Source organism: Erythrolamprus reginae, chromosome 3, assembly GCF_031021105.1.
Source record: "Erythrolamprus reginae isolate rEryReg1 chromosome 3, rEryReg1.hap1, whole genome shotgun sequence".
Classification (NCBI taxonomy): domain Eukaryota; kingdom Metazoa; phylum Chordata; class Lepidosauria; order Squamata; family Dipsadidae; genus Erythrolamprus; species Erythrolamprus reginae.
In genome coordinates this window covers 247,183,072-247,327,250 of record NC_091952.1, presented here as the reverse complement: position 1 = coordinate 247,327,250, position 144,179 = coordinate 247,183,072, and the positions used below count along the sequence as shown (strand labels likewise).

Here is a 144,179-nt window from a genome sequence, read left to right as displayed (position 1 = left end):
AGTTTCGGAGGCTTGGGTTTGCAAGTGGAAAATGGTTCTTGAGAAGAGGCAAAAAAATCTTGAACACCCGGTTCTTATCTAGAAACGTTCGTAAGTAGAGGCATTCTTATGTAGAGGTATCACTGTATGATGAAAGTAAATCCAGCTTCTGTAATCATGTAGGTGCCCAGGTTGAAATGATTAGCAGGTGACATCACCCAGGGGGAAACCCAGCTCCTGCTGAGGACTCTTTTCATGTCCTCAGCAGGAGCTAGAAAGAAGGATGGGAGCTCAACCATCCTTCATGGCAGCACTCGGGTTTCGAATGTGGGCTTGTTAACTTTCATCCCAGGGGTCATAACCAGGTGGGGATTGAACTTACTGGTCACTACTGTTGTGATTCCGTCTGAGGCCCCTCAGGGAACGGCTGATCCTCTGCCGGCTTCCTGCTCAGAGGGGGAGGATGAGGAACAGGAGGTTCAGGCAGACGGGGAGGAGGAATCTCAGGCTGAGGGAGAGGGAGGACAGCCAGAGTCCCCCGAGAGGGAGCTCTCCCCAGCAAGCAGCCTGGATTCCTTAGATGAAAATGCACAAGCAATAATCGATCTCCGGCAGAGAAGAGCAACACAACGAAGGGGACAATTAGCCAGGTACTTTCAGCACTAAAGAGGCAACAGCTGGGTTTGGGTGTGGTGTTCTCTGGAAAGGCTGAAAAGGCAGACCCACCCTTCCTGGCTTGTGGAGTATTATCTTTGGGAGTCCTGGGACCTGGCTGTGATCTTTGGCGTCTTGGAATTCTGGTTTGTGACTTTGAATACTGAAACCTTGGGGGGAAAAGGTGTGGGTCTTATTCTCTACAGTGGTGGGTGTGCCAGCAAGAAGTCTGCTGTATTGTCTGGCCATCAGGACTCTGCTGTGAAGTCTCATAGCCTGCCTGTTGGGAAGAACAGGTTTTTCTCTGTGTTTATTTTTCAAACTATAAAGTGGTTTTGATTTTGCCAGCGTGTCTGGCTGCTTTTTCCAGTTGGTGTTGAAGTCTGGGGGCACCCAGACAGAACAACTACCAGTACACTTTCCGGGACCGTCGCAGGAATGGGCATATCCGGCAGGCAGGCAGGTGCACGTGGAGGGGTGGGCAGCAGGCAGTATGGGGTGGAATGCAGTTCCACCGGTGGAAATGAAGATGTGTGTGCAGCTCCAGCTGATCGGCAGCTGTCTGGATTACTGGTCTCGGGTCGGCTCTCCTTCTTTTCCCGGCTGCTGCTGCATCTGTGTTCCTTGCTTTTTTCCTCTTTCCTCCTTCCTGGCCTCGGACGAGCTTCCCTCTCTCCTGCCCGGCTCCCCTCCAGCCTCACGCGGCTGCCTCCCACCTGAGGTACAAGCAGAAGGCGTGGGTGGAAGCAGTGCTGGCAGCATTTATGCTTCCGGCAGAACCCGTTCACCTAGCTACCCAGTCTGAGGCAGGGGGTGACCCAGGAAGGAGAGCACGGGAAACGCGAAGCAAATTGTCACCCCAGAGAGAGACACTGGTGAGGTTGTAAGTCGAGGACTTAACAGTTCACTTCAACGATGATGATCGTTCAAGCCACTCCCACCTGATCACATGGCCGGGAAGCCACTCTTACCCAGTCACGTTACCATTAAGCCACACCCAGAAAATAAGCCACACCCACAGTGTGGCAGTAAACTCTTTGGCTGCCCATTACTGTGCGCCTGTGCAGCAAGCAAATTCTTGCACAAGATCGCCAATTTCTTTGCTGATTTTTGGCGATTTCTTTGCTTCTGCGCATGCGCAAGAGCAAAACATGCCAAAAATTGGCAAAAACTCCCGTGCACGAGCGTCCTCGCATGACATTTTACGTGGGCGCATGGGTGCATGTGTCATAGGTGCAGAGATGCATGCGCATCTCATTTTCCACAAAAATACTCATCGAAAATTGACACAATCTTGCATGCGAGAACATCCTAGTGTGAGATTTTGTTTGCTGAGCATGTGCAGAAGCCAAATCTCACATTGGTGCACAAATCAGGGGCACAGAGATGTGTGCGCATCTCAAAAAAGCCCTACATGGCATTGGACCAGAATATCTCCGAGATCGTCTTCTGCTGCACGAATCCCAGCGGCCGATAAGGTCCCACAGAGTTGGCCTTCTCCGGGTCCCGTTGACTAAACAATGTTGTCTGGCGCGGCCCAGGGGAAGAGTCTTCTCTGTGGCGGCCCTGGCCCTCTGGAACCAACTCCTCCCAGAGATCAGAACTGCCCCCACTCTCCTTGCCTTTCGTAAATTGCTCAAGACCCACCTATATCGCCAGGCATGGGGGAATTGAGACATCTCTCCCGGGCTTATATAGTTTATGCATGGTATGCTTGTGTTGTATGATTTTTAAATGATGGGTTTTAGATAATTTTTAATATTAGATTTGTTACATTGTATACTGTTATTATTGTTGTTGTGAGTCGTCCCGAGTCTGCAGAGAGGGGCGGCATACAAATTTAATAAATTATTATTATTATTATTATTATTGTTGTTGTTGTTGTTGTTGTTTTTGTTCTAACAATAACAATTATTCTAACTGCCAGAAAATTTTTTCTTAGTTCTAAGTTACTTCTCTCATTGTTTAATTTCCACCCATTGCTTCTTGTTCTACCCTCAGGTGCTTTGGAGAATAGGTTGACTCCTTCTTCTTTGTGGCAACTCCTGAGATACTGGGACACTGTTATCATGTCTCCCCTGGTCCTTCTCCTCATCAAACTAGTCATGCCCAGTTCTTGTAACAGTTCTTCATATGTTTTAGCCTCCGGTCCCCTAATCATATTTGTTGCTCTTCTCTGCACTTTTTCTAGAGTCTAAATGTCCTTTTTGCATCATGGCTACCAAAACAAAATGCAGTATTCCAAGTGTGGTCTTACCAAGGCTTCACACTTCGTGTAATCTTGATTCTACCCCTCTGTTAATGCAGCCTAAAACTGTGTTGGCTTTTTTGGCAGCTGCTGCACACTGCTGGCTCATATTTAAATGGTTGTCCACTAAGACTCCAAGATCCCTCTCACATTTACTACTGCTGAGCAATGTACCACATATACTGTGCCTGTGCATTTTATTTTTTCTTGCCTAAATGTAGAACCTTACTTTTTTCACCATTGAATTTCATCTGTATTTTGCACCTCTCTTATTTATTTATTTATTTATTTATTTATTTATTTATTTATTTATTTATTTGTTTGTTTGTTTGTTTGTTTGTTTGTTTGTCTGTCTGTCTGTCTGTCTGTCTGTCTGTCTGTCTGTCTGTCTGTCTGTCTGTCTGTCTGTCTGTCTGTCTGTCTGTCTGTCTGTCTGTCTGTCTGTCTATTTATTTATTTATTTATTTATTTATTTATTTATTTATTTATTTATTTATTTATTTATATTGATGGATTTTGTCCGATACACAATGAGGGTTTTAGTGGGTATACACATAGTAAATTACATGATGAAGGCTATAGAGGAGATACTCATAGTAAAATATATCTAAGAAACAATAGAAGAGAAGTTATAGGAATAGAACATATCAATGAAAGAATAGAAGAAGAGATATAGGAATAGAAGAAAGGTATAGGAGATATAGGAGAGCAATAGGACAGGAGACGGAAGGCACTCTAGTGCACTCTGGAGCGTTGGCTATTCATGCCAGATCCTTCAGTAGATCCACTCAAAATATTACAATGTGAGGATTGCAAAAAAAAAAAGGCAACCCAAAATGTGTAAACTTGAAGGTGTATTGATAAATGTTCGGATGGATTTTTTATTGCTGAAGGCTTGGTGCAAGTTACAGGAATACAAGGGAGGATGAGGAAGAGGCAGGATGAATTGCTGACCCACTGAAATCAAGAACAGAACCCACCTTGATTTCGGGAAGGTCATAATTCCATCTCAGTCATGAAAACCGTTGAAGTCTTTCCCAGATAAGGTCCAGCCAGGTAAACATCACCTGGAAATAATTAGCTAAGTTAACCCCATTTATTTTTCCCTGCAATCCCAGCCCTGTTTTTCTCTGTGGATTCCTCCCATACACACACACAAACCAACAGCCATGAACATTGAAATATGTAACTGCAATTAATGTTTACTGTAAGGGCCTTTGATCTCTCCCCCTCCTCCCGTTGTGGGGTGTGTGTTTTGCTTGAGGCAAAAGGCAAGTTATAAAACATAGTTACAGATTAACTTCTTTAACCTGGCTTGCCTTGTCAAGAGTCAAGTCACACGGCCAAAGGAAATCATGTTTAACTCACAAGGGGTCCCTCTGGCCCAGCATAGGAAGCCCACTTACATTTATCCATGAATTAACAAACAACCCCATTAATAATAAGTTAATAGATCAACTAGGTGGAGAAACTAAAAAAAAAAATTGCACATCTGAAATATCAGCTGTGACGACTGGACTTCGCTGTTTCCTGTTTTCAGACAATTAAATATGGTATTCAAAATTGATTTATTGATTGATTGGTTAACCGCTCCGAGTCCTCGGAGAGGGGCGGCATACAAATCTAATAAATTATTATTATTATTATTATTATTATTATTATTATTATTATTAATTAGATTTGTATGCCGTCCCTCTCCGGAGCAGCTCACAAAAATCACAACAATATACAAATGCAATATTTAAAAAGAAACAAAACATTTTAAAAACCCATCGTTAAGAACCATTCAATACAATCATACCATTCAAAGAACTATATGTGCTCAGGGTATCTCAGTTACCCCATGCCCGGCGACAAAGGTGGGTCTTAAATAACTTGCGAAAGGCAAGGAGGGTGGGGGCTGTTCTAACCTCTGGGGGGAGCTGATTCCAGAGGGGCGGGGCCGCCACAGAGAAGGCTCTTCCCCTGGGGCTTGCCAGACGACATTGCTTAGTCGACAGGACCCGGAGAAGGCCAACTCTGTGGGACCTTATCGATTGTTGGGATTCATGTGGAATAATAATAATAATAATAATAATAATAATAATAATAATAATGAGGAGAAGCAGCTAGAGAAATTAGTGAAATACAAAGATCTAAAAATCGAGCTGCAATGACTCTAGCATAAGCCAGTGAAAGTGGTCCCAGTGGTACTTGGCACGCTGGGTGCAGTGCCAAAGGATCTCAGTGGACATTTGAAAACCATCGGAATTGACAAAATCTCCACCTGTCAATTGCAAAAGGCCGCTTTACTGGGATCGGCAAACATAATTCGCTGCTACATCACGCAGTCCTAGGTGCTTGGGAAGCGCCCGACTGGTGATGAAATACGAAATCCAGCATAGTGATCTTGTTTGCTGTGTTGTACTGACATAATAATAATAACAACAACAACAACAATCATCATCATCATCTTTCAGTGCAAATTGGGTGCTCTGGGGTGGAGCTCCATTTTCACTACCCCTAGTAAGGGCTACCAAAATTTTTACTACCACACTGTGAACATTGCTTATGCAGGACGCCCTGCATTTTCTTTCAACATCCATTTTCACTACCCCACTGCATTCCCCCCCCCCCGTCCAGGCAGTAGCCCACCTCTGGTCGAAAAGCTCAATAAACCACGTTCCAGCGGGTGTCACACATTGGTAGTTATGACCAATAATGGGTTGCAGCTGGAACGGGGAGGAGGGGGTCATATATGAGTCTGAATGCCACAGGTTCACCATCACAGGGCTATCAATTAGGCCCCACATGAAAGACTCCAGGAATTGATAAACATCGGATGAAGGATTCCTGTCAGAACCGATTCTTAAATCCCACCACCACAATTGATGAAACTTTTTGGAGGAGAAGCAAAACGTCTTTTTCTTCTTCCTCAAGGACAACAACAGCCCGGTTGCCTTTTGAAAAAAGGACAATTGCCTCATCACCTCAAGGCTCGACTACTGTAATGCTCTCTACATGGGACTACCTTTGAAAAGTGTTAGGAAACTTCAGATCGTGCAGAATGCAGCTGCGAGAGCAATCATGGGCTTTCCCAAATATGCCCATATTACACCAACACTCTGCAGTCTGCATTGGTTGCTGATCAGTTTCCGGTCACAATTCAAAGTGTTGGTTATCACCTATAAAGCCCTTCATGGCACCGGACCAGGGTATCTACGAGACTGCCTTCTGCCACACGAATCTCAGCGACCGGTTAGGTCCCACAGAGTGGGCCTTCTCCGGGTCCCGTCAACAAAACAATGTCATTTGGCGGGGCTCAGGGGAAGAGGCTTCTTTGTGGCGGCCCCGGCCCTCTGGAACCAACTCCCCCCAGAGATTAGAATTGCCCCACCTTCCTTGCCTTTCGTAAACTCCTTAAAACCCACTTCTGTCGTCAAGCATGGGGGAACTGAGACATCTCCCCCTGCCTATGTAGTTCTAGTGCATGATATAACTGTATGTATGTTTTTTATATTGGGGTTCCTTGCTTTTAGATTTTTTAAATGTGCAATTGTTATCTTAGATTTTAATTATTAGATTTGTCAATATATATTGTTTTTGTCACTGTTGTGAGCCGCCCCGAGTCTGTGGAGAGGGGCGGCATACAAATCTAATAAATACAAATACAATTGACAAACGATGATTTGGGTGACTGAAAATCTCCACAGAAATCAGATGAAGTTGTACATCTTTAAATTTGCCTGGATAAAGAGACGCCGTGTTTTCTCTCCTGGAAACGGGTGCTTCTTTCAACTGTTACTTTTGGTTTCCTGTTGGACAAAAAGCAGAAATAAAATTACACACACAATGCACGCCAACAGAATTCGCAACCAAAATCTGCACAGTAGACCACTGAGTCATGTCCTCTTTCTGGAATATCCTATTTTTATTCCATTACTCCAATTTCTCCATTGGCCTCTCTCCTCGGCGCAGCCAATATTCTGTGGCCATGAAAAAAAATATTTTAAACTTCCAGTTTTCCTTCTGTCTGTTGATCATCCATTTGTCCTTTTACTCTGCAAATAATATTATTGGTCTTCAGCTTTTCGGATTTCCTAAAGATCAGCATTTTGAAAAGATAGAGTTAGTTACAACCTATGCAGAAACATCTTTTGCAGATAAGTAAACAATTACTGGGTTTTTTAAAAAAAAAAAATCCCACCAAAAATTGTCTAATTTTTTTCTCTTTTTTTGTATACATAAAAGATTGTACAAAATTGTAGATGTTTGGTTATTCTGTTGTTAAGTGAGACATTTGTCAGGATCAGGCCTACCTGAGAGAATATTCCAAATTGCAGAGAGAAGAATTGTATAACGTTAACAAAGTAAAACTGCCTAGTCCTGGTGAATATGCAAATTGTAATGTAACCTGATTGGCTGACAAAAGTACATAATGCACCTTTGCATAGGTGTGGCTTGTGGCTTGGCTTAAAGGTATTGTGGCTTAGTATGGTTTAGAGTGACTTGTGCTGGATGAAGAATTGTAGCTAAATGTTGCAATTGAGAATACTGTAGTAGGTAGAGAATTGTGAGTACTTTGTATATTAACTACTAGAGAGCTACAGTTAAATAGTTAGTGTAGGTTTGCTACGAAAGAAGTAAATATTTTCCTAAAAAACTCTGCAGTATGTGTCTTCGATTATCTTCAAGATAAAGGTTCCTGATATCCTGGTCTGAGGCAGGCTGGTTAGCTGCTGAGGCTATCTGGGTGAGCTAGCTTCTGCAAAGCATTACTCCAATTACATTTGGTGAGTTTTGTCACATAGATGGTGTGGTTAGCTCTGGCCCAGCTCCTGCCCCAAGGAATGTGGAGGTGGGTGTGGGGGAAACATCCACATGCCACAGGCCTGTTTTGCTCCTGATAGAATCTGCCGATGAAGTCTCCTCTGATGAAGAGTGAGTGACAGGGAAGAGGGGAGTTTGGCAGACAGCCCAGGAGGAGATCAATCATCCTTATCATCCCTGGATTCTGAGCAAGAACTTATGATGGACCCACGCATGCGTAGAGTGATGCATAGGAGAGAACAACTGAAGGATTATTACAGGAGATAAGTGAGGCCACCTGTGGTTGGGTGGGGCTGCTGTAATTAGTGCTACAGATAAAAAGAGCAGCGTGCTGGTTTAGCCTCGTGGAAGTTTATCTGATTAATAGTTTTGTCAGGATCGTGGTTTGTTGTTTCCCTGTTCAAGACTGTGTGTGGAATTTCTGGACTTTGGAATTGGATTCAATTTCCCAGTTACTGGGTGAGAAATTGGATTGCATTTAACCTGTGCCTTGTGTGTACCAGAAAATCTCTTTGACATTTAAAAAGGGATTTTTTTTCTGCTTTTCTGTTGATAAAGACTTTTGGTTTTCCTTCTATCATGTGGTGTGTGTCTGTTTGGAGTAATTACCCTGTAATTACGGGTGGTTGGGACACGCTGGCATTTTTCTTGCTGCCGTTATTAAGTGAATTGCTGCAGTTCATAAGTTGGTGACCCAGGTGTTAAGTGGATCAGGATTGGCCATTGATTTTGCTTTTCTGAAGGTCACCAAATCACCTCGGAACACTGCAACTGCCATAAGTATGTGTCTGTTGCCAAGCAATTTTGATCATGTGATCATTTATTTATTTATTTATTTGTTTGTTTTATTGATTGATTGATTGATTTACTTACTTATTTACTTATTTACTTATTTACTTACTTACTTACTTACTTACTTACTTACTTACTTACTTACTTACTTACTTACTTACTTACTTACTTACTTATTTGATTGATTGATTTGTTTGATTTGTATGCCGTCCCTCTCCGCAGACTCGGGGCGGCTAACAACAATGACAAAAACAGCATGTAACAATCCAATGCAATACTAAAATAACTTAAAAAAACCTTATTATAAAAACCAAACATACATACAGACATACCATGCGTAAATTGTAAAGGCCTAGGGGGAAAGAATATCTCAGTCCCCCCATGCCTGATGGCAGAGGTGGGTTTTAAGAAGTTTACGAAAGGTGAGGAGAGTGGGGGCAATTCTAATCTCTGGGGGGAGTTGGTTCCAAAGGGCCAGAGCCGCCACAGAGAAGGCTCTTCCCCTGGGTCCCACCAAGCGACATTCTTTAGTTGACGGGACCCGGAGAAGATCCACTCTGTGGGACCTAACTGGTCGCTGGGACTCGTGCAGCAGAAGGCGGTCCCTGAGATAATCTTTATTTATTTACTTGGATTTCTAGGCTGGCCTTCTGCAAAGGTACTCGGGGTGACTTACATTGGAAAACAAAACAAAACAAAGTGCAACATTTTTTTTAAAAAAACCAAATTAAAAAAACTAAAACAAGAAGCAACGGGTGGAAACTAAATAAAGAGAGAAGTAACTTAGAACTAAGGAGAAATTTCCTGACTGTCAGAATGGTTGATCAGTGGAACAGCTTGCCTCCAGAAGTTGTGAATGCCCCAACACTGGAAGTTTTTAGGAAGAGATTAGGCAGCCATTTGTCTGAAGTGGTGTAGGGTTTCCTGCCTATGCAGGGGGTTGGACTAGAAGACCTCCAAGGTCCCTTCCAACTCTGTTGTTATTATTATTATTAAAACCCAAACAATTTAAAAGCCATTCAAGTGATTCAACCTTTTTCATTCAAACACAATCGTGTCAATAGCCGGAGTATCAATAGCCCTATGCCTGCTGGCAAAGGTGAGTTTTTAAAACCTTTCAAAAAGCCAAGAGATTGGGGCAGTGCGAATCTCCAGCAGGAGTTGGTCCCTTAGGGCCGGAGCCACCACAGAGAAGGTGATGGAGGTGAAAGATGTACCTGAGAAACAGTCACTTTGTTCCAGTGCTGTTGTGACTTTGAAAGGTCAGTAAGCAAACTGTTGTATATCAAGGACTACCTATACAGTGGTACCTCTATTTACGAACTTAATTCATTCCATGACCAGGTTCTTAAGTAGAAAGGTTTGTAAGAAGAAGCAATTATTCCCATAGGAATCAATGTAAAAGCAAATAATGCATGTGTTTGGGGAAACCACATGGAGGGTGGAGGCCCTGTTTTTTCCCCAGAGGATTCCTACAGAGGCCCAATGAAGGCTTTCTTCTCACCTTTTCCTGCCCTGTTTCCTCCCAGGAGATTCCTAGAGAGGCCCCACAGAGGCTTCTCCCCGCCTTTTCCAGCCTCGTTTCCTCCCAGGAGATTCCTAGAGAGGCCCCACAGAGGCTTCTCCCTGCCTTTTCCACCCCTGTTTCCTCCCAGGAGATTCCTAGAGAGGCCCCACAGAGGCTTCTCCCTGCCTTTTCCTGTTACAGTTTCGGAGGCTCTGGTTTGTAAGGGGAAAATGGTTCTTGAGAAGAGGCAAAAAAATCTTGAACAACTATTTCTTATCTAGAAAACTCCATAAATAGAGGCGTTCTTGGGTAGAGGTACCACTGTATTAGAAAGAACTTTCAAGAACTTTCTTTTATCGCCAGCGTTTTCTTGAAAAATAATCTAGTTTTCTTCCTAGCTGGCAGGCTTGGTTTCTCATAGAGGAATTCAGCTAAACAACTCTTTTGTTTCAAAGCGCTGTAGGCAGAAAAACAAGAGTTGTTTACCGCATTTCTTCCGTGTTCTTCCCCCAGGATCTGTTTTTGGATCAAGTGATCCTCTACTGTAGGTCAGAGATCTTCACTGTGGTAGAAATGAGTTGGACTTGTCTCGTTTGCAGTTTGAAGAGGTCAGCCCTGCTGTAAACGGACTCTAGATTTGTTGTAAACGGACTCCAGATTTGTTGAAGACTTCTATATGCCATTCAAGAGCTCCTGAAAAGAGAATTATACTCATTTATTTTTAGGGATGTTGATGATAACAAGAAGAAGAAGAAGAAGAAGAAGTAGAAGAAGAAGAAGAAGAAGAAGAAGAAGAAGAAGAAGAAGAAGAAGAAGAAGAAGAGTTGGAAGGGACATTGGAGATCTTCTAGTAATGATTATAAGAACATAAGAAGAGCCATGCTGAATCGGGTCAAAGCCCATCGAGTCCATCATTCTGTGTCACACAGTGGCCCACCAATTGTCCATGGGGATCTTGAGCAGAAAGAGAAGGCAAGACCCTCCCTTTCCCCCGACCCCCCAACAAATGGTACCCGTGGGAATGCTGCCTGCCTCAACCAACATTGAGGTTGCACTTGGACATCTGTTTCAATAACCACTGATGCACTTGGCATCCAACCTTATCCAACCTCTTCTTTAAAATTTCCAGTGTTGGAGCACAACGTCTGGAGGCAATCTGTTCCATGGATTAATTTAGTTGTTCTAACTGTCAGGGAATTCCTCATTAGTTCTAAGTTACTTCTCTCCTTGTTTGTTTTTTTGTTTGTTTGTTTGATTGATTGATTTCTATGATGCCCAATCCCAATGGGACTGAGGGTGGCTTACAGCAATATATATATATATATATATATGTTAAAATGTTTCAGCTGGAATTTTAAAATTAAGGGAGACTAGGATGGTCCCATTTCGGCCTTATAGTTGTCGGCTATAAATATATTAACTGCCTTGTAGTGGTCCTGGGTTGGGCCTAGAGGCAAAAAGGAGCTGTGACGTTCCTTAAATATACCAGGGTGATCCGACTTAAGAAAAAAAAAATATATATATATATATATATATATATATATATATATATATATATATATATTGATTGTTTGTTTGATTGATTTCTATGATGCGCAATCCCAATGGGACTCAGGGTGGCTTACAGCAATATATATGGCCCAATCCAGGACCATTTCCAAGGCAGTTAATTTATTCATAGCCGACAAACTATATTCTGTATATATAGTTTGTCGGCTATGAATAAATTAACTGCCTTGGGAATGGTCCTGGGTTGGGCCGAGAGGCAAAAAAGGAGCAGTGATGTTCCTTCAATATACCAGGGTGATCCAACAAAAAAAAGCATGTAACCCTTCCCTGGTACAGAGCTGAAGGGATTGGATACTGTAGCCTAGCGGTTAATTCTCTGCCTTACAAGGCCAAGGTTGCAAGTTCAAGTCCCAGTGAGTGTATGACTAGCTGATGAGGTCAAAATAAGGCCGAAATAGATCTATCCCAGTCTCCCTTAATTTTCAAATTCAGCAAAAACATATATATACCGTACAATAATAAAAAATAAGTCAAATATTAAAACAATAAAACTGCCATTATAAAAACCCACAAATCAAGCAATCCAATCAACACACATGCATACCACTCATACACAATTCAGCCATGACAGATGTAAATATTCACGGCCTCCAGGTCTGCTGGCAAAGCCAGGTCTACACAGCCTCTTGGAAGGCCAGTAGAGTGGGAGCAGTACAGACATTGGGAGGCAGGCAGTTGGTTCCATAAAGCTGAGGCAGCCACATAAAAGGCCCTCCCCTGCAGTCCTGCCCACCTCATTGCTTGGTCGACGGGACCCAGAGAAGGCCAACCCTGTGTGATCTAAGAGGCTTCTGGGAGGTATGCAGCAGGAGATGGTCCCATAAATTTTATTTTATTTATTTTATTTTATTTTATTTTATTTTATTTTATTTTATTTTATTTTATTTTATTTTATTTTATTTTATTTTATTTTATTTTATTTTATTTTATTTTATTTTATTTTATTTTATTTTATTTTATTTTATTTTATTTTATTTTATTTTATTTTATTTTATTTTATTTTATTTTATTTTATTTTATTTTATTTTATTTTATTTTATTTTATTTTATTTTATTTTATTTTATTTATTTTATTTTATTTTATTTTATTTTATTTTATTTTATTTTATTTTATTTTATTTTATTTTATTTATTTATTTTTATTTTTTTATTTTTTATTTACTTTATTTTACTTCACTTCACTTCACTTTACTTTACTTTACTTTACTTTACTTTATTTTATTTTAATTGGACTTGTATGGGTGGCTCACAACATATACCAAAATACATAACAATTGTTTGACCAATTAAAATGCTAAAAAAAGAATTCTTCAAATTCTTATTTTAAAACATTCATTCACATTCACACAATAATCACACTAACGGACAGGGGAAGGTCTAATGTCCCCAGGCCTGATGGCAAAGATATGTTTTTAGACTCTTTCGGAAGGCAAGGAGGGTGGGGGCAGTCCTAATCTCTGGGGGGAGCCGATTCTAGAGGGCCGGGCCCCCCACAGAGAAGGCTCTTCCCCTAGGTCCCGCCAGCTGACATTGTTTGGTTGATGGGACCCTAAGAAGACCAACTCTGTGGAACATCACCGGTCATTGGGTTCCGTGCGCCAGAAATAGTCTGGTCCTAAGCAGTGTTCTCTCTAAAATTCTTTTGGGGTGGGCGGGAAAGTATAGTGTCTGAGCGGCAGTCCCTTCGGGACTGGGCGGCACAGAAATAATAATAAAATTTCCCTCTCGGCTTCTGGGCAGGTTTGGAAAACTCTGAGTTGATGATGATTTTTAAGTGAGCGATTGCTCACTGCTCAGCTTAGAGGGAACTATGGTCCTAAGCAATGTAGGGCTTTATAGGTAATAACCAAAACCTTGAATTGTGACCGTAGACTAATTGGTAGCCAATGTAGCACATGGAGTGTTGGTGTTATATGGGTGCACCAAGATACACCCATGACAGCTCCCACAGCTGCATTCTGCCACGTCCACCAAGCCACAGCCACAGAAGTGGTGGTGGGGGGAAATTTGCATCCCAAACACTGCTTCCCAGTCAATGTCCCACAAGGAAAATCAATGGGTCAAATGGGTGGTTTAACAACTGCACAATTCGTTTAACAACGGCGGCATTTCACTTGACAACAGTGTCAAAAAGATGACAAAATTTGGCTGACTCACTTAGGAAGCACCCTGCTTCGCAATGGATATTCTGGTGCCTATTGTGTTCATAAGTCGTGGGTTATATCTGCACTGCTCATTTTGCCAGAAGTAGGGGAGGAGAAATTCCCTCCCCACTTTGCAAAGGTAAATTCCCCAAGCGTTGTCATTTTTCTAGAAGAAAACGGCCAGTTATATAGACAAAACTGATGATCCGGGTTCGAGGTCTTGAATGTTTTCCTCTTGCTGTTATTCGCCTTGTCCCTTCCTCTCTCCCTCCCCCTTCCCCCTCCCTCCCTCTTCCCCTCCCTTTTAAATACATGTTTAATCGATCAGAATAGAGCAGGAAGGGATCTTGGAGGTCTTCTAGTCCAGTGTTTCCCAACCTTGGCAACTTGAAGATATTTGGACTTCAACTCCCAGAATTCCCCAGCCAGCATTCGCTGGCTGAGGAATTCTGGGAGTTGAAGTCCAAATACCTTCAAGTTGCCAAGGTTGGGAAACAATGTTCTAGTCCAACCCCCTGCTCAATGAGGAGACCATACACCATTTCACACAGGTGTCTGTCTAGTCTTTTCTTAAAAACCTCAAGGTAGGATGAGAAGCAATGTGTGAAAACCAGTGATGGGCTCCTATGGGTGCAGTCAGGTGCGCAGAACCGATAGAAAAATTTTGAACTTTTTTTCTTTTTTTCCCTTCTGTGTACTGGGTATGTTTTCCTATTGTAGTTAATGAGGTTGAATGTGTATAGTTTCAGAAGATTGTGCGTACGTGTGTGTGTACATATGCATACAGTTTATATAGTATATATATATACTTTATATAGTACACAATGTATATTTTTGTGTTCCTGTGTGTAATATCTATGTACACATATGGCATAGATACATGGAATTAAAGAGTATATTTTGGATGTTCAGTAATACTAAATAGATAGGGAAATTGTATCTCTTTGAGGCGAGGAGAGTCCAGGCACCTTAACCCTAACCCAAACCCTTGACCTGAATGACATCAAATTGTCACCCCGAGTCTTCAAAGAGGAGTGGCGCACAAATCTAATAAAGTATTATTATTATTATTATTATTATTATTATTATTATTATTATCCATCTTTAATCCAGTGACATGACCTTTAAGCCACTGTCCGGTCACATGATCATCAAGCCACTCCCCTGGTCACATGATCATCAAGCCACTCCCACCTGGTCATATGGCTGGCAAGCCACACCCAAAAATAAGCCACGCCCACAGCGTGGTAATAAAAATATTTGCAGCCTTTCACTGCTGATGGCTCAGAGAGCAAGAAAAAGGACAACGGGCAGTGAAGGGCTACCAAAATTTTTACTACCACACTTTGGGTATGGCTTATGCAGGACGCCCTGCATTTTATTTATTTATTGTTTATTAATTGGATTTGTATGCCTTTTGTATTTTGTATGGATTTGTATTTTCTTTCATCTTTCAGTGCAAATTGAGTGCTCTGCGGTAGAGCTCCATTTTCGCTGCCCCACTGCGTTTCTGCCCCAACCCCACCCCGTCCGGGCAGTAGCCCACCCGTGACCATCAGGGAAGCTTCCTGAAGCCTTGGAATCATTAAGTGTTGTACCACATGATTCTTGACAAATCTATATTTTCTTTTATGTACACTGAGAGCATCTGCACCAAAGACAAATTCCTTGTGTGTCCAATCACACTTGGCCAATAAAGAATTCCAATCTATTCTATTCTATTCTTATTCTAATTCTAATTCTAATAATTCTAATTCTAACTCTAGCTCTAGCTCTAACTCTAGCTCTAACTCTAACTCTAGCTCTAGCTCCAGCTCCAGCTCCAGCTCCAGCTCCAGCTCTAGCTCTAGCTCTAGCTCTAACTCTAACTCTAACTCTAATTCCAATTCTAATTCTAATTCTGTTCTAGAGACCACCAAAGTCCCATCCAACAATGTTATTCTGTGCTTGTTGTGTGCGAGTTGGGTAAAGAAATATCTTGCAAAAAAACCAACCAAGACGAATGTAAACGAAGACTCATTTCAAAAGCATCTAAAAAAGATTAAATCACAGCAACCAGAGCCAAGTTTATGAAATGGGGATGTTTCATTACTCATCCAAATGACTGGAAATCTTTTTTTTAAAATGTAGATGATTTTTGGCCCGATGATCGAGTCTTCCTTGACATTTGCAAATCAGTTTGGGGAGAAACTCCTGCGATTGGTATGGCAAAAGTTAGTGGATGCTGACGACTCTCGGCTTAACCTATTTTGTTTTCATTTTATTATTTATTTTATTTATTTATTTATTTTATTTTATTTTATTATTTTATTTTATTTTATTTTATTTTATTTTATTTTATTTTATTTTATTTTATTTTATTTTATTTTATTTTATTTTATTTTATTTTATTTTATTTTATTTTATTTTATTTTATTTTATTTTATTTTATTTTATTTTATTTTATTTTATTTTATTTTATTTTATTTTATTTTATTTTATTTTATTTTATTTTATTTTATTTTATTTTATTTTATTTTATTTTATTATTTTAATTCATTCATTCATTCATTTATTTATTTATTTATTTATTTATTTATTTGAGTTTTATGCCGCCCTTCTCCTTAGAATCAGGGCGGCTTACAACATGTTAGCAATAGCACTTTTTAACAGAGCCAGCCTATTGCCCCCACAATCCAGGTCCTCATTTTACCCACCTCGGAAGGATGGAAGGCTGAGTCAACCTTCCGTCCTGATGATGAAATTTGAACCGTTGACCTTCAGATCTACAGTCAGTTTCAGTGGCCTGCAGTACAGCACTCTACCTGCTGTGCCACGCCAGCTCATTTTGACATCTTGGGTGAGTAAAAGAAAGTCTCGGCTTAATAAAACTTGGTGCCAAGGACCCCACAAAACATGCTAATCCATTATTATCAGGCAGCCAGATGTTTATTTATTTATATTATTTATTCATTTTTTTAATACCGCCCTTCTCCTTAGACTCAGGACTGGTGATGGGCGAACCGAACTCGCACAATTCGGGTCCGTACCGAATTTTGTGGTGTTCAGTATGCCGAACACGAACTTTTTTGAAACTTTGGGCAAAGTTCAGGGTCGTGTTTGGTGTTTGGAGCTTTGACGTCGCCAGCAGGTTGCTACGGATGCCAAGGTGATCACTTCCTGGATTCCATGGAATCCAGGAAGTGATCACCTTGGCGTCCTTAGCAACCTGCCGGTATACGTGACGTCAAAGCTCCACCCCCGGAATCTCTTGCTGGGATTCCCCATCGGGTTTGGATTCGGGTTTGGTTCGGGTTTGCCGAATTTTGCATAAAGTTCGTCCGAACTTGCCGAACCCGAACACTGTCGGGTTCGCCCATCACTACTCAGGACATCTTACAACATGTTAGCAATAGCACTTTTTAGCAGAGCCAGCATATTGCCCCCACAATCCGGGTCCTCATTTTACCCACCTCGGAAGGATGGATGGCTGAGTCAACCTTGAGCTGGTGATGAGATTTGAACCGTTGACCTGCAGATCTACAATCAGCTTTAGTAATCCTTGTCGCTGTCCCAGTGTGTAATATTAGATATTTAATGTTTTTTAGGATAGCAGCCCCTGAGATATTGGAACACTGCTATCATATCTCCTCTATCCCTTCTTTTCGTTAAACTAGACATACCCAGTTCTTGCAACCGTTCTTCCTATGCTTTGATGAGTGTGAACCTAAAACCCATCATTAAATCACATGTCTGTTCGTAGCACACTTTAAAATTATTTATGGATCCTAAATAATACTCCCAAATTTAGTACGTGACTACAATCACGACAGCAAGTTTTAGATATGTCTGGTGGTTTCTTTCTTTCTTTCTTTCTTTCCACGCGTATGCTTCATTCTTGAGTTGGTTATTTTTCAGAGGTATTCCCAGCCCAAGGAGACATAAAATTAAATACACGCTGCCTTACGAGCTTAGACGCATCTCCTCAATGTCTCAGCTCTGAGCTATTTCTTCAGCTTGTCCTTTTAACTCCTTCCTGCTAGGAGTCACGAGTGAATCACTGGAGCTTGCAAGTCTTAAATCTCCCAGTCTGCAACACAGACACTCCTTTAAAAAGCTGAGCCAATTCGGTGCAATTGCTGTGAAAATCTCGTTAAATGGGGTGATGACTCAAAAACCCCATGACTGCTTTTGAAATGGCAAAAGGTGTGAACTAGAGTGACCTGGGAAAAGTCCAAAGCTTGTCTGCAAAGATAACAGTTGCCACTATATAAAAAGTAGGCCTCACTTCTAACCCAGGGGTTCCCAATGTGGGGCCTAGGGCCCACAGCGGGGTAATTTGATTTTTTAATGGGGGTAATTGGAATCTTATTTAAACCAAGTTTAAATAAACTACCTTACTCCTCCAGACTTCAAATACTACGGCTAGACAATTTACAACTACATCACCTCTGAACTGATTTAACTGTTGTTCCTAAAATCATACACCATAACGTCCTTCCTGTTAGTGACTACTTCACCTTCAACAACAACAACACAAGAGCACATAATAGATACAAACTAAACGTAAATCGCTCCGAACGTGACTGCAGAAAATATGACTTCGGCAACAGAGTGATCAATGCCTGGAACTCACTACCTGACTCTGTTGTTTCTTCATCTAACCACAAAATTTTCAACCTTAAATTATCTACTGTTGACCTCTCCCCTTTTCTAAGAGGTGTGTAAGGGGCGTGCATAAGCACACTTATGTGTCCCAGTCCTTCTGTTCTATTATCCTTTTTATCACTTCTTTAACTTTGCTATGTTAATACAGACTATAACTCTATACTTGTTTAACAAATACAATAAATAAATAAAGAAGTTAATGGGCTGTTAGGCTTCCTCTGTGTGAGTTGTTAGTTGTGAAGTGATGTCCGACCCATCGCAACCCCATGGACAACATGTCCCCTAATATTTATTTTTAATTTATTTATTTATTATTATTTATTATTATTATTATTTATTAGATTTGTATGCCGCCCCGCTCCGAAGACTCGGGGCGGCTCACAACAATAATAAAAACAATATTTCAGCGAAAACAAATCTAATATTAAAAATCACATAAAACCCTATCATATTTTAAAAAGCAAACAACATATACATACCCAAACATAAATATAAAAAAAAAAAGCCTGGGGGAAAGGTGTCTCAACTCCCCCATGCCTGGCAGCATAGATGGGTCTTGAGTAATTTACAAAAGACAAGGAGTGTGGGGGCAGTTCTAATCTCCGGGGGGAGTTGATTCCAGAGGGCCGGGGCTGCCACAGAGAAGGCTCTTCCCCTGGGACCCGCCAAATGACATTGTTTGGTCGACGGAACCCGGAGAAGGCCAACTCTGTGGGACCTTATCGGTCGCTGGGATTCATGCGGTAGCAGGTGGTTCCGGAGGTACTCTGGTCCAATGCCATGCAGGGCTTTAAAGGTCATAACCAACACTTTGAATTGTGATCGGAAACTGATCGGCAGCCAATGCAGGCCACGGAGTGTTTTGTCAAGTACGTATTGGTGGTATACAAAGATATAATAATATTTATATACATGATACTAGTAAAAGACAAACATTAGGACAGGGGATAGTAGGCACGCTGGTGCACTTATGCTCGTCCCTTACTGATCTCTTAGGAATCAGGAGAGGTCAACAGTGGATAGTCTAAGGGTAAAGTTTTGGGGGTTAGGTGATGATACTACAAAGTCTGATAGTGATAGTTCCATGCATAAAGTACTCGGTTGATAAAGTCGTATTTCCTGCAGTCGAGTTTGGAGCAGTTATTTTAAGTTTGTAACTGTTAGGTTCTCATGCGTTGTTGTGGTTGAAGCTGAAGTAGTCGTTGACAGGAAGGACATTGTAGCAGATGATTTTATGTGCTGTGCTTAGGTTGTGTTTAAGGAGACATAGTTGTAAGCTTTCTAAACCTAGGATTGTAAATCTAGTTGCATAGGATATTCTGCTTCGAGTGGAGGGCTCTTCTAGTAAAGTATCTCTGGACATTTTCTAGAGTGTTTATGTCCGAAATGCGGTATGGGTTTCGGACAGATGAGTTGTATTCAAGGATTGGTCTGGCAAAAGTTTTGTATGCTCTGGTTAGTACTCTCCTCTGGAGTCCATCTAAGCTCATGTCAACTACTTCAGTGACTCCATCCATCCAGCCACCTCATTCTCTGCCATCCCTTTCTTCTTTTACCCTCAATCAACTAACTAACTAACTAACTAACTAACTAACTAACTAACTAACTAACTCAGTCACTCATGCCCTCATCACCTCGAGGCTCGACTACTGTAACGCTCTCTACATGGGGCTACCTTTGAAGAGTGTTCGGAAACTTCAGATCGTGCAGAATGCAGCTGCGAGAGCAATCATGGGCTTTCCCAAATATGCCCATGTTACTCCAACACTCCGCAGTCTGCATTGGTTGCCGATCAGTTTCCAGTCACAATTTAAAGTGTTGGTCATCACCTAGAAAGCCCTTCATTGCACCAGACCAGGGTACCTATGAGACCGCCTTCTGCCACACGAATCCCAGTGACTGGTTAGGTCCCACAGAGTTGGTCTCCTCCGGGTCCCGTCAACTAAACAATGTCATTTGGCGGGACCCAGGGGAAGAGCCTTCTCTGTGGTGGCTCCGACCCTCTGGAATCAGCTCCCTCCAGAGATTAGAACTGCCCCCACCCTCCTTGCCTTTCGTAAACTCCTTAAAACCACCTCTGTCATCAAGCGTGGGGGAACTGAAACATTTCCCCCTGCCTATGTAGTTTTTTGTGTATGGTATGACTGTATGTATGTTTTTATATATTGGGGTTTCTTGTTTTTAGACTTTTTAAATGTATTATTGTTATTTTAGATTCTCACTATTAGATTTGTCATTATATATTGTTTTTGTCACTGTTGTGAGCCGCCCCAAGTCTACGGAGAGGGGCGGCATACAAATCTCATTAATAATAATAATAATAATAATAATAATAATAATAATAATAACAACAACAACAACAACAACAAAAATAGATAGATAGATAGATAGATAGATAGATAGATAGATAGATAGATAGATAGATAGATAGATAGATAGATAGATAAATTTCAAATCCTTCACTGGAAATAATTTCCAGATATCCTTCTCTACACCTCCTGTTTCAAAAAATATATATTTATGATGAACTTGGGATTCTCTTTTTCACTCAGCCCTGACTGGTGTGCTAAACCATGTATTTTGGCTTGCTGCCAGATGTGGTTGTGGGTAAAATTGGTGTGTAAGTTTGGCTAGCTTTTCCATAATCTCTTGATTGCCTTGGGTTTTGTTGACTGATCCAAGCTATTAAAAACTCTATTTTAAGTCTCTAAAGGACAAAACAGGATGTAAAAGTAGCTTCAGCGCTAACTGGGGGGTGTGTGCTGTGTTATGCTTTCCGTGATAAAAACCACAGCTGCATTTTCTTTTATTTTTTTCTTTGGGTCCATGATTCAAGATAATCCTGATTTTTAAGAAATTTCTCAATCTGGATGAGTAATTTTCAGCAATAGTCATCGTAGCTGAAGAGAATTCGGGGAAGGGAAGAAGAGCACAAAGTTGGAAAGACTGATTTAGGTTCATCTGATTTAACAGACACTTCTGGTGTTTTGCAATACATGACTTGGACAGCCGTTTTTCTGAGATGGTTCAAGGTTTCCTGCCAGAGAAGGGGTTGGGCTAGAAGATCTCCAAGGTCTCTTCCATCCCTGTTAAAATTCTGTTATTCCGTTCGGGACTGAGGTTAATTGAAATCCTCCATTAGTACAGTGGCATATTTCCTGAACATTTTAGCTACCTGATTTCATTTTAGTTATTTAATTAATTTATTTATTTTGTCAAGTACATTATTATTGTTGTTGTTGTTATTATTGTCAGTACAACTCAGCAAGCAAGATCACTATACTGGATTTCATATTTCATCACCAGTCGGACGCTTCCCAAGCATCTAGGACTGCGTGATGTAGCGGCGAATTATGTTTGCCAATCCCAGTAAAGCGGCCTGTTGCAATTGACAAATGGAGATTTTGTCAATTCCGATGGTTTTCAAATGTCCGCTGAGATCCTTTGGTACTGCGCCCAGCGTGCCAAGTACCACTGGGACCACTTTCACTGGTTTATACCAGAGTCGTTGCAGCTCGATTTTTAGATCTTCATATTTTACTAATTTCTCTAGCTGCTTCTCCTCAATTCTGCTGTCTCCTGGGATTGCGATGTCAATGATCCATACTTTCTTTTTCTCCATGATCACAATGTCTGGTGTGTTATGCTTCAGAATTCGGTCAGTCTGAAGTCGGAAGTCCCACAGTAGTTTTGCTTGCTCATTTTCAACCACTTCTTCGGGCTTATGATCCCACCAGTTCTTTGCCACTGGTAAATTGTAGTTCCAGCACAAGTTCCAATGGATCATCTGTGCCACAGCATCATGTCTATGCTTGTAGTCAGTCTGTGCGATCTTTTTGCAGCAGCTGTGTATGTGATCGATTGTTTCATCTGTTTCTTTACAGAGTCTGCACTTTGGATTGTCTGTTGATTTTTCAATTCTGGTTATTATTATTATTATTATTATTATTATTATTATTATTATTAATTAGATTTGTATTAACATAAAAAACAGTCATACGTCCCAAACAAACCATACATAAAATGGAACGGCCCAGGGGAATCAATTTCCCCATGCCTGACAGCAGAGGTGAGTTTTAAGAAGTTTGCGAAAGGCGAGGAGGGTGGAGGCAGTCCTGATCTCCAGGTGGAGTTGATTCCAGAGGGTCGTGGCTGCCACAGAGAAGGCTCTTCCCCTGGGGCCCGCCAGATGACATTGTTTCGTCGATGGGACACGGAGATGGCCAACTCTGTGGGACCTAATTGGTCGCTGGGATTCGTGCGGCAGAAGGCGGTCCCGGAGATATTCTGGTCCGATGCCATGAAGGGCTTTATAGGTCATAACCAACTCTTTGAATTGTGACCTATTGGTAGGATACAAAAATATAATATAACAATGTTTATATACATGATACTAGTAAGTGAGAAACAGGGGACTGAAGGCACTCTGGTGCACTTATGCACGCCCCTTACTGACCTCTTAGGAATCAGGTGAGGTGAACAGTGGATACTCTAAAGGGTAAAGTTTGGGGGGTTAGGTAATGATACTACAGAGTCTGGTAGTGAGTTCCATGCATCAACTACTCAGTTACTAAAGTCGTATTTCCTGCTGTCGAGTTTACTTTAAGTTTGTATCTGATGTACGCTCGTGTGTTGTTGTGGTTGAAGCTGGAATAGTCGTTGACCAGAAGGACATTGTAGCAGATGATTTTATAGGCTATGCTTAGGATGTGTTTAAGGCGACATAGTTCTAAGCTTTCTTAACCTAGGATTGTAAGTCTAGTTGTGTATGGTATTCTGTTGTGAGTGGAGGAATGGAAAGCTCTTCTATCTATCTATCTATCTATCTATCTATCTATCTATCTATCTATCTATCTATCTATCTATCTATCCATTCATTCATTCATTCATTCGTCCAATACACAAATACATAGGAAGAAAATAAACATGGAGTAATATATATACAGTATAAGGATAAAAGTGAAAATAGAGAAGATATATGTAAGGAAGAAAATATATATGATATATGAGATAAAGGAAAGACAATTGGACAGGGGATGAAAGGCACACTAGTGCACTTATGTACACCCCTTACTGGCCTCTTAGGAACCTGGAGAGGTCAATCATGGATGGTCTAAGGGAGAAATGTTGGGGGTTAGGGGTTGACACTATTGAGTCCGGTAATGAGTTCCACGCTTCGACAACTCGATTGTTAAAGTCATATTTTTTACAGTCAAGTTTGGAGGGGTTTCGTATTAAGTTTGAATCTGTTGCGTGCTCTTGTGTTGTTGTGGTTGAAGCTGAAGTAGTCATTGACCGGTAGGACGTTGCAGCATATGATCTTGTGGGCAATACTTAAATCGTGTTTTAGGCGCCGTAGTTCTAGGCTTTCTAGACCCAGGTCTCTGCACATTTTCTAGAGTGTTTATGTCCCAAATGCGGTGTGGGTTCCAGACAGATGAGCTGTATTCAAGGATTGGTCTGGCGAAAGTTTTGTATGCTCAGTAGTTTGAGATTACCGGAGCAGATGCTAAGTAGGATTAGGTTAACTCGGTGAGCCCTTCAATGGTTCCATTTCATTTTTTTTAATTCAATGGCCCTAATTTACCCAAGCCAAGACTAGCTCTGAAGAATCATCACCCACACTCCAATTTTTATTTTTATTTTTCATTTAAAAAAACCAACCTGAATGCAAGTCTATATGGAAGCAGGGACCTCTTCCTTCCTGTTAGTTAATGATTCTTTAAATTTCTTTAGAAAACCTGGCAGGAGCAGGTAGGTTTGTACAGCGTACGTGGGCTTGGAAATGTCTTGCGGAATGTGAGTAGATGCAGGTGACCCTGACTCATAGCTGGCATGCAATCCCTGCCCGCACAAAGGTAGTTATTTCACTTAAGTCTTTCCCACCGAACACTGAAAGTTGTGCATTGAAAACCTACTAATATTGTTTTGCCAGAAAGACAACTCATCTAGGGAAAGCGTGCCAGCTGTCCTAAGCTAACATCTGGCTCATAAAATTAGCATCTAAACAGAACTCTCTCTCTCTCTCTTTCTCTCTCCCTCCCTCCATCTCCCTCTTTCTTTTCCTTTCCCTCCCTCTCTCTCCTTCCCTCTCTTTCTTTCTCGCTCTTTCTCTCTCTCCCTCCCTCTTTCTCTCCCTTTCCCTCCTTCCCTCCTTCTCTCCTTCTTTCTCTCTCTCCATCCCTCTCTCTCTTTCATTCCCTCTCCCTCCTTCCCACTCTCTTTCCCCCTTTTTTTCTTTCCCTTTCCCTCTTTCTCCCCCTTTCCCTCCCTCCCCATCCCTGTCTTTTTCTCTCTCCCTCTTTCTCTCTCCCCTTTTCTCCCCCTTTCCCTCCCTCCCCCTCCATTCCTGTCTCTTTGTCTCTTCCTATTTCTCTCTCTCCCTCTCTCTCTTCCCCTTTCTCTCCATCTCCCTCCCTGTCTCTTTCTCTCTCTCTCTCCCTTTTTCTCTTTCCCTCCCTCTCCCCATTTTTCTCCCTTTCCCTCTCCCTCCCTCCCTCACTCTCTTTCTTTCTCTCTCCCTCTTTCTCTCTCTCCCTCACTCTCCACTTTCTCTCCTTTTCCCTCCATTCCTCTCTCCTTTTGCCCATGTGTGCATATGTATATACAGAATGTACACACACACACACACACACACACACACACACACAAAGCAATGCAAATCAATAACCAAATACAACATTCTGAAGCAGTGAAGGAGTAGAGATTAATTGATCTACAGTACAATACTATAAAACAAATATTTGTCATATAAAGTTAGCTATTGACTTACAACCTGTTACTCTGCCACTGTTTAAAGTCTTCCCGTCAACTTGATAATGTCACTTGGTGGGACCTAGGGGAAGAGCCTTCTCTGTGGGGGCCCCATCCCTCTGGAATCAGCTCCCCCCACCAAAGATTTGAACTGCCCCCACCTTCCTCACCTTCCGTAAGAGCCTCAAGATTCATTTATGCCACCAGGTTTGGGACCATTAGACCTTAGCCCCCTGGCCGACGAATGTAGTGAATGTTTGTTGTGTGAATGGCAATGACTGGTTTTAATACTACTGGGGTTTTAGACTAACTAAATCTAATAAATAATAATAAAATAATAATAATAATAATAACAATTGTTTTTAATTTAATTGGATTAGGATGTTGCATTGTTTTTTATATGTTGTAAGCCGCCCCGAGTCTTTGGAGAGGTGCAGCATATAAATCCAATTAAATAAATAATTTTTTACAATTCTATCTATATACATCATATAGTAGGGTACTCTATTTCTACCATTATTTCTATTTCCCTTTTTTTGTTTATTTTTAATATATTCTAACTACTCCTTTATTCTCTTTATTGCATTATATTGTCTTCTTTTGTTATTTTTTATCATTTCCTATCTAATGTTTTATTTGTACAAATTACCACCCTATAATTGTTTGGCAAATAAATAAATAAATAATTCTCTTATCCTTTGTCTCTTTTTTCCAACCACTCATACCATTTTCCCCACACCTTATAAATATTCTGTTTCCTGTTTTTCTTGTATTTTTTTTGTCAGCGCATTCTAAGATTTTTCTAATCAAGGGTTTTTTTTTATGCTATGTTTTTGTTTTTCCAGTTTTGGGCAAATATTATTCTTGTAGCTGTTTTATGGATGTAATCAATTACCATGTTCCTTTTTATAGGTTTCAGGTACTATTCCTAATAAGAATATTTCCTGTTACATTTCAAGCCATTGGAATGAAAAAAAATCCCATAAATATATATTAATATTGAATTAGAGTCCAGCTGTATGATTTGGAAAGAGCAAATCATACAGTAGGTCTCCAATTCAACGCGAATACATCTGCTACTCAAAAGATCTCATGTTCAATTCCTACCCAGATGGGTGAGAAAGTCTTTTGAAGCTTTAAAGGAGATCTTTGATCAGGAACTGTGCTAAGCTGATTAACTTATACGTTTATTAACCTGTAACCCATAAGCTTATTAACCTATATTCATAGTGATGCTGATAGGGACCAATTGATGGGGACCAAACTTTCTGAGACAACCCAAGAAAGGGATCTTGGGGTTTTGGTGGACAGCTCAATGAAGATATCAACCCAGTGCGCAGCAGCAGTAAAAAAAAGCAAATTCCATGCTTGGCATGATTTGGAAGGGAATCGAAAATAGGTCGGTATTGCGATGTTGATGATAGTCACCTTGTTTTTCTCAACCAGCTTCGTATCTGGTATATTATGCGAAAATCCCACAAGATCTTGACCGTCTGATTTTCAGTGACTTTTTCAGGGTCATATTCCCACCAGTTTGGAGTAGTATGGATGTTATCGTTTTTTCATAAATTCCAATGGATCATTTGTGCAACAGAGTTGTGCTGTAACTTGTAATCAGTATGCATTATTTTCTTGCAGCAGCTGAGCACATGGTCTACAATTTCATCAGCTCCCTTGCACAATCTGCATTTAGCATCATTTGAGGATTTATCAATTTTGGCCTTTATGAATTTGTGAGAATTGCCTGTTCTTTTGCAGCCATTATTATTATTGTTGTTGTTGTTGTTGAAAATTGTCTCTTTCTTTTGTTGCTGTTTCTTTTTGTGGCAGAAAACTTAGAAAAGCTGCCCAAATAATTTAACTCAGGAAAATTATTACTATAGTGGTTGGCAATGTTCCCTCTAATTTTTTTTCAGTGTGGGCGGAAAAGTATAGTGTCTGAGCGGCAGTCTCCTTGGGACTGGGCGGCATATAAATAAATAAATAAATAAATAAATGAATGAATGAATGAATGAATGAATGAATGAATGAATAAGCAAGCAAGCAAGGAAGCAAGGAAGCAAGGAAGCAAGGAAGCAAGGAAGCAAACAAATAAAAAGAAAAAAAACCCTTCTTTTTTATTAAAATAAATTAATAATTTAAATAAACCAAAATCCATTACTATTAAAACTAAATCAACCAGCAAAACCAAAAACATAACTATTAATAAAAACAGGTGAGGGCTGGGTTTTTTTTTCTCTGTTATTATTTAAGTGCTTTTACCATATGCTTTAAATCAAGAGTCACTTCTCTCTCTGTTTCTCTCTCTTTCCTGTCATTCTCTGCCTCAATCATTTTCTTATTTCTCTTTTTTTCTCCCCTTTTTCTATCATTTCTCTCTATCTCTTCCTTCCACTCTTCTCTCTCTCTCTTGCTTTTTCTGTCTCTCTCTCTCTTGCTTTCTTCCTCTCTCTCACTCTCTTCCTTCCTCTCTCATCTCTCTCTTTCTTTCTATCTCCCCCCTCTTGCTCTCTCTCTCTCTCTTTTTCTCACTTTCTCTCTTGTTTTCTTTCTCTCTCTCTCTCTCTTGCTTTCTCTCTCTCACTCTTTCTCTCTTGTTTTCTTTCTCACACTCTTTCTCTCTCTTGTTCTCTCTCTCTTGCTATCTCTTTCTCTCTCCCCTTTCTTTCTCTCTCTCTCTCTCTTTCTCACTTTCTCTCTATCTTGCTGTCTGTTGCTCTCACTCTCTCTCGTTCTCTCTCCGTTCTTCTCACAGCAGAGGCCGGCAAAGGTGATATTCAATGTCGGGGGCGCGCGGGCGGTTGCGCGCCCTCCCCATTCCCCTGCCAGCCCACCCTGAACTTTCAAAATAAGAAAAGCCTTCGCCAGCGAAGGTTTTTCGTATTTTGAATGTTCCGAGCGGGCTGGCAGGGGGATAGGGAGCGCGTGCAACCGCCCGCGCGCCCCCGACATTGAATATCACCTTTGCCAGCCTCCGCTGTGAGAACGCCTGCCCCGCCTCTCCTGCAACCCCCTTGCTGAGAGCCCGGGACGAAAGTGCTCTCTGTAAAGGGACTGTGAGACGGGCAGGGCGTGCATTCCTGGTGTGGGAGGAGCCGCGCCCAAAGGCAGGAGGCGGAGGAGGAGCAGAGGGGGTGGATCGGGCGGGGGGAGGACAGTGCCGAAAGGCCGAGGGGGCCGGAGGCACCGTGGGGAGGCAGGGGCGGCTGCGGCAGCCGCTGCTCCCTTCCCTTCTACTGCCGGCGTCTCCCTGCCCCCCCCCGCGGGCTGGCAGGGGGATGGGGAGCGCATGCCCGTGAAAAAGGGTGGGGGGGTATTTTGGGGCACGCGCGTGCTCATGCGCGCAGCTTATGGGGAACGCTGGTGGTCGGTGAGGTATTTTTTTAAAAATCCAATAGAATAGAATAAAATCAATTGTATTGGTAAAGTGCGAATGGACACACAAGGAATTTATTTGTCTTGGTGCACATGCTCTCAATGTACATAAAAGAAAAGATAAGTTAGAATCATAAGGTACAACACTTAATGATAGTCTGGGTACAAATAAGCAATCAAATCATATTAGGAACCAGACAATATAAATCGTAAGGATACAAGAATAAAGTTAATCATAAAGTCATTTGTGGGAGGAGATGGGTGATGGGAACAATAAGATTAATAATAGTGCAGACTTTGTAAATAGTTTGATAGGGTTGAGGAAATTATTAATTTACCATAGTGATGGTGTTTGGGGGAAAATGTTCTTCTGTTTAGTTGTTCTGGTGCGCAGTGAAGGCATGAAATTTGGGGAGCTTAACAACAACTGCCCAGGGAACTGAGATCCTTGGCGGAATGAGGTCATACAACCATAATTGGTAAAGAAAATTTAAAAAATATCCATGCAACAGAGCAGGCTTGAAACAACCCAGCAATTGAGGGAAAAGCTGTTAATGATTAAGGAAATATTGCATTGCAACAGACCATCTCAAGATATCAGACTTGGACCAGTGTTTCTCAACTTTAGCAAACTGAAGAAGTGTGCTCCCAAACCTCCCCCACCAGTTATGTGGGGAAAGATGTTTCTTCTAATCGAAACAAAGAAACAAAGGTTTCCAGCGGATCAAGCCCTCATCACCTCGAGGCTTGACTACTGTAATGCTCTCTACATGGGGCTACCTCTGAAAAGTGTTCGGAAACTTCAGATCGTGCAGAATGCAGCTGTGAGAGCAATCATGGGCTTTCCCAAATATGCCCATGTTACACCAACACTCCGCAGTCTGCATTGGTTGCCGATCAGTTTCCGGTCCCAATTCCAAGTGTTGGTTATGACCTATAAAGCCCTTCATGGCATCGGACCAGAATATCTCCGGGACCGCCTTCTGCCGCACGAATCCCAGTGACCGGTTGGGTCCCACAGAGTGGGCCTTCTCCGGGTCCCGTCGACTAAACAATGTCATTTGGCGGGACCCAGGGGAAGAGCCTTCTCTGTGGTGGCCCCGGCCCTCTGGAACCAACTCCCCCCAGAGATTAGAATTGCTCCCACCCTCCTTGCCTTTTGTAAGCTTCTTAAAACCCACCTCTGCCGCCAGGCATGGGGGAAATGAGATACTCTTTCTCCCTAGGCCTTTACAATTTTATGCATGGTATGTCTGTATGTATGTTTGGTTTTACAATAAGGGTTTTTAACTGTTTGAATATTGGATTTTCATATGCTGTTTTACTACTGTTGTTAGCCGCCCCGAGTCTACGGAGAGGGGCGGCATACAAATCCAATCCAATCCAATCCAATCCAATCCAATCCAATCCAATCCAATCCAATCCAATCCAATCCAATCCAATCCAATCCAATCCAATCCAATCCAATCCAATCCAATCCAATCCAATCCAATCCAAATAAATAAATAAATAAATAAATAAATAAATAAATAAATAAATAAATAAGACTAGGATGATTCAATAGCAGCCTTCAGCTCTTCTGAATTGTTCAGTCTCATATCTAACAACAACAACAACAACAACAACAACAACAACGAGTTGGAAGGGACCTTGGAGGTCTTCTAGTCCAACCTCCTGCTTAGGCAGGAAACCCTACACTATATCAGACAGATGGTTGTCCAGCATCTTCTTAAAAACTTCCAGTGTCGGAGCATTCACAACTTTTGGAGGCAAGCTGTTCCACTGATCTTGGATCACATCTTTCTCTTGGCAATGCCGCATAGATTCTCTATGGGGTTCTAGTCAGGCGAGTCTGCTGGCCAATCAAGCACAGTAATCCCATAGTCAATGAACCAGGTTTTGGTGTTTTTGGCAGTGTGGGCTGGTGCCAAGTCCTGCTGGAAAATAAAGTCAGCATCCCCATAAAGCCCGTCTGCGGAACCAAGCATGAAATGCTCCAAAATCTCTCTGTAGACCGACTGTGTTGACCCTGGATTTAATGAAGCACAGTGGAACGACACCAGCGGCTGACATGGCTCCCCAAACCAACAGACTGTGGAAACTTTTGCATCTCATTTGGAAACCAAGGACCCAGGCTATGGAGGAAGAATGGAGAAGCACACACAGCAAGATGCTTGAATTTCAGTTCGAAGTTTCTACAGTCTGCGTTGATTTTCTCTCATTCTCTCTTTCACTCTCTCATGCTCTGTCTCTTATTTATATTGTCATGGATTTTTTATATTACCTCCGGGACCACCTTCTGCTACATGAATCCCAGCGACCGGTTAGGTCCCACAGAGTTGGCCTTCTCCAGGTCCCGTCGACTAAGCAATGTCATCTGGCGGGACCCAGGGGAAGAGCCTTCTCTGTGGTGGCTCCGACTCTCTGGAACCAGCTCCCCCCAGAGATTAGGATTGCCCCCATCCTCCTTGCCTTTCGGAAACTCCTTAAAACCCACATCTGCCGTCAGACATGGGGGAATTGAAACATCTCCCTCTTGCCCGTGTAGTTTGTGTATGATTCAATTGTGTGCTTGTTTTTTATATATTGGGGTTCTTTTGGATTTTTTAACTTAAAACTGTAATTTAGATTGTGAAATATTAGATTTGTTACTATGTTTTGTTTACCATTGTTGTGAGCCGCCCCGAGTCTACGGAGAGGGGCGGCATATAAATGCAATAAATCTAATCTAATCTAATCATGTTTTATACAAAACTATGGGTGGCTCTCAATGAAGAACGGTCTTCCATTTGTCACTTGGCATAAGTTTGGACACTGAATAAGAGAGTTGGAAGAGATCTTAAAGGTCTTCTAGACCAGTGGTTCTCAACCTTTCTAATGCCACGACCCCTTAATACAGTTCCTCATGTTGTGGTGACCCCCAACCATATGCCTAGCACCAATTCTCCCAACGGAGCTTTAAGCTGATTGGCAGGAAGGTCAGAGGGACACCCCCACTGTCAACGCCCGATTGGTCAAATTGTAAAAATATGTTCCAAGGTGCCAGAATGGAAGCCTTTTCCCATGGTCTTATGAACCAGTCATTTGACCTCCAAGGGAATCCCAGGTTGAGAACCACTGTTCTAGACCAGAGGTAGCAAAGTTGGTTCTTCTATGACTTGTGGACTTCAACTCCCAGAATTCCTGAGCCAATCATGTTAGCTCAGGAATTCTGGGAGTTGAAGTCCACAAGTCATAGAAGAGCCCACTTTGCCTACCCCACTTCTAGACCAAAGCCTTATCTGTCTGTCTGTCTGTCTGTCTGTCTGTCTGTCTGTCTGTCTGTCTGTCTATCTATCTATCATCTATCATCTACCTACCTACCTATTCAATTTTTATGCCGCCCTTCTCCTTAGACTCAGGGTGGCTTACAACATATTAGCAATAGCACTTTTTAACAGAGCAAGGCTATTGCCCCCACAATCCGGGTCCTCATTTTACCCCCCTCAGAAGGATAGAAGGCTGAGTCAACCTTGAGCCAGTGATGAGATTTGAACCGCTGACCTTCAGATCTACAAGCCAGCTTCAGTGGCCTGCAGTACAGCACTTTACATGCTGCGCCACCCCGCCACCCTTCCCAAGCAGGAGACCCTGTACTAGTAATGGCTAACTTTTACCCATAATGCAATGCATGCACAAGCCCCCCCACCCCTCCCTCCACCTATGCATGTGTGACCCCTGCATGCACCCCACCCCCATGCTTGTGCACACGACACCCTTGCACTCCCTCGTATGCGTGCCCACACATGTGTGTGTGACCCCTGCACATGCGCATCTGTCTCCCACATGTGCCCTGCCCTGTATTTTAAGAGACCTGAAAATCAGCTGGTCGGTGGGAGGCACACACGCATATGTGGTGCAGCTGAGCTGGGCCGATGGCTCGTGTGCCCACAGAGAGGGTTCTGCCTGCCACCTGTGGCGCACGTGCCATTAAATGTTGTATCTTATGACTCATGTTGCCATTAAGTGTTGGATCTCAATCATTAAATGTTTAACCTCATGATTTTTGACAAATGTATCCTTTCTTTAAGGAAACTGAGAGCATCTGCACCAAAGACAAATTCCTTGTGTGTCCAATCACACTTGGCCAATAAAGAATTCTATTTTTTTAATATATATAATAAAGTTTATTAGATATCAAATGGTAAAGTGGGGACGGGGGTACATAAAGTCGAAAGGATATGGGAAAGTAGAAATATTGTTACATAGTATTGCGTATCGATATTGTATGTCTTAAGCTGTACAGAAAGTTGTCTTTGCCATTGATAGAACTATCTTATTGTTCAATTTACATTTCATAATATGAAAATTAATGTATATATATATTGGCTGATGATAGGTAAATAAAATTAATTTGTAGAGAAAAAAGGAAACACAAAGAAGTTTAAAGTTAGAAGGAGTAATTGAAGGAAGGGAAAAATAAATGGAAAAGGGTTGTGTAAGTGGGGGATGGGGAGGAAAAAACTGAGTAATCGCAGACGTTTTCAGTAGATACGACAATGTAAAGTAATAGGATAGTGGATGTATATGTAGAATGTAAATATATATATATATATATATATATATATATATATATTCTATTCTAATATAGATAGATAGATAGATAGATAGATAGATAGATAGATAGATAGATAGATAGATATAGATATAGATATTTGTTTTCGTAGATTTTCACGGGTACAGGTATGACGGTCTTGGTATATCGCCTTAGAGCAAGGACAGAAACACCAGCCTGAAGATGACGAGTGAGACCTCGTCGAAACGTCGCCAGAAATTTCCAAATCCTACACGGGAAGAAACCCGAATATACCAAGACCGTCATATTTTGAGTGTCAATGCGACGTTTCGGTGAAATCACATTCACCATCAAATGATGGTGAGTGTGATTACACCGAAACGTCGCATTGACACTCAAAATATTACACGGGGCAAAACCCGAACTCAGAACAATCTACATATACATATATACATACATACATACATACATACATACATACATACATACATACATACATACATACATACATCTATTCTATTTTATTCTACTCTACTCTATTCTATATTCTATTCTATTCTACATTCTATTCTGTTCTATTCTATATTCTACTCTATTCTATTCTATATTCTACTCTATTCTATTCTACATTATATTCTATGCTATATTCTATATTATATTCTACATTCCAGTCTATTCTATATTCTACTATATTCTCTATTCTAATTCTATTCCATTCTATTCTAATTCTATTCTCTATTCTATTCTACACTATCCTAAATTCTATTCTATATTCTATTCTATACTATTCTATACTATACTATAGGTTCACCATCACAGCCCTGTACCATTCCAAACAAATCACTATCCAATCTCTTGTTTAAAATTTGCAGCAATGGTGCACCCACAACCTTGGCGTTCTTCTAGAATCTGGGCCTCTAGAAATATTTTTGAAATCCCATTAATTTTGGTTGTGGGCAGCGTGAGATGAGAACTGTTGGTTAAATCACCTGCAAAGGCAAAGCTACTGTAGATGAGAATGCTGCTAACCAGCCTTCTCGTAACCGTCTTGAGATAATTTTTTGTTTTCATGTAAATTTTGGTTTTGAGGGTCTTTTCTTTCTTTCTTGACTTCAGTTTCGGTTTCCTTCTACTGTTGTTGTTTTTAAGAATAAAAACAGAAAGCAGTTGGTGTTTGTTGTGGCTACTTACAAGCCTGATTGAAGGTCTTGTAAGAAAAGTAACCAAGTAAAATTAGAATATCTTTTCTTGCATTAACATTTGAGCTTTTCCTACGGTCCATAGCTAATACCGTGGTTTGTTTGCATTGCTTTAGGAAAAGTCTGGGCCTCCAGAAGGCTTCTGTATTCTTAAGGATTAGGCATCTACACCCAACTGTGAGTTATTGCACACTAAACTCTGGCAAAAATTGTGTGCATTTTTTCCCTCCAACTTCACCCCCTTTGAAGCTAGAGTTGTCATCATTTAATTGGGGATATTCGGTAACTTCAAGCTGGTCATTTGGACAAAAGGCGTGTTTTGTTGAAAATCAAGTATATGATGGAGATCTATTTCCTCTATATTTCAAGAACTTACAGAAAACTCTCAATTCTTAAAACACCTTGGAATACTCATATCAAATGACCTAAGTGCCAAACCACACTGCAACATTGCCAAAAGGTTTCAAGAGTTGTTAACCCAATCCTACATAGCTTCTGCTCCAGTAATCTCAAACTACTAACCAGAGCATACAAAACTTTTGCCAGACCAATCCTTGAACATAGCTCATCTGTCTGGAACCCGCACTGCATTTCGGACATAAACACTCTAGAAAATGTCCAGAGATACTTTACTAGAAGGGCCCTCCACTCCTCTACTCGCAATAGAATACCCTATGCAACTAGACTCACAATCCTAGGTTTAGAAAGTTTAGAACTAGGTCGCCTTAAACACGACCTGAGCATAGCCCATAAAATCATCTGCTACAATGTCCTATCTGTCAATGACTACTTCAGCTTCAACCATAACAACACACAAGCACAGATACAAACTGAAAGTAAACTGCTCCAAACTCGACTGCAGGAAATATGACTTTAATAATCGAGCACTTGATGCATGGAACTCATTACCTGATTCTGTAGTATCATCACCTAACCCCCAAAACTTTACCCTTAGACTACCCACTGTTGACCTCACCCAATTCCTAAGAGGTCAGTAAGGGGCGTGCATAAGTGCACCAGTGTGCCTTCCGTCCCCTGTCCTAATGTTTCTCTCCTACTAGTATCATGTGTATAAACATTGTTATATCTTTGTAGACCACCAACACGTGCTTGACAAAACAAATAAATAAAAATAAATTAATTAAGAATAAATATTCTTGCCAAAGTTTAAACAGCAACAACAGGATTTTAATCAGGGATGTGGAGCCTTACAGTAGCTAGGCTGCATTTGTCAGTTTTTTTAAAGTGTTGTAGCAATATATTTTGTAACACTGATGACATCCTCGCTGTAAAGAAAAGGGTGTCTAATCCTTGAAGGATGAGTTACGTGCTGAAAGCCATGCATTTCAAAATCAGAAAATTTGGTTCTCAGTCCTCACCTTCTCCAGGAATGCTTTTTTTAAATTTCTTGGATCACCCTGCTGACCTGGGATCACCTGATGGCCTCCCATCCCAGGACACACATATAACACAGAGAGAGATTATCTATCTATCTATCTATCTATCTATCTATCTATCTATCTATCTATCTATCTATCTATCTATCTATCTATCTATCTATATCCATCCATCCATCCATCAGTCTATCTATCTATCTATCTATCTATCTATCTATCTATCTATCTATCTATCTATCTATCTATCCATCCATCCATCCATCCATCCATCCACCCACCCACCCACCCACCCACCTATCCATCTATCCTTCTATTCAACCAATAGACATGTGTTTATATGTACAGTACTAGTAGCTGGATACCCATGCCTCTCTACGAAACTATGTGATCAGGCTTGATAAATTGACAGTTGAAGTTTGAACATTAATAAGTAGTTATGAGCCGCCTCTCCTCTCCCACATCTCTCCCTCAGACTGGTCCCATAGATCCTCTCCTCTCCCCTTCTCTTCCTCAGACCTGTCCCACAGAAACCTCTCCTATCTTATCCACTTCTCTCCCATCCAGGAGGGGGAGTAGCATGTCTGAACTCCCAGCCCCCTGGCCATGCCCACTGGCAGTTGGAACAGAGTTCTTTTCAGGTGGGGAAGGAGAGTAGAATATCTAACTCCTTAGCATCAGTATATATTGTTATATACTGTATCTAAGAAGTACTAATGATCTGAGGATAATTTTGAAACATTCTTTCTTAGCGAGCACCTAGAAAACAAGAGGAATATATGGGCCAAGTTTCAAGTTTGTGGGCTTTACAGTTCTGGAGATTTCGTGATGATGTGAGTGGTATTTGGCATATATAAAAAGCCTACAAACTTGAAATTTTTTGCCTTTTGTCTTTTAGGTGCTCGCTAAGAAAGAATGTTTCAAAATATTTAAACTCCATATGATAGACATAAATGTGTGTGTGTATAGCATTACCTATCCTATATCTGATATTTTATCCAACTATCTTAATCTACCTTATCCTTCTATCTTAATCTATTGAAGATTACTACTAGAGTTGGAAGGGACCTTGTAGGTCCTCTAGTCTAACCCCCCTCTAGCAGGAGTCCTTACACCATTTTAGACAAATGGCCCTCCAAACTCCCTTTGAAAGTCTCAACTTTTGGAGCTCTCACAACCTCCGCAGGCAAAAGCTGATTGATCGCTCTCACAAAATTTCTCCTTTATTTCCAGGTCGAATCTCTCCTTGGTCAGCTTCCATCCGTTTTTCCTTCTTTCCAAAACCTTTTGGTGCTTTGGAAAATAGCTTGACTCCTTCCTCTGTGTGGCAGCCCCCTCAAATTTTATCCATCCATCCATCATCCAGGGATGGGCTGCCCAATTTTTTTACTACCACACTGTGGGCGTGGCTTGTTTGGTGGGTGTGGCTTGGTGGTCATGTGACTGGATAGGAGTGGCTTGACAATCATGTGACCGGTCATGTGACTGGGTGGCTTAAAGGTCATGTGACTGAGTGGGAGTGGCTTATGACCAAGATAAGTGTTCAAATAGGTGCTTGGACTCTTTTTCAGCTGATTAAGTCACATTATTTGACTAGCCACAAAAAGGACCAGTGATAGACCGCATGATTTGTTGAGAAGCCCAGTAACATTTTAAGGTTTTTGTACTGAACCCACAAGGTTCAGTATAACAGATTAGGGAAGTAGCTCAATTTTCTTTCACTGCTATAAAAGTACATTCTTCTAGATAATGATTAAAATGAGCAATGTGTTTATGACTAAAAACATACTATTTAATTATTTCCTATTTTAAAAGTAACTAAGGATCATACTAAGATACTAGAGAAGGACGATAAAAACTATTAAGTATTCAATAAATAGTGCATAAACTTCCTACCCATCCATCCATCCATCCTAGTGTCTATCCGAGGAGTAGGCAAAGTTGGCTCTTCTATGACTTGTGGACTTCAACTCCCAGAATCCCTGAGCCAATCATGCTAGCTCAGGAATTCTGGGAGTTGAAGTCCACATGCCATAGAAGAGCCCACTTTCCCTGGTCTGTCCATTCTAAAAAAAAAAAAAAAAATCTCGTCCATTTTTACTTTCTGAGCCTTGAGGCAACCTTCCCGTCCATTTCCAGCCAGCCGATAACGACGGGCGTTCGCCTTTCCTGTATCCGGAGGGCGCTTAAATGGTTGGAGAATGCCGCCAGTCCGGAAAAGCCGGCGTTGCCGCTGCTCTCGCCGCGCCGTTTCTGGCTTCGTCCGATTTTCCTTTTTTTAAAAAAAAAAACCGTTCACGCCCCACCGACTGTTGCCTGCCTCCCCTCCTTCGCCGTCTCCCCGAGAGTCAACAGGGAAAACAAACCCGCGTGCGCCTTCCCGCGCTCCCTTTTCGGCGGCACTGGTGGGAAGAGACGGAAGAGGGCGGGGGGGGGGGGGGAAGCGGCGCGCGGGTGGTCCACAAGCCTGTCGGGCGAGGCAGAGGCGACAGCGGGGGAAGAAATGGGGCGTGGCCGAGGGAACGCCCCTTTCGGAGGAGCGGGGCGTGGCCCGCCGGAACCCTACCCTATAAATACTCCGCCCGCGGCGTGGTTCTGAGGAGAGGCGTCGCGTGGGGGGCAGGTGGTTTGTTGTGTTTCGTCAGCTGCCGTTTTGTGAGGAGGCGCTGAGGGGGGCTGTCTCCGTCCGTTGCTTCAAAGCGCCCCTCTTTTTTTTCTCCCTCTCTCTTCCCGGCTCGGTGGGGTCTCGGCTCGGGACAGCGTTTTTGAAAGGGCTTCTTCCCCCGCCTGCCCAGGTGAGATTCGTCACGCTTTCGGACGCCTGCCGTCGGTCGTTGAGCGGAGCGGCTGGAGGGGAGGAGTGAGGAAAGCTCCGGGCGGGGGGGGGAGGAAATAAACAAACCCGGGGGGCGGTCGGGCTGGCTGGGGATGATGGGGAAGGGAGTCCGAGCGCTGGGTCCCCCCATGGGCGTTTGGCTGAGTCGACCTCGCCGGGTTGTTGTGAGGAGGGGGGATGTAGAGTTGAGGGGGGGGGTACGGGACCAAAGGAACCTAATCCTCCCCCCCTACTCCTCCCAGTCTGCCCCATTCTTTCCAAAAGAGAAGTTTGGAAAAAACTTCCCAAAGTTTGTCCCTACCCAAAAACCTTTATCTACCCCCCCTCCCCATAGAAATATAGGAGATTGACGGCAGAAAAAGACCTCATGACCCATCTAGTCTGCCCTTATACTATTTCCTGTATTTTATCTTAGGATTGAGATATTTATCCCAGGCATGTTTAAATTCAGCTACTGTGGATTTACTAACCGTCTGCTGGAAGTTTGTTCCAAGCATCTACTGCTCTTTCAGTCAAATATTTTCTCATGTTGCTTCTGATCTTTCCCCCAACTAACGTCAGATTGTGTCCTCTTGTTCTTGTGTTCACTTTCCTATTAAAAACGCTTTTCCCCCTGAACCTTATTTAACCCTTTAACATATTTAAATGTTTCGATCATGTCCCCACTTTCCCTTCTGTCCTCCAGACTCTACTGATTGAGTTCATGAAGTCTTTACTGATACGTTTTATGCTTCAGACCTTCCACCATTTTTGTAGCCCGTCTTTGGACCCGTTCAATTTTCTCAATATCTTTTTGAAGGTGAGGTCTCCAGAACTAAAAGATGACTTTCTTTTGCAGGTGGACATCCTATCTTATTTTCATTATTTTTTTAAACAACCCCCCCCCCCCCACCTCCCAATTCTTCTGCCAAGGGATACATGGATAAGGATGAGGATATTTAGCCTCATCGGAAATTTATTTGTTTGCTTAATTATTCAATTATTCAATTAATTAATTTGGGCTTATACGCCACCCAAAGGACTCTGGGCAGCTCACAACCAAATATGTATGACTGTAACTTGTTGCTTGTATCGTTAAGATCTCTATTAATATTGATTGTTTCCTGATTGCTTATTTGACCCCTATGACAATCATTAAGTGTTGTCCCTCATGATTCTTGACAAATGTATCTTTTCTTTTATCTACACTGAGAGCATAGGCGCCAAAGACAAATTACTTGTGTGTCCAATTGCACTTGGACGATAAAGAATTCCATTCTATTCTGCATATAAAATGCAATATAAAACCCCCTAAAAACAGTTCAAAACAATTTAAAGCCAACAATTAAAGTAATTTGGTCATATAGGAAGAAATTAACAATTCAAGCTTTCATTAAAAAAGAAAAGTAAAGGATGGGGGGAGAGCCTGTTCTTGACAGCTAGTTTTTAAGGACCATAAGTTTCTTAGGATGAATTATGGGGCAGCCCAGATGAACCTGCTTATTGATTGATTGATTGATTGATTGTGTTGTTATGCCGCCCAACTCCTGAAGGTCTCTGGGTGGCTTACAACAGGATATAAAATACATTTTAAAACATCATAAAAGATTAAGAAAAAACAGTTTTAAAAATCACATACATTACATATCATTTAAGACTGGACTTACCTTACGTATCATTCAAGGCCGCTCCGAGTCTCTGGATAGGGGCGGCATACAAATCTAATAAATTAAATTAATTTGTAAAATTGCTTGTTCTGTTAGGTTGCCTTTTTTGAAAGACTATTGCTTTCAAACGTTATTCCAAGTCTAAAGTCTGCTCCCCACACCCCCTGTCCGGAGTTGCAGAATGTTCAAGCAAATTCACCTGCTTCTGAAACAATATGACTTTTATTTTGGATTGCCCAATTCTTTTGAGCTGGTGGGAGTTTAGGTCCCTGTTTCTCAGCCTTTGCGGCAACTCTAATATGTGTTTAAGACTTCTTAACTCTGGGAGTTGAATCCATACATCGAGGTTGAGAACCACTGACTTAAGTGACTCTTGTTTTAATTTTGAAAAATACAGCTCAGTGGATTTATATTGATCTGTTCACTCTGTCGATTGACTTGCATATGAGAGGAGTAGCAACAGAGATGAATATTTGTAGCTCAGGATTGAACTGTGGGGTCCTTGGTGCTCACCATGCTTGATTGGTTTCTTGCAGACATTTCATTACCCAACTAAATAACATCATCCTTGCTAGAAGGGAGTGAGGTTTGCTCTTTATACATACATTTGGAGAGCAAACTCCATATCTTTTATGATGATGTTACTTAGTTGGGAAATGAGATTCTGCAAGTAAACAAACAAGCACAGAGCACCAAGGACCCCACAAGTTGATTTTCTTAAAAATTGAAGTAAACATTAACTGAACTAGGCACTAGAGATTAGATTAGATTAGATTTATTGGATTTATATGCCGCCCCTCTCCGAAAACTCGGGGCGGCTCACAACAATAATAAAAAACAGTACACAATAACAAATCCAATGCCCACCAATCTAATTACAATTTAAAATTAGTAATTTCATAAAACAATCCCAATATATATAAAAAACAGGCACACAGTCAATCAATCAACAAAACAGCATGGGCAAGGGGGAGGTGTTTTAGTTCCCCCATGCCTGACGGCAGAGGTGGGTCTTAAGGAGTTTACGAAAGGCAGAGAGGGTGGGGGCAATCCTAATCTCAGGGGGGAGCTGGTTCCAGAGGGTCGGGCCCACCACAGAGAAGGCTCTTCCCCTGGATCCCGCCAGACGACATTGTTTAGAGTTAAAACTACTTAAATTTGCTTGTAGTACTTGGCCATCTTTATCTGTTTGATAGGGTAGAACACAGGAAGGGAAGGCTGAAAATATCCCCACAGAACACTAAACTTAAATTAACAAAATGTAGTAGGTTTACATGCCATTGCTATCCTCCAGCTGTTTACAATGTTAAAACTATAGGCCTGTTCACACAAAGCATTCACAGTCCAAGGCTGAACTATCCAGCACTGTTCAAGGTTAGCATTTTGTATAAAACAAATGGAACAGAATTTGCCTGCAGAAGTTGTGGGAGTTTCATCACTTGAGACTTTCAAGGAGAGATTGGACTGCTGTTTGTCAGAAATGGTGCAGGGTCTCCTGCTTGGGAGGGGTGGGGTGGGGGTTGGACTAGATGACCTATAAGATCCCTTCCAACTCTGTTAATCTGCTTAAAATTTTAAAAAGTCAACAGGGTCCCATTGCCTTCCAAACACCAGCAACTGTTTGCAGGCAAGTATCAGGTTTCCTTTGAGAAGTGTTCAGTTTTGCAGTTTTTCTCTGCAGTTTTGTTGGCAACAAATAGGAAACATTTTGCTATTGTTTTCTTCCAATGTTTTTCATCTTCCCTATGTAGCCTGTATCTATCATTTACTGATAGTGCCCCATTCAATTTGCCTCTGTCTAGATCCTATTAGCCTTTCCAAGATTGGCTAAGACTGTGAGCATTTTTTGCCAACAATCTTTTAGCATTTGGGGACCGTAATATGCAAAATTCTTTAACACGGCAGAATTTAAAAGTACACATTTGAGAGGAATAAATTGTTAGCCTGTTAGGCTTTGTGGAGGTTTTATGTGGACTGAAATTCATTGCATCAGCTGAATAAAGTTTGAAGACAGAAGAGCAGATTCAACTGTGAATTTCATAGCCTGGGATCTGATTTTAAATCGCCTGGAGGAACTCTTGTAAAAATCTGAGCCTTTCTTTCCAACTGTTTTTTTGTTTTTATTTTGTTGGAGGAAACTGTTTTAATTGCAGCTGAATGATTCCTCTGGGCTCTCGCTAGCTAGAGGGTGTAGTTGGATTTTTCAAACTGGTGTGGTCACAGTTTATTTTGCTTGAGTTGCCAGGAGGTAGCTGTTGCTTAGATAATGCTGGCAAAGGGTCATCAGATGAGAAGATAGTCCTCAAGGTACCACCACAATTGAGCCCCAAATGTATGTTGCTAAGTAAGAAAATTGTTATTTATTTATTATTTATTTTATTTGTATGCCGCCCCTCTCCGTAGACTGTTAAGTGAGTTTGGCCTCATTCGTTAAGGGGAATCACTGCAGTTGTTAAATTAGTAACCTGGTTGTTAAGTGTATATTTCCCCCGTTGACTTTGCTCATCAGAATGTCACAAGTGGTGATCATGTGATTCAGGGAAACAGTCAGCTGTCAAGCATCCGAATGTAAATCACATGACTGGGGATGCTGCAATGGTGAGAAGTCTGAAAACTGGTGCCAAGTCACACTTTTTCGGTGCTGTTGAAACTTTGAGCAGTCACAAAGTGAACTGTTGTAAGTCGAGGACTGCTTGTATGGGCTGACTATGACTGGGAGGGATGTTAGGCTGTAAATCAGAAGGGCTTCTCAAGATAAAACATCTGGGAACTTTCAAACTGCATACATTTAAGCTGTCTGCAAACCCTCCCACAATATGTGGTCGCCACACTATTAAAAAAGATGTTGAGATGCTAGAAAAAGTACAGAGAAGAGCAACCAGGATGACTAGGAGACTAAAACAAATAAAGAACAATTACAGGAATTGTCATGGCTAGTCTAGTGAAGAGATTTGAAGGGTTGCCACAGAGAGGAAGGGGGTCAAGCTCTTTTCCAAAGTACCTGAAGGCCAGAAAAGGAATAAGGGATGGAAACTGAACAAGGAGAGATTCAACCTAGGAATGAGACATTTTCTGACGGAGACAGCAGTCAATCAATGAAACAGATGGCATTCAAAAGTTGTGGGAGCTTCATCACTAAAAGCTTTCAAGAAGAGACTTGACTGCCATTTGTCAGAAAGGGTGTAGGGCTGTGATGGGGAAGCTATGGCACGCCGAACCATATGTCAACTCCAGCGTGCATGGGAGGACTGGCCAGCTCACCTTTGGCCTTCCGGAGAGTAGAGGAGGCCATTTTCACCCTCCCCAGGCTTCAGGAAAGCTTCTGGAGTTTGTGGATGGTGAAAAATGGGCCTAATAGGCCTACTGAAAGTTTGTTTCCAAACTTCCCTTGGGACTGGGAGGGTGAAAAATGGCCCAACAGGCCTACTGGAATTCCGGAGGCTTCAGTGAGGCTTGCATAATTGGGGTGGGGGTTGTGCATACATGCGTGAGGGGAGGGCATTGCATTATGGATGTGGGCATGCTCATATACACACATTCTGGGAGTTGAAGGACTTACTTCCGGAAGGTTTCCAGCTGTACTTGTGTTTCCGCGTTATCACTAATCCCTGATAGCAAGTTCTTAAAATGGGAAGAAGAGTTTGCTTTTCGGTTTGGTGACTCCTTCCAAGTGAGAATTTCTGGAGGTCCATAGATCCGTGTCTCTCAACCTTGTAAGAAGAGGGTCCTCCAAAGCTCCTCACTTATTTTCCGACTTGGGAAGGATGGCCGAAAGAGAGTCAAAGTTCACCATTCCCATTTGGACAGCAAAAGCTCTCCATATTCCCTCTGCCCTTGTTGGATAAACATTTGAAACAGCTGGAATCCTCTCGCAAGTTGGGCTGGCCTTGGAAGAAGGCTAGATCTCTGTGGGAGGTTCTTCCTGAACTAGCAACAAGTTGTGGCAAACGGCTGTTCCTTGGCCCCGTCATTGCTTTTGTGATGAGCTGCCTTAGGAATTGTGCCCAGATCGTTTCTTGTTAAAACACAAGAACACAAGCATGCATTAATTCCATTTCTGGAATTTGTTGAATTATCAGTGTGTTGCCCTGCTCTGTGAAAATCCGTGTCGGGAACAAAAATATTCTTATGTCTACCAAATGATAGAAGAAGGCTTTGTATGTGCTTAAAGTTGAGCCTTTTGTATCCTGTTACTCTCAGTCCTCAAATCCCATAGATCCTAGTTATTGCATCCTGTGTACAGGAGTGTTGTAGTTCTTACAATTGTTTTTTGCTAGTCAAATGTCTAACTACCTGTATCTAGAACCGCACTTAGTCGCTTCCTAAAATTAAAAACAACAACAACAATAATATACCAAAACCTATACTCCAAATAGCACAAAACACAACTGGTGTATGGAGAGAGGCCACAAGAAAGCTCCAAACTATATACTATGCCCGCTACAAAAGGGGACCTGCCCCAGGCTTGGCTGAAGAACCAGATTTTCAAAGATCACCAGAAGGTAGATAAGATGGAGCCATCTTGATTTCCAAGGGGGCTGTTGCAAGGCAATGATAAGAGAAGGCCATTGGGTTTCTTCTGGGTTTCATAAGGTGGGATTGGTTAATTGGTGGGACCCAGAATAATTCCCAGCAAAGCATCTGAAGGCAGGACAAGAAGCCGTGGACTGAAACTAACCAAGCCCTGAAGAAGACATTTTAGGTGGAGTAAAACAGAAACAGTTCAATGAGTATTCTTCGGAATAGCACTGAATTTATTTGTATTTGTGACACATATATAGGATAGTAGTTTATATAAACATAACATAAGTAAAAAGTAACGGTAAAAGAGGACAATAGGACAGTAGGATAGGGACGGTAGGCACAATGGTACGCTTGTGCAGACCCCTTAGAAAGGGGGAGAGGTTGACTGTAGACAATCTCAGATTAAAGATTTTGGGGTTTGCGAAAGGAACCACAGAGTCAGGTAGTGCATTCCAGGCATTGATCACTCTATTGCTAAAGTTGTATTTTCTGCAGTTGAGTTTGGAGCGGTTGACATTTGGTTTGAATCTATTATGTGTTCTTGTATTGCTGCAGTTGAAGGTGAAGTAGTCATTAACAGGAAGGACATTTTGGTACATGATTTTATGAACTAATTTAGATCAGATTGGAACTGTCGTAGTCTAATCTCAGTATTTCAAGTCTGGTGGAATAAGGCATTCAATTACAAATGTAGGAGTGAAGGACTCTTATTGTGAAATACTTCTGGACTTTCTTGATTGTATTAATGTCTGATATGCAGGGCAAGTTCCAGACCCATGAATTGTATTCCAGAATTGGTCTAACAAATGTTTTATAAGCTTTGGTTAGCAGTGTAATATTGCCAGAGAAGAAGCTACCGTGTTTCCCCGAAAGTAAGACAGCGTCTTACTTTCTTTTTATCCCCAAAAGCCCCACTATGTCTTACTTTCGGGGTATGTCTTATATTGTCCCGGGCACCGGGGCCGGCTCGTTTTCGGCCCGACCCCCCGCCACCATTCCCGCTCCCCGATCTCGCTGACCGCCCCGGAGATTGCCATCCAATCCGCAAAATGGAGAAGAGTCCTCCACTGCACAGGAAATGTGAGGGAGAAGGATTTATTTCCCTCCGTTCTAGTTTTTCTCTGTGGTTCTTCCGCAGATCTTAAACGTCACCTCCAATTGGTTCCTCCCCTCCCACCTCCTAAAGGCCCTGGAGCCAATCGCGGCCTCCTCTGGCCCGAATTCTCCGCCCCTCCCTTTTTCCCCAACCAGTACTGAGTTGCAGTCCTGAGGCGAAAGAGGGCTCAGCTCGCTCGCTCCCTCCTTCGGATCGTAAAAGAAGCCGCGGCGGGAAGAGCGCGAGGCACCCGTAAGGTTAACGCGACGTCGCGAGCTGTAAACCATCCTCTCCCAGCCCTTAAAGGACTCCTCTCCCCACAGTCCCGTTGCTTTTCAACCCGCCACAGAGGCAGCCCTGACTCCCTCTTCCGAGCACCTCTCAGTCTGCCTTGCCGCAGTCAGAGCTCCCACTCGTGCCGCAGCCAGAACCGCGCCGCTTTGGCCAGGGCCGCCGCCTCGCCCGCCGGGTGGCCCAAGCTCTGGGCGCAGCGCGCCACCACCAGCTGGCACCAGGCTGCGAAAGGGAGACTCTCCTGGGCGGCGGCTTGCAGCGAAGGCGCTCGTCCCAGCAACCTCGGAGCCGGTCGGCCTCGCTGGCCGCTTGCAGCCGATCCTCGGCAGGACTCGGTTGCTGGGACGAGCGCCTTCGCTGCAAGCCGCCGCCCGCTCGGCTCGCTTCGGACCAGCGCCGTCAAAGCGAAGGACGGATAAATGCCTCCCGGGCGGATAAATGCCTCCTGGGCACTCCGCATCCACTTGCGCTTCTCCTTCTTCCCTCTCGCCTCACCGAGTCAGGCGCAGAAGGCATAGCGGGGGTCCCCAGGCGGTGGGACGACTCCCTTTCCCTGCCCCCGCCGTCCCGATGCCATGTCCACGGGCTCGCTGAGCGATGCCGAAGACCTCCCCGAGGCGGAGATCCTGGGCAGCCTGAAAATGGACCGCTGCCACTCGCCGGCCGCTCCACGCCACAGGCCTGCGCAAGGCTCGGCCGGCGAGCGGGGCTCCCCGGGCAAAGGCCGGGGCGTGGCGGCGGGCAAGGCGCGTAAGAAAACCCCGGGCAAGAAGAGCCCTCCGGGAACGGCTCCTCCCCCGGCAATACCCCCGTGATTCCCCGAAAGTAAGACATATGTCTTACTTTCGGGGTACGGCTTATATTAGCCGACCCCCCTGAAACCCCCGATACGTCTTACAATCGGGGGTGTCTTACTATCGGGGAAACACGGTTCATAAGATTAGATTAACAATTTTTAGTGCCTTTTTGGCAATGTTGTTACAGTGGGCTTTAGCACTTAGGTCGTTGCCAAGGTCTTTGACAGAATGGGGGTCATCTACAAGTTCGTTTCCCACAAATTTGTATTCTGATTCTTTTTGCCAATGTGTAGGACAGAGCATTTGTTGGGTGAGATTTGAAGTTGCCAGTTGTTTGACCATTCTGCTACATGATCAAGGTCTTTTTGAAGGGTAGCAGCATTGTTGGTGGTGTTAAACAATTTGACACCATCAGCAAAGAGAACCCAGTTGCTTATAATACGAATACAAATATTGTTTATGTAGAGTAGGAAGAGCGTTGGTCCTAGAACACTGCCTTGGGAGACACCACTATTGACAGGAGTAGGAATTGATATGGTACTTCCTATTTTGACCACTTGTTGTCTGTTAGAGAAGAACACAATTATCCAATCACGTATGACTCCTGGAATATGATTTCCTGTTTTACGTGTAACAAATAAAGGCATGGCCTTTCCAGATGAATTACAGATTCAGTTCCCATAATTTTTGGCCAGAAAGGAGTGGATTCTCAGCATTGTAGCAAAAGATTCCAGGATTTTGGAGAGCGCAGACTGAGAGAGAGATGCTTTCCTACAAGGACAACAAATGTTTCCCTTTGTGATTCCAGAAAGACACTTATTTATTGTTTTATTCTACATATAGGGGGCCCTCATTTCACCAGAGTGACTCTAGAATTGCCACAGCATATAAAAACAAGTTACCAAGGCAGCAAAAACAACTTATAAAGAATCCCAGGTGAAAAATCAATCTTCAAGAAACTCAGCACCACAACCACAAAATCATTTAACAATGATAGTATAGGCAGATACACAAACATAGCTAGATACAGTATCTACTCATTTCCCGCTTGCATCAAAAGAACTCTTGTGTTTCTTTCACGATTATTACTTTGTTTCATTTAAAACAGAAGTATGTTTTCATACCTCCGTGGGTTAGGTCCCACAGAGTTGGCCTTCTCCGGGTCCCGTCAACTAAACAATGTCATTCGGCGGGATCCAGGGGAAGAGCCTTCTCTGTGGCGGCCCCGACCCTCTGGAACCAACTCCCCCGGATATTAGGGTTGCCCCCACCCTCCTTGCCTTTCGTAAGCTCCTTAAAACCCACCTCTGTCGTCAGACATGGGGGAATTGAGATATTCCCTTCCCCCAGGCTTATAAAATTTATGCATGGTATGTCTGTTTGTATGATTGGTCTCTTAAATTGGGGTTTTTAAAATTACTTTTTATATTAGATTTGTTATATTTGTCTTTTTTACTGCTGTTAGCCGCCCCGAGTCTGCGGAGAGGGGCGGCATACAAATCTAATAAATAAATAAATAAATAATAAAAAGAGATATTGATCTGCAAATAAACAGTTTTCTATCTAAATCTCTGCTGTTTTGAGATCAACACAGGTGACCGATGCTCACTCTGAAGCATCTCCCCAAAGTTTATTGAGTGCTAGAAGCTGGGTTTATTTGCACGATCTTCATTGAGGCTTTGACAATTCAGCTTCTTGTTTTTCATTTGCGCAATGGAGGCCGTTTTGTTATCTTGGGCATGGAAGTGCATGCTTGGATGTGGAACTGAGCATTAAAACAAGCATGGGTGTGAAATAAGATAAATGCCATTTGGAACAGGAGTGAAAAAGAAACACAAAGACACGTGACGAACAGGAATGACTGTTGCTCCACAATGTTTATCCTTAAATCCTACCAGAATAAGAAATGTCCAGTTGATATTGGCCATTTGGGCAGAGATGAATGGTTGTCCCACAAAGAATACAACTGTTATGAAACTCACCCATTCATTCAAGTCAAAATTTTCCTGGGTGCTTTGAGAATTCAACAGATAAAAGGACCTCTGTGTATACGAAGGAACAAGGGATGTCAGATTATCTGTACAACACGGTTATTGTTTCTTCTGAAAAAATGACAAAGGAGCATTCTTCCATCTCTAGCCAGATCCTATCGGAGAAAGCTAAGATCTGGGCTGCCCAAGGGTGGAAACTCAGGGCCCTGTTTTGATTGGCAGATATCTCTGAGCCTCTGCCCCTTATCTGTAGCTGCAGATATTACCAGCTTAATTGTCTGTCTTAGGGAATTTTTGCTGACACCAGTGCCAATTGTTTTTCATGTGATGGATGGGGAAGAAATGTATTCCTGGGAGAAGGAAATCTGTCCAGGGGAAATGGATGGCACTGTTTTCTCTTACCTTCTTAAACAGAATAACATGGCCTGCTTGATCCCCTGCCTACAGTTATTATGCAAATATGTCAGGTCCCTTTAGAATCAGAATTGCAAATCCCGGCTCTTGTGAAAGCAGGCTTTGGTAGAAAAGAATATTTGTAGCTCAGGGTTGAACTGCAGAGTCCTTGGTGGCTTTGCTTACAGACGTTTCATTACCCAGCTTAGAAACATCATCAGTGTCAGGCTAACCTAACCTAAACCAACACTGATGGTGTTACCTAGTTTGTTAATGAAACATCTGCAAGTAAACCGCCAAGCCCCAAGAGCGCCAAGGAACCTGCTGTACTTTGTGTTGTGTTTTAATTTGGTAGCCTGTCACTCTGCGTGCTCAATCCTGGTGGCTCAGGATCATGTGTTGGTTATGACCCATAAAGCCCTTCATGGCACCGGACCAGATTATCTCAGGGACCGCCTTCTGCTGCACGAATCCCAGCGACCAGTTAGGTCCCACAGAGTGGGCCTTCTCCGGGTCCCATCAACTAAACAACGTCGTTTGGCGGGGCCCAGGGGAAGAGCCTTCTCTGTGGTGGCCCCGGCCCTCTGGACCAACTCCCCCCCGGAGATTAGAATTGCCCCCACCCTCCTCGCCTTTCGTAAGCTCCTCAAAACCCACCTCTGCCATCAGGCATGGGGGAACTGAGATATTCTTTCCCCCTAGGCCTTTACAATTTATGCATGGTATGTTTGTTTGTATGTATGTTTGGTTTTACAATAAGGTTTTTTTAGTTGTTTTAGTATTAGTTTTAGCATTGGATTTACATGCTGTTATTTATTATTGTTGTTAGCCGCCCCGCGGCATACAAATCCAGTAAGTAAGTAAGTAAGTAAGTAAGTAAGTAAGTAAGTAAGTAAGTAAGTACAATTTTAGTAATGAAATAATAGCATGATTTAAATTGCAGATTAATAGCATTGAAAGGCACCTTGTAGGTCATCTAGTCGAACACCCACCCACCCACCCCACCCAAGCAAGAGACCCTCTACCATTTCTGACAAATGGCAGTCCAATCTCTTCTTGAAAGTCTCCAGTGATGAAGCCCCCACAACTTATGAAGGCAAGCTCTTCATTTGGTTGGTTGTTGTCACTATCAGGACATTTTTCCTCATTTCTAGGTTGAATCTCCCCTTGATTAGTTTCCATCCATTATTCCTTGTCTGGCCTTCTGGTGCTTTGGAAAATAGCCTGACCCCTTCCTCTTTGTGACAGCCCCTCAAATATTGGAACATTGCTATCATGTCTCCCCCGGTCGTTCTTTTCACTAGACTAGCCTTGCCCAGTTCCTGCAACCGTTTGTATATTTTAGCCTCCAGTCTCCTGATCATTCTGGTTGCTCTTCTCTGCACTTTTTCTAGAGTCTCAACATCTTTTTTACAGTGTGGTGACCAAAATTGGAGGAAGTATTCTAGATGTGGTCTTTAACTAAGGCTATCGGACATCAACACCCTTGAAAACGTCCAAAAATATTTCACCAGAAGAGCTCTTCACTCCTCCACTAGAAACAGAATACCCTATGAAAATAGACTAACAATCCTGGGTCTAGAAAGCTTAGAACTACGATGCCTAAAACACGATTTAAGTATTGCCCACAAGATCATATGCTGCAACGTCCTACCTGTCAATGACTACTTCAGCTTCAACCGCAACAACACAAGAGCATGCAACAGATTCAAACTTAATATTAACCGCTACAAACTTGACTGTAAAAAATATGACTTTAACAATCGAGTTGTCGAAGCGTGGAACTCATTACCAGACTCAATAGTGTCAACCCCCAACCCCCAACATTTCTCCCTTAGACTATCCACAATTGACCTCTCCAGGTTCCTAAGAGGTCAGTAAGGGGTGTACATAAGTGCACCAGTGTGCCTTTCGTCCCTTGTCCAATTGTCTCTCCTTTATCTCATATATCATATATATTTTCTTCCTTTCATATATCTTCTCCTCTATTTTATATTTTTCTTTATATATATTACCTCATGTCTATTCTCTTCTATGTATTGTGTATTGGACAAAATAAATAGAAACATAGAAGACTGACGGCAGAAAAAGACCTCATGGTCCATCTTGTCTGCCCTTATACTATTTCCTGTATTTTACCTTACAATGGATATATGTTTATCCCAGGCATGTTTAAATTCAGTTACTGTGGATTTACCAACCACGTCTGCTGGAAGTTTGTTGCAAGGATCTACTACTCTTTCAGTAAAATAATATTTTCTCACGTTGCCTTTGATCTTTTCCCCAACTAACTTCAGATTGTGTCCCCTTGTTCTTGTGTTCACTTTCCTGTAAATAAATAAAATAAATAAATAAAAAATTTATAGAGTGGTATAAATGCCACAAGGAAGTTCCAACAGTACTGAAACGGTCATTTAAAAAAGTCCTATTAGGCTGAATCCACACGTGTATGTCCCACTTGCTTCTTTTAACCTGTTCCCCTCGATTGGCTACATCAGTGTTTTTCAACCAGTGTGCCATGGCACACTAGTGTGCCGCGAGACATGGTCAGGTGTGCCACGAAGAAGGATGCTCAGGTTCCGGTCTCGCAACTTTTTGCTGAGAGAGAGAGAGAGAAAGCAAGAGAGAGAAAGAAAAGAAAGAGAGAGAAAGCAAGAGTGAATGGAGAAAGAAAGCAAGAGAGAGCGAAAGGGACAGAAAAGAAAGCAAGAGAGAAAGAAAGTAAGAGAGAGAGAGAGAAAAGGAGAGGAAGAGAGAGAAAGAAATGAGAGAAAAAAGGGGAGGAAAAAAGAGAAATGAGAAAATGATTGAGACAGAGAATGAGAGTAAAGAGAGAAACAAAAGAGAGAGAGAAGTGACTATTGATTTAAAGCAGTGTTTCCCAACCTTTTTTGAGCCGCGGCACATTATTCATGTTTTCAAAATTCTGGGGAACACTGAAGGGGGGCGGGGGGGCTAAAGAAAAGTTTGGACAAAAAAAATATCTCTTCCTCCATTTCACTCTATTTCTCCCTCCCTCTTTCTCTCCCTCCCTTCCCTTCTTTCTCTCCATTCTTCTTTCTTTCTTTCTTCCTCTCTTTTTTGCTCTCTTTCTCTCTCCCTCCTTCCCTCCCTCTATGTCTTTCCCTCTCCCTCCTTCCCCCTTTCTTTCTCTCTCTCTCTTGCTTTCTTTCCCTCTCTTTCTCTTGCTTTCTTTCTCTCATTCTCTCTCCCCTCCTTTCTCTCTCTCTCTCTTTCTCTCTCGTTCACCACGCCAGCAACAGAGAGAAAATGAAAGAGCGAGAGAGAGCCGGAGAGAGAGTGGAGTGCGCAGCAGCCATCAGCCTCCTCGCCCTCCCAGACGTCCCCAGCGCCCGGCCTCGCGCCGCCTCCTGTTAGCCTGGCCGAAAGCCACACAGTCCCGGACTCCCGGATTGCTCGCTTCTCCGGCCAGCGCGGCGCTTTCCTGGGCAGATGGCTTTGCTGACCGGAGAAACGAGCGATCCGGGAGTCCGGGACTGTGGCTTTGCGCCATGAAGAGAAAACGGCAGCAGGGAAAAGTCGGCCGTTTTCTCTTCATGGCGCAAAGCCACACAGTCCCGGACTCCCGGATTCCTCGCCCCAAGGCAGGAAGAAGGGAGGCGGTGGCGGAGAAGAGTGGGCGGATCGGGCGGGCAATGGGGCAGGACGGAGAAGCCAGGGGCGCGTTTGGCCGGAGGCACCGTGGGGAGGCAGGGGCAGGGAGGTGCGGCAGTAGGAGTAAAGGGAGCCGCGGCTGCCCCTGCCTCCCCACGGTGCCTCCGGCCAAACGCGCCCCTGGCTTCTCCGCCCTGCCCCATTGCCCACCCGATCCGCCCACTCTCCTCCGCTGCCTCTCGCCACGGCACACCTGACGGTGTCTCGCGGCACACCAGTGTGCCGCAGCACACCGGTTGGGAAACGCTGATTTAAAGCATATGATAAAAAGCACCCAAAGAATAAGAGAGAAAACCCCCCCAGCCCTCACCTGTTTTTGGAAATGGTTCAAGAGTATGTGTACACACACACACACAGAGGAGGGGGAGGAGACAGGGATGGAAAAAGAGAGAAGAGTGTCTTAGGGTATCATTTTGTGTCATTTTGGTTGGTGGTGTGCCCCAGGATTTTGTAAATGTAAAAAAATGTGCCGCGGCTCAAAAAGGTTGAAAATCACTGGGCTACATCACCAATTGTAAACCAGTTTTGTACAATGCTTTGCTCAAGGTATCCTGAATGTGACCCTTGTGAAAATTTTCAGGAATGGTGAGCATCTGCAGTTTATGATGTCTCAGCATTTCAGCCTCACGCCTTCCTAGTGCCTTCATACCATTCTTTGCAGATGAATGCAAATTCCCCACTATCTGGAGGGCGCCCAGGAGATCATGTGTTGTGATCTTGTGTAATTTTTAATCATGGTCAAAGATCAACCAATGGTTTTGGTTTTTTTAAAAAAAAATACAATTAACATTGTGCAGCAGATCTTACCTAACTCTTGCAACTTCAACTTTGGCCCGCCTGTGAAGAATTTAATCGGGTGGCCTCCCAGACTGGAACAGGCAGAACGACTGACAAAGTTAAATGATTTTGATTCATTTTGAGTTTGTTGAGCGAGAGAGTTATGATAAAGTTTGGATGCCATGGCTGCAGTTGAGGTAATAAAAGAATGCATGAGGTTTATAGAATCATACACACACTGATACAGCATCCGGCCAGAAAATTCATATTTTGAAAATACACACAAATCTTTGCAGAACTTCATATTCCATAAATTTCACTGCTCACAGTCACTCACGCCCTCATCACCTCAAGGCTCGACTACTGTAACGCTCTCTATATGGGGCTAACTTTGAAAAATGTTCGGAAACTTCAGATCGTGCAGAATGCAGCTGCGAGAGCAGTAATGGCCTTTCCCAAATATGCCAATGTTACACCAACACTCCGCAGTCTGCATTGGTTGCCGATCAATTTCCGGTCACAATTCAAAGTGTTGGTTATGACCTATAAAGCCCTTCATGGCACCGGACCAGATTATCTTAGGGACCGCCTTCTGCTGCACGAATCCCAGCGACCGGTTAGGTCCCACAGAGTGGATCTTCTCGGGGTCCCGTCAACTAAACAATGTCATTTGGCGGGACCCAGAGGAAGAGCCTTCTCTGTGGCAGCCCCGGCCCTCTGGAACCAACTCCCCCCAGATATTAGAATTGCCTCCACCCTCCTTGCCTTTCGTAATCTACTTAAAACCCACCTTTGCCATCAGGCATGGGGGAATTGAGATCCTGTTTCCCCCTAGGCCTTTACAATTCTATGCATGGTATGTATGTATGTTTGGTTTTTATATTAATGGGTTTTTAATCATTTTTAGTATTGAATTACTATTGTACACTGTTTTATTGTTGCTGTTAGCCACCCCGAGTCTCCGGAGAGGGGTGGTATACAAATCCAATAAATAAATAAATAAATAATAAATTAGCCTGCCCTTTTTGAGTAGCTTGAAATTTTTTCATTCAATTTTTATCTTGTGGGTACGTTTCCTGTGTTATGAATCAAAAATAAAATGTAAACAAAGCAAAATGAGAAATTTCCCTGCTGATTTCTGTGGCTTTGCTTACCAGAATGGTTCTGCCCCAACTGTTTTACTATATACCATACAATTACTTTTTGTTGTGTTCCAATTGTGTTGGGATGGAATTCCCTAACCATCTCCATGATGGCTGGGAATTTTAGGAGTTGTGATCCTACTTGTCTAAGAGATTCCAGTTGGGAAAGTCTTGATTTATGATCATATCCACTATAAAGATGGGATGGTGGTTTAACTTCCGTGCTGGGAATGTGAAATATTATGTCACAGCAGAGATACATATACAGAATTAAAATCATCCCAGTGCTAACAACAGCAACAGAGGGATGTTCTGCTCTGGGTGTTTTGGATTCATTGAACTAAAATCTGGGTTAATCTGATTTGCAAATCAATGACTGGAAATAACATTCACTATAGGACTTGGAGCTAGGACCCTTATCTTCCTTTCAGAAGCATGGAATGCAGAACAAAAACTCTTTGCAATCTGCAGATTAGATTTGTTGTTAATTATGTGGGCACATGGTGGCTCTTGCAGACCTTGGATCTCTGCTGAGTCGGATGAGATCAGATTTCTGACCACAATCGTTGAGCAAATATCACAAACAGAAAGTCCTGTGCTGTACTTTTTCTATGGCTTAAGATCAAGGACATTTGGTTTCAAACCATGGCTACTGCAGGGATATTAAGCTCAAGGCCCACGGACCAGCAGTGCCCTGACTTGAGAGTCTGCATAGAGAAGTCTTGCTTCATAATGGAATGCGCCCCTTCTTAAGAAATCATTTTGTATCTGATTTTCAGATGGTCCATCTTGACTTCCTCGAAGAAGCGGGGGAGAAAGATAGATTTTGCAAACTTTAACGTCTACGCTAGTTAAATATAGCATAGACTAGTGTTTCTCAACTTTGACAAAATGCTGGCTGCAGAATTCTGGAGGTTGAAGTCCACACGGCTGAAAATGGCCGAGGTTGTTGGGAAACCCTACTTGGTGACCATGGTTTGAGAACTGGAATTTGCCTATTCTAAGTTTGATTGCACTCTCTCAAGGCAAGGAGATAACATAGATTGACAATGCTGTTAAAGTCACCGATTTCAATGCCCCGCTTTTATTTAGCAAGCCTCGGGACGGACGCTCAACTCGACTTGGCTTTATTTGACTCTAAGTATAAAGGCCACTCTGCCCAGATGTCCACGTGATGGGCAAAGTCCTTAATTTTAACAGGGCTTTTGAACTTTACCCAGAGAAGAAAAAATTGCTGATCAATTTCACCCACAGCCAGAATTGTTTGGTACAGTGGGTGCGTTCAGGCCCATTAAACCTTTGCAGCCTGCATCTAGGTCATGTTTACAAAGGTTAGAAAGTGATATTTGCTCATGTTGGCCCAAGGAGAGCTTGCACTGAGATACTCCTGCTAGGAGAATTTCTGTTTGTTCAGCAGAGAAATGTGAAGTCTTTTTCAAGCGGGTGGGTTTCAGAGAAAACGCCAAGACTATTAAAATGAACTATACTGGCTTAGTTCAGAAAGAAAATGGTTCATAAATCCACAGTAACTGAATTTAAACATGCCTGGGATTGAACATATATTCACCCTAAGATAAAATACAGGAAATAGCATTAGGGCAGACTAGATGGACCATGAGGTCTTTTTCTTCCATCAGTCTTCTATGTTTCTATGTAAAATAGCTTGCAAATATTAGTGACTTGACCAAGTACAATAGATAGAGGCTGGTTGCTGCAGAATTTGCTGTGCATTGAGGTTGGAAAACAGAAACCAACTGCAGCTAAATTTGGCCAAAGTCTTCAGACTTATTTCTAATCTGGGTGTGTTCTGCTGTGCTTGAAATGTATTCAATTTTGTAATGGTTGGTAGGTCTGTGTTCTGACATTAAAGCTGGTCAAGGCCATTGGCACAATAAAAAAATGGATAAATACAGTATCAGTAGCCCAGAATGCTCAGAGCATGTAACATTTCTTCCGCTTGAATGTTCCTAAAGTCTTAAACTTCTGTTTACTAAATGTTGCTTGCTTTTCAGTTCCTTGATAAGACTTTCAATTATTAAACGACTTCCTGAAAGCCAGACACTAGCACACCCCTGAAAAACCATAAAGCCAACAAATATTTGCCATTATCTTTGGAGGCGAGAGTTTAACACACAGAGAGAGAGAGACAGACAGATAGACAGAGACAGACAAACAGACAGACAGACACAGACACACACACATACACACACAAGGGTAAACTAAAAAAATTCGTTTTTAATACATTTGAAATATTAAGAGTTAAAATCTTTCTGAAAGTAGATTCCATCAAAGATGAATGGACAAGTGGAACAGACTTGTGTCAGATGCAGAAATCAGCACTGAAAGACAATGGCCTTTTGTTTATTTCCCTAGAATACAAAGCTTAAAAATTTGCTGTTTTGGGCAATTCCCAAAATTTGGTATGCATAAACTGTTGTTTATTAGGTGCATGGGTATAGGTAGAAGTATTTTGTGTTCCTCTGTCTTCTGTCACCCCCGTGAAAGGATACAGTCCTATAGAAATAATATTTAACAAGACAAATTCTTTGTGTGTCCTATCACCCTTGGCCAATAAAGAATTCTATTTTTTTTCTATTCTAACTGCAGGAAAAATAAATAGATTTGCAGTATAATGAGTTAATTATCTGGAAGCAGATATTGTTTTAAAAAAATTGATTGTTTGAGAAGATGTTTTATTCAGCATGCTATGAATATGGGTTTTTTTTTAGTCCAGTGCTGTCTTATGTTCCAAAAATTTATATTGCAAGCAGCAGTCCTCAGCAAAATTGTAAATTGCACATTTCCTGCTTTCTTTGGTAACGTTCCTTCCCTTAAAATGTTATGGTGGGTAACACGAAAGAAACAAGTTAGGACATTGAGTTCTTTCTTTCTTTCTTTCTTTCTTTCCTTCCTTCTCTCTCTCTCTCTTTCTCCCTTCCTTCCTTCTTGCCTTCCTTCCTCTCACTCTTCCTCCTTCCCTTTGAAGAAACAAGTTTATTGTCAGTCCTGGCATCACTTAAACCTCTAAATGAGAGGTCTTTAAACTTGGCAACTTTAAGACTTGTGGACTTCTCTTCCTGCGAGTTGAAGTCCACAACTCTTAAAAGTTGCCAGGTTTGAAGACCCCCTGCTCTAAATTGAAATGATCCTTGACTCCATTTGTTGAGAAAACAAAGTATTCAGCAAACCTGGAAAACAGGGAAATCAGGGAAATATCAAGAAGATCGGTGGTTCAAGAAATATAAGGGAAATTGGCAGTTCAGGAATTATCAGGGAATCTGTGAAAAAAACGGAATAAACCAGGGGGAAACCCCAAACTCTATTAAAATGTTTCAAAGTCAGGGGAAAAATCATGTTTAAAAAAACCCGTATCATGCTGCCTGGCAAAGTCAAGCAAACATGAGCATAACTGTGGCAACAACTTGCTTCCTCAGCTACCGATTTTTCTCCAGGGATATTTATTATTGGTAGGAGAATATTATGTTCCCAAATATTATCTCAGGGCATTAAACTTCCCCAAATTTGAGCAAGCTATAAGCCATAACTTGGGAATGGCTTGAAGGGGCAGGTAACTCCTAATAGTTTATATATCTTGAGAATCTTGGTTTTTTTAGAGCCAACACAGGGAAATTAATAAATGGGTCTCTTGATTTTTAACATTTGAAGTTAAGTCTTTTGTCATCTTTGCTTATTATACAGTGCTGACATTTATAAAATTGGCTGCCCGTTGTGCAGACAATAAACAGGTCTAAAAATGGTGTCTTAGCTTCCCTCTAAGTGGGAAGAGTGTTTAAAGTTTAAACTTTACTCAAGCCAGAATTTCCCAGTAAGTTGGTCTGCAACGCCTAGCATCTCCTGTAGCAAAAGGACAGCAAACTGTGCTTAATTAGTTTTGTCGCTATCATTGTGACGAGTATTGAAGGCCAGCGTAGTTCCATAGTAGGCAAAATCTGGATTGTACAGGTAGTTCTCAGCTTAGAACTGTAATTGAGCCCAAACTTTCTGCCATCAAGTGGGACATTTGTTAAGTGAATTTTGCCCTCATTTTATGACCATTCTTGCCACAGCCATTAAGTGGATCACTGCAATTGATAAGTTAGTAGTCAGGTTGAATCTGGTTCCCCCGTTGACTTTGCTTGTCAGAAAGTCGCGAAAGGGGATCACGTGACTTCGGGACACGTCAATGGTCATAAGTATGAACCAGCTGCCAAGCCTCTGAATTTTGACCCACGTGATTGTTCATGGGGATGCTTCAGAGGCCGTGACTGTGAAAAAACAGTTACAACTTCGTTTTTCCCCCAGTGCTATCATAACTTGTAGCAGTCACTAAATGAACTGTTGCAAGTCAAGGGCTACCTGTATTCATTAACTCTGAAATTCACGATGCAAAAAGAATATTGAGACTCTACAAAGAGTACAGAGAAGAGCAACAAAGAAGATTAAGGGACTGGAGGCTAAAACATATGAAGAACAGTTGCAGGAACTGGACATGGCTCATTTAATGAAATGAAGGACCAGGGTGGACATGATAGCAGTGTTCCAATATCTCAGGGGTTGCCACAAAGAAGAAGGAGTCAACCTATTCTCCAAAGCACCTGAGGGTAGAACAAGAAGCAATGGGTGGAAACTAAACAATGAGAGAAGTTAGAACTAAGGAGAAATTTCCTGACAGTTAGAACAATTAATCAGTGGAACAGATTTCTTCCAGAAGTTGTGAATGTTCCAACACTGGAAGTTTTTAAGAAGATGTTGGATAAACATCTGTCTGATGGTCGTAGGGTTTCCTGCCTAAGCAGGGGGTTGGACTAGAAGACCTCCAAGGTCCCTTCCAACTCTGTTGTTGTTATTTGTTATTATTAAATAAAAATGAGGTAGCACCTTCTTGACTCAGGTTTTAAGGGGGATTAACAGTAGAAAATGAGTGTTTCCTTGGTGTTTCCCAACCTTGACAACTTTATGAGGTGTGGACTTCAACTCCCAGAATTCCCCAACCAGCATGGCTGGCTGTGGAATTTTGGGAGTTGAAGTCCGTATCCCTTAAAGTTGCCTTGTTTGATAAATACCACTCAACTATTTTGGTCCAGATCTCTCATTTTGAAAGCAACTTAGGCGCATTAAAACACACTTTTTTGTCGCTCCCTGCAACCCCTTTTGAAGATGCATAGGAACACTCCCCCCCCCCCCTGAACAGGTCAGGAGGGGGTGACCCCAGTGCCGAGCTTTGCTTCAGCCTTGCCCTTTCTCCTTGCCCTGCTGGAAAACAATTGCGGCATAATTAATGCCCATTCTTCCTTGACAGAGTCAAGCGTTAATCCTTAACGAAACAGGGCAAGAATTGGCACTTAATGAGATTGAAACGGAGGGAAGCTTGCTAAGGCTGTGGGAACAGGTGATTATAGAAACATAGAAGTCTGACGGCAGAAAAAGACCTCATGGTCCATCTAGTCTGCCCTTATACTATTTTCTGTATTTTATCTTCGGATGAAGATATTTATCCCAGGCATGTTTAAATGCAGTTACTGTGGATTTATCTACCACGTCTGCTGGAAGTTTGTTCCAAGGATCTACTACTCTTTCAGTAAAATAATATTTTCTCATGTTGCTTTTGATCTTTCCCCCAACTAACTTCAGATCGTGTCCCCTTGTTCTTGTGTTCACTTTCCTATTAAAAACACTTCCCTCCTGGACCTTATTTAACCCTTTAACATATTTAAATGTTTCGATCATGTCCCCCCTTTTCCTTCTGTCCTCCAGACTATACAGATTGAACATTATGCTAGAAGGCAGTGATAGCGAACCTTTTTTCCCATGAGTGCCAAAATTCATGCGCGCGCACACTCTATCGTGCACGTGTGAGTGCCCACAACCATACTTCAATGCCCACGTGGGGTGAAAACGACCTCCCTCTCCCCCTGGAGGCCTCTGGAGGCCAGAAATGGCCAGTTTCTCAAATTCTGCTGAGCCCGGTAGGCTCATTTTTCGCCCAAAATCTCTGTGGCTAAGCGAGGCAGTGATTAAGTGAGTTTTGGCCCCATTTTACGACCTTTCTTTCCATAGCTGTTAAACAGATCACAGCAGTTGTTAAGTGAATCTGGCTTCCCCATTGATTTGTCTCGTCAAAAGGTTGCAAAATCATGTAACTCTGAGACATTGCAACCGTCATAAATATGAATCGGTTGCCAGGTGTTTGAATTTGGATCACAGGGATGCTGCTACGGTCATAAGTGTGGGAAAATGGTTATAAGTCCCTGTTATGTGACTTATTTTTGCAGTACTGTTGTAATTTTGAACTATCACAAAATGAACTCTTGTAAGTGGAGGACTTACCTGGATAGAAGGAAAGCATTAACAGGTCCTTTTCTACACTGTTGCCAAAACATTGTCTATTATTGATCTATCAGGGGTATTTTTTACGCATGGTTAAGCCATATTTTCAACAAAATTGTGTTGGGCACAATTTACACATTATAGTGATCCCTCGATTTTCGCAGGTTCAAACTTCGCAAAATGGCTATACCATGGTTTTTCAAAAAATATTAATTAAAAAAATACTCTGCGGGGTTTTTTCTATACCATAGTTTTTCCCACCCAATGATGTCATACGTCATCACCAAGAGTCACTTCTCTCTCTCTTTCCTGTCATTTTCAGCTTCAATCATTTTCTCATTTCTCTTTTTTTCTCCGCTTTTTTCTATCATTTCTCTCTCTCTCTGCCTTCCACTCTCCCCACTCTTGCTCTCTCTCTCTCTTTCTCCCTCTCTCCCTCTCTCCTTTCTATCTCGCTCTGTCTGTTGCTCTCTTTCTGTGAGAACGCCTGCCCTGCCTCTCCTGCAGCCCCCTCGCTGACAGCTGGGACGAAAGCGCTCTCAGCTAAGGGACTGCGAGAGGGACGGGGCGGGCATTCTCAAAGCGCTCAGAGCGGCTAGCAGCCAAATGAGGAGGACGAGAAGCCGTAGCCACCAGCGCTGCTGCAGGAGGACCCGTGCCCCAAGAAAGCCGGTGAGAGGGCCGGATCGGGGTAGGTGGGTAACGGCGAGGGGGCCGGAGGCGCTGGGGCGGCCGACATTCAAAACAATCTTTGCCGGCCTCCGCACTTTCGTTGCTCCCCGCCCCCAACTTCAAGTCCGGCTCCTTGCCGGGCCTTGGAAAAGGGTGCGCGGGGGTAGTTTTTGGCTGTCCATAGCCAAAAATGGTGTTTTTACTTCCGCATCTCTACTTCGCAGAAATTTGACTTTCGCGGGCAGTCTGGGAACACAACCCCCTCGAAAATCGAGGGATCACTGCATAGGAGGATGGGTCTGGGCCAAGACTCCATGGTTAGCATGCATGTGGGAAAAGTCAGGATTTTTTTTTAAAAAAAAATTATATATAGTGGGTTTATGCATTTTTTTAAAGGGCCCAAAGAAGATTGCATGTTCTTGACTGGACTCTTTCTTTTTCTTTTTTCTTTAAATGGGGGGGGGGGGGCGGGAATTGCTCAGCTGTTGTTTTCGGAGGCCAAAGGTCGAAGCTGGGAGCCACGTGTAGCCCTTGGCTGCTCCTGAAATATACTGTATTGCAAACAACAAGCTTTGCAGCTGTGAGAGGGGAAAATAGATCTTTCCAGTGTAATTCAAGTGATTCGCTTCCTGTGGTTGGAAATGGCAAGATCATCACCTTGATCCTTAGATGGATCCAGAATAGAATGGAATGGGAAGAGCAATAAGAATAAGAATAGCATTTTACTATCGCTTTCAATTTACACGAATCAGCATACTTAAAATGAAATTTCGTTGCAATCATCTCTGAAAAGATAACCATTATGCATATTCCTACATGCACGCACATATATGACATAAAGAAATATTCATATATATACGCTGCTCAAAAAAAATAAAGGAAACACTTAAACGGCAGAATATAACTCCCAAGTAAATCAAACTTCCGTGAAATCAAACTCTCCACTTAGGAAGCAACACTGATTGACAATCAATTTCACATGCTGTTGTGCAAATGGAATAGTTGTGCAAATGGAATATTCAATGAGAATATTTCATTCATTCAGATCTAGGATTTTAGTGTTCCCTTTATTTTTTTGAGCAATATGTATATGTATGTATGTATGTATGCATGTATGTATGTATGTATATAAAGCCCTTCATGGCAAAGGCCAGATTATCTCTGAGATCGCCTTCTGCCGCACGAATCCCAGCGACTAGTGAGGTCCCACGGAGTTGGCTTCCTTAGGGTCCCGTCGAACAAACAATGTCGGCTGGCGGGACCTAGGGGAAGAGCCTTCTCTGTGGCAGCCCCGACCCTCTGGAATCAACTCCCCCCAGAGATTCGCACTGCCCCCACCCACCTTGCCTTCCGAAAGAGCTTAAAAACTCATCTTTGCCGCCAGGCTTGGGACTTTTAGATCTTCCTCCTGATCAATGAATGTTTTAAGTATGAAGTGTTGAATGATTGGTTTGATAGGCTTTACTTTCTTTCAGTTGAATTTAATGGTTGTTTTTAATGTAGTATTAATTGGATTTATATTATTGTTCTGTTTTTGTATATGCTGTGAGCTGCCCCGAGTCCTCTGAGAGCATACAAACCCAATAAAATAAAATAGATAAATAAAATAAATATTCAACATATTTTTGCAGGTAATGAAAAGAAAGGGTGACTATTTTAGATCTATTTCGGGCTTATTTGCCTTCATCAGGTAGCCACATCATTACTGAGGTTTGAGCCCTGGGCTCTGCTTTGAGCCTGGCCAGCTTAGCTATTTTCTCATCCCTGTGTAACCTATCATCTCCACCTTTGCTCAAGATTCCTACCCCAAAATGTTTTGGGGTAGTTCCCGCATGATGCAGCTGCAATCTGTAAAGGCACCCTCAAAATGTGGGACATGGTTTGAGCAGAGGTCCATCCGCCTGGGCTGATTAGCCAGATTATTGAAGGCTGGCAAGTCATCTTTTGCTTAAGCAAGGTTTGTTGTTAATCAAGCCACCACTAGTTGGATCTATGCACTGTTGTCAGCAGCCAGCATACCACTGGGGCTGCGTGCACACACAACCAGAATCCAGAAGCCACAATTCTCTTCGTGCAAAACGAATCCTGTCTTGATGTGCAAAACACATGTTTACACAATGGCTGTGACCTGCTCAGCTCAACATTGAAAGTTTGGTTTAGAAAGCTAGTTAAGTAGTCTGGCACATAATTCTGAGTGTGCACCTACCAGTGCTCTCCATCATGCACACATCCACTCTGTTAGCTGAAATTCTGGAGAAAGGAAGTGGTGGACATGCAGGCCGTAACCTTCTGCACCCAGCAGATGTTGAAACTCAGATGTTCAGCCTCCAAACCTGCAGGTCAGATTATATGGAGGCCAGAGGGAAGGGCCGTGAAGACAGGAAGAAGAGCCGTTATTAAAGCAGTGGTCAGATAAGAGAGACTTGAACCCCGTCCAAGAAAGTAACTCGAGAAGACATCTCGGACAAGCTCCTCCCTAACTCACACAAAGATAAAGAGAGGAAGGAGGGAAGCACTTTGAGAATAGCAGAGCTGGAAGGGACCTTGGACGTCTCCTTGCTTGGCTTCTTCTTGTTATACCTCTAGCTATGCTTGGCTGCATAGCTAGAGGTATAACAAGCAGGAAGAGGGAGACAGTAATCCCGCTGTATAGAGCGCTGGTGAGACCCCATTTGGAATACTGTGTTCAGTTCTGGAAACCTCATCTACAAAAAGATATGGATAAAATTGAATGGGTCCAAAGATGGGCTGGAAAGATGGTGGAAGGTCTGAAGCATAAAACTTATCATGAACTCCATCTGTATAGTCTGGAGGACAGAAGGGAAAGGGGAGACATGATTTATTTATTTATTTATTTATTTATTTATTTTTGTCCAATACATAATGAGGGTTTTAGTGGGTATACTGTATATCTATATACACATAGTAAAATACATGATGAAGGTTATAGAGGAGATACTCATAGTAAAATATATCTAAGAAATAATAGAAAAGAAGATATAGTAATAGAACATATCAATGAAAGAATAGAAGAAGAGATATAGGAATAGAAGAAAGGTATAGGAGATATAGGAGAGCAATAGGACAGGGGACGGAAGGCACTCTAGTGCACTTGTACTCGCCCCTTACTGACCTCTTAGGAATCTGGATAGGTCAACTGTAGATAATCTAAGGATTTGATTGAAACATTTAAATATGTTAAAGGGTTAAATAAGGTTCAGGAGGAAAGTGTTTTCAATAGGAAAGTGAACCCAAGAATAAGGGGGCACAATCTGAGGTTAGTTGGGGGAAAGATTAGAACTAATGTGAGAATTTTATTAAAAGAGTAGTAGATGCTTGGAACAAATTTCCAGCAGACATGGTCGGTAAATCCACAGTAACTGAATTTAAACGTGCCTGGGATAAACATAGATCCATCCTAAGATAAAATACAAGAAATAATATAAGGGCAGACTAGATGGTCCGTGAGGTCTTTTTCTGCTGTCAGTCTTCTATGTTTCTATGTTTCTAGTCCAACCCCCTGCTCAAGCAGGAGGCCCTATACCAGTGATGGTGAACCTTTTTTCCCTAGGGTGCTGAAAGAGTGTGCAAGCGCGCTATCGTGCATGTGTGAGTGTGCCCACACCCATAATTCAATGCCTGGGGAGGGCAAAAACAGCTTCTCTCTCCCCTGCGCCCCTCCCCCGAGACCCTTTGAAGGCTGGAAATAGCCTGTTTCTCAACTTCTGGTGGGCCCAGTAGTGTTTTGTCTTCCCCAGGCTACAAATGCTTCCCTGGAGCCGGGGGAGGATAAAAACCTAGGAGGCTCTCTGGAGGCCAAAACCGCCCACCTCTCTGCAAGCCAAAAATCAGGTGGCCGGCACACACATGCCTGTTGGAGCTGAGCTAAGGCAGTGGTTCGCATGCCATCAGATATGGCTCCGCTTGCCACCTGTGGCACCCATGCCATAGGTTCACCATCACTCACCTACACCCATGATGGCGGACCTATGGCACATGTGCCAGAAGTGGCACACGGAGCCATATCTGAGGACACATAATGCGTTCCCATACGTCAGCTCCAGTGCATATGTGTGTGCTGTTTTTGTCCTCCCTAGGCTTCGGAAGGCTTCCCTAAAATCTCTGGAGTGCAAAAGATGCCCCAACGGGCAAACCGGAAGTTTGGAAAAACTGACTTCCGGTTTGCCCATTGGGCTGTTTTTTTGCACTCTGGAAGATTCAGGGAAGCCTGAGGCTGAAAAACAGCCCAACCTTGGGTAGGGGGAGCATGCACGGGGATGCACACATCTGCAGTGTGGCACACGTGGTGGAGTTGTGTACTGGCATGAGTGCACGCCAGCACCCGGACACTCCCATTTTTGTCACACAAGAAGAAAAGGGTTCTCCATGACTGCCACATACCATTTCAGACAAATCACTGTCCAATGTCTTCTTTAAAACCACCAGTGATGGAGTGCGCACAGCTTCTGGAGGCAAGCTCTTTCACTGGTTGACTGTTCTCACTCGCAGGAAATTTCTCCTTATTTCGGATTACTGGTCCGTCCTGCAAAAGCTGCCAGATTGACAGCTATGCCTTTCCATGCTTTCTTGAGAGGCCTCCGCAGTTGAAAGGGCTAAACTGAGTTAGAGATGCGCCCGTCTTCCTGAGTGGCAGAAGGTAGCAAATGACTTTCTCGAAATCGGCATGCTCCGTGTGTTTGTGTGTGTGCGCGCATGCAAACGATGGGCGTGCAGCTTCTCTTTCCGTCAGAAAGGCGAGCTTAGTGTAAAAGATCAGGCAGCTGCCTCATGAAAACAAGTTGCCTGTGAATTTTTTTTTTACTTTTTTTTTTAAAAATCTATTTTATGAGGTATTTGTATGCGGAGGTAGGAGTCTTATCTTGCGTACGTGCTCTCCGTATTAGTCACAAGCTGGGTTTACAAGGCAGGCATGTGATTTATATTGCCGGAAACCGCCGTAAGGGAACTCTGCCCTTGGCTTCTTTGAAGGTGCTTGAGCTCTGGATGAGTATGCTCCGAACTCCCTCTGGAGGCAGGAGATAAGTCGGCAGATGGGAACGGTCCATGTGGTCAATACTTCGTATCCCCCCCCCTCCACCTGTCCTTTATGATGCGATGGAGGTTTTTAAGAAGAGACCGGACAGGCATTTGTCTGAAATGGTGTAGGGCAGAGGTAGGCAAAGTTGGCTCTTCTATGACTTGTGGACTTCAACTCCCTGAATTCCTGAGCCAATCATGCTAGCTCAGGAATTCATTTTTTAAAACTTTTATTTATTTTTATTTATTTGTCAAGTACGTATAATGATAATAATAACAACAGAGTTGGAAGGGATCTTGGAGGTCTTCTAGTCCAACCCCCTGTTTAGGCAGGAAACCTTACACTACTTTAGACAGATGGTTATCCAACATCTGCTTAAAAACTTCCAGTGTTGGGACATTCAGAACTTCTGGAGGCAAGCTGTTCTACTGTTCTGACTGTCAGAAAAATTCTCCTTAGTTCTAAATTACTTCTCTCCTTAATTTGTTTCCACCCATTGCTTCTTGTTCTACCCTCAGGTGCTTTGGAGAATACTTTGACTCCTTCTTTGTGGCAACCCCTGAGATATTGGAACACTGTTCTCATGTCTCCCCTGGTCCTTCTTATCATTAAACTAGCCATGCTCCGTTCCTGCAACTGTTCTTCATATGTTTTAGCCTCCAGTCCCCTAATTATCTTTGTTGCTTTTCTCTGCACTTTTTCTAAAGTCTCAATATCCTTTTTGTATCGTGGTGACCAAAACTGAATACAGTATTCCAAGTGTGGCCTTACCAAGGCCTTATAAAGTGGTATTAACACTTCACGTGATCTTGATTCTGTCCCTCTGTTGTAGTGTACAAAGACATAACACTGTTTATATACGTGATATTGGTACTAATAAGAGAGAAACTTAGGACAGGGATGGTAGGCACACTGGTGCACTTATGCACGCCCCTTACTGACCTCTTAGGAATCAGGAAAGGTCAACAGTGGATAGTCTTAAGAGTAAAGGTTTGGGGGTCTGGTGATGAAACAACAATGTCCAGTAGTGAGTTCCATGCATTAACAACTCGGTTGCTGAAGTCATATTTTCTACAGTCGAGTTTGAAGCGGTTTGCTTTGAGTTTGTATCTGTTGTGTGCTCGTTTATTGTTGTGGTTGAAGCTGAAGTAGTCGTTTGCAGGAAATACATTGTAACAGATGATTTTATGGGGCTATGCTTAGGTCGTGTTTAAGGCGACCAATCTCCAGGCTTTCTAAGCCTAGGATTTCAAGCCTGGTTGTATATGGTATACTGTTGGCAGTAGAGGAGTGGAGGACTCTTCTTGGTAAAGTATCTCTGGACACTTTCTAATGTATTTATGTATTTATGTCTGAAATGCGGTGTGGGTCCCAGACCATGTGGACTTCAATTCTGCGAGTTGAAGTCCACGTGTCATAGAAGAGCCAACTTTGCCTACCCCTGGTGTAGGGTTTCTGCTTGAGGCAGGGGTTCAAGCTAGAACAGGAGTCTCCAACGTTGGCAACTTTAAGACTTGTGGACTTCAACTCCCAGAATTCCTCAGCCAGGAATTCGGGAGTTGAAGTCCACAAGCCTTAAAGTGGCCAAGGTTGGAGACCCCTGAGTTATAAATTCTCTTAAGTCCAAGGTCTCTTCCAACTCTGTTATTCTGTTATGGCCAGAATAGATAAGTTAGAAAACTTATCAGGAAAGACTTCATGAACTCAATCTGTATAGTCTGGAGGACAGAAGGGAAAATGGGGACATGATCAAAAAACATTTAATATGTTATAGGGTTAAATAAGGTTCAGGAGGGAAGTGTTTTTAATAGGAAAGTGAACACAAGAACAAGGGGGCACAATATGAGGTTAGTTGGGGGGAAGATCAGAAGCAACTTGAGGAAATATTATTTGACGGAAAGAGTAGTAGATGCTTGGAACAAACTTCCAGTGGACATGGTTGTAAATCCACAGTAACTGAATTTAAAATATGCCTGGGATAAACATAGATCCATCCTAAGATAAAATACAGGAAATAGTATAAGGGCAGACCAGGAAGTCTTTTTCTGTCGTAAGTCTTCTATGTTTCTATGTTTCATTTCCGACATCCCTTCCTTTAAGAAGGAGGGCAGCAGGCTCAATAGCTTAGCTAAGTTTAACAAAGCATAAACATTTTTTTTTTTGGGGGGGGGGGGGTCAAAAGGAAACCCTTATCAATATTTCTAAGCATGCTTAATTGATGTGATCCTGTTTTGGATGCCCGAATCAGACCAACCTCTAGATGGAAAGGCCACCGTATCTTTTTGAAGGACAGCTAATGAGAGACCCTGTCAGTGACCCAAGCCGACTGTGGCGGAACGGTCATTGTGTGTTTTTGCAAGTCCACACACTTGCTCTGTGAGGCCTCCGGACACCCCCTGCTGTAAAACAATAGGAGTATAGTCCTCCCCTGGTTTCGTTCGTTAATTTTATGTGATTTACTTCAACATCATGTTCAGCTCATGATGATAGACCGTGGTGTTCTTCAATCCTCATCGGGTTTCTCTTAATTCGGGCAACTGAAATCAAACTCTGCATGATTTGGCTTTATGGTTTGAGTAATGTCCCTTGATAACAGTAATCTCAGAATTTCCTCTTAGAATGTAGATAGGGAAACTGTAGATAGCCTGGAGATCATAGGCACAGCCTTGGGTGACCACCAAGTTCCTTCCTGTCTGCTTTTGTTTATTTTAGGTTATTTAAATACAAACAAATACAGACAAGGCCTCTCCTACTGTGATACATCCTGACTGATTGTGTCAAGGACATCTCTAAGCCTTAGAGAAGGCAGCCTTGGCATTTAGAGAAGCCAAATGTTGGGTTTGCTCTACACAGGGCCTTGTTCAGAAATGTGTCCAAGGTTTCTAGCGGAGGGGAAGTAAACACTATGATAAAATGGCTTGAAACATGCAGGAGGAGTGGGCAAGCTGTCCAGTCATTTGCCTTACACATGTGTTTTGTGACTGGTCAGGTCACTTCTGACCATCACACACTGAAAACACCAGCTTATAATCTGAAAATATCGAACATGCCTTTTGATTCCTCAAAGTTACCCACCTAGACCATGCCTTCAAGAATATACCTTCTACAGAAGGTCTGGTTTCTGGTCATTAAGAAGATCCTGTTAATGGTCACTCAATTGCAACTAACTGTTCAGTTTCAATATTGGTGCTGTTTAATTATCCGTACCTTGAATTTAAATTAGAATTGTTGAATTATTTACCCATTGGTTTTCTTGGCTCAGTTCATCTACTTTTTGGTCATCCACCAATTATCACAGGCCTTTGGTAGAATAATGAAAGTCAACCCTGTCCTAAGATACAGTGGTACCTCTACTTACGAACTTAATTCGTTCCATGACCAGGTTCTTAAGTAGAAAAGTTAGTAAGAATAAGCAATTTTCCCCATAGGAATCAATGTAAAAGCAAATAATGTGTGCGATTGGGGAAACCATAGGGAGGGTGGAGGCCCTGTTTCCTCAGGAGATTCCTAGAGAGGCCCCACGGAGGCTTCTCCCTGCCTTTTCCGGACCTGTTTCCTCCCAGGAGATTCCTAGAGAGGCCCCACGGAGGCTTCTCCCTGCCTTTTCCGGACCTGTTTCCTCTCAGGAGATTCTAGAGACTCTCCACAGAGACTTTTATTTATTTATTTATTTTTATTTATTTATTTATTTATTTATTTGTCAAACAATTATAGGGTGATAATTTGTACATATTAAACATTAGATAAGTAATGATAAAAAGTAACAAAAGAAGACAATAGGACAGGGATGGTAAGCACAATGGTGCGCTTATGCACGCCCCTTACAGACCTCTTAGAAAGGAGGAGAGGTCAATTGTAGATAATCTAAGGTTAAAGGTTTTGGGGTTAGGAATAGAAACCACAGAATCAGGTAAGTGCATTCCAGGCGTTGATTACTCTGTTGCTGAAGTCATATTTTTTGCAGTCAGGTTTGGAGCGGTTGACATTTAGTTTAAATCGATTTCGTGCTCGTGTGTTGTTGCGGTTGAAGGTGAAGTAGTCGTTAACAGGTAGAAAGACATTTTGGTATATGATTTTATGAACTATAATTAAGTCGGAACGGAGACAACAGACTTCTCTCTGCCTTTTCCGGTTACAGTTTTGGAGGCTCAGGTTTGTAAGTGGAAAATGGTTCTTAAGAAGAGGCAAAAAAATCTTGAACACCTGGTTCTTATCTAGAAAAGTTCGTAAATGGAGGCGTTCTTAGGTAGAGGTACCATTGTATATCACTTAATTTTATCTATAATGCTGCTGTCTAATTCTAACCACAGTGATACGTTCTCTGATTATGTAAATCTTATGATTTGATTCATAATTGGGAAGATTGCATGCCCAGAAACTTCTTGTTTTGACATGATGAGGAAAATTTGAACCTAAGTGCCTTTTCAAATAGAATAAAAACATAGAAACATAGAAGTCTGACAGCAGAAAAAGACCTCATGGTCCATCTACTCTGCCCTTATACTGTTTTCTGTATTTTATCTTAGGATGGATATACATGTTTATCCCAGGCATGTTTAAATTCAGTGCTGGAAGTTTGTTCCAAGGAACTACTACTCTTTCAGTAAAATAATATTTTCTCATGTTGCTTTTGATCTTTCCCCCAACTAACTTCAGATTGTGTCCCCTTGTTCTTGTGTTCACTTTCCTATTAAAAACACTTCCCTCCTGGACCTTATTTAACCCTTTAACATATTTAAATGTTTCAATCATGTCCCCCCTTTTCCTTCTGTCCTCCAGACTATACAGTTTGAGTTCATTAAGTCTTTCCTTAATCACAGATGATCTATATATTCTCATTATCTGCATTACAATATTGAGTGTGGCTATTTTAAATGCTTTTTGCTGATAGTTCCCCATTCTTTATCAGGGATCCTGTTGGTGGGTTTCTCTGCCCTGTCACTCGTTTCACCTGATTTTTGAAACAGAAAAGAAATGCACATTGTCTAACCCCATCACGGCTTCATCAGCTTATAAGAAGGGAATATCAGCAAGGCTAACAGGAAACACATCTGGTTGTTTCTCCTCTCCTGATTTACTCCCACCTAATTAAGTGAATGGATTTGCAGTGTTGAAAAAGCCACCCAGCAGTGGGGTCATTGTTCCACATCAGAAACCCTGCTGATTTTGCAAAAGCGAGACAGAGGCAACGGTCGGCTCTGACAGCTAAAGCATTTAGTCAAGAGAATTCTGGAAAGCCGATCCGCTGCCTTAAACACCCCGCAGCAGCATCGCTCCATGTTCTGTGGGGCCTGCCGGGACCTCTGCAGAGGGCTATTTGGCTTTACGCTTTGGGCTTTGAAAAATCTAACTTAATCTTATAGAAACGCAGATGTCTAATAATAATAATAACAATAGAGTTTGAAGGGACCTTGGAGGTCTTCTAGTCCAACCCCCTGCTTAGGCAGGAAACCCTACACTACTTGAGACAAATGGTTATCCAACATTTTCTTAAACACTTCCAGTGTTGGAGCATTCACAACTTCTGGAGGCAAGTTGTTCCACTGATTAATTGTTCTAACTGTCAGGAAATTTCTCCTTAGTTCTAAGCTAGGTCGCTCCTTTTTTAGTTTCCACCCCATCTCTTCTTGTCCTGCCCTCAGGTGTTTTATGAGGTCCTTTGTTGAGCTTGGTGGTTTTCTAGCATATTTTTCATTACCAAACTAGGTAACTTTATCACTGATGAAATTACCTAGTTCGGTAATGAAACGTCTACAAGAAAGCCAACAAGTTCACAGAGCACCAGGGACCCCACAGTTCAACCTAGAGCTTCAAATATTCTCTTCTTTTGGGCAATATTTGATTGTTTGTTTGTTTGATTGATTGATTGTATTTATATGCCAATTAATGCATGTAGTACATTCTGGCCATAAGGAGCATTGAACATTTCTGCATTTTCTTAGGTACCAGCTGCTGACAATGTCAGGTGGTCCGGATTCCCGTGTTGCAGAGCAGAAACCTTTAGTAGACAAAGAAGAGGTAAGTTGTGCTCTCTTGAAGCTGGTTGTTTTCTTGCAAGACATTTCATTACCTAGCTAGGTAACATCATCAGTGCTAGAAGGAGCCGGGATTTTCTGTCAGCTTAAATTTGCACAACTGCACCAACGAGACTACCAAATCTTCCAGACTCTCAAATCTTAGGACCCATTCTGCAGTGTAGTAGGGACATTATTTATGGGATAATCTTCTCCAGGAACAGTAATTTTCACATCTGTTGGCAGTAATTTTCACATCTGTCTACTACCAAGTATTCCTTTTTAAAAAAGGCTGTGGGCATCATTTGTTCTGTCAGGGCATTGTCTTAGCATGTGCTGATTCTTGTAAAATGCTTTATTTCACAAACATAATATATACTCCTCAAAAAAGAGAACACTTAAACAACAGAATATAACTTCAAGTAAATCAAACTTCTGTGAAATCAAACTGTCCACTTAGGAAGCAACACTGATTGAAAATCAATTTGATTTTGTTGTCAACACATTCAACTTTGTACAGAACAAAGTATTCAATGAGAATATTTCATTCATTCAGATCTAGGATGTGTTATTTGAGTGTTCCCTTTTTTTTTTTGAGCAGTGTATTCTAGTATTTCTTCAATTTTCTTCCTCTTCTGAAACTCAAACTAACCTATTTGAGTTGTGAAATGGGATGGATAGAGAGAAAATGGCTGATTCAAAACTACCTGGGGTTGTTCGATACTTCATCATTTATAAGATGCTGCTGGTTCCCAAAAATATTGCTATTCAGTGAAAAGTATAGATTAAAATGGATCGCCTTGAATTGTCTGCAGAACTTCCTATGATGAAAAAGCTGAAAGCCCATGGAACAACTTCCTGCCATTTTGAGAGACATAAATATAGAAGATTGACAGCAGAAAAAGACCACCTGGTCCATCTAGTCTGCCCTTATACTATTTCCTGTATTTTATCTTAGGATGGATATATGTTTATCCCAGGCATGTTTAAATTCAGTTACTGTGGATTTATCTTCCACGTCTGCTGGAAGTTTGTTCCAAGGATCTACTACTTTTTCAGTAAAATTGCTTTTGATCTTTCCCCCAACTAACTTCAGATTGTGTCCCCTTGTTCTTGTGTTCACTTTCCTATTAAAAACACTTCCCTCCTGAACCTTATTTAACCCTTTAACATTTTTAAATGTTTCAATTATGTCCCCCCTTTTCCTTCTGTTCTCCAGACTATACAGATTGAGTTCATTAAGTCTTTCCTGATACGTTTTATGCTTAAGACCTTCCACTATTCTTGTAGCCCGTCTTTGGACCTGTTCAATTTTGTCTCCAGAACTGAACACTGTATTCCAAATGTGTTCTCACCAGCACTCTATATAGTGGGATCATAATCTCCCTCTTCCTGCTTGTTATACCTCTAGCTATGCAGCCAAGCATCCTACTTGCTTTCCCTACCACCTGACCGCACTGTTCACCCATTTTGAGACTGTCAGAAGTCACTACCCCTAAATCCTTTTCTTCTGAATTTTTTGCTAACACAGAACTCATCCTAAGATAAAATACTCAGATTGAGGATTCCTTTTCCCCAAGTACTTTATTTTACATAAAGTGATGTAAATCCTAGAGGCAGGCTGGGGGTGGAGAAATATAGCTGTGGACCTCACCAACTTTGCCTCATTGCTCTTACCCCTGCATTACGGATAAATAGAATTTTTTTTCCAAGAATTGTTTTTCATAACATGATTGGTTTCACAAGGGAGAGGCTAGCTGCCATTTAAATACACAGTGGTCATTTATGTAAACCAAATTTAGTGACGGTTTGAGTAAAATCAATTTTATTCTGGGGAGGCATCACCCGGGCTGCCAATAAGCAGCACCTCCACCATTTCTTCCTCTTGTAAGTCCCAACCGGTTGAGGGTTGGGATGAGGTTCAGTCATGCGGTAGGGAAAGCAAGTAGGATGCTTGGCTGCATAGCTAGAGGTATAACAAGCAGGAAGAGGGAGATTATGATCCCACTATATAGAGTGCTGGTGAGAACACATTTGGAATACAGTGTTCAGTTCTGGAGACCTCACCTACAAAAAGATATTGACAAAATTGAACGGGTCCAAAGACGGGCTACAAGAATGGTGGAAGGTCTTAAGCATAAAGTGTATCAGGAAAGACTTCATGAACTCAATCTGTATAGTCTGGAGGACGGAAGGGAAAGGGGGGACATGATTGAAACATTTAAATATGTTAAAGGGTTAAATAAGATCCAGGAGGGGAAGTGTTTTTAATAGGAAAGTGAACACAAGAACAAGGGGACACAATCTGAAGTTAGTTGGGGGAAAGATCAAAAGCAACATGGGAAAATATTATTTTACTGAAAGAGTAGTAGATCCTTGGAACAAACTTTCAGCAGATGTGGTAGATAAATCCACAGTAACTGAATTTAAACATGCCTGGGATAAACATATATCCATCCTAAGATAAAATACAGAAAATAGTATAAGGGCACACTAGATGGACCATGAGGTCTTTTTCTGCCGTCAGACTTCTATGTTTCTATGTTTCTATGAATGTCTCTGAGGATCTGAAAATGGTAGGAATAATAAGATTTCCACATAAGGAAGGAATGATGAGGTTAATTAGCATCTGCACGCTCTTGGCCTTATTTACCAGTGCAGTCCTGATCTTATTTCTGGATTGGATCCAGGCTGCTTTTGTTTAGGGTCACTCAGTGGGCTTCCCAATGACCCCTGTAACTTCTGCCCCATTGGTTTGGCGAGATTCTCTCTAAACATGATGAGAAGTCTTATTTCATTAAACTTACAGAAAGTTGGCAAAGCTAATAAATCTCCACAACTTTTATTTCAGAAATGAAGTATTTGTGGCGCTTTCAGTCTGGTTATTAACCCTCTTGTAATTATTTTCTCCTAGGCCATCACTCGTCTCCTTCCTGATATCGATGTTGACATTCACGTAAGTGTGGTAGAACGGATTATACCTCAGTCAAATATTGCCATAGGCATCTACGGAAATAGAGTTGATTCTCTTTAGATGGACCATGGAGATAAGCAATTACTATAATGCAAGCTATAATATGAATGTTTCACAGAAGTGCATAGAGAAAAAGGGTTCTTTTTCTCTAAGAGCAAATTTCTGATTAAAGTCGGCAGACCGACATGTTTGTTGTATGTATTTTCATATGTTTGCATTTACTCTGGTGTCGGTGTTGTTTTCCGAAGTATTCAAATCCTCAGGAATAGAGATAGATAGATAGATAGATAGATAGATAGATAGATAGATAGATAGATAGATAGATAGATAGATAGATAGACAGACAGACAGACAGATAGATAGACAGACAGACAGACAGACAGATTGACGGCAGAAAAAAAACTCATGGTCCATCTAGTCTGCCCTTATACTATTTCCTGTATTTTATCTTATGATGGATATGTGTTTATCCCAGGCATGTTTAAATTCAGTTACTGTGTATTTACCAACCACCTCTGCTGGAAGTTTGTTCCAAGCATCTACTACTCTTTCAGTAAAATAATATTTTATTTATTTATTTATTGGATTTGTATGCCGCCCCTCTCCGAGGACTTTTCTCACGTTGCTTCTGATCTTTCCCCCAACTAACCTCAGATTGTGTCTCCTTGTTCTTGTGTTCACTTCCCTCCTGAACCTTATTTAACCTTTTAACTTATTTAAAAGTTTCGATCATGTCCCCCCCTTTCCCTTCTGACCTCCAGACTAGATAGATAGACAGATAGACAGACAGACAGAAAGATATCAATCAATCAAACAAACAGGGATTTTCCCACATTGATTAGAAAGGAATCCTAATGAAATAGTCCATACTGGAAAGGGGTTTTTGCTCAGCAAGTTAGCATTTCTGGATTAAATGGTGAACCATAAGTTCGCCCTTTCGGTCCTAGGGAAAGCACCCATCAACACATTTTGGGTGGGAAGTGGCCCAGTCTGTCTCTTTCTCCAGAATTGTAGCAATTAGGATAACAAACCTTCCCTTCCTGAGCTCAAAGGTTTGTTTTTTTCTTTGCGCTCCAAGAGAGAAACATCTGCTACTACCTTCCAAGCGCAAGGGGCGTACATAAGTGCACTGGTGTGCCTTTCGTCCCCTGTCCAATTGTCTTTCCTTTCTCTCACTTATCATATATATTTTCTTTCTTTCATGTATCCTCTCCTCTAAGTTCACTTTACCCTTATATATATTACTACATGTCTATTTTTCTTCCTCTGTATTTGTGTATTGGACAAATGAATAAATAAAATAAAATAAATAAATAAAAAAGTCGAGAGTCTTCACCACTAGGCCACTACTCCAATCTGAATTTACAACAAGAACCTCAAAATGCAGCCCAGTTGCCTGGGTGAACACACACACACACACAGTTTTATGGAGCTGACATAGAAACCTCTCTCTCTCTAAAACGGAGGACTGACAGCACAGCTGTTCACTGCTGGATTCCAGGAAGCGATGACCTCTTTTCTTGGACTTGCCCCTCCTGTGGCCACGTGCCGCAGGAGAGCCTACTCTGCTGTCCAACCCCCAGCATTCTGCAAGGCGCCAGATGGCAGGTTGATCTTCAGCCTCCTATCGGATTAGTGTGCGTACCTGGGATATTTTTATTGCCAAGGCGAGGGTGGAAAGCCCAGGGTTGACAGCAAAGAGCCTCTTACTGATAAAACTTGATGTTCATTAGGATGAGACGCCATCTGTTTTCTTGGGGGAAGCCTACTGCAGGCTCGACACATTTCACCCAGAGATGACCGTTCAGCCAGCGTGAAAACAACTGACCAACGGAGTCATGTGCCAAAGGCTTAGAACAAGGATTGAAGGGCACATCAGTGGAGACCATTTATTAAATGTGATCCTAATCCTTGTCCAGTAGTGGTTACTGTGGCATGAAAGTTTACTGGTCAGTCTCGTAGAGAATAACCTGTTTGGGGACGGTGGATTTTTAAATTTTAATTAAAATCTGGAAGAAAAGCTTATATCTGAGCCCCTTTCCCAAGGGAGCGTCCTCTATAGAGCGCTGGTGAGACCACATTTGGAGTACTGTGTTCAGTTCTGGAGACCTCACCTACAAAAAGATATTGACAAAATTGAATGGGTCCAAAGACGAGCTACAAGAATGGTGGAAGGTCTTAAGCATAAAACGTATCAGGAAAGACTTGATGAACTCAATCTGTATAGTCTGGAGGACAGAAGGAAAAGGGGGGACATGATCGAAACATTTAAATATGTTAAAGGGTTAAATAAGGTTCAGGAGGGAAGTGTTTTTAATAGGAAAGTGAACACAAGAACAAGGGGACACAATCTGAAGTTAGTTGGGGGAAAGATCAAAGGCAACATGAGAAAATACTATTTTACTGAAAGAGTAGTAGATCCTTGGAACAAACGTCCAGCAGACGTGGTTGGTAAATCCACAGTAACTGAATTTAAACATGCCTGGGATAAACATATATCCATTATAAGATAAAATACAGAAAATAGTATAAGGGCAGACTAGATGGACCATGAGGTCTTTTTCTGCCGTCAGTCTTCTATGTTTCTATGTTTCTATTCAGGGACCACAGAAAAGGACTTTCTTAGTCGCCATCCCTTCTTTGGGAGTTCAGATGAGCCTTTCCTCTCCTGTTTTTCTTCAGGACAGCTAAAACCTGTCCAGCAGGCCTTCCGCCCTTTTGAATCCTCCTGTGGGAAAGAGCATTTGATGGAAGAGGTCCTTAGAAGTGCCCTTCGATAGATACTTCAATTTCAATTCAGACCAGAACTGGAAGGGATCTTGGAGGTCTTCTATTCTAACCCCCTGCTCAACCAGAAGACCCTATACCCGTGATGGTGAACCTATAGCACATGTGCCACAGGTGGCATGCAGAGCCATAGAAACATAGAAGATTGACGGCAGAAAAAAACCTCATGGTCCATCTTTTCTGCCCCTATACCATTTCCTGTATTTTATCTTAGGATGGATATATGTTTATCCCAGGCATGTTTAAATGCAGTTACTGTGGATTTACCAACCACATCTGCTGGAAGTTTGTTCCAAACCTCTACTACTCTTTCAGTCAAATAATATTTTCTCACGTTGCTTCTGATCTTTCCCCCAACTAACCTCAGATTGTGCCCCCCTTTTCTTGGGTTCACTTCGCTCCTGAACCTTAATTAAACCCTTTTAACATATTTAAACATTTTGATCATGCCCCCCCCCCCCCCCTTTCCCTTCTGTCCTCCAGACTGTACAGATTGAGTTCATTCAGTCTTTCCTGGTAAGTTTTATGCTTAAGAACTTCCACTATTTTTGTAGCCCATCTTTGGACCGGTTCAATTTTATCAATATCTTTTTGTAGGTGAGGTCTCCAGAACTGAACACAGTATTCCAAATGTTGGAACTATAACTGAACACAGTATTCCAAATAGCATATTGGAGGGCATGCGAGACTTTGCCATGTTTTAGCTCCAGCGCACATGTCCGTGCTGCCCAGCTGATTTTCGGCCTTGGGAAAGGCTGTTTCATTCTCCAGGCACTTCAGGGAAGCTTCCCTAAAGCCCCAGAGGCAAAAAAAAATCCCCCAATGGACAAACCGGAAGTTCGGAAGAATGCACTTCCGGTTTTCCGCTGTGCTGTTTTTTACACTGCAAAAGGTTCAGGCAAGTTTCCTGTAGCCCCAGAGTGCAAAAAAACAGCACAATGGGCAACCCGGAAGTGTGTTTCCCCGAACTTGCAGTTTTCCCATTTGGGGGGGGGGGGGGGGGCAGTGGGGAGGGATGCCCATGTGGGGGGGAAAAGAGAAGGGGTGTGGGCCATGTGCACATTTATATGACCGCCCATCTCACAAGAAGCGATTTAAATATACTGCTCTACAGTAATTCCTCGCTACTTCGCGGTTCATCTTTTGGGGATTCGCTACTTCACGGGTTTTCAAAAGGGGCTTAAATCCATTAAATCCATTGAAAATTTTAAATCCATTAAATTTTAAATCCATTACAAATGCATAAAATTATTCTACAGTACTACTGTACTCTATTAAAGAAACTGGTAGGATATCACATGTAGTTCCAGCTGAGAAACTTTATAGAATGACTGTTTAATGCAAAGGGTGGGTTTTAAAAGTCCAAATACTCATTAAATACATTAAAAAAATATATTTCCTCTACTTCACGGAATATTATTTTTCATGGGTGGTCTTGGAACGCACCCCCTGTGAAAAACAAGGGATCCCTGTACTTATAAAACAGGGGCTTGTTTGAAAAAAGATTATTATCCTTTGCAATGTGCACGCGCATACGATGTTTGCTGGATGGCAGGACCAAGATCCCTGGTGTTAAGCCGTCTTTAAATCTGATTTAAGGATGATGTTGCGCAGAGTAGCAGCTTGGCTATAAAAGCCGGTTGCTCCCCAGATCCCAAACAAAAGCTGATATTTATTTTTCTCGTTGGACCCGTTGTGATTAACTTCAAACTGTACTTTTTAAAAATGGTGCTCAATGTGGAAGACACTGCCTATTTGTTGCATAATGATGTAAGTATTTTGGGAAGGAAAGGGAATATAGAAAGCCAGAAAGAAAACGCACAAAAACTATTGTTACTATTGTTTGGGATTTTGAAGTTGGGGGTAAATTTTGGAAGCTTAAGTTTTCTTTGATTGCTGATGACAATATCTACACTTATAACTGACAGGAAACATTTATGATAAAAAAAATTCATAAAAGAGAGAAAAATGCATGATGTAGCTTTGATGATTAGGGGGAAAAGTGGATATTAAGAAAAAAATGAGCTGCTTTGTAATCATGGAGTCAGTGATAACTTTGTAATCATACCATAGTTGTATTTGCTGCAAAGGAAATCAGAAATTGCTTCTTTTATTTCTTTTTATTTCTTATTTCTTTCTTTTTGCACATTTTTTATTCCCCCTTCCCTCCTTTCCCTTTCCTTGTTGTCTCCTGAATTAAATTCATGTAAACTTTTATGTTCACTTTGAAACTTTTAATTACGCACGCACACACACATACTACTAATAATAATAATTTAATTTAATTTTTAATAATTTATTAGATTTGTATGCCGCCCCTCTCTGCAGACTCGGGGCGGCTCAAAAATAATAATAACAGTATACAATGTAACAAGTCTAATATTAAGAATTATCTAAACCCCCTCATTTAAAAATCATACAACACAAACATACCATACATAAACTATATAAGCTCGGGGGAGATAACTCAATCCCCCCCATGCCTGGCGATATAGGTGGGTCTTGAACAATTTATGAAAGGCAAGAAGGGTGGGGGCAGTTCTGATATCTGGGGGGAGCTAAACAACTATGGCCCATTGTACCTGTACATCAGGGGGGCTTCAAACTTGCCAACTTTAAGACTTGTGGACTTCAACTCCCAGAATTCTCCAGCCAGCAGAGCTGTTTATATTCTCGGCTGTACATTCTCTCATTCTGTAGTATTGAAGCAACTCTAGCAAGTTTAACAGCCAGAGTTCATGTGGCTGATCGTATGAATTCTGCAAGGGCTCAAATAATGGGCAGATATTTCCATTGGGTTTGTTTTAAGCACTCAGATTTTCTTCATCGCGAGATATTCATAATATCCATGTGCTGACCAAATTTACGGAACCCGCTTTGCTTCAGCAAAGTTATTGGCTCATAATGCCTTCATTCAGATGTCTTAACAATTTTAGCCTGTCAATGTGATCAAAAACAGATACAATGGCTTAGACAGCAAAATCACATTTCGAAGTTGACACAGGATTGAAATGAGAGGGATGCTCTCCAAACTCCAAACTTGGCTGTTTTTCTTGCAGTCCGCAAGAAAAACTAGGTGACATCATCAGGGCTAGAAGGTCCCTATTCCCTTCTAGCTTTGATTAGGTTACCTAGTTGAGTAATGAGATGTCAAACCCAGAGAACACCAAGAAAGAAAAGGTGGCTAACTCAACCCTCAGTTTGATTCTCTCTTTAATTTGTACTCCTCTTTATTTTGACAAAATAACTTATTACTAAGCACTCATTTTGCTCTTGTAGGTACAAATTGATAATTTGTCATTTTTGAATGATATACTTGTGAATAGAATCCAGCAGAGATACTTAAAAATACCTGGTGCTGCCAGGTGTTGGATGTTAAAATATTTGGTGGGGATCAGAAGACTTTTTGTTGAGGTTCAGATGGCTAATGGTGTCTTCTCCCACAGGAACAAGACATTGAGACAGTCCATGGCTCAGTCCATGTCACCATGTGTGGAACACCCCGAGGAAACAGACCTGCCATTCTAACATACCATGATATTGGGTTGAATCGTAAGTGTGTTATCTTGCATTGTCTTGCCCACTCTCGTATCTAGAGAGGACGTCTTCTTTCTGGCTTAGTTACTCTGTTTTGTACCTTGCGGTGTAATGTAGCTTTTCTGAATAAGGTATCTATCTTGTGTGAAGGGACTTCAATTCCCAGGATTCTCACCCACCTTTCTTTTTCGGGTATTTTTTTTAAATTTATCTTCACACAGACTTTTTCAATACATTTTAAAATAGTTTCATAATATAATAAAAACAGTATGGAGTTAGTAAGTTAATTATAGTTAATCTCCCTCAAAAAAGTTATTAGTTCCCAATTAATTACTTCCAGTATCAATCCAACCCCCACCCCCACCTCACCCCCAAACACAACCTTGACCTCTAATTTTGTCATCTAGATCAGTGTTTCCCAACCTTGGCAACTTGAAGATATTTGGACTTCAACTCCCAAAATTCCCCAGCCAGCATTTGCTGGCTGGGGAATTCTGGGAGTTGAAGTCCAAATATCTTCAAGTTGCCAAGGTTGGGAAACACTGATCTAGATATTGGATTTTCTTCTAATTGAATTCAAACTTGATTTCCCATTAAACCTTATTAAATTAGTATCCTTATCCTGTAGTAATTCAGGTATGCCATAGTGCCTACTCCTCCTTCTTATGTATTGTCCAAAACCCTTACAAAAAAGGAAGACTATCAACTAAAAATAATTTAAAAAGGAAAATTATAATTCAGAAAAGGAAAGGAAAGGAAAAAGAAAGATAAAAAAAAGAAAAGCAAAAAAAAAATCAGAGAAAGAACCAAACTCTATTATTATAACAATATTATAACAATATAGAAATTAACCAAACCATTATTTTAAATCTTCAATTAATATTCATCATAATATTATAATCATATTTCAATCTCACCCACCTGTGAATTCTGGAAAATGTAGCCCTGACATACACAACTTGGGCGTCCTCAATCCACAGCTCACATTAGAGAAACATCTTTCAGCTGTGGCGAGGGGGGCATTTGCCCAGATTCGCCTGGTGCACCAGTTGCGGCCCTACCTGGACCGGGAGTCACTGCTCACAGTCACTCATGCCCTCATCACCTCGAGGCTCGACTACTGTAACGCTCTCTACATGGGGCTACCTTTGAAAAGTGTTCGGAAACTTCAGATCATGCAGAATGCAGCTGCGAGAGCTATCATGGGCTTTCCCAAGGTATGCCCATGTTTCACCAACACTCTGCAGTCTGCATTGGTTGCCGATCAGTTTCCAGTCACAATTCAAAGTGTTGGTTATGACCTATAAAGCCCTTCATGGCATCGGACCAGAATATCTCCGGGACCGCCTTCTGCCGCACGAATCCCAGTGACTGGTTAGGTCCCACAGAGTTGGCCTTCTCCGGGTCCTGTCGACTAAACAATGTTGTTTGGCAGGGCCCTGGGGGAGAGCCTTCTCTGTGGCGGCCCAGAGATCAGAATTGCCCCCACCCTCCTTGCCTTTCGTAAACCTCTCAAAACCCACCTCTGCCGTCAGGCATGGGGGAATTGAAATATCTTCCCCAGGCCTATATAATTTATGTATGGTGTATTGTGTGCATGTTTTTCAAATTATGGGTTTTTAAATTTGTATTATTAGATTTGTATTGTACATTGTTTCTATCACTGCTGTGAGCCGCCCCGAGTCTACGGAGAGGGTCGGCATACAAATTTAATAAATAAATAAATACCCAAGAAGCAAAATTTAGAATAGCTGGTATTAATACAAGTGTTAGTGCAACATTGGCTGAGTTCACATCTCCTGAACTACGTATGTCTTGTTTCAATTGGCTTTTGAAGAAGCTACAGTGGAATGGCCAAAAAAACCCAAACCAGAGCTTGAAAATTAGTATGCTCACCGTATTATGAGTTGGCAAAGCCATTCAATAAATATTTTCATTGTTTGTGAGCTGCTGGATCATGACGGGTGGAAATTCCTTGGTTGAGCCAGAACAATTGTGAATTGGTCATGCTAACAGTGTGGGACTTAAAATTTTAGGAATCCCTTGTCAAATCTTCACAGCTTTAGCGGTGGCTGCACAATAGCGAGGGCCAAATGTTGCTTTTAAATCCGAAACTGCATTTTTGTATAGCAAAGTAGGTGTGTCACAAAGACCACAGGAAAGTGGTTTTGAGATTTTTATTTTTATTTTCCTCTTTCATCCAGCAACCAGAAATGAGTGTTGTGCGAACTGCAGGCCCAAATTGATGAACAATTGATAAAAAGTAGCTCACATATTCACACGACAAAGAAAAAAAAGCTCCTTTTCATATCTGTGTTGCAAAAAAAAGGCAGAAGAGAAAGCAGGCATCTGTGCAGCTGGCTCTCCTGAAAAACTGCTTTTCTTAAATGTCCATCAAGCCAGGCTGACCTTTTTTAGAATGTAAACATCTCTATTTTTCATAATGTCACAATTGGACCTACGATGCCTGTCTGTTTCACCGTGCAGTAAAGTCTCAAGGGCTCTGTTGTACAGTTAAAATGTCTTTTCCCACGTTTTGCCTGTTTCTTTTTTTTAATTAATATTTTTTCTTGATTTTTATAATATAAAACACACACACAACATATAACATGTGCTCAGTGATCCCACCACCAGACAATCAATCATACCCCACCACCAGTTGGGGGTATTTCTTGTATAAATAATTTAAACCCAAGAGTGAACTATTTCTTTACATATTATAGAGTGATTCCAACTTGTTTCTTATAGCTTGGTCTCGGATCCTACTCACCATATATCGTCTTACCTTGTCCCATCGCCCCATCAGCTGTTGCAAATCAGTTTCATTAATCGAATTCATCCTTTTATCCATAACCTCGAATTGAATGTGGTCCACCATATACCTATACCAATTTTGCATTGTCCATTTTGTCGCATCTTTCCACCCCAAGACGATTACTGCCTGAGCGCTTTCTATCGCTGCTTGTTTTATTTCTCTTGCCTGTTTCATAATAACAGTTGTATCTTCTTCTCTGTTTCATTCCAAAGACAAGACGTGTTTCAACCCCCTCTTCAACAATGAGGACATGCAGGAAATCACACAACATTTTGCAGTCTGCCATGTGGATGCCCCCGGACAGCAAGATGGAGCGCCTTCCTTTCCACCTGGGTTAGTGGCTCCTACTAACTCTCTGGATTTTAATTTGGAGGTTTTTGCCTCTGTTTGAAAATGATTTGTATGTGAAAAGGGAGGGATTCTACTGACCAGGCGTTGTTGCACATTTTTTCTTAGGTTTTTCTCCAAAAAAAATACTGTATTTTTCAGAGTATAAGACATACAGTACCTTTCCCCCTCCAAAAAAGAAGGTAAAAATTTGGGTGCATCTTATACACCAAATGTAGCCTCTCCCACCATTCAGCCTCTGAATCGTTTTTGTTCGTTTGTTTATTATTTATTCATTTGTTTGTTTATTTGTTTGTTTGTTTAGTTTTATTGGATTTCTAGGCCGCCCTTCTCCTGTGGCCTCAGAGTGGCTTACATAATACAATGAATACAGTACAAAATCTGAGAAACCCATATAAATACTAAAAAACTACACTGTTCAAAAAAATAAAGGGAACCCTTAAACAACACAACATAACTCCAAGTAAATCAAACTTCTGTGAAATCCAACTGTCCACTTAGGAAGCAACACTGATTGACAATCAATTTCACATGCTGTTGTGCACATTCAACTTTGTACAGAACAAAGTATTCAATGAGAATATTTCATTCATTCAGATGTAGGATGTGTTATTTGAGTGTTCCCTTTATTTTCTTTGAGCAGTATATATAAAAACTGACCTAAAACCCCACATAATTAAAAGCGTTTAAATGACATTCACTCACAATCATTAATTCGCTCATACTGTCAGCTAGAGCATAAAGACAGTGCTCAACGGCCCCACGTCTGCTGGCAAAGATGTGTTTTTAGAGCCTTAAGAAAGGCCGGGGGGATAGGGGTGATGCAAATCTCTGGGGGGAGCTGATTCCAAAGGGTTGGAGCTGCCACAGAGAAGGCCCTTCCCCTGGGCCCCAGCAGGCAACATTGTTAGACTGACCCAGAGAAGGCCAACTCTGTGGGCTCTGACCAGCTGCTGGGATGCGTGAGGTAGTATGCGATCCCGTAAGTAATTGGTCCTAAGCCATGTAAGGCTTATACAGTATCTGTTGCAGGTTGCAGGGATTGCCACAGATCATCGACCCAAAAATGGAGTTTTCCTCCCAAATGGAGCTTTTGGAGGTTGCAAAGGCAGCCTCTTCCAAACGGAGCTTTCCTCTCAAATTCTAGTCATAGATGCTGGTAGGGAGAGGCAGAATTTTATTTTTCCTTCCCAGAAACTAAGGTGCATCTTATACTCCGGAGCATCTTATACTCTGAAAAATACAGTAGATTTTGGTTCGCAAATGGTGCCCATAAAAGCTTGTAGTACAGGTAGTCCATGATAGAAATTTAGAACCAGTTTTCAGTTTATGATCATGGTCACATGATCACAATCGGGACGCTGATAAACTGTCCTATATTTATGAAAATTTTATTCCAGGGTCACGTGATCACCATTTGTAACCTTCCTAGCAGGGTGCTTGACAGACAAAGTCAACGGGGAAGTCAGATTCACTTAACAACCCTGTTACTAATTTAAGAACTGCAATGATCAATGAGAAAAGTCTTAAAATGGGGAAAAACTCACTAAACAAATGTCTCATTAAGAAGGGAAATTTGGGGTTCAGTTGTCATCAGTCAAGGCCTACCTGTAGATGGTGTCTAGATCTCACCTGGGCTTGTTTTAATAATGGCACCTTATTGTTAACAGCATAGCCTGCTGGAGAATTCTTGGAGTTAAGTCCACAACTCTTAACGTTGCCAAGTTTGAGAACCCCTGCTTTAAAAGATTTGTAATTTGGCATGATCTCCTGATCCTAGTTACCTTTCTTCAAGGCTAAGCAAACCCAGTTCCTTCAAACCCCCTTTAATGGTCTGAGTTTCTACCCCTTGTTTTTATGTTGGTTTTTTTTTTGCCATCCTCTTCTACTTTTTCTGACTCCTTAAGTGAGGAGAGGTGACCAACCCAGAATGAAATAGAACAATTACTTATAATGCTTTGGAAAACAAAAGATGTCCTTCTAACATTTGTTTTATAGGTACATGTATCCTTCCATGGATCAACTGTCTGAGATGCTCCCTGGAGTTCTAAAACAATTTGGGTGAGTCGAATTATCTGCTAATAAGATACTTCCAAGTTTTTCAGTCAAGCTTCAGAGAAAGCATTTTTCTGTTCCTTCACAATATTCCTGAAACATCTAAGAAAATTGTCACACATCTGTTCTTGTTTTCTCTGATAGAAATGAAGAGGTTTTAGATTAGCAATAGCACTTATATACTGCTTCACAGTAGTGTACAGCCATCTTTAAGCGGTTTTATAGAGTCATCATATTGCCCCCAACAACATGGGTCCCCATTTTACCCACCTTGAATGGTTGGAAGGCTAAATCAACCTTGAGCCTGGTGAGGATTGAACTGCCAAATTGCAGGCACTCGGCAGTCAGCAGAAGTAGCCCACAGTACTGGACTCTAACCACTGCGCCAGCGAGGCTCATGTTCTGCTTGTGCTTTTAGAAGCAGGTTCTTGAAGTTCCATCTGCCACCACCCCAAGACTATATTTTATTTTGTTATGAGTCCACTAGTAGAGAAATACCTAAATTTACTTCCTTGGATTTTGTGGTAGGTTTCTGAACTAAAAGGTTGACTGGTTATTAAGCAATACAGTGATACCTTGTCTTACAAACTTAATTGGTTCCAGGACGAGGTTCTTAAGATGAAAAGTTTGTAAGACGAAACAATGTTTCCCATAGGAATCAATGGAAAAGCGATTAATGCGTGCAAGCCCAAAATTCACCCCTTATGCCAGCCGAAGCGCCCATTTTTGCGCTGCTGGGATTCCCCTGAGGTTCCCCTCCATAGGAAACCCCACCTCCGGACTTCTGTGTTTTTGCGATGCTGCAGGGGAATCTCAGCAGGGGAATCTCAGCATCGCAAAAACAAGCGCTTCGCTGGCAACGGAAGTCCGGAGGTGGGGTTTCCCATGGAGGGGAGCCTCAATGGAATTCCAGCAACGCAAAAACGGGTGCTTCGCTGGCAACGGAAGTCCGGAGGCGGGGCATCCCAGCGGCGGCGGTGGGTTTGTAAGGTGAAAATAGTTTGTAAGAAGAGGCAAAAAAATCTTAAACCCCGGGTTTGTATCTCGAAAAGTTTGTATGATGAGGCGTTTGTAAGATGAGGTATCACTGTAAGTTTAATTTAAATTTCAATATAAGGAAAACTCAACTTTGCTTATCTGTTTCCTGCACTGCTTGGCAGCCTTCTTTCTGCATCTAGTTGAGTTGTGCAGAATCTGTTGTTACATGAAGAAGTCTAAAACTCGCAGAGCTAATTTTTAAACTAGCCAATAGGACTAAAGCAAATACTTGCTGTGCACAGGAGCCAAGACTGAACTATTTACACTGACATATCTAGAGCACGAGGACAACCCTTATAGCTTCATGCCATCTTTAAGGGCTTGTACTGTGACAATTCTTATTTGTTTTTTCCTTAAGGGAATGGAAATAGTTGGGATACTTTGTCCAAATGACCTCCATTCTGTTTCTCAATGGAGCAACTGTTGAATGCATATTGAATATGGAATAGAATATCCAGAAGTGGAAGGCATTAGAAACCAATGCACGACTTCACCTTCCTATTTTTTAATATATAATTTTATTTCTTACTTTCTGGGGTTTGTTTTTTCTTTTGTTTTTAGATTGAAAAGCGTGATCGGAATGGGGACTGGAGCTGGGGCCTACATTTTAACCCGATTCGCTGTAAGTTGGAAATGAGGGTAGTTTGTATAATTATTATAAACTTGAGCACAATGCGCTGTTTTCAGCTTCACATCTTCTGATCTGCTTAACCTTAATTGGGTAGCAGACATCCAGTATCAAACAAATAATCAAAAGGTGACGTGACTTCTTCCTCACCAAATAATGGCTGAGATTTGAGCAGCCAAAGTACACACTGAAAATAATTTCTATACAATATTTCTACACAAGATGACCAGGCTTAGCTTGAGGAAGGAGTCAAATCCGTCATTAGTCTGGAGTCTGACCCACTTTGAGTTCCATTAACTTTTACTTTCCAATAATTTGCATTAACCATTAGTAGTTCAAATTCTTGTAGAGAGCTTTAGCATGAATCCCAGCGGCCGGTTAGGTCCCTCAGAGTTGGCCTTCTCCACATCCCGTCAACCAGACAATGTCGTTTGGTGGGGCCTACGGGAAGAGCCTTCTTTGTGGGGGGCCCGGCTCTCTGGAATCAGCTCCCTCCAGGGATTCACATTGCCTCCACCCTCCTCTCTTTCCGCAAGAGTCTCAAGACTCACTTTTGTTGCCACGCCTGGGGCAATTAGATCTAGACCAGCCCTGACTAATAAACGTGAAGTATGGCTGTGATTGAATTGGTCGGTTAATTTTAATATATTGGCTTTTTAGCTTGTAGTTTTTAACTAATTAGATGTGTTTGTACGGACTGTTTTATATTGTATTTTGTGAGCCGCCCCAAGTCTTCGGAAAAGGGCGGCGTACAAATCTAATAAATAAATAAATAAATACAGTAAACTGACATATTCGTAAGAGCTACCTTTATTTTATGTATTTATTTGTTTGTTTGTCAAACATGTATAGGATAGTAGTTTGTATAAACATAAGTAAAAAGTAATGATAAAAAAGGACAATAGGACGCAGGACAGGTAGGGTAGGCACAATGGTGTGCCTATGCACGCTCCTTATAGATTTCTTAGAAACCTTGGCTCTTGATCTTTCTGTGCTTGGCAATTTCTCATATACAGTGCTCCCTTGATTTTTGTGGGGGATATGTTCTGAGACCGCCCGCAAAAGTCGAATTTCCACAAAGTAGAGATGCGGAAGTAAAAACACCATTTTTGGCTATGGACAGTATCACAAGCCTTCCCTTAACACTTTAAACCTCTAAATTACCATTTGCCATTCCCTTAACAACCATTTACTCACCTTTATTACTGGTATTCACCATTGAATAAGTGATCCTGATATTTATAAACATAATTATTTATTAACAATAATTTTTTTTTATTTATTTGCAAAAATTATTAGTTTAGCGATGATGTATGACGTCATCGGGCAGGGAAAAACTGGTATAGAAAAAAACCTGTGAAGTATTTTATAATTAATATTTTTTGAAAAACCGTGGTATAGGCTATCCGCGAAGTTTGAACCCACGAAAATCGAAGGAACACTGTATTCGCAACCGCAACTGAAGAACCCAGTTTGTTAATGACAATAGCGCTCTGACATGCATGATTCCTGAAGCAGACCTTCTTCACATGACATGGGTTTTGTCCTGGATGACCGTAAAATTATTTTTAATTTAAATAAGATGGTCCCTGGGTGTGAGTCAGGCAGCCATGTCTATTTAATAAATGTCCATTTCCAGCAGATCTTCAGAATGATGATATGGGGAGGGCTGTTTTTCTTTTTCACAAATATTGGGGAAAATCCTAAAAAACCCACAATTTTTACCCCAGACCTCCCCCCTCCCATCATCATATCTGACTGTTTGTTCATGTGCCTCTTCAATCTGCAGCTTAACTACCCTGATATGGTGGAAGGACTCGTTCTTATCAACGTCAACCCATGCGCCGAAGGTTGGATGGACTGGGCCGCAACCAAGGTAGAGACGCCATTTGTGTAAACTTACCTCAAAACAGATCAAGGTGTGTTTAGAAACGCAGGGATTACAGAAATAAATATTTGGATTTAGTTGGGACTCTGCTATGCTGGCTGGAGAATTCTGGGAGTTGAAGTCCACAAGTCTTGAAGTTGCCAAGTTTGAAAACCTCTGCTGTAGAGTGAGGGAACTCATAAAATATTAAGAGTTCAGTGTCTCCTTTCAGGACTATATATTTAATGGGGCAAGAAAACATACTCCTTGGAGTATAGGTAGTCCTCGGTTAATAGACACAATTGAGCCCAAAATTACTGTTGTAAAGTGAGACATTTGCTGAGAGGGGCGGCATACAAATCTAATAAATGAATGAATGAATGAATGAATGAATGAATGAATGAATAAATAAATAAATAAATTGAATGAATTGAATGAATGAATGAATGAATGAATGAATGAATGAGCTTTGCCCCATTTTACAACTTTGATTGCCAAGTGAATCGTTGCAGTGGATAAGTTAGTAATCTACCTGTATATAATTGAATGTCAGTGTGTTAACATGATTGAGGTAATGGTACATGATCCCTAGAGTATTTGAATTATCCTAATGTACTACTTTTTTTTACTTTTTTTTTTTAAATGTCTAGATTTCCGGATGGGCTCATGCTTTACCAGACATGGTCATTTCACATCTTTTTGGCAAGGTAAATAAGAATACTTGGGATACTAAGAATTGATGATAGCCAGTTGATGATGCCATCCATACAATTGAAGGAACTATTTTGCATTTTCTTGTTTATGTGAAGTTACAATTACTGTTAGTATAACATTGAAAGTGTCCTTGGAGATCATCCAGTCCAACCCCCTGCTCAAGCAGAGGAACCCTATACCATCTCAGACAAATGGTAGATGCGATGAATGATAAAAAAGAGAATATTTGCAGGTCAGGGTTGAACTGTGGGATCCTCGGTGCTCTCTGAACTTAGTTGTTTGCTTCCATCATTTCATTACCCAACTAGACAATGTCATCAGTGCTAGAAGGGAGCAGGGTTTGCACTGCATTTACATATGACTCGCCGTGCTAGTATTGGTGGCAATGTGCATTTTAGTTCCTCGATTAGGCTGTTGTTGCAAGTTCATCTCTAACCTTGTACACATGCCTATGTAAACTTGTAATATGACATTTTTTCGGAGCATAAAATGCACCAGAGTATAAGACGCACCTTAGTTTTGTGAGGGGAAAATAGGGAAAAGTATCTGCTTACCAAGTATTCATCTGGCTAGTGTCCTTATCCCCTGGTTGGGGCTTTAAAAAAACTTTATTTGGAGAGAGTAACAATGAAAGAGCTTGCAAGCCAGTAAGAGCTGGGAACATCATTAGCACCTGGAAAGAAACATTTGAAGCAAGTAGAGCAATGGAAAAAACCTTGCAAAGACTTAGGGCTTGGAAAACATTCTTTGCAGAGAGTAACAATGAAGGAGCTTGCAAGCTTGTAAGAGCTGGGAACATTGTTAGCACCTGGTTAGAGCTGGGGGGGGGGGGGGAAGCTACATTCAGAGTATAAGACACACCCAAATTATCAGCCTCTTTTATGAAGGAAAAAAGTATGTCTTATATTCCAAAAAACACGGTAGTTAGCACTTTTCCACTCATGAATAAATCAACAAGCTCTCCTATTTAAGCTTGCAAAAACCATCCTGCTAAGTCATTGTTGCTCATTCCAGATGTTCTCCCTCTCCTGGTCTTAACTGATATTTGATCAGAATGTTTCTTAAATCTAGGAGGAGATTCACTGCAGCCAAGATTTGATCCATACTTACCGCCAGCACATCATCAATGACATGAACCAAAGCAATCTCCATCTGTTTGTCAACTCTTACAACAGGTAATCCCTCCCTCGGTTGGGCTGCTGGAGGGTTTGCCGGGGTTCGGGAGAACCTCTAGCTACGATTTTGTGCAGTTTACATTCCCTTGACAAAAAAAAAAAATACCACTCCAGTCTGGCCCTGCTCTCCCACCCCGGAGTCCTCATACGATCCGTTTTGGATGCACATAAGTGAAGGGCGCGCATGGAGGAAGTGCATGTACAGCAAGTAAAATCTCACCTAACGATGCTATCGTGCATGAGATTTTGCCAATTTGGGGTAATTTCTTTGCTTCCGCGCATGCGCAGAAGCAAAAAAGCACCAAAAATTGGTCAAATATCACATGCAAGAGCATCTGCACATGAGATTTCTCTTGCTGTGCATGCGCAGAAGCGAAAACTTCTGCGTGCACACCCATGCACGCATCCGGGGCGCAGAGATGCATGTGCATCTCCATTTGCACCACCGGGAGTCCGATCCCAGGCGTACCGGCTGCAACCCACTACAGCGCCATCTCACAAGGAATTATGAGGTCATTAAATAAAGATGTTGACTAAAATTAAGTCGAGAACTACCAATAGTCAGAATTTAATTGAAAACTTGAACACCAGATTAGCAGTCCTCTAGTCATCTGTGTCTTCCTTTGGGCATACACATTAGCCACAAGTCTCATATTAACAGCTCCTTCCTACCTTTTTTGGGGGAAATGGGCTTTAAAAGTTGCCTGTGTAATAACTTCTTACAATTGTTTCCTGTTCGTTTTGCAGCCGAAGGGATCTAGACATCGAACGTCCCGTTCCAGGAATAAATGTGATTACTCTACAGTAAGTTTTTGTCACAATCATTCTTTTAATGTTGGGTTCACAAAATGGAGGGGGGGACGTAGCATTTGGCCTTCTTTCTGCAAATAGTAAAAATCCTGGTGATAACAACCCATTGCAGAACACACAAAAACGCTGCTGGCTCACTAAAACATGACTTAATAGCCCAAACTAATGTTTGTTTGTTCACTCGTTTGTTTGTTTATTTATTTTGCCACCGGACTTCGGTGTTTTTGCAATGCTGCGATTTCGCTGAGGCTGCCCTCGCTGGGAAACCCCACCTCCAAACTTCTGTTGCCAGTGAAGCGCCCATTTTTGCGATGCTGGGATTCCCCTTCAGCATTGCAAAAACACGGAAGTCCGGAGGTGGGGTTTCCCATGGAGGGGAGCCTCAGGGGAATCCCAGCAGTGCAAAAACAGGTGCTTAAGCTGGCAAAAGGGGTGAATTTTGGGCTTTTACGCATTAATTGCTTTTCTGTTGATTCCTATGGGAAACATTGTTTCGTCTTACAAACATTTCACCTTACGAACCTCTTCCTGGAATCAATTAAGTTCGTAAGACGAGGTATCACTGTATTTAGGTTTTTACAAAATTGAAAGGGTTGATTTTTCTCAACAAGTCAACCCCTTGAGTTTGATTTGGTCAAACAAGAACCTCGGTTTTTCTCTGATGCAGTTTAAAGAAGTGCAAAACCACTGATTCTTATTTCAATTGTTTGCTTTTAGGTGCCCTTCACTCTTGGTGGTTGGAGACAGCTCCCCTGCAGTTGATGCTGTGGTAGGTACATAATAACGAAGGCAGGAAATTACATAAGTACTTATATACATATCTACATACATGCCCATGGTTCCCTGAAAATAAGACCCTGTCATATATTTCCTGCCAATAAAAAAAGGCTTAATTAGGGCTTAATTTGGGGTGGGAGTAGGCTAATATCAGATGCACATGTAAAAACCAAGCTAAGACTTAATTTTGGGGTAGGTCGTATTTTCGAGGAAACACCATACCTACATATATTACATACATACATATCCCCATTTTCTTCTAAGCAAGCAACCTCATTCAGTATTTCTCTTTAAGGGTCATGGCCTGTTTATATTAACTTTGTCCTCCGGGGTTTGAAATAATGTCCCTAACAGTCCATTGAAGAAATGGCAGAAATGGCTTTTTATCTATGGCTTAAAATCCTTCCATAGCTGACATCCTGAAACCCACCTTGTGTCTTTAGGCTATATGGAGTTTAAGGCATAATTTCCAAAGTCCTATTTTTGAATATCACCAAACGGGGAAAATGGGGAGAGCAAAGGAGAATGAAAGGGTGCTGCCGCCGACTTTGAATTTGGCCATCCTCAAGATAGAGTTGTGAAAAACAGGGAAACAGAATTCCCGTCCCTGTCTGTTAAGGAGTAGAGGGGCCTCAGAAAATAATAATAATAATAATAATGGAATATCAAGTGATGCTTTTTAGCATCCAGAATTTCGCTAGCTTCCTGATATCCTCTAGAGCAGTGTTTCCCAACCTTGGCAACTTGAAGATATTTGGACTTCAACTTCCAGAATTCCCCAGCCAGCGAATGGTTGGGAAACACTGCTCTAGAGGTAGTTCTTGACTTACAGCCATATTAGAGATCGGATAATTCATTGTTAAGTGGTGCAGTCATTAAATGAGACACCACCAGCATCACCAATTGCTATCTCCTTCTGGCTTCCCCCTTGATTTTGCTTGTCGGAAGCTCGCTGACCTCAGGGCATTGCAATTGTGGTAAATGTGTGTTAGTTGTCAAGCACCCTAATCCCAGTTGTCACCACGGGGACCACTGGAGCAGTCATCACTGCTCTGCGGACTGCATTGGTTGCCGATTGGTTTCCGGACACAATTCAAAGTGTTGGTGATAACCTACAAAGCCTTATATGGCATCGGACCAGATTACTTCCCGGACCGCCTTCTGCCGCATGAATCCCAGGAGCCAATCAGGTCCCATCAACCAGACAACGTCATTTGGCGGGGCCTAAGGGAAGAGCCTTCTCTGTGGGGGCCCCGGCCCTCTGGAATCAGCTCCCTCCAGAGATTCGCATTGTCCTCACCCTATATTGGATCTTTAGCTTGTAGCTTTTAATTAATTGATTTGTTTATACACATTGTTTTATATTGTGCCTTGTGAGCCGCCCCGTGTCTTTGGAGAAGGGCGGCATACAAATCTAATTCATCATCATCATCAATGGAAGGATGGTTCTAAGTCACTTTTTTCAATACCATTGCAATGTCAAATGACCCCAAAAGAATGGCTTAAAGTTGGAGTCTACTTGCAATGGAATCCCTTAACTTAACATAAGAACATAAGAAGAGCCATGCTGAATCGGACCAAAGCCCATCAAGTCCAGCATTCTGTATCACACAGTGGCCCATCAATTGTCCATGGCAAAACCCTCCCTTTCCCCTGACCCCCAACAAATGGTATCCAAGGGAACCCTGCCTGCCTCGACCAACATAGAGGCGGCACTTGGACGTCCGTTTCAATAACTTTCAATAACTAGGTGAAGATAAGTATGGGGCTTAGAGGATTTAGAGCTTAGACTCTCTAAAAACTGCATACAATAGGCTTTTCTGAAAACGTGATGTGAAAGCTCAGCTTTTCTTTCCTTCTGTCTCTTCCCTTTCCTCACAGGTGGACTGCAATGCTAAACTTGACCCAACAAAGACCACGCTTTTAAAGGTAATCCCTTCTGGCCCAAAGCAGAGCACTTGGAGTTGGTTTAAGGAATTCAGATTTTTGTGAAAAGGACTAGAATCAGGGATGGCGAACCTATGGCACAGGTGGCACAGGGAGCCATATCTGCTGGCACGCAACCTATTGCCCTAGCTTAGCTCCAGTGTGCATTTGTGTGCCGGTCAGCTGAATTTTGGCTCGCACAGAGGCTCCTGGAGGGTGTTTTTAACTTCCAGAGAGCCACTGGGGGATGTGGGAAGGGCGTTTTTACCTTCCCTCTGCTCCAGGGAAGCCTTTGGAGCCTGGGGATGGCAAGGCACAAGCCTACTGGCCCCACCAGAAGTTGGTAAACAGGCTGTTTCCGGCTTCCAAAGGGCCTTTGGGGGGCAAGAGAAGCTGTTTTCACCCTCCCCAGGCATTGAATGATGGGTGTGGGCACTCACACATGTGTGATAGTGTGCGCCTACAGTCTTTCAGCACCCGAGGAAGAAAAGGTTTGCAGGACTGTCCAGCCTGGGCCACTTCAAAACCTGTGGACGTCAACTCTCAGAATTCATGGCTGGCTAGAGAATTCTGCGAGTTTGAAGTGACCGAGGTTGGACACCCCTGCGCTACGGAGTGTTTTTGATCCAGGTGTTAGTAGTTAAAGCAGTACAACTGGCTGAGAGATATACTACACTGAGCAAATAGCAGAGAGGTAGGAAGCTGAAGGCTAGAAACATGGAAGCCATTTCCTTCTTGATAAAAATCCTTGACCTATATTTTTGCACCAGCATGAGGGCTCTTAAATGTAACTAGGGGTCAGTAGATAATGCTACTATGTTTAGCAAATCCATCCCATAATAGTTTTTAATCCTGCTCGGAGGGAAGTGGGCAGGCTCGCGTGGTAAACGTGCACCATCTCATTGATCCATATCAAGCTTAATACAGTAAACACTTAAGAAGCTTCTGGGGTTGAGAAGTTTCTTCAGGCATTATGAGTGCTGCTATATCTTTCTGGAACGCAAAGCCTCTCTGTTCACGTCCCTCTTCCAAATTTAGTCTTTGGAGGGGATGGAGGGGTCATTCCATACTGGTGGTGAAGGGGTATGTTTTAGGTGCTAAAGAGTGAGCAGTCCTACTCTTAAGAGTTACACAGAATGCACAGAGGAAAGATGTGGAGGTAGTAGATATCCTGCTAATATTCCAGAGATATGAGCAGTACTTCAAATAACTAGACCACATACATTAAATGTACAAATACTGTTTACATTAGGCAAATAATGTAGTCAGTAACATTCCTAGTCATTCACAATACAGCAATCAATTTTCTCAATACATATACAATGCAAACCTTACTCAACACACAGTAATCCTTACAGTGGAATAGTCACATAGACAAACCAGCATAGAATCAGAGAGTCTCAATAGGAAGAGAGTCTCATTAGGCTCTGAACTGTGAAAAAGAGACACTGCTGACTGCAACGCGGTAGTGTGCTAATTACTTTAACCATACATTGCTGGCTTAAGTTATATATATATATATAAGAGCCTTTGTGGTGCAATGGTTAGAGTGCAGTACTGCAAGCTACTTTTGCTGATCATAGACTGCCAGCAGTTTGGCAGATGGAATCTCACCAGGCTCAAGGTGAACTCAGCCTTCCATCCTTCCAAAGTTGGTAAAATGAGGACCCAGATTGTTGGGGGCAATAGGCTGACTCTCTGTAAACCGCTTAAAGAGGGCTGAAAAGCACTGGGAAGCGGTAAAGAAGTCTAAATGCTATTGCTATATTGTACAACCCAACCAGTCATACGTACAGTATTAACAGCATGGTTTGGAGCAGAATTATAATTTCTCCTACAGTATATTCCTGATCTGGCAAAGTAGACAGAACAACAGTCAATTGGGTGGAAAATCCTTTCAGGTTTTCCCCACCCATACAAATGTCTATGGTTTGCTCCAATGGTGCTTTTCCAGGAGGCAACTGGACTTCCTGGGGGTTTTTTTGAAGCCAGAGCTGAAGAAGCTTCTTGGAAGAGAAGTGAAACGTCTTCAGAGGAAAGCCAGAAAGCCCAGTGTTTAGTAGTTGGGCCATGAGTCAAAACAGGCAGATGGATTCGAAGGATGGTAGAACCTGAGCTTCAGTTCTGTTTTGGACATTTTATAACAGCCAAGTCAACAATTGGTTCTCATGAATTTGCCCTCAAACCGTAGAGAGACCTCAAATGTTGACATTCCAAACAAGAACTACATTTCTAATCCAGTTATCATTAATTTAACTAGTGTACACCTTTTCAGCTGGTATCTTGCCCATTCTCACAAAGAGTTGGTGACTAAATCTAAAAGAGATAAGGGATATTCATTCAGCAGAATTGTGGTAGACAGCAGCCTTCCTAATTTAGTGTCCACCCATTCAGATGTATTTTCTTGTGAATTCCCAAACAGCTGACTGGAATTCTGGGAATTGAAGGCCAACATATCTGAAGGAACGATGTGAAGGATCAAATTTTAGACATTATGAGCTAGTGGTCACCATGGAAAAAAAATTATGGGTTTTAAGACCTCCTAATTTTCACTACTTTTTATTCCACTTAGAAAATAAGTGTCTTTTCTACCCCTTTACCCCAACAGACATTAGGAATCTCCACTTGAAATGGAATATTACTTTAAAAAAACCCCTCCCTTAAAATTCTTTTGAGCAGACTTCTAAGTGAGCATTAGATCCAGAAATCTTTTCTACTTCTCACATTGCAGTGAGAATGTATAAAATATATTCTCCCCATGTGCATTTGATTGTAGAGTCAAGCTTTGAATTGTGAGTCGGGACAAGTAAGGTGGTTTTATTGAAAGAGTAAGGATTTAGGGGTAGTGATTTCTGACAGTCTCAAAATGGGTGAACAGTGCAGTCAGGCGGTAGGGAAAGCAAGTAGGATGCTTGGCTGCCTAGCTAGAGGTATAACAAGCAGGAAGAGCGAGATTATGATCCCGCTATATAGAGTGCTGGTGAGACCACATTTGGAATACTGTGTTCAGTTCTGGAGACCTCACCTACAAAAAGATATTGACAAAATTGAACGGGTCCAAAGACGGGCTACAAGAATGGTGGATGGTCTTAAGCATAAAACGTATCAGGAAAGACTTAATGAACTCAATCTGCATAGTCTGGAGGACAGAAGGAAAAGGGGGGACATGATCGAAACATTTAAATATGTTAAAGGGTTAAATAAGGTTCAGGAGGGAAGTGTTTTCAATAGGAAAGTGAACACAAGAACAAGGGGACACAATCTGAGGTTAGTTGGGGGAAAGATCAAAAGCAACATGAGAAAATATTATTTTACTGAAAGAGTAGTAGATCCTTGGAACAAACTTCCAGCAGACGTGGTAGATAAATCCACAGGAACTGAATTTAAACATGCCTGGGATAAACATATATCCATCCTAAGATAAAACACAGAAAATAGTATAAGGGCAGACTAGATGGACCATGAGGTCTTTTTCTGCTGTCAGACTTCTATGTTTCTATGTTTTTTTAAAAAAAATAAGACGTTACTATTTTTTTCCTTTTTGCAGATGGCTGACTGTGGTGGTCTTCCTCAGGTTTCCCAGGTGAGATTTGATTTTTGGGCAACAATAGATAATGAGTACTGAAGAGAATTTCACAAGATTTTGATCTATTGGGTACCAGACCCATTTATTTATCTTTAACCATCTGTAATGGGAAGCAAAACTCCCTAGGTAGAATTGAGAGCCATTTTGGGGTAGTAGTTAAGGACCCTGGGTAGAAAGGAGGAGGCTGGGTTCAAGTCCTGCCTTAGCCATGAAAGCTGCCTGGGTGACTTTGGGCTGATATCAGGAGGCAGTGAATTCGAATTCTGCCATAGCCATGAAAGCCGGCTTGGGTGACTTTGGGACAATCACAATCGGGCCATTCACACTCTCTCAGCCCAATTAACCTCGCTGGGTGGTTGTTGTGGGGAAAAATAGGAGGAGAAAGTTGTGTTGGATATATTTATTGCCTTGAGTTACTTGTAATGATAATAAAGGTTAGCAGTAAATAAATAGCCAACTAACTAACCAGACTCGGTAATATTTAACTGCATCATTATAGTTTTTAATGTTTTAAGTTGCAGAGATATTTAAGCCAGCAGTTCTTCCCACAGCTCCAAATGTATTCAATGGATCTGAGATCTTTTGTTTCGACTGGTCTTTGTCCAATCTCCTTTTTTTTTTGGAAATATTTAATGGCAGGTTGTTGTTGTTATTATTATTATTATTACATTCACATGCGACGTTTCCTTTTTACAGCCTGCCAAGCTTGCTGAAGCTTTCAAATACTTCATCCAGGGAATGGGATACAGTAAGTTGGCTTTTTGAAAGAAATTGGCTAAGTTTCTGTAGCAGGTGGGCGTCTGAGTGGCTGAAATTGTGCACGACACATTCAGTTCCTTTTGTTCTCGAAGTCCCGATAGATCCGACCGATAAGTCTGCCTTGGTCACTGTTGTCTCTGGAGGTTTTGTGGTTCTCTTTTCCTCCCGTCTTCTTTCTAAATCATTTCCTGAATCACAAAACACTTCTAATCGGTAGATTTATTTTTTTTTGACTTGGGGTTTCTGTTTGTGGCAGTTGGGTAGAAAACATCCTACATATTCTGGCCATTGAAAATGTAGGATGTTTTTGCAGTGTGTATTTGAATAACTGGTTTTTAAATGTTTAACCTTTTAGAATATTTTAAACTAATTATTTATGTTAATTGGATTTATACGTGTTCTATATATTGTGTTTTTTGTTGATACGCTGTGAGCTGCCCCAAGTCCATGGAGCTTATAGTTAGCTTATAGTTATAGTTAGCTTATAGTTTTTAATTATTAGATTTGTACACATATTGTTTTTGTATTGTATTCTGTGAGATGCCCCGAGTCTTCGGAGAAGGGCGGCATACAAGTCTAAATAATAATAATAATAATAATAATAATAATAATAATAATAATAATAATAATAATAATTCCCTAGGTGCTTGGGAAGCACCCGACTGGTGATGAAATATGAAATCCAGTATAGTGATCTCGTTTGCTGTGTTGTACTGACATAATAATAATAATAATAATAATAATAATAATAATAATAATAATAATAATTCCCTAGGTGCTTGGGAAGCGCCCGACTGGTGATGAAATACGAAATCCAGCATAGTGATCTCGTTTGCTGTGTTGTACTGGCATAATAATAATAATAATAATAATAATAATAATAATAATAGTAATAATAATAATAATATAATAAAATAATAATAAATAATAAATAAAAACTGCATCAGAGGACACACGAATAAATCCTATTCTTTGGAGCTTTGGCTGTGGTCTCTAAAGCCTCTCCATATTTAATTTTTAATGCGATAAACTTTAACCATCATAAGCAAGGGGGAACTATATAACTATATAAAAGTAGGGGAAGGAGTGGCAGAACTGGGGGTGGACCAGAGGTGCTTATTTCAGGAGGCACCTGGACTTTCTTGGGGTTTTTTTTCTTTTGAAGACATTTTGCTTCTCCTCCAAGAAGCTTCTTCAGCTCTGACTGGATGGTGGGGAAAGAAAGGATTTATATTCCTTGCAGGCAGCTGGTCATTTGCATCCTTTTTAGAGTGTCCTTGAAGCACTTGGAGGTTTATCTGTGTCCTCAGGGTCACCTGAGTAGTGCTCCTGGTTCCTGTAGCCTGCAATTTTTTCCTCCTCTGGAAATCCATTCCTACTCCCACACCGTTCAAGGGGTATGCATCCCAAATTGTATGGCTAAAGTCTGTAGAGATTCTCAGTCATCCAGGTGACCTGAGGACACAGATAAACCTCCAAGATCTCCAGAAACCCTTTAAAAGGATGCAAATGACTAGCTGTCTCCAAGGCCTATAAATCCTTCCATTCCCCACTATCCTGTCCGAAATGAAGAAGCTTCCTGAAGTGAAACATCTTTAAAAGAAAATAAAAAACCAAGCAAGTCCAGTTGCTTTCTGAAAAAGCACCTTTGATCCACCCCCAGTTCTGTACCTTTGGGACACCCATCACCTGGATCACTAAGAATCTATACTGACTTTTAACTGAGGATGGAGTTAAAAAAGAGATCAGTCTAGAACAGCGATGGCGAACCTATGGCACGGGTGCCACAGGTGGCATGCAGAGCCATATCTGCTGGCATGCAAGCCGTTGCCCTAGCTCAGCTCCAACATGCACGTGTGTGCCAGCGAGCTGATTTTTGGCTCATAGAGGCACTGGTAGGGTGTTTTTGGCTTCCAGAGAGCCTCCTCGGGGTTGGGGGGGTGTTTTTACCCTCTCCCGGCTCCAGGGAAGAGTTTGGAACCCGGGGAAGGCGAAACACAAGCCTACTGAGCCTACCAGAAGTTGGGAAACAGGCCATTTCCAGCCCCCAGAGGGCCTCCGAGGGGGGAGTTGTTTTCATCCTCCCCAGGCATTGAATTATGGGTGCCGCCCCTCTCCAAGGACTCGGGGTGGCTTACAACATATAAAGAATGATGTACATCGAAATCCAATTAATTAAAGTTAAAAATCTTAAAACCTGAAATACACTCATGCCCATTCAGTCAACAAACTCACCATGCATTTGTCAGCCAGGTTGGCTAGAGTCCCAGGCCTGGCAGCATAGATGAGTCTTAAGACTCTTACGAAAGGAGGGTGGGGGCAGTACGAATCTCCGGGGGCAGCTGATTCCAGAGGGCCGGGGCCCCCACAGAGAAGGCTCTGCCTTAGGCACCGCCAAACGACATAGTCTAGTTGACGGGACCTGGAGAAGGACGACTCTGTGAGACCTGACCGGTTGCTGTGGCTCATGCGACAGGAGGCGGTCCTGTAAGTAATAACGGTCCTTGCAAATTAATGCACCTCTCGTAACCACGATTTTTCCGTCGACAGTGCCTTCCGCCAGCATGACCAGACTAATGCGATCCCGCACGGCTTCCGGTTCCAGCGTCTCATCCATGGAGGGGAACAGGAGCAGAGCCCACACCGGGGAAGGTGCCCGAAGTCGGGCTCACACAGGCGACGGGCCCAGGAGCAGAGCCCAAACTGGGGAAGCTCCCCGGAACCGTGCTGGTACAGACATCGAGCTGAGTTCTAATCCTGCCAAAACCAGTGGACAGTCCAGCCCCAAGTCAATGGAAGTGTCCTGTTAAACGACGCCCAAACCAAGATCAAGCGTATTTAACCTTAAGGGGTTCCCCATAACAAATGGATCTCTGCCCCGCCCCGCCCCCAGATCTATAGGGACCAATTAAAAAAAAAATCCCAGATGCTCTCTTCCCCCTAATCAAATGGCTGATCTTTCCAGCTACTCCTAGACGGCTTTAAAACACTCATCCAATTATTGATCTAATGCGATACATATTTTAAAGATCCGAGATTTACAACCTTGTACTGTCTGTCCTTTTCCGATCGCCTAAAGCTCTCATCTCTGGCTGTCCTTTTACCCATTTCTAAAAACGAAACCGTATTTTCCCCCCATCCCACCCAATCTGATTTTAAGGCTTCATTTTGTGGAAGTTGGGAGATGGGGAAGAAAGAAAAAAAGAGTGGGAGGTGTTTAAAACCCGTTCAGCTTCAGCTCAGTTGGGTGGCTGGCCTGACGGACGGCATCCAAGCGCTCTTTTTGCTACACCACCACATTAAAAATAATGGGGAACTGGATACAGCTTGGAAGCAAAACCCCACCGGTGAGAATCTCTTTCAGGCAGACCTGAGGTTGTTGCTGCAGTCCTTTCATTCTGCTTAAATTAAATCAAGAGTAAGGGTCCAGGATTCTTTAAAAGGGCACCACGGTTGGTCTTATAGTTTTGCATTGCGATGGGTGGCCTTTTTAAGAAGCTGCAGCAGTGGATAATAAAGCTGTTCTCTTTACTGTAATTAAACCACTTGAGTGTTGCACGTTTTCTTGCAAGGATACCCCCACCTACCTACCTACCCACCCACCCACCCCCCTCACCTCACCAATAATTTGGGGCAGAATTAAGAAGCATCTCATTCTTGAATTGACACTAGCAGTAAATTAAGACAGTGGAAATCGTGTACAGTGATTACCGAGAACTGTAAATGTTCGCAAAATGTTGGAGGAAGAGGCAAGGCTGTAATAGAGGTTTAGTTTGATGATTTCGTAAAAGTAGATTGCATTGATTCTACAGTTGAAAAGCTACTTTGCCGATGTCTGCAGCGCTTTACAGGGTGGGAAGCTATGAGCAAGACAGCTCAAGTTTCTAGCATAGATGAGAATGTTAGTTTTTCTAGGAACATAATTATATCTATTTTTCCACTGGCTTGATCTCTTTGCTACTTCACAACACTTAATATCGCTAACGAATTTTGGATATTGAGCATTTGCATCATTTAGCATCTTCAGAGCGGAATATCTGAGGTAGTTCAGGAGAACTGATTTCTTTTACCCTAGGTTAATTACTTGGGTTTGCTCTCTCTCTTTCTTTCACTCTCTCTCTCTATCTCTTTATTTTCAAATGAGAACTTCAAAGTTTCTTGGAAAGTTTATAATCAGGAATAGCAGATTGTAATAGAGAGGCTTGACTTGCCTATTTTTTGGAGGGGGGGGGAGTTTATTAATGAATTATTTGTATTTATTTCAAACAAAATAAATTTGTAACTTTGCAGTGTTTGGCGTTTTTTTTTCTGTGTCTAGAATAATAGTGTTTGTGTATAACTGAATGAGCAAAACTTTAAAAAGAACTTTAAAAGGTCAGAATAAAAGTATTAAAAATGGGGCAAGACTCATTTAACAACATAAATTTTGGGCTCAATTTTGGTTGTAGGTTGAGGACTAACTTCTTTCTTCCCTCCCTCCCCCTCTCTTTCTTTCTTTTTCTTTCTTTCTTCCCTCCTGCTCTCCTTCCTTCTTCCCTCCCTCCCTTCTTTCTTTCTTTCTTTTTTTCTTCCCCCTCCTTTTTTCTTTCTTTCTTCTTTTTCTTTCTTCTTTTTCTTTCTTTCTTTCTTTCTTCCCACCCTCCTTCTTTCTTCCCTCCCTCCTTTCTTTCTTTCTTTCTTTCTTTCTTTCTTCTTTTCCTTTCTTTCTTTCTTCTTTTCCTTTCTTTCTTTCTTCTTTTTCTTTCTTCTTTTTCTTTCTTTCTTTCTTTCCACCCTCCTTCCCTCCCTCCCTCCTTTCTTTCTTCCTTTCTTTCTTTCCACCCTCCTTCTTTCTTTCCTCCCTCCCTCCTTTCTTTCTTTCTTTCTTTCTTCCTTTCTTTCCCTTCAATCCAGGGGCAGGTTGCTTACCATTTCCTACCAGGGCACTATGTGCGTATCATGACATTTTGCATGCATATCCCCAGCACGATTTTGGTTCTGCGCATGAGCAGAGGGACAATTTTCCTTCTGCCCATGTTCAGAGGGCCGCAAACTGTGAAAAAAGTTTTTTAAAAGATGGCACACACAGGCTGGCAAAGACAGACTAGAGCCATCATGCCAGAATTGTGCAACCGGTGGGCCGCTCCTGCAGTACTGGACTGCACTGGTAGTAACCCACCACTGCCCTTAGATGGATGGAAAGTGTGTCAGGATCACAGCTAAGCTACTTTCCAACCAGTATCCTTGAGAATCTGGAGGATGGCAGCTTACTGAAGGGTATCTAATTAGGCCTGTCATGAAAGGATAAAAAAGAGCTTAGGTAGCTATAAATTGGCATTGGGCAGGTGAAACTTGAGCACCAACTTGCCAATTCCAAGCATGTGAAATTAGTGGTGTGCAGAGGTTGAAGACATGGTCACCCTGTCCACTGATTTGTCTTTGCCACTTGAAAACACGGCCCTTGCGGTGGTGAGGGTGAGGGACCAGAAGGCATTGGTTGTCGACTTTAAAGGTTTCCACAGCAGGGGTCCCAAATCCTTGGGCCGCAGATTGATACTGGTCCATGGCCTGTTAAAGGTTCTTAAAGTAGAAAGGTTTGTAAGAAGAAGCAATTTTTCCCATAAGACTCAATGTAAAAAGCAAATAATGTGTGTGATTGGGGAAACCACAGGGAGGGTGGAGGCCCTGTTTCCTCCCAGGAGATTCCTAGAGAGGCCCCACGGAGGCTTCTCCCTGCCTTTTCTGGACCTGTTTCCTCCCAGGAGATTCCTAGAGAGGCCCCACGAAGGCTTCTCCCTGCCTTTTCCGGCCCTGTTTCTTCCCAGGAGATTCCTAGAGAGGCCCCACGGAGGCTTCTCCCTGCCTTTTCTGGACCTGTTTCCTCCCAGGAGATTCCTAGTGAGACCCCACAGAGGCTTCTCCCTGCCTTTTCTGGTTACAGTTTTGGAGGCTCGGGTTTGTAAGTGGAAAATGGTTTCTGAGAAGAGACAAAAAAATCTTCAACACCTGGTTCTTATCTAGAAAAGTTTGTAAGTAGAGGCATTCTTAGGTAGAGGTACCACTGTATATATATATCAACAAGGCCTACTGGGAGCATCCTTCTCACCTGCTCCAGGTGAAACAATTGCAGCAACAAAACAACAACAAAAACTACCTTTTATTCATTTTGAACCCTCTGTAAAATCAGAGTAGTAATACATTGTAGGTCCCGGCAGCTTGTTTTTCCTCTTGTTCTTCCTCCCGTCAACTCCTGTCAAGTTAATTAGCAATTTCAGAGTAATCGTGATAATGAGCTAAGTCCGCAAAGATGTCATTGGGGTTTTTGCAACTCAGGTTACAGAAACAGGCATTAATCCACATGACTTTCCTGGAAAACTCGGTCCCATCCGGACAGTGAAAGTTGACTTCGATGGTCTTTGATTTGTACGGGTTACAGCAACGGTCGTCTAGACAAAGGCCACAGTACTTGGGCCTGTAGCGGATCCTACTGGCGCACCCAGAGAGAGTATAGTTCATGGGATCCTCTTCTCTATACACTGCTAAGCATTTCTTTCCAGGCTATAAGAAAGGGGGGGGGAAAGAATTAATCACGGATGGTGCAAATTCAATAAGGCCGCCTTCTGCCTTATGAATCCCAGCGACCGGTTAGGTCCCACAGAGTTGGCCTTCTCCAGGTCCCGTCAACCAGACATTGTCGCTTAGCGGGGCCCAGGGGAAGAGCCTTCTCTGTGAGGGCCCCAGGCTTCTGGAATCAGTTCCCCCTAGCGATTTGCACGGTCCCCACCCCCCTCGCCTTCTGCAAGAGTCTTATGACTCACTTATGTTGCCAGGCTTGGGACAATTAGATCTAGACCTCCTGGCCAATAATTGTAATGTATGGCTGCGATTTGAATTTGTTGATTGATTTTTAATATATTGGGTGTTTTAGCTTATGTAGTTTTTAATTAATTAGGTTTGTCTCTGTATTCACTGTTTTATATTGTATGGTGTTAGCCACTCCGAGTCTAATAAATAATAATGATAATAATTATGATGATGATAATAATAATAATAATAATAATAATAATAATAATAATAATAATAATAATAATAAATTTGATTGACCAAAAGAGACATTCTTTCAAGCTCTAGCTAGAGGCAGTTTTCGACTTACAGGGAACAACTGAGCACAAAATTACTATTGCAAGGAATTGGGTGTGTCCAGTGATGGGCTGCCAAAATTTTCACTGCCGCGCTGTGGGCGTGGTTACTTTTGTGGGTGTGGCTTGATGGCCATGTGACCGGGTAGGAGTGGCTTGCCAGCCAGGTGGCCAGGTGGGAGTGGCTTGACAATCATGTGACCAGGGGTGGTTTAAAGGTCATGTGACTGGGTGGGAATGGCTTACCGACCAAAATAAGTTTTTAAATAGGTGCTTGGACTCTTTTACAGTTGATTAAGTCACATTATATAAATAGCCACAAAAAGGACCAAGGATAGACAGTATGATTAGGTTCAGTATGACAACAGATTAGGCAAGTAGCTCAATTTTCTTCAAATGCTATAAAAGTTCAGTTCTAGGTAATGATTAAAATGATTAAAACATTTATGGGTAAAAGCATACTATTTAATTATTTCCTATTTTAAAAGTAATTAAGGATCATACTAAGGTACTAGAGAAGGGGGGACAATAAAAAATAGTTAAGTATTCAATAAATAGTGCATAAACTTACCATCACCACTGCATCTCCCCTTTCCACCACCCCCACCCCCGTGGGGGCACCACTCCATTACTGTGTATTATGTCTAGTCTAGAGAAAGGGAGGCAGTGGCTCAGTGGCTAAGACGCTAAGATTGCCGATCAGAAAGGGTGGCAGTTTGGTGGTTTGAATCCCTAACGCCTCATAATGGAGTGAGCTCCCATTACTTGTCGCAGTTTGAAAGAACTTAACAAATGCGAGTAGAAAAATAGGGACCACCTTATGTGGGAAGGTAACAGCGTTCTGTGCGCCTTTAGCATTTAGTTATGCTGGCCACATGACCATAGAGATGCCTTCAGACCGCGCTGGCTCTTTGGGTTTGAAACAGAGATGAACACCGCCCCCTAGAGTCAGGAATGACTAGCACACTCGTGGCAAACTTATGGCACGGGATGGGGAAGGGCATTTTTGCCTCTGGAGCCTGGGGAGGCAAAAAAACAGGCCTACCAGGCCCACCAGAGTTTGGGAAATGGGCTGTTTTAGGCCTCCAGAAGGCCTTCAGGTGGAGTGCGGGGGAGGCCATTGTCGCCACCCCCACGCATTAAATTATGGGCATGGGCATTCGCGCATGTGTGATAGCACGCACACACACTCTTTCGGCACCCAAGGAAAAAAAGGTTTGCCATCCCTCTTATAGTTCTTCAATACATACAAGCATTCATTGTTAGCTTGTTTATATACTGCAAACCCAACTGTATTGTACATACAGGGGGTGGACAAAAAAATGTAAACACCTTGCAGCTCTTCCGTGGAATCCAGATTTGTGAAGCTCCCTTCAAACAGTTTTTGTGGAAATTGGGTTCTATACCTGTCTATTGAGCTCTGCAGTGATTTTAGGAGCTGCAGTCTTGCGATCCGCTCTAACAATTCGCTTTAGAGTCCGACGGTCTCTCTCAGACATCTCCGACTTTCGACCAGACCTGTGCTTGGCTGAGGACATTTTCCCTTCTCTTTCAAAAGCAGACATGACTTTTGAGACATGACCTCTTGAAACGCCAAACATTCGGGCACTTTCTGTTACACTAGCACCTGCCATTCGAGCACCAACAATTTGGCCTCTTTGAAAGTCTGAGAGGTCTGCCATTTCTAGAAGGTTATAACCAATTTCCTTAAATTTCTGTAAAATAAAAAGGTAGTTTTTAAAAAAATATCAAATAACAGAATTAAAATGCAAACAAACATTAAAATATGTCAAGTTTTGATTGATTTGAACATGTTCAAACATTATGATGCCAAAAAGTCAAGTGTTTCCATTTCTTTGTCTACCCCCGTAGTACTAACCTAATTGACCTAGTCATACATAGGAGATACCTTAATAAGCCTGGTGAGGTCCACCTCGCAGGGACGCAGATTGCAGAGCCGGCTCTCTTTCATAAACTGGCACTGGGCGTTGTCATTTGAGATCCTTATGGAGATGCCCATTCCACAAGTCGTGGAACAAGGGCTCCAGGAAGATGTTTGCAGGATACAGTTCTTCTGCCATGTTTCAATTTCTCCTCCATAAACTGACAAACGAAGGCATGGATGAGATCAGTTGAAGTTTTGTTACCAGTCTTATGAAGAGAATGTCTATGGAAATCCTTACTCATCCAAGGCATGATTGTCCTAAATATACTTTTTTTCAGGAGACAACAGGACTTTCTTTTTGTTGAAAACATTGTGTTCCTCATCCAAAATGCTTCTTCAGTTCTGCCATCCAAATCAGGGATCTCCAACCTTGGCAACTTTAAGACGTGTGGACTTCACACTTATTTTGTCCAATACATAATACACATTGAAGAGAATAGATATGTAATAATATAAATAAAGAAAAGAATAGAAGAAAAGATATAAAAGTATAGGTGAAAATATTTGAAAGGAAGAAAAGATAAATGAGATAAGGAGAGACAATTGGACAGGGGACGGAAGGCACATTGGTGCACTTATGCATATCCCTTACTGACCTCTAAGGAACCTGGAGAGGTCAACCATGGATAGTCTAAGGGAAGAATGTTGGGGGTTAGGGGTTGACACTACTGAGTCAGGTAATGAGTTCCATGCTTCGACAACTCGGCTGCTGAAGTCATATTTTTTACAGTCAAGTTTGGTGCGGTTAATATTAAGTTTGAATCTGTTGCGTGCTCTTGTGTTGTTGCGATTGAAGCTGAAATAGTCATTGACAGGTAGAACCTTGCAGCATATGATCTTGTGGGCAAAACTTAGATCGTGTTTTAGGCGACGTAGTTCTAAGCTTTCTAGACCTAGGATTGATAGTCTGCTTTCGTAGGGCATTCTGTTTCGAGTGGAGGAGTGAAGGGCTCTTCTGGTGAAGTATCTTTGGACATATTCAAGGGTGTTGATGTCCGAGATGTGGTATGGGTTCCAGACAGATGAACTGTATTCAAGGATGTGTCTGGCAAAAGTTTTATAGGCCGTGATAGATAAATCCACAGTAACTGAATTTAAACATGCCTGGGATAAACTTATATCCATCATAAGATAAAATACAGAAAATAGTATAAGGGCAGACTAGATGGACCAGGAGGTCTTTTTCTGCCGTCAGACTTCTATGTTTCTATGTTTCTAGTGTGAGATTGCCAGAGCAGAAGCTGCATAGGATCAGGTTAACAACTCTAGAAGCCTTTTTTGGCGATATTGTTGCAGTGGGCTTTAGCACTTAGGTCATTTGACATTAGTATTCCAAGGTCTTTTCCTGAGTGGGGGTTGGCTGTGAGATTTTGTTTATTCAGTTTATATATGAGGTTTGGAATCTTTTTGCCTATGTGGAGGGTAGAACATTTGCTGGTTGATATTTGAAGTTGCCATGTGTTAGACCAATGTGAGACAAATTCTGGGAGTGAAGTCCACACGTCTTAAAGTTGTCAAGGGTGGAGATGCTTTTTCAAAAGGCAACTTTCTTTGTTTTTGTGTTAAGACGTTTGGCTTCTCATTGAAGAACAAAACCAAGCAACAACAAGGAAAGTCCAGTTGCCGCTCGAAAAAAAGCACCTCTTAATTTGCTTGGCTTCTCTTACTCCTTACCTGCTGAAGAGGTGTGCCGTGGAGACGTCTTCCTGGTTTTCTTGGAATAGTCACAGGCCCATTCTTCGCAGCATTCACCCTTGACCTTAATCAGCTTCGGGTTTGGGCACCAAACGAGGGGGGGCTTGGAGTCAGTACACAGTGGGATGCAACCCACAGCCCCGTTGATGCAGGTGCAGTTGTATTTGCAATTGGGCTGGAAGTTGTCCCCAGTCTTGTACCGGATGCCATTGAGAAGACAGCCCACGCCAACTATTTCTATAGGGACAACAAGGAGCATCAGTAAAAGAGAAAGAGAAGGGGAAAGAGGGAGGGAGGGAAAGCAAGAGATGGAGGGAAAGAGAGAAAGTGGGAAAGAGGGAGGGAAAGAGAGAGGGAGTGTTGTGGTTGGCTCTAGCCCAGCTCCTGCCCCAGGGAGTAGGGAGGTGGATGCAGGGGAAAATTCAACATGTCACAGGCCTGTGTTATTGCCAACAGAATCAGTTCAGAGTTTAGTTTCCTCGGATGAAGAAGAAGGTGGGAGTGACTCAGCAGAGGAGGGCTTGGCACACAGCCAAGGCAGTCAATCTTCTTTATCTTCTATAGCTTCAAATGATGACATTTTGGACCCACGCAAGCACGGAATTATGCGTAGAAGAGACCAAGTAAGAGCATATTACAGGAAATAAGGGAGGCCACCTGTGTTTGGGTGGGGCTCAAGTAATTAGGGCTGCTGCTATAAATAGCAGCATGTGGGTTTGGCCATTGTAGAAGAATATCTGATCACAGTTCGTCAGGAATCCTGTGTTTTATGGACTTTGTTGCTTTTTCACGCCTTTGAAAAGAAAGCAGAGCAACGTGTGTGTGTGTCTCACTTCGTTGGAAGAAGAAGGGGTGTGAAGTTTCTTCACAGCTGCTAGCTAAGTACTTAATGACTACTTAAGGGAAATTATACAGACTACCCAGTTGTTTTGGGATGAGTGCTCTTTGCAATACAAAAAGAGTGCTTTGTTTATTTTGAATTTTGTGATAAAGAACATTGTTTTGAATTTTCAAACATGTTTATTTTTACATGAAATGACCGCCCTTTGCTTGCAGCGCCGCTGCGGTGTCCTTTTTCATAAAAATAACAATGTTTATTTTTACATGAAGACCTCCCTTTGAAGGAGCTGGGGAATCCCTCCCATGAAGAGATTCCGGGGGTGGAGCTTTGACGTCACCGGCAGGTTGCTAAGGACGTGATCACCTTGGCAGGTTGCTAAGGAAGTGATCACCTTGGCATCCTTAGCAACCTTCCTGTGTTGTCAAAGCTCCGTCCCCGGAATCTCTTCGTGGGAGGGATTCCCCGTTCGGGTTCGAGTTTGGGTTCGGTTCGGGTTCGGCTGAATTTTGCGGAAAATTCGGCCAAACTTGCTGAACTCGAACACCGTTGGGTTCGCCCATCACAACATGTGAGCCAATGCTTTGCCTTTTCAAAATAACAAAAAAAACATATTTACTTCACTTACGTGCGCACACTCCTATTTCGTACCTAGGTGCATCTCTGCTGTAGTCACAGTACAGGCCCCTGTGAGTATCACAGATGTCCGCCTCATTGCACTTCTCCCCGATTTGCTTGGCGCACATCTTACAACACTCACATCCATCTGTGAGCAGACTGACCCCTGCGGGACAGAGAGGTGTCGTCGTTGGACATTCACACGGCCATGTACAGTACTGTGTTCGTGTGTAGACTTCCGTCACTGAAGAGATGACAGGTGGTGATGTGGTAGTAACAGTGGTGATGACATTCTGGGGAAAGACCCATGCAACAAAGAGACAATTTAGAAATCCATACGTCTTAAAGTTGCCAAGGTTGAAAAAAAAAGATTGAAAAACACTGAATTAGCTTCAGGCCACAAAAGCCAAGAATGACACATGGAGCTATTTCTGAGGATTTCACCTACCAAATAAGAACATAAGAATAGCCATGCTGAATCAAGCCAAAGCCCATCAAGTCCAGCATTCTGTGTCACATAGTGGCCCACCAATTGTCCATGGGGATCTTGAGCAGAAGGAGAAGGCAAAAAAACCCCTTTCCCTGGACCCCCAACAAATGGTACCCAAGGGAATCCTGTCTGCCTCAACCAACATAGAGGCAGGACATCCGTTTCAATAACCACCTATGATACACTTGGCATCCATGAATCTGTCTAATCCTGCCTTGAAGCTATCTAGGCTTACAGCTGTCATGACCTCTTCTGGAAGTGAATTCCATAAACCAATGACCCTCTGGGTGAAGAAATACAGTACTTCCCTTTATTTGTCCTCACTTTCTTACCTATGAGCTTTAGGGAGTGCCCCCTCGTCCTAGCATTGTGTGATAGAGAAAAGAATTTTTTTCTATCCACATTTTCTATTCCATGCATGATTTTATACACTTTGATCAAGTCACCCCAAATGAAATTCAATGGTGAAAAAAGTAAGGTTCTACATTTAGGCAAGAAAAACAAACTGCACAGGTACAGTATATGTGGTACCTTGCTCAAGGGTACTAACTGTGGCCTGGCTAGCTGGAGGATTAGGCCCCCCAAAAAGTGCCGGTATCACTGGGTCGATCTCAGACCCCACAAGGCAGCAGAAGTCGAAATGCCACCACAATAAAAACATAGAAACATAGAAGATTGACGGCAGAAAAAGACCTCATGGTCCATCTAATCTGCCTTTATACTGTTTCCTGTAGTTTATTTTAGGATGGATCTATGTTTATCCCAGTCATGTTTAAATTCAGTTACTGTGGATTTACCAACCACGTCCACTGGAAGTTTGTTCCAAGCATCTACTACTCTAAAATAATATTTTCTCACGTTACGTCTGATCTTTCCCCCAACTAACCTCAGATTTTGCCCCCTTGTTCTTGTGTTCACTTTCCTATTAAAAACACTTCCCTCCTCAACCTTATTTAACCCTTTCATATATTTATTAAATGCTTCTATCATGTCCCCCCTTTTCCTTCTGTCCTCCAGATTATCCAGATTGAGTTCATGAAGTCTTTCCTGATACGTTTTATGCTTAAGACCTTCCACCATTCTTATAGCCCGTCTTTGGACCCGTTCAATTTTATCAATATCTTTTTGTAGGTGAGGTCTCCAGAACTGAACACAGTATTCCAAATGTGGTCTCACCAGCGCTCTATATAGCGGGATCACAACCTCCCTCTTCCTGCTTGTTATACCTCTAGCTATGCAGCCAAGCATTCTACTTGCTTTCCCTACCACCTGACTGCACTGTTCACCCATTTTGAGACTGTCAGAAGTCACTACCCCTAAATCCTTCTCTTCTGAAGTTTTTGCTAACACAGAGCTTCCAATACAATACTCAGATTGAGGATTCCTTTTCCCCAAGTGCATTATTTTACATTTGGAAACATTAAACTGCAGTTTCCATTGCTTTGACCACTTATCTAGTAAAGCTAAATCTCAGATGCACATTGCACCAGTAGTGGCGGTAAGTAAGAAACCCTCATTTGGGTATAGGATCTCCTATTTGAGCAGGGGGTTGGACTGTAAGACCTCTAAGGTCCCTTCCAGCTCTATTCTGTTTGTTCCATTATTGTGGCCATCCAACACTGTCAAGCTTTGCAAACAGAACATCAGATGCGTTGCCACAATGATCCAACCGTCTTGAATATTTTTAAACCCATAAATACCAGTATGATGTCATAAAACCTTATAGGCTATTTATATAGTTCTGTCTTTATTTCATAACAAATCTTTGCTAACTCTCCTACGCCTAGCTAATTTACAGTAAGATGTCCATTGAAACGTTCACGAAATTTCAGCTCAGCCTTAATGCAAGAACTTTTGCTGCTTTGAGTCAAAATGTCATTTCTTGAAGGCCCTACAGAAGAGGCCTAGCCTGTCCTCTTCTCATTTTCTCATCCTTCTTTTTTGAAAGGGGTCAAAACTTGCTTTTTGTTCCCCAAAATGTCCGGCTACAATGCCATAATTACTCTACCGTTTTCCATTTCAAGCAGGAATTGAATTTAATTGGTTTACTTTCAAATGGCATAGAAAAGAGGTTTTGTTCTTCTGTTTTAGGAGGCCAAAGTTCCCATTGCCTGGGCAGTCAATTCCTTTTGTCCGTGGCATTTAAAACCAATTTGCCATCGTTCCTGGATTTTATCAAAGCTTTTGAAGGCCCAAAGTGAAGCTAAGGTCAAGCCAAAAAATAAAAATAATAAAAACCAGCACCGTGCAATTCGATTCCATTTCTTTTGATCAGTCCTCTATTTTGGGGCTAATCATTACCTTTTCTTTGGCTTGAATAAAAGCAAAGATGGCTGACCCTCCCTTCAAGCGGATGAGGTAATTTGAGGATAAAACGTTAGATAATATCCTGAAGTGCTGGGTTACAAAGAAAGACAGCAATTTGCCCCAAACTGACTCCGTAGTTTAACATTTCTTTCTTATTTCCAGAGCAGGGGCATTTGTGGAACTACAGTGGTACCTCTACTTAAGAACTTAATTCGTTCCGTGACCAGGTTCTTAAGTAGAAATGTTTGTATGTAGAAGCAATTTTTCCCATAGGAATCAATGTAAAAGCAAATAATGTGAGCAAACCCATTAGGGAAGAAATAAAAGCTCAGAATATGGGTGGGAGGTGGAGGAGGAAGAAGAGGAGGAGGACAGTTGCTGCTGAAGGAAGAAGATGAGACGAGGGGAATCAAAAAAATCCAAAACTTTAAGCCTTTAAAAAAAAAAGAGGGACTCTGAGACAGCGAGGAGAAGCATGCACCTCCCATATTTATTTTTTTATTTATTGTTAGAGTTGAAAGGGACCATGAAGGCCATCAAGTCCAACCCCCTGCCCAAGCAGGAACCCTATAGCACACCAGTCAAGTGGCAGTTCAATCTTCTCTTAAAAATGTCCAGAGGGTTGGAGTTCACAACGTCCGCTGGTAGGTTGTTCCATTGGTGGATCGCTCTGACCATCAGGAAGTTCCTCCTTCTCTCCATGTTGAATCTCTCCTTGGTCAGCTTCCAGCCGTTATTCCTCATCCGGCCCTCTGGTGCCCTGAAGAATAAAGTGATCCCCTCCTCTCTGTTACATCCCCTCGTATACTTGTAGACTGCTATCATGTCCACCCTGGCCCTCCTTTTCTCTAGGCTATCCATGCCCAGTTCCCTCAGTCTCTCTTCGTAAGTCTTGATTTCCAGTCCCTTAATCATCTTGGTTGATCTTTTTTGCACCTTCTCCAGAGTTTCACTGTCTCTTTTGAAGTGCGGTGACCAGAACTGAACACAGTACTCCAGGTGTGGTCTGATCAGGGCATAGTAGAGTGGTATTAAGACTTCCCTGGTCTTGGAGTGTATCCCCCTGTTGATGCAGCTTAGGATTGTGTTGGCTTTTTTAGCTGCTGCTGCATATTGTTGGCTCATGTTTAGTTGATTATCCACCAAGACTCCGAGGTCTCTTTTGCAGTCGCTACTGCTAAGAGGGGTGCTGGTGCGAGGCAGGAAACTGGCTGGGCCTTCGTGCCACTCTCAAATTTCCTGGGAAATTTTTCCGGGCTCGGGTTCTTAAGTAGAAAATGGTTCTTAAGAAGAGGCAAAAAAAATCTTGAACACTCGGTTCTTATCTAGAAAAGTGCTTAAGTAGAGGTGTTCTTAAGTAGAGGTACCACTGTATGTCTCTCTCTCTGTATGTGTGTGTTTGTGTGTGTGTGTGTGTGTGTGTGTTTGTATCAGAAAAGTCAAAGTGGCAGCTTTGGATACACTGTCACCAGTTGTGAGTTCCTACGGTGTGGTCCAGAGAGCCGCACCAGTAGGAACCCACTGATGACACAATCTTTGGCAATTCCCCCCCCCCCCCCCTTGAGAAGGAGCTTCTCAGCTGTGCTTGGGATGAAGAATAAAGGTGAACATTAATACGAGGGCGGGTGGGAGGGATTCTTCTGACACCAGAAAAAAAAACTTCAAAAATTGCATCACCAGTGGGTTCCTGCCACCACTGACTGTCACGATCTCCATCTTGACTTTTGACAGTGCATTGATGAGCCATAGCTATTTCTGGAATCCAATGATCCTCTCAGAATCATGAAAGCGGTGCCAAGCTATCACAATGTGCGCTCTATCCCACGTTCATGTACGAGGGTCGCCCAGAAAGTAATGCACCACATTTTTTTCCCTTCAGTAATTATTTATTGCACACAATGAAACTTACAAACAAGAAAGAATTATGTTTCTTCTACACTCTCTATTTTTCCACGTAATCTTCGTCCCGTTCTATGGCCCAGCGACTAACCGTACTTCTGTCGACTGCAGATTTATTTATTTGTTTGTTTGTTTGTTTATAGAAAAACGTTCATTAAATATATAAACCTTAAAATAAGACAGTACATAATCTATCATTTTGTTACATATTTGATTTTAATATTGTACGAGAGGTCTTAAAAGAGACAAGACAAGCACCACAATAAAACATAGAGACATATAACATTTATCTATCTATCTATCTATCTATCTATCTATCTATCTATCTATCTATCTTCTATCCCGAAGGACTCAGGGCGGCTTTCAACAACGATATAAGTACAATAAAAATAAAAACAGAACAGTAAAAGAAGTCGAACAGTTAAAACATAACAAACTAAAAACATTCTCCATAAACTGTACACAAACATTTGTGAATGTTCCCAACAGTTTCTTTCTCCGCAGTGAGAAATTCAATGACGACACGCTGCTTGTAATGTACATCACTTACAGACGCCATTTCGAAACACTGCTGCAGCTACGCTATCTGCCTGAAGAAATGCAAAATTTACACATGCACTCCTGACAATTCAAGTAATGTATATCTAAAGTTTTGCATTTGTACCATTATTGTAGGCTGAGAAAAAAAATGTGGTGCATTAGTTTCTGGGCGACCCTCATATGTGAGATTCTTATGAACCAGCTTGATCTAGTGTAATGATGGAGGATCTTTTCAGCACCGAGTGCCCAAACCAGAATGCACGTGTGCGCATGTACAGAATTTATACCAACTATGCCCTGAAAACAGACTTTTGAGAGAAGTACGTATTAGATTTCTGAAAAAAGCAATGAAATACGAAATCCAGCATAGTGATCTCATTTGCAGTGTTGTATTGACAATTATAACAACAACAACGATAACAACAACGATAATAACAACAATAATGAACTAAATAATAAATATCAAGAGGAAAGAGATTTAACTAAGCTTAAGATTAATTTGACGAAATAAGAAATAAGCCATAGTATCAAAGCTATGAAACAAAACTAAACTAACATTCTAAAAACCAATAAGAAATACTATACAGTACAGTACTGTATATGCTTTCCCCCTTCCTATGGCACCACCTAGTGGACTAAAAGTTGAGTGCCATTTTCTTTTCAATGCAACCCTCTTTTTCAATATGGGGAATCAAAGGATGGGAAATTAGACTCCATAATTTCCTAAACGAAGTCATAATATTGATGGGAGATTACTCTGCTTAATTTCCAGTTTACTTGGCATTTACCATACTTCTTTGCCCAGAACAGAGCACCCTTACCTTCACCATAGCCTAAATGTAGTTTGTTTTTTAATTATTAAACATCAGAAAACATTTTAAAAAGTTAACTAGCAAAAATGGGAAAGGAGAGAGACAAAAGGAGAGAGAGACAAACAGACAGGGGAGAGGAAGAAAGGAGAGAGAGAGAGAAAGGGGAGAGAGAAAAAGGAGAGAAGAGAGAGAGAAAAAGAAGAGAGAAAGGAGAGAGAGAGGTAAAGGAGAGAGAGAGAGGAGAGAGAGAAAGGAGAAAGGAGAGAGAGGGAGAGAAGAGGCGGAGAGAAAGGAGAGAGAGAGAGAGAAAGGAGAGAGAAAGCAAAATGAGAGAGAGAGAGAAAGGAGAGAGATAGAGAGAGAAAGGAGAGAGAAACAGAAAGGAGAGAGAAAGAAAAAAGGAGAGCGAGAGAGAGGAGAGAGATATTTAAAAAAGAGAGAGAGAAGAGAGGAAGAGATAGTAGAGAGAGAGAGAAAGTAGAGAGGGAGAAAAAGACAGAGAAAGGAGAAAGATAGGAGAGAGAAAGAAAAGGAGAGAGACAGAAAGGAGACAGAGAGAGAAAGAGAGAGAATGGAGAGAAAAAGAAAGGAGAGAGAGAGAGAAAGGAGAGAGAGAGAAGAGAGGGAGGGAAAGGAGAAAGAGAAACGAGAGAGAGAGAAAAAAGGAGAGAGAGAGGAGAGAGAGAAAGAAAAAGGAGAGAGAAAGAAAAAAGGAGAGAGAGAAAGAGGAGAGAGAGAGATTAAAAAGAGAGAGAATGGAGAGAGAGAGAAAGAAACGGGAGAGTATTAATCTTCTTGGTTGTCCATGGTATTCTAGGGCAGTGATGGCAAACCTTTTTTGGTTCATATGCCAAAAGGGTGTGGGTGGGTGTGCTAGCACATGTGCATGAGCCCAAACCCATTCCCTCACATGCACAGCCCCCCTGTGCACACATGTGCAGCCCCCCTGCATTGCCCTGCGCATGCACAGAATCCCTCCTGTCCCTGTGCATGCACACCAGCCTCACTGAAGCCTGGGACAATGAAAAAATGGCCAAACCAACAAACTGGAAGTTCAGAAAATAGACTTCTGGTTTGCCTGTTGTGCTGTGTTTTGCACTCCGAAGCTTTAGGGAAGCTTCCTGGAATCCTCCAGAGGGCGAAACGGCCTTCCCAAGACCAAAAATCAGCTGGCTAGTACACTCATGGGTGCTGGAGTTCACATAGGGCAACAACTTGCATGACCTCTGATATGGCTCCGCGTGCCACCTGTGGCACAAATGCCATAGGTTTGCCATCACGATTCTAGGGAATCTTCTCCAACACCGATGTTCGAAAACATCAATACTTTTCCTATCCTGTTCCTTCAAAACCTAATGTTCACTTCCACAAATTGTCACACATGATTTGCACCATCCTGATCTTTGGAGATCTGATGTTCAATTATCAACATCTGGAAGTTACAGACTCCTGATTTCTCTCTCTTTTTAAAAAAAGAAATCATTTACAAACACGTATAACAAAAAACCCCATTTAAAAACAATGACGTTATGTGAAGGGTCAATTTATATTTCTCATGATATTCATTAATACTTATTCATTCTTATGTAGCTAATATTAACAATTCATTTACAATTTCTATACAATTTCAAAGCAATGGAAACTGCAGTTTAATGTTTCCAAATGTAAAACAATGCACTTGGGGAAAAGGAATCCTCAATCTGAGTATTGTATTGGCAGTTCTGTGTTAGCAAAAACTTCAGAAGAGAAGGATTTAGGGGTAGTGATTTCTGACAGTCTCAAAATGGGTGAGCAGTGTGGTCGGGCAGTAGGAAAAGCAAGTAGGATGCTTGGCTGCATAGCTAGAGATATAACAAGCAGGAAGAGGGAGATTGTGATCCCGCTGTATAGAGCGCTGGTGAGACCACATTTGGAATACTGTGTTCATTTCTGGAGATCTCATCTACAAAAAGATATTGAGAAAATTGAAAGGGTCCAAAGACGGGCTGCAAGAATGGTGGAAGGTCTTAAGCATAAAACGAATCAGGAAAGACTTAATGAACTCAATCTGTATAGTCTGGAGGACAGAAGGAAAAGGGGGGACATGATCGAAACATTTAAATATGTTAAAGGGTTAAATAAGGTTCAGGAGGGAAGTGTTTTTAATAGGAAAGTGAACATAAGAACAAGGGGACACAATCTGAAGTGAGTTGGGGGAAAGATCAAAAGCAACGTGAGAAAATATTATTTTACTGAAAGAGTAGTAGATCCTTGGAACAAACTTCCAGCAGACGTGGTTGGTAAATCCACGGTGGAACAACTTGCCTCCAGAAGTGGTGGAAGCTCCAACATTGGAAGTTTTTTTTAAAAAGATATTTGTTTTTAAAGGACCACTTGTCTGAAATGGTTTAGGTCTCCTGCTTGAGTAGGGGGTTGGACTAGATGACCTCTAAGGTTACTTCCAACTCTTGTTATTCTGTTACAATACATGTCATCCAAGAGGGATGTGTGACAAGATGGACTTAACAGTTTATCAGCAGCAGTTATTGGCAACACAGCCTGTCCACTTATTTGTAATCTAACATCAAAGCATCAGGGGGCAGTATTGAAACAAGAATCAAACCAACTTTACTTGTTAGATCCAAGGGGATAGGATTTTAAATATTTATTTTATTTATTTATTCATTTGTCCAATACATAAATACATAGGAAGAAAATAGACATGTGATAATATAAAAAGAGGGTGACGGTGAACTTAGAGGAGAGGATATATGAAAGGAAGAGAATACTATATAAGATAGGTGAAAAAAAGGAAAGACAATTGGACAGGGGATGAAAGGCACACCAGTGCACTTATGTACGCCCCTTACTGGCCTCTTAGGAACCTGGAGACGTCAATCGTGGAGAGTCTAAGGGAGAAGTGTTGGGGGTTAGGGGTTGACACAATTGAGTCCGGTAGTGAGTTCCAAGCTTCGATAACTCGATTGTTGAAATCATATTTTTTACAGTCAAGTTTGGCGCGGTTCGTATTAAGTTTGAATCTGTTGCGTGCTCTTGTGTTATTGCGGTTGAAGCTGAAGTAGTCATTGACTGGTAAGACATTGCAGCGTATGATCTTGTGGGCAATGCTCAGATCGTGTTTTAGGCGTTGTAGTTCTAGGCTTTCTAGGCCTAGGATTGTTAGTCTATTTTTGTAGGATATTCTGTTTCGAGTGGAGGAGTGAAGGACTCTGCTGGTGAAATATCTTTGGACATTTTCAAGGGTGTTGATGTCTGAGATGTGGTATGGGTTCCAGACAGATGAGCAGTAGTCTAGGATAGGTCTGGCAAAAGTTTTGTAGGCTCTTGTGAGTAGGGTGAAGTTGCCTGAGCAGAAGCTGCGTAGGATCAGGTTGACTACTCTAGAGGCTTTTTTGGCGATATTGTTGCAGTGGGCTTTAGCACTTAGGTCATTCGATGTACCCTTGACTGTGGTTTATCTTGAAAGCAGGGTATGCAAAGATCTCAAAAGTACATTTTCAATGCACATTATTTCCAGTTCCAACAATTATAATTCAATAGCTACTGTATTTTTCAGAGAATAAGCCACACCTTAGTTTGGGGGGGCGAAAGTAGGGAAAATATCTACAGTATATTATCAGGTATTCATCTGGCTAGCATCCTTAGTCTGGTCAGCTTCAGCATATAATTTTATCCCCTGGTTAGGGCTGAATAATATCTTCTTCAGAGGGAGTAGAAATGAAATCTTCGGAGGGAGTTAAATTAAAGGCTTAAATAAGGTTCAAGAGGGAAGGTTTTTTTTTAAATAGGAAAGTGAACACAAGAACAAGGGGCCACAATCTGAGGTTAGTTGGGAATGTGGAACAATGTGAGAAAATATTATTTGACTGAAAGAGTAGTAGATGCTTGGAACAAACTTCCAGCAGACGTGGTTGGTAAATCCACAGTAACAAAATTTAAACATGCCTGGGATAAACATATATCCATCCTAAGATAAAATACAAGAAATATTATAAGGTCAGACTAGATGGGCCATGAGTAGTGTTGGGCGAACCAAACTTGCCGAACCGGAACTTTTTTAAAAGTTCGGGTAAAGTTCGGGTTCAGGTTTCGGCGTTTGGTCGAACACCACAAAACGCTGCCGCCCGTGAGGAAAGTGGGGAATCCCATCGTGGGATTTCCCACCAACTTTTACTTGCGACGCTGCAAGCAAAAGGAGGTGGGAAATCCCACGATGGGATTCCGGGGGCGGAGCTTTGACGTCACCGAAACTACTTCCTGGCCGGCAGAAACAGGGAGGAAGGAGTCTCTGTGACGTCAAAGCCCCGCCCCCTGTTCTGCTGGGCTCTCTGGTAGGAGCCTCCCAAAAATTCAAGGGTACAAATTTCAGACACACACACATTTGAAAATTCAAAACAATGTTCTTTATCACAAAATTCAAAATTAACTAAGCACTCTTTTTGTATTGCAAAGAGCACTCGTCCCAAAACAACCGGATAGTCTGTACAATTTCCCTTAAGTAGTCATTAAGTACTTAGCTAGCAGCTGTGAAGAAACTTCACACCCCTTCTTCTTCCAACAAAGTGACACACACACACACACACACACGTTGCTCTGCTTTGGTTTAAAAGGCGTGAAAAATCAACAAACAAAGTCCAGAAAACAGCAACACACAATTCCTGAAGAACTGCAATCAGATACATAGAAACATAGAAACATAGAAGACTGACGGCAGAAAAAGACCTCATGGTCCATCTAGTCTGCCCTTATAGAATTTCCTGTGTTTTATCTTAGGATGCATATATGTTTATCCCAGGCATGTTTAAATTCAGTTACTGTGGATTTACCAACCACGTCTGCTGGAAGTTTGTTCCAAGGATCTACTACTCTTTCAGTAAAATAATATTTCCTCACGTTGCTTTTGATCTTTCCTCCAACTAACTTCAGATTGTGTCCCCTTGTTCTTGTGTTCACTTTCCCATTAAAAACACTTCCCTCCTGAACCTTATTTAACCCTTTAACATATTTAAATGTTTCAATCATGTCCCCCCTTTTCCTTCTGTCCTCCAGACTATGCAGATTGAGTTCATTAAGTCTTTCCTGATACGTTTTATACTTAAGACCTTCCACCATTCTTGTAGCCAGTCTTTGGACCTGTTCAATTTTGTCAATATCTTTTTGTAGGTGAGGTCTCCAGAACTGAACACAGTATTCCAAATGTGGTCTCACCAGTGCTCTATATAAGGGGATCACAATCTCCCTCTTCCTGCTTGTTATACCTCTAGCTATGCAGCCAAGCATCCTACTTGCTTTTCCTACTGCCCCACCACACTGCTCACCCATTTTGAGACTGTCAGAAATCACTACCGATGCCAGCTGGCAGGACCCAGGGAGAGAGCCTTCTCTGTGGTGGCCCCGACCCTCTGGAACCAGATCCCCCCAGAGATTAGGATTGCCCCCACCCTCCTTGCCTTTTGTAAACTTCTTAAAACCCACCTCTGCCATCAGGCATGGGGGAACGTAGATATCTCCCCTCGCCTATGTAGTTTTATGTATGGTATGTTTGGACAAACCCACACGCTGCTATTTATAGCAGCAGCCCTAATTACTGGAGCCCCACCCAAACACAGGTGGCCTCATTTTCTCTTGTAATAATCCTTTAGTTGTTGTCTCCTATGCATCACTCTACGCATGCGTGGATGTGTCATTAATTCTTGTTCAGAATCCAAGGATGATACAGATGATTGATCTCCTCCTGAGCTGTCTGCCAATCTCCCCTCTTCCCTGTCACTCATGCTTCCTTGGTCAGAGGAGGCTTCATCAGCAGATTCCATCGGGAGCAAAACAGGCCTGAGGCCTGTGGATGTCTCCCCCACATCCACCTGCACATTCCTTCGGGCAGGAGCTGGGCCAGAGTTAACCACAACACCCCAGGAATCCCTTCGTGGGATTCCCCACCTCCTTTTCCTTGCAGCGCCGCTGCGGCATCCTTTTCTGTAAAAATAAAAGGAAGCAAAAGGAATTGGGGAATTCCCCACCTCCTTGTTTATTTTTAAACAAGGGTTCGGGTAAACTTCGGGTGCAGGTTCGGCAAACTCACCCAAACTTCACGGCAAAGTTTGGGTGAGTTCGCCGAACCCGAACTTTGTTGGGTTCTCCCAACACTAACCATGAGGTCTTTTTCTGCCATAAATCATCTATGTTTCTATGAGTAGGAATGAAAACAAGCCTGCAAAAACTTAGGGCTGGAAAAAAACTTCTTCAGAGAGAGTAGCACCTCGTTTGGGCTGGGGGGAAAAAGCTTTGAAAAAGCTACATTCCGAGTATAAGACACACCCAAATTTTAAGCCTCTTTTAGGAGGTGGGGAAAGCTGCATCTTATAATCAGAAAAATACGGTATATTGTGAATATTACACCATGGAAAAACATAAAACAGTGAAGGCTTACTCTAGGGCAGTGATGGCGAACCTTTTCTTTCTTGGGTGCCAAAAAAGTATTCCCACACCCATAATTCAATGCCTGGGGAGGGTGAAAACAGCTTCCCCCACCCCCCAGAGGCCCTCTGGAGGCTGGAAATGGCCTGTTTCCCTACTTCTGGTGGGCCCAGTAGGCTCGTGTTTTGCCCTCTCCAGGCTCCAAAGGCTTCCCTGGAGCTGGGGGAGGGTTATAATGTCCTCCCCCATCCCCCCGGAGGCTCTCTGGAAGCCAAAAAGGACCTCCCAGAGCCCCTGTGTGAGCCCAAAATCTTCTGGCCAGCACACACGTGCATGTTGGGGTTGAGTTAGAGTTAGGGTGCCAGCAGATAGGGCTCCATGTGCTACCTGTGGCATCCGTGCCATAGGTTTGCCATCACTGGTCTCGGGAGTTCTGAGTCACCCAAGTCATGGTTATCAGGAAAGACTTAATGAACTCAATCTGTATAGTCTGGAGGACAGAAGGAAAAGGGGGGACATGATCGAAACATTTAAATATGTTAAAGGGTTAAATAAGGTTCAGGAGGGAAGTGTTTTTAATAGGAAAGTGAACACAAGAACAAGGGGACACAATCTGAAGTTAGTTGGGGGAAAGACCAAAAGCAACGTGAGAAAATATTATTTCACTGAAAGAGTAGTAGATCCTTGGAACAAACTTCCAGAAGACGTGGTAGATAAATCCACAGTAGCTGAATTTAAACATGCCTGAGATAAACATATATCCATTGTAAGATAAAATACAGGAAATAGTATAAGGGCAGACTAGATGGACCTTGAGGTCTTTTTCTGCCGTCAGTCTTCTATGTTTCTATCTCAAAGGTGCTTTTTCAAGAGGCAACTGGACTTGATGGTTTTACTTTGAAGACTTCTCACCTGAAAAGCTTCTTCAACTCTGACTGGATTGGTGGGGAATGGAAGGATTTATACTCCTTGCAGGCAGCTAGTCCTTTGCATGTCTTGTGGGTGCGCGGGCACATCCCTGCGAGCTTTTGCTTCTGCGCATGTGCAGAAGCAAAAAAAATCACCGTAATCTCATGCACATGCCCTCGTGATATTTTGGTTCCATTTCCACTACCAGACCGACATTTACCCCATAGAGAGATCCACTCAGTAATGGGCAGGCAAAACTTTTACTGCCACACTATGGGTGTGGCTTATTTTGTGGGTGTGGCTTGATGGTCATATGACTGGGTAGGAGTGGCTTGCTGGCCATGTGACCAGGTGGGAGTGGCTCGAACGATCATCATCGTTCAAGTGAACTGTTAAGTCCTCGACTTACAATTTCATCAGGTTCGCTCTCTGGGGTGACAATTTGCTTCACGTTTCCCGCACACTCCTTCCTGGGTCGCCCCCCCCTGCCTCAGGCTGGGTAGCTAGGTGAACGGGTGCCGATCAGCTGTTGAGAAAAGAGGGGGGAGAAAATGGGCCCCCTGCAACTCCTGCCGGTGCTGGTCTCCCTGCTGCTTTCCGAGGAGGACGAGGAGGATTGGAGGGGAGGATAGTCAGCTGGAGCTAGGCACACAGCTTCATTTCCACCGGTGGAACTATTATTATTATTATTATTTTATTATTTATTAGATTTGTATGCCGCCCCTCTCCGTAGACTCGGGGTGTCTCACAACAATAACAAAGACAATGTTGCGTTTCACCATGTCCTGCCTGCTGCCCATGCCTGGGCCCACCCCTGCATCTACCACACCCAGCCTAATCTGTCCCTATGAAGACATGCGTTTAATTACAACGTCTTCATTTGCATTGTTCTCATTCCTCATTACTCACCCCACCACAGTCTGAGTCTAAGATCTGAGGTTTTTTTTTCCCCTTCAAGGTCTCTGTCTGGTGAAGATCATTGTTTAACATTCCTGTCAGGGTTGAGGATGTGAAACTAGATTTGGTTAAGGCCTTGGTTTGACTCACTTTAGAGGGTGCCTGTCCCAAAGGTGCTTTTTCAAAAGACAACTGGACTTGGTTCTTCCTCAAAGACGTTTCACTTCTCACCCAAGAAATTTTTTCACATCAGACTGAATGATGGAAGGTGGAAGGATTCTTCAGGGTCACAGGGAGTCACTGCTCACAGTCACTCATGCCCTCATCACCTCAAGGTTCGACTACTGTAACGCTCTCTACATGGGGCTACCTTTGAAAACTGTTCGGAAACTTCAGATCGTGCAGAATGCAGCTGCGAGAGCAATCATGGGCTTTCCCAAATATGCCCATGTTATACCAACACTCCGCAGTCTGCATTGGTTGCCAATTAGTTTCCGGTCACAATTCAAAGTGTTGGTTATGATCTATAAAGCCCTTCATGGCACCAGACCAGATTATTTCAGGGACCGCCTTCTGCTGCACGAATCCCAGCGACCGGTTAGGTCCCACAGAGTTGGCCTTCTCCAGGTCCCATCAACTAAATAATGCCACTTGGTGGGACCCAGGGGAAGAGCCTTCTCTGTGGCGGCCCCGGCCCTCTGGAACCAACTCCCCCCAGAGATCAGAATTGCCCCCACCCTCCTTGCCTTTCGTAAGCTTCTTAAAACCCACTTCTGCAGCCAGGCATGGGGGAACTGAGATAATCTTTCCCCCTAGGCCTTTACAATTTTATGCATGGTATATCTGTATGTATGTTTGGTTTTATAATAAGGGTTTTAACTGTTTTAATATTGGATTGTTATATGCTGTTTTTATTACTGTTGTTAACCCCCCCCCCCAAGTCTACGGAGAGGGGCAGCATACAAATCCAATAAATAAAATAAATAAATAAATAATAAATTAACCATCTGGCCTTCAGAAATTGTGGCTGCTCCACCCCTGGAGATTTTTAAGAAGAAACTGGCCAGCCGTCTGTCTGAAATGGTATAAGGCCATCATGGTGAACCTGTGGCACATGTGTAAGGTGACCAGAGGTCCCGCTTTTTAATAATTTGTCCCACGCCCCGATTGAAACAGTCCCGATTATTTTCCTTCCTCTGGACTGCCCAGAGAGAATAAAGTGTTTCTTTCTCTGGGCACCCCGAGGAGGAACCTGGGAGAAGCTTTCTCCTCCTGCCACCTAGAGAAAGGAAATGCTTTATCCGCTCAGGGCACTCCAGAACGAATAAAGTTCAGGCTACATGTTGCTCTGTGCATGCCCAACAGAGAGAGACAGAGAGAGAGACAGAGAGAGAGAGAGACAGACAGAAAGAGAGAGACAGACAGAGAGAGAGAGAGAGAGAGAGACAGAGAGAGACAGAGAGACAGAGAGACAGAGAGAGACAGAGAGAGAGAGACAGAGAGAGAGAGAGACAGAGAGAGCCCTCACCCCAATTCAACCCTGTTCAGACCTTTGCTCCAACTTTCTCCTATCTGCAAATAGGGGTGTGTGCATTTTTTGCCCTCCGGAATCTTCCCTGAAGCCCCAGATTGCAAAAAAACCACCGCCCACCAGGCAAACTGGAAGTTTGGAAAAATGGAATTCCTGTTTGCCCATTGTGCTGTTTTTTGCACTCCGGAGGTTTCAGGAAATTCCAGCGTGCAAAAAACCCCAGTACAATGGGCAAACTGGGCATCTGTTTTTGTTAAAAGAGATTGGAGCATTCACAGTTCTGGGGGCAAGTTGTTCCACTGATTAATTGTTCTGTCAGGAAATTTCAAATTAGTCCTAGGTTGCTTTTCTCTTTGATTAGTTTCCACCCATTGCTTCTTGTCCTATTCTGAGTTGCTTTAGAGAAAAGCTTGACTACCTCTTCTTTGTGGCAGCCCCTGAGATACTGCAGCACTGGTATCATGTCATCAGACTAGACCAGTGTTTCCCAACCAGGGTGCCGTGGCACACTAGTGTGCCGCAAGTCACTGTCAGGTGTGCCGCGAAGCTAGGACCTAGAGAAGCTCCAGCTGGGCGGGGTGCTGCCGGTGCTGGACTGCCATATCCGACATTCTCCTGCTGGGCCCCAAAGAAGGAAGGCGGGAAAAAGGAGGCAGGGGCGGGGAGGGGCGGCAGTAGGAGTAAAGGGAGCCACGGCCGCCCCTGCCTCCCCATGGTGCCTCCGGCCAAACACGCCCCTGGCTTCTCTGCCCTGCCCCATTGCCCGCCCGATCCTCCCACTCTCCTCCACCGCTGCCGCCTTCTGCCTTGGGGCGCGATCTGTCCCCTCTCCTCCGCTGCCGCCTCCTGCCTTGGGGCGAGCAATCCGGGAGTCCGGGACTGTGTGGCTTTGCACCATGAAGAGAAAACAGCTGACTTTTCCCTGCTGCCGTTTTCTCTTCATGGCGCAAAGCCACACAGTCCCGGACTCCTGGATCGCTCGCTTCTCCGGTCAGCAAAGCCATCTGCCCAGGAAAGTGCCGCGCATTGAAAAAGTGTGATGCTTTTCCGGGCAGCCGGCTTGCTGGCCAGAGAAGCGAGCGATCCAGGAGTCCGGGACTGTGTGGCTTTGCGCCATGAAGAGAAAACGGCAGCAGGGAAAAGTCGGCCGGGCTAACAGGAGGCGGCGCATGGCTGGGCGCTGGGGAGGTCTGGGAGGGCGAGGGGCTCCAGCTCTCTCTCTCTCTTTCTTTTTCTCTCTGTTGCCGGCGTAGTGAATGAGAGAGAAAGAGAGAGAGAGAAAAAGGAGGGGAGAGAGAATGAGAAAGAAAGCAAGAGAAAGAGAGGGAAAGAAAGCAAGACAGAGAGAGAAAGAGAGGGGGGAAGGAGGGAGAGGGAAAGACATAGAGGGGGGAAGGAGGGAGAGAGAAAGAGAGCAAAAAAGAGAGAAAGAAAGAAAGAGAGATGGAGAGAGAGAAAGAAGGGAAGGAAGGAAGAGAGAGAAAGAGGGACGGAGAAATAGAGTGAAATGGAGGAAGAGATTTTTTTTTTGTCCAAACTTTTCTTTAGCACCCCACCCCCCCCTTCAGTGTTCCCCAGAATTTTGAAAATATGAATAATGTGCCGCGGCTCAAAAAAGGTTGGGAAACACTGCTATATGTGTTTTAGCCTCCAGTCCCCCAATCATCTTGGTTGCCCTGCTCAACATCCTTTACAACAACAACAACAACAACAACAACAACAACAACAACAACAATAATTTATTAGTCCTCTCCGAGGACTTTCTTGAGTCTCAATGTCTTTTTTTTTTTACGTTAGAGAGTGGGATGGTGTTGGGGGTTTTTTGCAACTTTTTGTTTGGACTCATCCATGCCATTTCTTCCTCCTCCTTTGCCATCTTCATTAACAACAACAAAACAGTTACACATACCAATAATCCTCTACTTATGATCAGAATCGGGAACAGAATTCCCATTATAAATTGTTGACATTGGAAGTCAAGTCATCCTTTTATAACTATATTTACAATGGTCATGAAGTCATCACACAGTCATTAAGCAAATCACAGATGTATGTAATGACTCCAGCTTAATGACCACCGCACCACCAAGAACAGCTGCGGCACAGTGGTTAGAATGCATTACTGCAGGCTAAACTCTGCCTTCTGCTAGTAGTTCAGTCCTGACCGGCTCAAGCTTGACTCAGCCTTCCATTCTTCCGAGGTCGGTTAAAAATGAGGACCCAAATTATTGGGGGCAATTGGCTGACTCTGTAAACTGCTTAGAGATGGCTGTAAATCACTGTGAAGCGGTGTATAAGTTTAAGTGCTATTCCTATTGCTATTTTTTTTTTACTGAAAAACGCCCTAAACCTTACAAATTGCAATGGTGTGATTGTAGAATAACCACTGCAACTAGTTATAAATATGAGTTGGTTTTGAAGCACCTGCATTGCAAACATAGAAACATAGAAGATTGACAGCAGAAAAAGACCTCATGGTCTATTTAGTCTGCCCTTACACTATTTCCTGTATTTTATCTTACAATGGATATATGTTTATTCCAGGCATGTTTAAATTCAGTTACTGTGGATTTACCAACCATGTCTTCTGGAAGTTTGTTCCAAGCATCTACTACTATTTCAGTAAAATAATATTTTCTCACATTACTTCTGATCTTTCTCCCAACTAACCTCAGATGGTGACCCCCTGTCCTTGTGTTCACTTTCCTATTAAAAACACTTCCCTCCTGAAACATATTTCACTCTTTAACATATTTAAATGTTTCAATCATGTCTCCCATTTTCCTTCTGTTCTCCAGACTATACATGTTGTAACCAGGAAGTTGATGCAACAGTTTGTGACAGTTGTACCTGCAAATATGAGTTGCAAGTAACATTTTCTCAGGCCTTTATAACTTTGAATTGTCCTTAAGAGCCCTGGTGGTGCCTGGTCACAATGCAGTATTACAGGCTGGCTCTGGTCACATTATACAGACAGAAGCCTGGAAAAGCACCAGGCCCAGGGAAGATAACTCCTTCTTGCTTAAAAGTCTGCGCTGACCAATTGGCCCCCATGTTTTTGTTTTTATTTTTATTTATTCTTTGTCCAATATACAATACATATGGAATGAAATGAAATGTTCACCCAAATCTTCACCAAATCACTAGAGTTGTGCTATGTTGCTTCCTGCTTCAAACACTCGACTATCATCCCAGTGCCGAAGAAGCCCTCCATCAAGGAACTGAATGACTACAGACCAGTTGCTCTAACATCTGTAGTTATGAAAACCTTTGAAAGGCTAGTGATGTTCCACTTGAAAACCACCACGGATCCACTGTTAGACCCCTCTGCAATTTGCATACCAAGCAAATAGATCAACAGATGATGCTGTTAATATGGCTCTACACTACTTCCTTCAACATCTTGAATCTCCAATGACCTACGCAGGGATCCTCTTTGTAGACTTCAGTTCAGCATTCAATACCATCATACCGGACATTCTCTAAACTAAATCAGCTAGCAATACCTGAACACACATGTAAGTGGATCACAAGCTTCCTAACAGGAGTTATCAGAATGTGGCTGTACACAGTCACGAACTACTTCTGGGACTCCAGCTCTGAATTTTGCCTCAAAGTTTATCCTGAAGGCCTTTCCCAATGATGGATACAGCCACAAGGCAGTGGAGGTTTGCAGTCCGAGTTTCCCTTCTCCTAGTGGTTGACCAGGGCGTCTTTCGTGTCTTGCTGTGCTCTTAGCATACCACATCTCTTGCAGAGACCACCTTCATGGATAGTCTAGTAAAAAGAAGGGCTGGGGGGGACATGATAGCTGTATACAGGTACTTGAGGGGTTGCCAGAGAGAGGAGGGGGACACACTGTTTTCCAGGGCACCAGAGGGCCGGACGAGGAACAACGGTTGGAAACTGACCAAGGAAAGATTCAACCTGGAGATAAGAAAGAATTTCCTGACAGTGAGAGCAATCAGCCAGTGGAACGACCTGCCAGTGGAGGTTGTGGACTCCCCAACTTTGGACACTTTCAAGAGGAGATTGGACTGCCATTTGGCTGGGATGATGTAGGATTTCCTGCTCAGGCAGGGGGTTGAACTTGATGACCTGTAGGGTCCCCTTCAATTCAATCAACCAATCAATAAACCAACCAACCAACCAATCAATCAATCAATCAATCAATCAATCAATCAATCTACTGGAATATGTCTTCACATGCTTGGGATAGACAACAAGCCCCTATCTCACTGAAGATCAGTGACCCATCAGCTACTCTCAGCCTGGTTTGACCAGCCTGTAGAAGCTGTTGCCCAGGATGTGGCCGCTGAACATGTTACAGCTACTAGGAGCCACAGGTGAGAGCTGAGTGACAGGTGGGGACCAAAGGTGAACGAATTGCCCCAAAAGCTGCCCTAAATGAGCTGTTGTAAAAGGATATGACATGCTCCTACACCAGAGGTGCTACTCCTCCCTGAGCACCCGATACAGCCCAGTGGTTCAGTACAGTTCTGTATATTGATGCTTTTCAATTTTTACATTTGAAAGAGTGACCTGCTCGCAAGTTATCCAGCCTGTTTCTATGTTTCTGCAAGGGCTGGCATATTCCAGCTCATAACTTCAACCATTGGCCTGCTGGACTGATCCTTGCACTCACCCTTAGTAAAATGACCAGTTGATAGTACAAAGAAAAACATATATTAGAGAGATGCCTGAATTCTTTTCATCTCTTGTCCGCATGGCTATAATTGTTTAGCTTTGAATTCCTTAGCAAGGCGATGGTTTGTGTGTTTAAAATGGGCTCACGCAGGGCTTTCTCGCTCTATATTTACACTCTCTGATTATAACTTTGTCTGTGACTTTTATGACTACTTTGGGCTTCTCCAAAGGACTTGTGCAAGAGAGGCACAATCGGTTCATACCGTCTGTTAGGAGGGTCAATTTATTTTTCCAATCGAGGTTGAAGGTAGATCTTCCATGATCACCGGCACCCCTTTGCTGGAGAAATGCACAATTGTGCTCTTGTTGGACAAATGCATATGACACTGTGCTTCTCCTGGTCTTTTTGGTTTAATGGTCTTCATGGTACACCTGTTGTAGGCCAGTCCATTTGATTAATGACGGTTCAAAGTGTTCTGTCGGGCTCTCTGGTAGAATCCTCCCAAAAATTCACAGGTACAAATTTCAGACACACACACACGTTTGAAAATTCAAAACAATGTTCTTTATAATGAAAATTCACTTAAACTAAGCCCTCTTTTGGTATAGCAAAGAGCACTCATCTCCAAACAAACTGGTAATTTGTACAAGTCCCTTATCAGTTCTGTGATACTTAGCTTGCAGCTGTGAGGTAATTCACAGTCCTTCTTCTTTCACAAAGTGAAACACACTTTGCTCTGGTTTAGTTTCAAAGCGGGGAAGAATCAGCACACAAAAGGTCAAAGTCAGCAAAGCAGGCACGAAACACAACGCTCAGATAATCCTCCACCATGGCCAAACCCACAGGCTGCTATTGATAGCAGCCTCACTAATTACCACAGCTCCACCCAACCACAGGTGGCCTCATTTTCTTTGATAATAATCTCTCAGTTGTTGTTGCCTATACATCGCTCTCTGCATGCGTGGCTGTATCATTAACTCTTGTTCTGAATCCAAGGAAGAGCTAGATAATTGATCTCCTTCTGAGCTGTCTGCCACACTCTCCTCCTCCCTGTCACTCATGTCTTCTTGGTCAGAGGAGCCTTCATCATCAGATTCCACCGGGGTCAAAACAGGCCTGCAGCATGTGGATGTCTCCCCCACATCCACAGTCCTTGGGGCAGGAGCTGGGCCAGAGCTAGCCACAACACAAAGTATCTTGCAAGTTTCAGAATGAATTAACCAGGACCCTGGATAAACTGGTGCATGAACAGAATTATAAAGTTGGAAAGAGCCCTTGAGGTCATCATGTCCAACCCTCTGCTTGTTGCAGTAATCTAGACTACAGCATCCGTGGGATGGTGGGGAAGAGAGAGAGAGAAAGACTAGAACAGCCATAACACAGAAGAAAGAGCATTAAAAGCAAAATGTTTTAAGAAGCTATGATGAGAAACAATGTCTGAATTCCATCCGGGTTAATATATGGAATGTGATTTCATACCCAAGATGTACAATTTGTTACAATTTATGGTTTAGTTGTCTGTTGACAGAGCAAGCAGTCTGATTCTTGCAAAAATAAAAACAAAATTCCCATATGAAGTTGCTCCCAGCCTTCAGGACCCCAGTGATTTAGCAAACTAAATAATTCCAACCGAAAATATGCAAAGGGTGGGAACTCACTAAAACCAGGCAGAAACATAAATTAACCAAATCTTTCACCTAAAAGAATTAAGGGAAGTATTGAGCACCCACACCCAATTGTGCACAAGCCTAAACAGGTAGTCCTTGCAACCTGAACGGACATACAACCGTTCATTTAATAGCAATAGAATAGAATTCTTTATTGGCCAAGTGTGATTGGACACACAAGGAATTTGTCATTGGTGCAGATGCTCTCACTCACTTCCTCCTACTTATCACTGTATGACTGTAACTTGTTGTTTGTATCCATAAGATTTTTATTAATACTGATTGTTTCCTCATTGCTTATTTCAGTGTTTTTCAACCAGTGTGCCGTGGCACACTAGTGTGCCGTGAGACATGGTCAGGTGTGCCATGGGGAAATTAAACATGGGTCCCCAAACTATGGCCCGCGTGCCGGATACGGCCCGCGGAGGCCTTTTATCTTGCCCGCCGCCAGCCGCCTCCATCCGAACATAAACATTCCCCTCACAATCCCTCCAGCTATCAGGGATAGGAAGAGTGGAGGCACAGGGAACGCTCACTGACCAATCACTTTCTAGAATTCATCCTGACCACTAGCGATGAACCAATAGCAGGCCGCCTCTCATCCACACCCAGGAAGGTCCCCGCTCGAGCTGCCGCGCACTTCTCATTGTGTGGCCGCAGCGAGTAGTTGAAGCTGCTATATTATTAACTATATGTATAATGTATACTGTGTTAGAGTGTCATTTTGTGTCATTTTGGTTGGTGGTGTGCCCCAGGATTTTGTAAATGTAAAAAAGTGCCGCGGCTCAAAAAAGGTTGAAAATCACTGGCTTATTTGACTCCTATGACAATCATTAAGTTAACCTCATGATTCTTGACAAATGCATCTTTTCTTTCATATACATTGAGAGTATATCTAGTTTCTGCAACCTTTCTTCATACATTTTAACCTCCAGCCCTGTCGTCATCTTTCTCTCTCTTCTCTGCATTCCTCCTAGAGTCCCAACACCTTTTTCTAGATGTGGTAGTGACCAAAACTGGATGAAATATTCCATTATGTGTCTTACCAAGGCATTATAGAGATCCTAGAAGAGCCCTCCACTCCTCCATTCACAACAGAATACCCTACGCAACTAGATTTACAATCCTAGGTTTAGAAAGCTTAGAACTACAACATCTTAAACACAACCTAAGCATAGCCCATAAAACCATCTGCTACAACGTCTTTCCTGTCAATGACTACTTCAACTTCAACCACAACATCACACAAGCACACAACAGATACAAACTTAAAGTAAACTGCTCCAAACTCGACTGAAGGAAATACGACTTTAGTAACCGAATAGTTGATGCATGGAATTCACTACTGGACTCTGTAGTATCATCACCTAACCCCCAAAACTTTATCCTTAGACTATCCACTGTGGACCTCACCCGATTCCTAACTGATCAGTAAAGGGTGTGCATAAGTACACCAGCTTGCCTTTCGTTCCCTGTCCTAATGTTTCTCTTTTACTAGTATCATGTAGGTATATAAATATTAGATCTTTGTATACCACCAATACATACTTGACAAAACAAACAAACAAATAAATGAAATAAATTTTAAATTATACATATAACCACCCTAAGATAAAATACAGGAAATAGTATAAGGGCAGACTAGATGGACCATGAGGTCTTTTTCTGCCGTCAATCTTCTATGTTTCTATGTTTCTATAAAGCGGTGATGTCTTTTCCTTCTTAGAAACATAGAAGATTGATGGCAGAAAAAGGCCTCATGGTCCATCTAGTCTGCCCTTATACTATTTCTTGTATTTTATCTTAGGATGGATATATGTTTATCCCAGGCATGTTTAAATTCAGTTACTGTGGATTTACCGACCATGTCTGCTTGAAGTTAGTTCCAAGCATCTACTACTCTTTCAGTCAAATAATATTTTCTCACGTTACTTCTAATCTTTCCCCCAACTAACCTCAGATTGTGTCCCCTTGTTCTTGGGTTCACTTTCCTATTGAAAACACTTCTCTCCTGAACCTTATTTAACATATTTAAATGTTTTGATCATGTCCCCCCTTTCCCTTCTGTCCTCCAGACTATACAGATCGAGTTCATTGTAACTTCCCTCCGCCGTGCAGTGAGCTAAATGCCTGGAGAGAGTTATTTTCTTTCTTTCTTTTTAAATCCTCCCCTCTTTCGTAATGAGCTTCCTTCTCTCCCTTTCTCCATAGCTGCCAAACCAAAACAGACCAGGGATGGCGTAACTTACCTGCAAAATGCTGCCGATTACTAAAAGCCAGGGCAGGAGCCACTTCATCACTAAAAGCCAGGGTGAAAGACATGGATTGAACTCAGCTTTTGGACGAAGGACAACATCCAACCCCCTTTGCGAAGTCCGCTAACACAGCCTGCGAGTTGACAGAAGATAGGAGTCATTCCTCCTGGACTCTGGGTGAAGCTTTATTAAAGACAGATTCTGACGTCAGGTTGGACGGCTGCATACTTTCTCCGGGAATAACTTTTCCTGCCTCCTTTCTTTCTTTTTTTTCTCCCCTCCTCTCTCTCCCTTTCATTTGGGTGACTCATCCCCGATCTCCAGCTTTCCTCGCTGTGTTGCCTTCTGCCAGGAATTTCTTAAAGGAAAATTCACCGCATATCCTCAGCACGAGACACTGTAATTTTAACGCCCCGCTCCTGTGCTCAGGGTTCACCTATAATTATATTTATTTATGGTTTTGCCCCTGGAAACTAGGCGGGCCGGATGAGAGGGAAATGAAAGGATTTTCTCAAGGAGGGGTGAGTGCAAAACTAAAGGGGTTGCGTTTTCCAAAGTGTGGCCCCAGAGGAGAAGATCCCTGTCTTTCTCTCATTAAAATGGATGTTGAGATTCTAGAAAGAGTCCAGAGAAGAGCTACAAAGAGGACTAGGGGACTGGAGGCTAAAACATATGAGGAACGGTTGCAGGAACTGGGTATGTCTAATGAAAAGAAGAATCTTATTTAAAACTCCCAGTGTTGAAGCATTCACAACTTCTGGAGGCAAGCTGTTCCACTGATTAATTGTTCTAACTGATAGGAAATTTCTCCTTTGTTCTTAGTTGCTTCTCTCCTTGTTTAATTTCCACCCATTGCTTCTTGGGACTGCGTTGGCTACCGATGTGTTTCCGAGCATAATTAAAAATGTTGGTTATGACCTATAAAGCCGTACGTGGCATATGACCAGACTATCTCCGGGACCGCCTTCTGCCGCACGAATCCCAGCGACCAGTTAGGTCCCACAGAGTTGGCCTTCTCCGGTTCCCATCAACTACATTGTGTTGCTTTCTGTTCTTGGCTGCTCTTTTACTTTTGAATGATTTCTTTTGAATTATAAATTTGCCTTCTGTGTGGCAAGCTTTGTCCTGTGGTTTCCATTTGGACACTGTCCAGAGTTGCTGGGTGGCCGTATGAATTTAAAGAAATAAATGTATCCAGGCAGATGATGGTGGTTAAGTGTCTTCGCCTTATAAGTGGGGCTAATTCTTCCTCGTCATGTTCACTCTACCCAATCCTGAAGGCTACCTAAGGAGAGATAGATTTCAAAGTTAATGGTGGAGGTGACCATGCTGCAACATTCTACTTGTCATTGACTATTTCAGCTTGAATCGCAACAACACAAGAGCACGCAATAGATTCAAACTTAATATTAACCGCTCCAAACTTGACTGTAAAAAATATGACTTCAGCAACCGAATTGTCGAAGCATGGAACTCATTACCTGACTCAGTAACCCCAAACATTTTTCCCTTAGACTATCCACGATTGACCTCTCCAGGTTCCTAAGAGGTCAGTAAGGGGCGTGCATAAGTGCACCAGTGTGCCTTCCGTCCCCTGTCCAATTGTCTCTCCTTATCTCATTTATCTTTTCTTCCTTTCTAATATGTTCACCTATACTTTTATATCTTTTCTTCTATTCTTTTCTTTATTTATATTATCACATATCTTTCTCTTCAATGTGTATTATGTATTGGACAAAATAAATAAATAAAAATAAATAAATAAATAAATTTTCCATGTCTCACCTTTCAGATTCATAACCAGCCAGAACAATCCAGGCTGACTATGATGGAAGTGTTAGTCTAGCACAGTGATGGCAAACCTTTTTTCTCAGGTGCCAAAAGAGCATATGTGTGTGCTATCGTGCATGCACGAGTGCCCACACCCATATTCCAAAGCGTGGGGAGGGCAAAAACAACTTCCCCTATCCCCCGGAAGTCCTCTGGTGGCCGGAAATGGCCCGTTTCCCAACTTCCGGTAGGCCCAGTAGGCTCTGTTTCACCCTCACCAGGCTCCAAAGGCTTCCCTGGAGCAGGGGAGGGTAAAAATTCCCTTCTGCATCCCCCTGCAGGCTCTCTGGAAGCCAAAAATGCCCTCCCAGAGCCTCTGTGCAAGCCAAAAATCAGCTGGGTGGCACACACATGCAAGTTGGAGCTGAGCTAGGGCAACAGCTTGTGTGCCAGCAGATATGGCTCCATGTGCCACCTGTGAGAACTATGCCATAGGTTCGGCATCACTGGTCTAGCACATCTGGTCAACAGGAGGTTGAGAAATAACAGAATAACAGAGTTGGAAGGGATCTTGAAGGTCTCTGCACAAGGAAGAGACTCTATATATTCCCTCCCCCCATGCATCCGTACTCCCCTCGCTGCCCCTGCGCATGTGTACAATACCCTCCATCCCCGCGCATGCGCACAGGCCTCACTGAAGCTTGGGATGGTAAAAAGAAGCAAAATATGCAAACTGGAAGTTCAGAAAAATGGACTTCCGGTTTGCCCGTTGTGCAGTTTTTCGCACTCCGGAGCCTTCAGGGAAGCTTCCAGAAGCCCCAGAGTGTAAAAAACAGCACAACGGGCAAACCGGAAGTCCCTTTTCTGAACTTCAGGTTTGTCCGTTGGGTGGTTTTTTTGCACTCCAGGGCTTCAGGAGGTGCAGAAGGCCCTGGTTACTCATTAGTCTCTGACACCACATCCTCTTCGCTGTCAGTATTGGGTGCCAGGAACACAGGGTGCCTGTAACGTGCCTCCACTGTCCCAGAAAGAAAGAAAGAAAGAAAGAAAGAAAGAAAGAAAGAAAGAAAGAAAGAAAGAAAGAAAGAAAGAAAGAAAGAAAGAAAGAAAGAATGAAAGAAAGAAAGAAAGAAGGGAGGGAGGGAGGGAGGGAAGGGAGGGAAGGAAGGAAAGAAAAAGAAAGGAAGGAAGGAAAGTATTTCATACTTGAAAATTGGCCAAGTTTGAGATAACCTGCTGCTCTAAGTAACCAGGCAAAAGAGTAAACTTTTTCTAACCCAGTGCATTAAAACTAACAATGTTAGCAATCTTGTACATTGCAAGAGGAAAGCAATGTTAGTGTGCATGGGTCCAACCCCTCCCCCACCCTACCCACACACCAAAACCCCAACAGCAACCAAGAGCTCATAAAAACGAATGCCTTTTAATAAAACATGCATGTCTTTTAACCAAAGAACAAGTCAGTTATTTGGTTAAAATGACAGTAAGATTATGGAGGTTCCTCCACCCCAAATAATTAATCACTTATCTTTAAAATATTGTTTGTTCACCACCCAGAGTCCAAAAGGAGTTGGGCAGCTTATAAATTTAATTAATTTAATTAAATTTAACCAATTAAAATGGAAGAATTGACATAGATTCACGGAGAATGTACTGTTGTAATGAGACAGAGAAGATTTTTTAATTTTTATTTTTCTTGGAGTATAGGAAGCATTTTAAAGTTAGGATCACATTCTTTTTGAGTAAATACCACATATTTTAAGTGTATTTTTTATTATTATTCTTAAGGACAGTATGTCCTCAATGGGCTGAGATAAATAATTTCTTTCTTGATAAACATGCTTATGGGGCTAGAGGAAGCTTGCTATAAGGTTTTAATTCTAGAGTCCATCTGGTGACATTTATTTATTTATTTTAATTTATTTATTGTTAGAGTTGAAAGGGACCATGCAGGTCATCGTCCAACCCCCTGCCTGAGCAGGAATCCTAAAGCACCCCAGCCAAATGGCAGTCCAATCTCCTCTTGAAAGTGTCCAGAGTTGGGGAGTTCACAATCTCCGCAGGCGGGTTGCTCCACTGGTTGATCGCTCTGACCATCAGGAAGTTCTTCCTTACTTCTAGGTTGAATCTCTCCTTGGTCAGCTTCCAGCCATTGTTCCTCGTCCGGCCCTCTGGTGCTCTGGAGAACAGAGTGGCCCCCTCCTCTCTGTGGCAACCCCTCATATACCTGTATACAGCTATCATGTCCCCTCTGGCCCTCCTTTTCTCTAGGCTATCCATGCCCAGTTCCCGCAATCTCTCTTATTAAGTCTTGGTTTCAAGTCCCCTAATCATTTTGGTTGCTCTTTTCTACACCTTCTCCAGAGTTTCAATGTCTCTTTTGAAGTGTGGTGACCAGAAGTGGATGCAATACTCCAGATGTGGTCTGACCAGGGCGTAGTAGAGTGGTATTAATACTTCCCTGGTCTTCGAGTGTATCCCCCTGTTGATGCAGCTTAGGATAGTGTTGGCTTTTTTGGCCGCTGCTGCACATTGCTGGCTCATGTTTAGTTGATTATCCACCAAGACTCCAAGATCTCTTTTGTAGTCACTACTGCTAAGTGGGGTTTCTCCCAGGCTGTATGTGTGTCTAGGTTTTTTTTTTATCAAGGTGAAGGATTTTGCTCTTGTTGACGTTGAACATCATGTTGTTATTGTGGGCCCATAGTGTTAATCTGTCTAGATCTTTCTGTATTTTGAGCCTGTCCTCTAGGGTGTTGGCTACCCCTGCCAGTTTGGTGTCATCTGCGAATTTGATCAGTTCCCCTTCTACTCCCTCGTCCAGGTCTTTGATCAAAATATTGAAGAGTACAGGGCCCAGAACAGAACTCTGTGGTACCCCACTGCCTACCTTCTTCCATGTGCCTACCTTCTTCCACATTTTAAAACAGCGTGTAGTGTAGCTCTTCACATAGCATTGATTGTTTGGGATAGTGAAGAGAGAGTAGAGTGGAATGCCTTGCTTTCAGAAGTTGTAGGCACTTCATCACTGGGATTTTTCAAGACGAGACTAGACAGTCACTTCTTTGAAATGGTACAGGGTCCAGAGGTGAGTTCCATGATGGGCTCCTGTGGGTATGGTCAGGTATGCAGAACCAGTAGAAAAATTTTGAATTTGTTTTCTTTTTTTCCCTTCTGGGCTCTGGGTAGGTTTTTCCTATTGCAGTAAATGAAGTTGAATGTGTATAACTTTAGAAGAGCTGTGCCTGCATCTCTGGGTGTACATACGCATACAGTTTATATAGAATAATGTAAGAGGTTTGCTTTTGGTGTCCAAATGAGTTTGGTTAAGAGAATTTTAAAATCATTGTCTTGCAAAAAAAAAAAAAAAGGAGAGGAGAGGGAAGAAGAACGCATGATTAATTCTGAAAAATGCTTTTTCTCAGCCTAAGGAGGTTTAAATACTTTGCTACTTCCCAAATATCCTTTTCTAGCAAAGCTGTGTTCCTTGGAGTCAATCAGTTGACTTCAGTCTGATGTTGCATGTCATTTAATCCTTCAGAGAATGTATATTTGGCCCGTTTCATCCCACAGTCAGTAGAAAATATTGCTGATGCTGGGATATTTTTCCTCTACTGCAGCATTCAACGTTGAAGAGTAATTGTCAAGAAAAGCTAGAGAGAGTCATCCTGTTGGGAAGAACTCTATCTTCAGCCAGTAGCTAATCATCAATCATACCAACCATATCTCAGCTGAAATCCACATTTAGCGAAGCCCCCTAAGACTGTGGAGCTAGCAAATTTTCTCATAGCAAAATTATGCTATCCCTTCCATAGACATGAGTAAAATACATGAGGAAATAGGACAATTTGCAGATGGGGGAGGGGGTTATATTTTGCCAGAGGTGAGTGGGAAGCAATGGGCTTTTGAAAAAATAAAGAGATAGGTAGGAGAATGGGGGAGAAGATTTGAAAAAGAGAAAAAGTCAGAGAACGAAAGAAAAAGAAATGACAAAAATAAAAAAATCCAAGCATAGAAACCCACATTTTAATTAAGAAGATGATAGATAGATAGATAGATAGATAGATAGATAGACAGACAGACAGACAGACAGACAGACAGACAGACAGACAGAAAGAAAGAAAGAAAGAAATAATTGTTAGATGATAGATGATAGATAGATAGATAGATAAAGACAGACAGACAGACAGATAGATAGATAGATAGATAGATAGATAGATAGATAGATAGATAGATAGATAGATAGATAGAGGTAGGTAGGTAGGTAGGCAGATAATAGATGATAGATATAATAGTTAGGTGATAGATAGATATAGAAATAAATAAAGAGAGAGAGAGAGAGAGAGAGAGAGAGAGAGAGAGAGAAACAGATAGACAGGCAGGTAGATAGATAGGCAGACAGAGGCAGAGAGGAAGTAGCATTTGGGTTTAAGGGTTAATAATATATAAACTAAACCCTAGTACAGGAGGCAAAATGTCAATTCCAAGTGCCAAGTACGCTCCCTCCCCTCAATTTTGTAGCTGCAACTGTGGAACTCACAGAACTCCATAAAAACTTGTAATCCTCTACTCATAGATTGTCTTCTCCTTTGGTAAATCCATAAAACAATAATCCTCCATTTCCTGGGAAGAAAGAGTGAGTTTTCCAAATGATCTAGTGCTAGTCTGCTCAAGAATATCACACAAAAGAGAACCATTTGTTTTGTTTTGTTTTTCAAAAAGGGGGGGTAGGGAGGGAGAGGGGAGAGAGACAAGAAGAGAGGAGAGGAGAAGAGAAGAGAAGAGAAGAAGAGAAGAGAAGGGAAAAGGAAGGGGGGAAAAAAGAAAGAGAAGTAAAATATGGGGCTGTTTGTCTTCCCCAATGGAAAACCAGTGCATTAAAGGTAGAACTTTACAATTCAAAACATAATGTTGGGTGAACTTTGCAATTCAAAACATAATGTTGTCAGGATTTTCTTCTGGCAGCAATATGGAAACAGTTTAAGCAAGATGTGCAAGTGGCTTTTTCCAAATTTCACAGCCACTTTTAAAAAGACTGGTGAAAGAATTGCCTGAAACGTGATGTGCAAGAAACACATAAACTCAATAATCAACAATATTGTGCTTCTGAGACCGCTACATAACTACATCTCCATGCTACATTTTTTTTACCACTACAGTGGTACCTCTACTTACGAACTTAA

At 42.3% G+C, this 144,179-nt stretch overlaps 2 protein-coding genes across 3 annotated transcripts; one reads left to right on the top strand and one right to left on the bottom strand.

Moving 5' to 3' along the window:
- Positions 1–38,205: 38,205 nt before the first annotated feature.
- NDRG1 (N-myc downstream regulated 1) lies at positions 38,206–104,932 on the top strand. 2 transcript variants are annotated; one of them, XM_070748323.1, is made up of 16 exons: positions 38,206–38,420; positions 72,776–72,851; positions 75,762–75,803; positions 82,055–82,160; positions 85,173–85,293; positions 87,307–87,369; positions 88,963–89,023; positions 90,819–90,905; positions 91,547–91,603; positions 92,682–92,785; positions 93,533–93,589; positions 94,313–94,364; positions 96,254–96,301; positions 99,846–99,881; positions 100,581–100,632; positions 103,194–104,932. In XM_070748323.1, the coding sequence occupies exons 2-16, from the start codon at positions 72,792–72,794 to the stop codon at positions 103,451–103,453; spliced, it is 1,206 nt and encodes a 401-aa protein (XP_070604424.1). In that variant the 5' UTR covers positions 38,206–38,420; positions 72,776–72,791; the 3' UTR covers positions 103,454–104,932. The 2 variants fall into 2 exon arrangements, with proteins under 2 accessions (XP_070604424.1, XP_070604425.1); XM_070748324.1 differs by lacking the exon at positions 38,206–38,420 and adding an exon at positions 45,898–45,979.
- Positions 104,933–106,764: 1,832 nt separating this feature from the next.
- Positions 106,765–137,515, bottom strand: CCN4 (cellular communication network factor 4). The gene is made up of 5 exons (XM_070748321.1): positions 137,221–137,515; positions 112,868–113,150; positions 111,381–111,638; positions 109,671–109,864; positions 106,765–107,180 (listed from the first exon to the last, which is right to left on the bottom strand). The coding sequence occupies exons 1-5, from the start codon at positions 137,266–137,268 to the stop codon at positions 106,881–106,883; spliced, it is 1,083 nt and encodes a 360-aa protein (XP_070604422.1). The 5' UTR covers positions 137,269–137,515; the 3' UTR covers positions 106,765–106,880.
- Positions 137,516–144,179: the final 6,664 nt, after the last annotated feature.

Excerpts from the sequence above, each read along its gene's own strand:
- NDRG1 (XM_070748323.1), top strand. The coding sequence starts at position 72,792 with ATGTCAGGTGGTCCGGATTCCCGTGTTGCAGAGCAGAAACCTTTAGTA. Across the intron at positions 85,294-87,306 it reads GCGCCTTCCTTTCCACCTGG|GTACATGTATCCTTCCATGG; the intron begins GTTAGTGGCTCC and ends TTTGTTTTATAG. Across the intron at positions 94,365-96,253 it reads CCCCTGCAGTTGATGCTGTG|GTGGACTGCAATGCTAAACT; the intron begins GTAGGTACATAA and ends CTTTCCTCACAG.
- CCN4 (XM_070748321.1), bottom strand. The coding sequence starts at position 137,268 with ATGAAGTGGCTCCTGCCCTGGCTTTTAGTAATCGGCAGCATTTTGCAG. Across the intron at positions 111,639-112,867 it reads CGAAATAGGAGTGTGCGCAC|AAATAGTTGGCGTGGGCTGT; the intron begins GTAAGTGAAGTA and ends TTGTCCCTATAG. Across the intron at positions 109,865-111,380 it reads ACGGCACACCTCTTCAGCAG|TTTATGGAGGAGAAATTGAA; the intron begins GTAAGGAGTAAG and ends TTCGTTTGTCAG.